Source organism: Phoenix dactylifera, chromosome 11 (assembly GCF_009389715.1).
Source record: "Phoenix dactylifera cultivar Barhee BC4 chromosome 11, palm_55x_up_171113_PBpolish2nd_filt_p, whole genome shotgun sequence".
NCBI lineage: Eukaryota > Viridiplantae > Streptophyta > Magnoliopsida > Arecales > Arecaceae > Phoenix > Phoenix dactylifera.
In genome coordinates, this window is record NC_052402.1 from 11108135 (window position 1) to 11214910 (window position 106776).

A 106776-nucleotide genomic window follows, 5' to 3' on the forward strand; every position below is an offset into this window, starting at 1 on the left:
AGTGTTAATCCAATAGGGAGCAAGGGAAGAAATAGACGTTAGCTGCATATGTTTTTTATTTTCATTATTATTGTTTATATTTCTGTGTTAAAATAGTGCTGCTGTTTTATTGTTGTTTAGATTTCTATGTTAAAATGGTATAGAATATGCTAGTATAGTATATTATAATATATAGTATATACTTATATAGTACAGTATATACTAGTATATTATAGTATAGTATAGTATATTCTAGTATAGTAGTATATACTAGTACAGTATAAACTAGTTTGAATTGGATTCCATCATCAAACTCAACAAGTCACCCCCAGTGGCTGTACCAATTTCTGCAGCCTTCTCTCTTTTCCCGATTACGTTTAAAAGTGCTCAAACTTCTCTATGAATTTCTTTTGTTTGATGTTCTTTGGTGAGGCAGTAACATGCATTAACAGGCAACGATGGCATACCTAATACCACTATTCACACAATTATGTGATATGAAATGGAACTTTGGACAAATGTAATTGCAAGAGTACTGATTCTCCAGGAACATTAGATTCTCCAGGAACACTATTCATTAAAATTTCTTGGCCAAGCTCATTTCTCAAAGAGATTTATATACAATATAGTTGGGTAAATGTAACAATTCTCTCCTTTACGCGAATTGAAGGAGCGTTATTAGTTTATTTGGGGAGAAGAACAGCAAAAAGCATCCAACCTTATAAAGTTTGCTTGACTAATCCACCTGCTCTAATTCAAACAAAACAAGATAAGCCACTCAGGATATAAGTTTTTACTACCAAGGGTTCGATTGCAAGTCCTAGCACAAGATAATGATGAAAGGAAAAGAACAAGTGGTCTATTATCTAATTAAAATTTTGAATATTGCTGAATCCGAATACACTATGATTGATTGAATACTGTTGAATGTTGAATGGCTTATAGGAAGAATTACAGAAAGTGTGATGGTCAGTGAATGTTGCTACTTGAGCATCTGAATGGAATTGTTAGAAGTAACAATGTCTGATGGTGTCATATTCACAACTTACACTAAACAAGGCCAACTAAAATTTTAACAGCACAAACAGATAATCGAAATGTAAAATGTCCAGCTCTACAAGAACATGCTCGCTGCTCGTTATAAATGCATGCACGTTAACACACAGAAGCTTCGTTACGTACAGAAGCTGATCAACCATAATAGGGTAAACACAGGCCAACTTAATCTAGCAAACTAGCAAATAATCTAGTTCTCATCCTCTGCTCACATATCAAATTCTTATCCAAAAAAAAAACTTCAACAGACAATATAATAACAAACACATTCCAATTCAGAGCAAAAAACTAAGATCCATGTGAATACAAATATAAAAAATATTCATTACACCAAACCGACAAATGAAAAACCATGAAAAGCTCAAAATTCACTCAAAATAAAAAATATTTTCAAATGTCAAACACACCAATCCTATCGTCACATTCATCAGCTCCTCCTACAATCCAAAAATAGACCAAAAACTACAAAGAAAATAAATTCAGAGAGAGAAAGAAGTCGTACCCTAAAATTCTGCCACCTATTCTATTTAGTACTTCAGGTGCTTCTCTAGCGTATAATGTAAATCCCGTAGCGGATCAATTCCAACGAGCCTTTCAAACTAGTACTTTTTATAATCGACTCTATTGCTTCTTCAATAAACGCTGGTTCTTCGATCAAGTTTTGAATGACTTTCTAGTCGGATCGTTCCTGCGTTTCGGATATTCAGTCTCATTCGAAGCTTTAGACAAGGGTGCTATTGAGATATTGGGCCCTTATGGTATCTCGTACACATTCCAACGATTGGCCGAACGAATAAGTCAACTTCAAAGTGGATCTATTGTGCGAAGAATGCGTTATGAACCGTGGCCGCCTGCCTGCTTTGGTTGGTGGGGATGACTCCTCCATTGTGGATAAACGGGAAACCCGACTCTACGGATCCGAGGAAAGGCTGCACAGCTTCCGTAAGGGCGTTAAGACCGGAGAGATTTTCTATCCTCTCTGTAGAAATCTCAGAGAGAGAGAGAGAGAGAGAGAGAGAGAGAGGACAGGACGGAGAGCAGAATTCTAAGCTCTCTTGTATATAAATACTTGACTGAAGAATTTAAAGGAATAAATGGGACTTCGTTTAGATTAATTAACAGATAGATTGGGAATGTGAGAGAGAGGAACGGAGTGGATGTGGGAGAACAACCATGGTCTTGTCCTCCTGCCGCTTGATCTCCTTGTAATTGCACAGAAATCAATCGAGCTCCTCAGGAATTTCTGATAGTTTTAGAATTTAAACCCAGCAAGTCCGCCAAAGACATGGGTCCCACTTCATTCAGATTAGGATTGCACTGCATCCGAATTTTTTACCAGGCAAAATCCGCCTAGGAGGCGCGACCCATTCTAAATCAGGATTCACCATCAGAGCACTGATTTTCCTCCGAGAGAGATCTCTCCAATTCAATGCGCAACGGTTTTCCAGTTGCTAATTTTCTTTTTATATAAAAATTAGCTTTTATTGTGTTCCTTCTTTATTTAGCTTGCTTGATTCGAGTTAGACGAGGCATGGGTTTGCTATTTCCTACCCCAATTAGACTTGGATCTTATCTAAAGTCCAAACTCCAGGTTAGTTGGTTTCTTGTACTTCCTCCCTGATTTACTTTTATCCCAGCTAGCATTGCAACCGTCCGATGAGAATTTGGATAAAGTAAGCCGAGTGGAGTCCTACTCCGAGTACGGTTAGGATTATTAGAACGAACTCTTTCTGAGACCGAGACTGGACCGTCCGATCAGCCTCGGTCCAATCAGAACCATTCATTTACCTTCCGGAGAACTTGCGGCTTGCCGTTGAGGATAGAAATCCACGGTACGCTTGAAGAGCCGCGTCCCATTCGGATTAGGATTCGGTAAAATAGAAGCCGCAGCGCCTCTATTTATAATCCAGGGGAAACTCCTCTTCCCTCCCACGGAAAGCTTGGTTACTCGACTGCATCACCGGAAGAGACGAGGAGGAGGAGTAGTGAGAGAGAAAAGCAATAGCGATCGACTCTCCCAAACGACGATCTTGGCCATGGCGTTATATTTCGGCGACACTACTACGTACGTCAGTGCTTTGCTCAAGGGGAGAAATTTGGGAGCATCAGCAAGGCCCCTGGCCCCTGTGGAAGTCCACCTTCACGTCTACGAGTACATGGATGGAGGTCAAAGGTTGGCCTGCCGGCCCGAGTTCACTGATTTTTCCATGTATCTCGGCCACTTGGTGGATCTACGAGATCTTCGTCACATGATTCCTGAAATCCTTTTCCATACTTTCTACAACGATCTGGACACTCGGCGGTTCTGGGAGGAGAAGCTCATCGACTACGCTGCCGACGTAGGCCTAATCGCTTTCAATGCTGGTGTCCAAGAGCTGGAGCTAACCGTTGAGATACATATCCGCAACCTGGCTCGGCGGCTGCTCGAGGTGGAGCAGGAGATGGTTGAGCTGGCGATAAATGCTTCTGATGAAGAAATTGGACGTGGGGACTTTGGTGGCACGCCGGCGTCGGAGGCATCGATCAGGGAGCTGGAGGTGGTGAAGTACGATGGTGTTGGAGGTGAGTTTGAAGACAACGGGTGCTCGATTTGCTTGGAGGAGTTTGAGCTGGAGATGGAAGTGACGCGAATGCCTTGCAAGCATGTCTTCCATGGTGGCTGCCTCACCCAGTGGCTCGAGAAAAGTCATCTTTGCCCTCTCTGCCGTCAGGAGATACCCATCTAGTGCGAGCGTAGTTGGAAGGAGCTGATCTAAATTCTTTGTCGTCTATTGTTTTATTCGAAGGATTGGAGGTTTTGTGTGCTAGATATGGCTGGGCTTGGATTTCGATTACACGGTAGCTTTAATGTCTAGGTTGATAAGGATAAAATATGACTCTGTTATCAAATTTTTGGTTATTTTGATTGAATGGTTTCCATGTTTAATAGATATCAGAAGATTTATCCATTCTTTTTCAATGGTTGTCTCTCATACGCATATCTCCCTGCAGATGGCAAACTGGGACTTAGAACATATATTTTGCGACTACAGGGAGGAATCTCTTGCTTTCTTGCTTTTGAATCAGCGACAGTTTCATTTATAAAATGAAGCTGAAGGTTGTATGCAGCTTTTTTTTGTTTATTTTCTCCAGCAGTTCTTGATGTTGCAGAATCTATACATCTTTGTTGCTTGTGGGTAAGTGGACTTCCAATATGTCATAACTCTTTTTTAGTATATATTGGTGGATTATATGGTTGCGTCAAAGTTCTTTATCTTTAGTGCAGTTTGCTTTTTAATTACGTTTTGTGGAAGAGGAAAGATACTATAAATTCAGTAAAAAAGCCTTTTTTTAATAGAAAAATTAGCATTCGGTAAGGAACAATATTTACAAAAGCAACAACATTCAAGTGCAACTTGATCATGCACTTTTACACGCATAACATGTCTACTGAAGACTGTAGAACAACTTAACCACCAACACATTCCGAAGATTCGGAGGCTTCAAAGTCACCACAATCCTCAATAACTTCCCCTGTCCTTCCTACATTGCTTGAAGCTGAACCCTCAATAAGCCCTGGCAATTGCATCTCTTGCAATGGAGCCTTCCTCTTGCTGCTCTGCTCACGCTATCTCTTCATGATTTTAGGCACATCATCAAAGAGCTCCCCATCCTTTTTGTAGGTATCCATCATATCCTAACCAGCAATACTAATCAGAAGCATAATGTACATGTAAAGTGAAGTCCACACATAGAACGACCACTTCCAATTGTAAACCAATTCTTTTCCCCATGGGAGCTGAGAGGTCATGAAGATCTCTGCTGCATATAGTTGTGGTAGATCAGTTGTCCCAGCCCTCGGTTTTAACCTCACTCTAATTGCCTCAGTTCTCCGACCGGTTTCCTTATATCTCAGTACTTCCATGGTTACTTTCTGGCTCTCGGTGCATATCCCCATTAAAAGAGGGATTCCCATTAGACACGTCCGCATCAATCGAACAGGTAGGCTTCTGAACCTTAGCATGCATGGCTGGCTTGATGTTGTTATAGTGTCTCCATTAGGTGCAATAGCCTCTGCGGTTACCTGTCAAGGGATCCACAGTAATGGTGCGAGTATATATATAGAGGTTAATCAATTTACGAAGATAAAGTAAACTTAGTTTAAATACCTCAAAATAATCAATTTAAGTTGAAATCAATTCGTTATACCAAGTTGAAATGTAATTGGTTATCCGACAACACTAACACTAGGAACTGTTTTTTTATGCTTAATGCAAAGGAAAATTAAATGGAAGTGTTGGAAACAAACAAGCAATTGCTTTTTACGTGGTACCCAGGTAAATTGATAGATTGCTCCATAAGGGAGGAAACAACATCAAGTTGCATAATGTGCAAAGTCTTTGTTTTGCATAGAAAGTCATAGGGGAGAAGAAGGGTGGATGTTTGATCATCCCTCCCATAGGAAGGCAAACAATGGCCTACGCGCCCAGAGGGAAGTGACAAGAAGATTGAATGATTGAAATCTTGAACACCAATTATTAAATGAAAAGAGGCTGGGTAGATGGTTGTGATCTTGGAAATAGAAGAGGATTAGAAATTCAATCCTCTTCTGTTTTGTTTTCTGATTTTCTGCAGCTATGTATTTAGGGGAGGTTTTGGTTATAGGGTTTTAGACTTGCTTGATTGTACCACACCGTCTAAAGGGAGGTGGAGACTTGCTTGGATTAGTCATAATTTGTTTTGGGATGCTGGGTTTATCTCTTTTGGTTTCTTATTTACATTTCTTAAATAGAAACAGAGTGGAATTTTATCCTGTTCCCAACAGGACCGAGACAAACAATTAATAAGAGAAAGGTAGTGGATTAGATGGTTCTTAGAAAATAATGCTGGTGATATCATGATGATAGAGAGTTATCGGTAAGGTTAAGCTTTTGTTTTCAAGTAGTTCACAGTTGTATGCTTAACAAGATGAGTCTTTGAAATGAGCCAATTGCTTGCCCAGGGAGGATAGAACCAATGGTGAATGGAGCACTTAAAATTTAAAAAAAAATTATAGAACTTCAATCATCATGCAGAAAACCATCAAATAAAAATGAAATTGTGGTTTTTCACTTCTTCCTTTCTTATATTGACTTGATCTTTTCTCAGTTTGAGAGCTATTTTAAGCATTTTGGTGAGAATTCTTGTTGCTTTACAATAACCCCGACACAGAGATGAACTTCTTGTCATCATATATACTTTGATGTCTCTGTTTTAATATGTTTTCACCACATTGCCACTAGGGCAAACCCAAGGGTGAGTAAAATAATGTGCACAGTCACTGCACCGACATTAGAGAGGAGAATAAAAAAAGAAAGAAAAGACAAGAAAAGAAGAAGGGAGAAACAAATCAAGCACGCGTGCACCAAAAAAACAGAGCAGTTCACAGTAGGAGACCATGATCACACGTCCATCGTTCTGGAACAGTTCAATCAAAGACAAAATTTCGGACCTTGGAAGAAGGAAGAGGAATTGGATCGGGAAACTTTCGACTTTGAAACATTCATACAGCTAAAAATCAATAGAATCAACCAAAATATAAACTGCAGCGTCATTAACTATAAAAGCATTCAATCTATTCTCAGAACATAGTATTTAATCGAGTAAGAACAAGGAAGAGTCCTGCAAAAACCCATAATTCGAATAATAATTTAACCAATAAATATTTGCGAAAATCCAAAAATCAAGAATTCGTGGAATATTATTACAAGTGAATGGTTCTGTCCTAAATAAAATAAAATAAAAGGAGTAATGATTTAATTCACCTGAAACACACCAATCCGGCGATTATAATCGGACTTGGGCATGATGAGAACGAGCGAGACCCGGGCGGTATGGCCGGCGGGCACCGGCCTCCCCCTCCGCTTGGCGCCGCCAAGCGCGGCAACGGTGCTCGGGTGGGCCTCGGTATAGTTGAAGTGGAGCGGACGCCGCACGGATACGGGCTCCCCGACCCACAGCCGGACCAGGCCGACGCCTAGCAGAACGGCGGCGAATGTGACGGCGACAAAGACCACGACGTTAAGTTGAGTCCAAATAAATTATTGTCAAGCCAATATTGAGCTGCCCATGAGCAGCTCAAATCTTTCATAGGCCCATCTTCGGTGAGCATCGATGATAACACCACTGATCATAAGCATTGACACATCGACTGTAACAAACAAACTCAAGGTCTAGATCATCGGTAAGGGATACGTACTAGTATCTTTTTAACTCCAAATGATGATTATCATGATATAAAGTATAAACACGAGCAAAATCTAAAAATTAGCAAACTTTTTCCTTAGCAACCGCACTTTATATTAAAAGCAATAAAGAAAGAAAGAAGCTCCCGAAGCTCCCAAATTGTAAATCTAGAAGGTTGACACCGTTGCTATGAATTTTTCATATGTCACTTTGGATAATTTAGCAAGCATGGAGAACTGCACACAAATCAAGAAGTCACAAGGACATGTTATGTAACAACTCAGGACCTCACCCAAAATGGCTAGCCGGAAGTTACTAGCTATTTGGGTTCCTTGATTCTGTATAAATATCCAAGATCTACCTAGCGAATAACCGATGTGGGACTAAACACACGCCCGCATGGGTCCTCACATACTCTCCCCGTTCAAGTTCCGACGTCCTCGTCAGGCTAAGGATTCAAATTCATTCAAATCTAATCACAAATACAACGATCGGCTCATGGTTAGCCCCAATGAATCCGTGCTACAGTATCCCCTAGTCTACATAGATTATGGGCCGGGTCCGCTCTAATACCATTTGTAACAACCCAGGACCTCGCCCACAATGGCTAGCTGGAAGTTACTATTTGGATTCCTTGATCCTGTATAAATACCCAAGATCTATCTAGCGAATAACCGATATGGGACTGAACACACGCCCGCACGGGTCCTCACATGTTATGTCCTAGGGCGCAAGTCCATCTAATCCATCAATTTCTACTCGGACAATCAGAACTAAGTAAAGAACATCTACCATGGCTTACCTTAAACCAAATTATTTTGCATTTTTGTGTCACAACCGTGCAAGGCAACAGGTCAATTACTCAGGTCCCCCCTAGTCCAATATTGTGAAGAGAGGACACCGACGGAAACCATGAAGTCATGATCAATCCCGGAGACGGATTTGGAGGGGAGGGAATGAAAAGATGGCGAGCGGCTTGTTAGTCTATTGATTCTTTTGAATAATTTGCAGGACAAGATAAATAGAAGAAAAAAAAAATCGTTACGATAACTTAAAACTAAATTTAGTTTCAAGTCTAACTTGATAAATATCGAATTCAGTACAAGCTATTCTCGATAGCTAGACCTGTTCGAGGAGATCCGGGCGAAACGTCCCACCATAACGAAGACGGAGCTTGCAGAGCGGCCACATAGCCAAGATATAGGTGAGGAAGGGAAGGGCACAACACGGCAAAGAAATAAGGATAGCAAGCCACAAGTTTCCTGGTGCAAGCACTGCGAACATCGCGGATGCAAATGCCACAGACATGGCCGCAATTGCACACCACAACAGCTTCCTTGTGGATGCTCTGTAGTGGAGCAAGAAGTCGATGTCTTCCCATCCTGCAAATATACAAAGAAAAGAAACGGCGAGTGAGGCGACCATAGCAATGGTGTCCGATATCAAGAACGCCTTAAAGGCTGCTTTCTTTGCTAGAATTGGCAAGCCTTCGTCAGGGCCCTCGTCGCTGCTAAACCCTCCAGGCATCGTGAAGGCCGCGGCGAAGGTGACCGTGGCAATGAGGATGGCCGTCAACGAGGTGTTCTGGGTGTATCTTTGAGTTAGCGATTGGATCTGACAGATTGCTTCCCGGGCTATTCTTTTTTCGGCCGTATGCCATATGTCACCTGTAGCCAGGCCGGGGATGGTGGCATGAAGCAACAGCGTATACGCCTCATTCTGCATGGCGTTGCGATATGCTTAATCCAGTCAGTCGTAATTCGGAGGATCATAATTAAGAAAACAGACCCAAGGAGTTACCCATTTCAAAGTTTTTGCAGGTTCCACTCGATCAAAGAAGATGTCGAGAGCACTAAATCTCCCCTTCAAGGCCGCACGGTCCACCCTTTCATTAGCCAACAAAGCTCGAAGTATTTCCGGATTGCAAGTCTCCGCAGCCAAATGCAAGGGAGTGCTCCCGTCGTCATCTGGCTGGTTGAGCAATCCATGAAGCGCAGGTGTCTTTAGGATGTACTTAACAAAATCCACCTGCCCTTCAAGTATCGCCGCATGAAGCGCATTCCGGCCCTGTCTATCAACTAAAAAACCAGAGTCTGGGCAGTGGCGAATGAGCTCTTCGGCTATGCGTACATAGCCTAGCCGAGCAGCATAATGAAAGGCCGAGAACTGTTGATTCATCACGTATGCAAGAGAGGGATCAAACCTTAGATGCAACCGCAACATCTCCAGTTTATTGCCCACTGCTGCGTGAACGAGTGCGATAGTCCCATGGTCGTTCTGAGCTTTGGCGAGCTCTGGCCTCTCTCTCAACAATGTTTCCACTATGCCTACCAGTAAAGATTAAAACAAAACAAAATCAGGAATGCATGCAGTACTCTCGGGGAAAAAAAGAAATAGGAACGCACTGGTGCTAAGACATGAAATGCGTGCAGAAGATTTAGTTTGTCGAAGTGGCTTCTGCAGAGAATTAATAGATGTCAAAAAAATAGTCAACTGATATAGAAGGAATAGAAGTAATAGAGAAATTACTTGAATGCTCGGAAATAGTAGCAGCATGCAGAGCAGTGTGGCCATAGTAGCCTCCATGATTAGATGAAGGAATTTGCACCAATGCTGTGACAGCATCAGCTAAACCTCTATAGGCTGCAATGTACATTGGCGACTCATGGTTGCTGTCAATCAATTCTGACTGCTTGGGCTCCGCCTGCAGCAGCTCCAGCGCTAAGCTGCTGTGGCCATGCCGCAAGGCATGGTGCAGAGCAGTGTTTCCCTTCTTATCCGTTGTCATCATCATCTGTTTTAGAGGGTCGCCTCCCTCTATATCGCCGCCACTACGAAGCACCTGCGTTGCAACCTGAATAAAAAAAGTGGCCATAGAGTGATGACCAGCCATAGCAGCGATGTGCAATGGAGTCTCTCCATTTGAGTTTGTGGCCAAAAGGAGGGGTGGGCTGCTCAGACAGAGCTCTTTTGCAAATTGCTCGTGCTCATATATCACCGCAAAGTGAAGGGCTGTGTTATTTAGTGGAGTTTTGCCAAGAAGGATTTTGGGACTTTCTCTAACCAACTGATTAAGGACGGCAACATTGCCGGACACCGCTGCATCGAGCAATCTGGTATCCATGTGTTGTGTATGCCTAATTGTTGCTCTAAGTATGGCTACCGGGTAGTATTAATAATAATACAGAGAACTTGATTCTAAATAATTGAGTTGACTCCAAGGGTATATTTTTAATATCTTTTTATTTTTCAACTAGGCATTTGTTATTTTACGCAGCTTCAAAATATTCACTTTCCATTTTGACTGCTAAGTTTGGACATCTCCTATCTCATTTCCCAATTTGTTAATACCAATTATTTAACGCTAATCATTAGACAATTTATTTTTTAAACCTAAATGATCTGGGTCCAACAACTACAACGCACAATTATTGCCACATAAATATATCTATTTGCAAATAATTTACATTAAAGCGGGTTGCCATTACTCTAGCAGCTGATCTACTCTACCTTCGCCCGACGGACTGAAGAGATGCATAGATGTCCAGCTGGGGCCCGCAACGAAGGAGAGCGGGAAGTTTCGTGGGGGCCACACCACCAACGTGTACCGCACGTTTTGCGATCTCGCCGTAAGAAACACGGCCTCTCGAGGGGGGTTTCCTGAAAGGTGGGCACGGGGGAGACCTTGACCCCAGCTGTGAGTGGTGCCACTTGTCACCGTAAGAAACACAGTCCCTTTTGTTTGTCGTTTATATAACGTGGGGTGGGTTATTTTACGGAGACCTTGACCTCCTCTCGTGGCCCGAGTCTTCCTACGTTGCGACCACGGGGCCAGCGGTCGAGTGGTGCCGCTTTCATTAGGTAGGGGTGGGTTATTTTACGGAGACCTTGACCTCCTCTTTGTTGCTACCGCGGGGCCAGCGGTCGAGTACGCTGTGGGCATCTTCCGAGCTCTTCCGATGCCGGGCCTTCACGGCCTGTCCTGTCGAGCTAATGTCACTAAAGAGAGGGCATCTTCAGTAAGTATTATAATATTTGAGGGCCAAGTTGTAACATTGAAAACAACAAAAGATTGACCCGTTAGTTTAAAATTGAATGGCCGTGATCTGTGAAACAGGGATGCAGCTCAGTGGTGAAGCGTTTATGGGACCTAACCAACTTTGTCTCCACAAAATTTTGAGGGAAGTTTCTCACTTTTCCCATCTTTACCTTAAAAAAGAAAGGTTTATGGGAACCTCGTCCTCGAGGACATCTCGGACAGGTTTATATGCATGCATAAATTTTTTGTTCATAAACAATTACGATCTTTGAATTTTACTAAAATATTCTAATCATCTAGCTAACTTTTCATTAAAAAAAATAAACATGATGAAAAATAAAATAGAAAGAAAATCACCATTAAGTTATAGTTATAATCGCTAAATCTTTTCAGCTCTATGTTGCTTGTCCTACATTATGTACGGGCACGAGTCTACAATTTATTTGTATGTTTAGAAAAGCATTGCCACATTTCAATATATAAATCGAAATTGAGCTACAATTTCAGTCTTCTATTTTGGAGTTCTTCATTCTGCATTATACGTGGTTCTATGCTAGGTTCAATCTGTAGAGAGCATAGCAACAAAATAATTATAGTAATTTTTAATCAGGAGATAATAAAAAAAATTTATCCGTCCAACTACTCGGATAATATTGCAGTGGTATGGACGGTGATATTTAGATTAGTATTTGTATCTTGATCCCAGCATGATCCAAAAGCTAATGTAGAATGGTCTGAACACCATCAGTGGGGTATGGAGCATGGCATAGGATGCTGAAAGCTTAAAAAAGAAATGTTGAAGAATTGTAGCCAAATCCATCTTAGCTTCCGCGCTTTGAATTTTCGATGCCTTGGAAACTGCTTCAGAAACATCTCGAGATTGAATTAGACGGTATTTTCAACCCAAAAATTCCACATCATGGTGTATAAAAGTACAGATAACATAAGCTGCACTTCGGTGAAAGGTAAGACTTCCTGGTTTTATTTCCTTGTAAACTTTTTGTATAAACATAATCTTCCGGTATATAATCTAAGAATCTCGTAAAGAACCATGGTCACTTGTAAAACAAATTTGAAAAATAACATGAGTTTTGATAAAAAAACAAACTGTGATAACAATTAAAGGAAAACTACCCCGAGGTAACGATAGTTTCACCATGTGAGATACCGCGAGGCTAAGCTAACGACGTTATAAGCTAATGGAGAGATTCATTTATTAGTAGAGTTGGAAATGGGCTTAAGCTGGCCCAAGAACCATCAAGTAGACCCTAAATCCACAGGATAATGTAATCTATTTTTCTATTGCAGTCTATTATTTCAGAAAACCAAGAATGAGGATCTCAAAAAAAAATTTCCATTGCACCGATTTTTCTTCACCTTCTCTTTTGTTGCATTACTCACTCTTTCTACGGGCTTACAAAGATATTGGCAGATGACTTATTGAAATCTAAATAATTGTTGGTTTGGATATTTGATCTACATGTCCATCTTGTACATAAGCTAAAAAACTATAGAGAGATAGAACCACACTTATACCCTACGGAGTGGGCTAGAATACAACACTCATATTCTGTGGAGTGAGGCAGAATACCGCATTTATATCCTGCGGTGGGCCAGAATCAATAATAGGCAGAGTGCCAATGCATAACCCCCAACTGACAGGGTTCAGAACATAGTTTGATTGAGAGTTCAAAACTGATATACATCTAATTTTTTTTAATAAAATAATAGATGTATCATAATCCAATTAAAATATGCATATACGACGTAAGAAAAATAGTAAATAATTTAACAATAGCCCAAAAATATTACTCTAATTTACGCATATTTTTTTTCTTCAAATCACCACCCCGTAAAGAATGGCTACGGGCATCTTGCAAGTCATATCTTTTTCGCAAACAGGAACAGGCATAACACCAGTTTCTTGAGCAAGATTACAACTGTCATGCCATTAGAAGAAAAATGAGATTGTATTATATATTAATTATTTGTGAGCGAAGAAGCAATTCTATGATGAGACGATACATACATTAGTTTTCTCGTGGAATTTCACAGAAACAAGGATGCTGAAACTATTAGAGTGATTGCAGATATGAGCTGGATGGGATTTTCCCAACAGCCTCGATTATAACAAGATTTTTTTTTTAGATGATAGACCATCCTCAGGTAGGCTAAATTTGATTTGGATTATCAGAAATTTGACTGGTCAGATACAGTTGACTGCTAGGGATACCGTCAGAATTCTGTGGTCTTTGTTAGGCCTTTGAGAAAGTATCAAATGGCTGCACAAGCATTCTGGGACCAAGTCTATCTGGGTGGAAAGTAAATAAAATTGTTAATGAAAGAACCAGAGAATCATCAGCTATGAGGGATGGGAGATTTTCCCTTGAAACACAATATCCTCTCTCCTCCCTTCTACAGTTTAGATTATGCCATATGTACCAAAAGGCCTGTCAACCAGCTAACTTTGCTAGTGGCTGTAGCCTTACAGTGCAGCCAGCCTACAAGTGCCCTCTGCAGCTAGATAGGAAATCTAAGAAATGACAGCATAACAGAATGGTAATACGAAGTATGTAAACCAAAAACTCATCTAGACAACTTGATTTGGTCCTACACTTAATATATTACCCATCACCAAAAAATTTACCTAAATCGGAAACATTTTATTAGGGATAAAATGCAAATAATGATGACAGAACATTAGGCTGTCTTATCTGAAAACTTAAGGTGCGGAGGTTGAACAGTATTCCTTCAACAGCATAGACCAGCAACAGGGAGAAGAAACATGATATAAGCATGAATATATAATCAGTCCATTATGACACAGCTAAAAAGCAATGGCCACCTCTGCAAGTTAAGCCATTAACTGATTGCTTGATATTTTCAAATAGCCTCAGTCTTCCATCAATTAAATAAAAGTTACACGTATATCATTTCAACATTACTCTAATTCTGAAATCTAAATCATGTCAACACTGCACCGTCACAATAAAAACAATTGGATGAAATCTCAAAGCAGCTACTGCAGGGGTATTAGTTTCTAGGTTCCAAAAGTAGGGGACAAGGGTATAGAAGTGTAGCAAGCCCCATCTCCTCTTTAATAGCTTGTGCTCAATAGTCCATACTGATGTTACAACTAATGTTTGGAGCAGGAAAAGAAACAATTTCTGAATGCAGGATATTTACAATTTCACCAACTTATATATAACATTTTGCACAATTAAACTGCAGTGTCTCCAAGTACAAATTCTGAAACTAAGTTTCACATGGCACTAGGTATACTACAGTTCCTAAAGCAAGTTCAGTGAATTTTGTAACACTTATATCTACTAAACAATGAACATACACACACACACTACTCATATATCTGATAACAGCAATTTCTAATGTGTCATATAAGATATGATCAATGTAAGAGTCTCCGTTGAAAGATTTAGAATGTGAAATGAATAAAGCTTTCTGATTATCAAAGTGAACTACTTAATAGGTATACTGATAAAGAAGAGGAAAAGAAAAAGACCTTCCTTGTGCCAGTGGAATTTATATATAGGTAAATTGGCTTTTCTGCGTCCTCATATTGAAGATAAAGGAATTCTGCTAGCATCAGCTCTGTCACTGATGGAACAAGAGACATACCCAAGTATACGATTCGGTTTCTGGACAAGTAAGATGCTAGATCTGGAGGTGGTTGCTCCCACGCACTTCCTCTCAAGAAGGGACAACCTGTTGACAGATGAACACAAACCACGAAGAAACTATAATCAATTGATCAACTATAAGCAGTCAATCATTACATGTTACATGAGAACTTGATCCTAGTTAATTTGATGCTGAAACAACAATTATATAACAGTTGCTATATGCATGGACTGTATAGTGCTCGACACCAAGTTGTGATAGTCCAACAATCAAGAGAAGTATCCTACTCTACTGTCATAAATGAACAACTAATTTAATCCTATGTTCATCATGTGCTAAAGCCTATCAAATTAAGAAACCCCATTGAGCCTAGGAAATATGATCTAGTCCCCAATGATTGAGGTGCCAGCGCATAACAAACTATAATGTGAATTTCATAATTTATCAGCTAGGTATGGGCATAATTCAGCAGTTTGTATGCTGTAAACTGCATATTAGTCTATGCCACCCAAAGTGGTCCAGAACAATGTAGTCAAAGGTTGCTGTAAAGGGGCCTAGGCAGTTTGGCTACATGCTTGCGCAGCTCCAATCCATAAGAGCCTACTAGCTTTAGGGGCCCCAGGCAGCAAAGCCAACCAGTCGTGTAGATCAGCACCTAGGCAGTTGCTTGGGCGCCCAAGAGCCACTAGGTGCTTTTGTATCCAGTTTGGCAGTCAGCCACTACTTATGACAATCTATTTCTTTTGACTTTAAAATGATGATATGTTATCCTTTTGCCACAATTGTGCTCCCTACAAGTTAGATTCTAAATGGTATCAAAAACAGGACTAAGGGGAGCAAGTATCAATTAACTTATACGCGTACGCTCTCTTCTTTACAAAACACACCATCTCAATACTCTTTAGATAATGTTAAGAGAAATAGATAAACTAAAAGTATCAGCCTATTTTTCCAAATACTCAATTGATTAAGCAATCAAAAACACCCATTATACACTCCTTCCATCTCATACCAGTCATGTACCGCTTTCCCTGTTTAGATGGTTAATGCATTAATGGGATGCTATAAGCACCTTACCATGAGATCAGTGCATACCTTTTCCAAACATATGCACAATTTTACAAGCTGCCGTTTGGAAACTTTGGGATACGTATGTAAGACGGTGATTACAATATTCTACATGAAATGAATTACTATGTAAACTTCACATTAGGCCTCTGCCTAGGATCACTGCTTAGAACTGACTTGTATATGGTGAATTAAATTGATTAAGAATATGAGACTCAAGTTCTACTTTTCAAAGCTCGTATCAATATAACTTCCAAGGATACAATATCGTGCATCAGCGAGAATAGAGAAGCACCAAAAGGCGTTTCTTTATGCAAACAGTGTCTGCCTAAAAAACATTCCTTTGTGCAAAACGAGCTCAAACACGAAATCTCAAAAGCCAGAACTTCAATAACATAAAAGAAATTAAAAACAATTAGAGTTTAAGTTTGAAAAGCCACCCACAGTACACTCCAAAACCCTAGAAAAAAAAAATAAAAGGAGAACGCAGAAGGCCACTGTGCGTAGATTACCATGGGAACGACGCCCCTCTTGCCTCGGCGGCCGGATGGACACGAGCTTAAATAGGGGATCCACAACTTCTGACCGGAGAACTCGCCGGAGACGCTTCCTCCGACAAAAGGAGCGACAAAGGCGCTGCTAAGAGAGGATGCTCTCGGAGAAGCTCCGGGAGAAGGGGTGAGGGCGGCCTTGAATCGGGCCCTCGTGCCCCGAGTGTGGGTGGGAGGAGAGGAGAGTATCCGCGCATCCAGGGAGAAGCGCGAGGGGCAGAAACCCACCTCCATGGCTCGCCGAGTGGGAGTGACCGCCGGGCGCCGTGCGTGGCGGAGAAGGGCTTTATTAGTTGGAGAGAGGAATTCGGGGAGGATGGGAAGCAGGGAGTCGATCGGCCCCAAAACTTTGCGCCTTGGAGGGGAGCCGGGATCCTCTGCGGGGCACATTTTGCACCGCAGAGATTTATACACCCCTTGGTGGCCGCCATGTCATCCGCTTGGGGAGACCGACGGTCGGGAGAGGGTGAAGGGGGACAGGTGATGGCGTGGTGAAAACAGATAGGATGCCTAAAAGAACACTTTTAGCGCGTTTGGTTCGGAATGAAATAGTAACGGATTTTAAAGGACTAATGTTTGAAATTATGTATAATTTTTATTATATTTTTAATAAAAATTAGATCTTTGATGCTAGAGAATTTTTTTGAAAAAAATAAAATTATTTTAATTTTCGGCTCACGAAAAAAAAAAAGTAATTTTTTTTATATTTTTCATGAAATTTTTTTTTCATGAAACGTAAAAATTATATTCCTAAGAAAATACAAATTTTTTGTCCCTCTTCTTTGACACCAATGTACTTGGATTTGTGGTATCAAATTCATTGTAGAGTGAATAAAGCAACAAGTAAGATGCCTTCTCTCTTCCTTTTCCGTATAAGAAGCTGCTTTTTTTTATTTTATTTAAGAAGAAAAAATGATTTAGAGAAGTCTTTAGTTTACAAGAATACACTTAGGCTTATGTAATGCCGGCTTTGCAACTTACCTTTCAACTTGACTCCCAGCCGCCATATATTGTACCTAGGGATGCAATTAAGCTGAGCCAAGTTGAGTAGCTAGAGTTTCAGACTCGACTCGATTCAAAATACTAGAACTCGAAACTTGTCACCTGCCCCATAAATTTAAATTTATTCATGAATTAACTCCATCTTACGGTCAAACTCACTTTGCCAGATGGATTCAAAAACTGTGAGGCCCAATAGTTCCACATCGGAAAGACTCGTTCTAGAGCCTGGGCATATGAGGCGAGTGTCTCCAAATCCTGCATACGCGTTTTGAAAGGAAAACAAAATCGGAGAGGGATGAAGGACGCTTGCGTGAAGCTCCGGAACTGGACAATATCTGGCAAGGGAGCCCCGTGTTTCCCTCCTCATGTGAACCCACGTGGGCACTGAGTGCCTCATGTGCCCCACAGAGGAGGGGGCGTGATATTTGATATCAGAATCGATGACGGCTATTGTCCGATGGTGGAAAGGGTGTGAGACCCAATAGTCCCATATTGGAAAGACTCGTTCCAAAGTCTGGGCATATGAGGCGGGTGTCTCCAAATCCTGCAGACGTGTTTTGGAAGAAAAACAAAACCAAGGAGGGGATGAAGGACGCTTGTATGAAGCTCTGGACCGGACAATATCTGACAGAGGAGCTACGTGTTTCTCCCCTCATGTGGCCCCCATGTGGGCATTGGGTGCCTCACGTGCCCTGCAGGCGGGGGTGTGACAAAAACTTAGAATGCTTTTGAGGACACATCGAGTCAAAGCAGTTGATATTTCACCGCATAAAAATGTAGGAACCCAATATACAGAATATTTTTGTTGGATTTTTCAAAGAGATATCAGACAGTGTTGGGGGCCTTCAAGTTGAAATAAGATTTCCTTGTCTTTTGCGACTTGTCTTAGTTATCTGGAGTGTTTACTGCTCTCTTTATTAAGGAAAGTTGTTCTGTTCTCTTAATCAGTTCTTAGTAATGCATATGAGCTATGTCGGGGAGCTGTATGAAAACACAACTCAAAACAAAAACTGGTTGAACACTAAGTTGTGGTTGGAATTTGAAGACTAAAAGATTATTGTTATTGCAAGGCAAGCTCTGAGTACCACAAAAATTTCGGAGTTGTGATTGAAAACCGGATTATTCTGAATATTTTATTCTATTCATTAACTCCAGAGAAATTGGTTCAATGGACTAAAACTGTTATGCTGAATACTGCAGAAACAAATAGCCTTCTTCTCTGGCAAAGAAACACATGCGAGTAATTTTTTCAAACAGAACATTATCCGTAACCACAGATGACCATCTTTTTTCTGAGAGTCGCAGAGCTAAAAATGAGTACCACTTTCATTCAAAAGAAAATGAAATTGTAGATCTCAGGTCGCTTGTTGATATATATTTCTAACTTCGCAGTCGATTAGATAGACAACTAAGGGAACCTAAAACATATACTCACAATGTTCAGCGGTTCAAACCATCACAATTGGGTCTATTTTTTTCGAAGACTTATAATACCTGTGCTGCAAAGTAGAAAGAGTTTATATTCTTTTTTTTCTTTTTTTTTGGGTAGAAAACGGCATTAATATTACTCTAACGTGAGTACAACTTGCCAAATCAAAAAAAAGAAGCTGAAACAGAGGACTAGGTATATCCGCTACACCCGCCTATATGAACTCTCCAGCGCACCGAGCAACAAAAGAGGCGACCCAGTCCACCGCACTGTTCATCTCCCGGTAAACATAAGCTGCGTGAAAGGAACCTATCCCCTCAACTAGTCTACCGGTCTTACGAAGCAGCGGGTGGCCGTCGCCAGATCGATCTATCCCCCGAAGCCAATCAATAACCATGGCTGAATCCCCCTTGAGACATATTCTGTTAGCCCTGAGGACCCTCCTAGTATAAGAGATGCCCTTCCAGGTGGCCTGGAGCTCCACCTCAATGACAGTCTAGCTAGTCGTGCTCGCCCACCAGCTGCAAAAAGTTTACATTCTTCAATCACCTCTTCCGTCGATATCCCAGTGTTTTTTGAGTTCCCTTGTTCTTTTGAATTGGCTTCCATCATCAAGCTCAACAAGTCACCATTAGTGGCTCCACCAATTTCTGCAGCCTTCTTTCTTTTCTCGATAATATACTATACTATACTATAGTATTATATACTATATTGTACTTGTTTTCTAATAAAGGCTGGGCGGCTCTGTCTCCTTCATCAAAAAAAAAAAAAAATGGTATTGTAGAATTTAACAATATCCCCTATTTTATTAGCAATTCAGTGATCTCTTTTGATTCCTCAAAATTACTATTCCTCCGTGTCTCGTTTCTTTTTTGCTTTTTGAATGATATAAATAAGCTGGTTAGACTCAAATTCATTTTTTTTGATGAAGTTTAGACATCTAGCTAAAAGATTATGATTTTGGATTGTAGAATCTAATGATCTCCTCTAACTCCGCAAAGTTTTTAGTCCTCTCGCGCCATTTTTGTTTACTTTTTATCCCACAAAGGACAGTTGGTTAGATATCCAAGGAATTGTTAGCAACGCTGGTCTCATGTGAACAAACCGTGATTAATATAGAGCTTTCCTACTTCTCACACGTGCAGCCTCGACAGTGTTAATCCAATAGGGAGCAAGGGAAGAAATAGACGTTAGCTGCATATGTTTTTTATTTTCATTATTATTGTTTATATTTCTGTGTTAAAATAGTGCTGCTGTTTTATTGTTGTTTAGATTTCTATGTTAAAATGGTATAGAATATGCTAGTATAGTATATTATAATATATAGTATATACTTATATAGTACAGTATATACTAGTATATTATAGTATAGTATAGTATATTCTAGTATAGTAGTATATACTAGTACAGTATAAACTAGTTTGAATTGGATTCCATCATCAAACTCAACAAGTCACCCCCAGTGGCTGTACCAATTTCTGCAGCCTTCTCTCTTTTCCCGATTACGTTTAAAAGTGCTCAAACTTCTCTATGAATTTCTTTTGTTTGATGTTCTTTGGTGAGGCAGTAACATGCATTAACAGGCAACGATGGCATACCTAATACCACTATTCACACAATTATGTGATATGAAATGGAACTTTGGACAAATGTAATTGCAAGAGTACTGATTCTCCAGGAACATTAGATTCTCCAGGAACACTATTCATTAAAATTTCTTGGCCAAGCTCATTTCTCAAAGAGATTTATATACAATATAGTTGGGTAAATGTAACAATTCTCTCCTTTACGCGAATTGAAGGAGCGTTATTAGTTTATTTGGGGAGAAGAACAGCAAAAAGCATCCAACCTTATAAAGTTTGCTTGACTAATCCACCTGCTCTAATTCAAACAAAACAAGATAAGCCACTCAGGATATAAGTTTTTACTACCAAGGGTTCGATTGCAAGTCCTAGCACAAGATAATGATGAAAGGAAAAGAACAAGTGGTCTATTATCTAATTAAAATTTTGAATATTGCTGAATCCGAATACACTATGATTGATTGAATACTGTTGAATGTTGAATGGCTTATAGGAAGAATTACAGAAAGTGTGATGGTCAGTGAATGTTGCTACTTGAGCATCTGAATGGAATTGTTAGAAGTAACAATGTCTGATGGTGTCATATTCACAACTTACACTAAACAAGGCCAACTAAAATTTTAACAGCACAAACAGATAATCGAAATGTAAAATGTCCAGCTCTACAAGAACATGCTCGCTGCTCGTTATAAATGCATGCACGTTAACACACAGAAGCTTCGTTACGTACAGAAGCTGATCAACCATAATAGGGTAAACACAGGCCAACTTAATCTAGCAAACTAGCAAATAATCTAGTTCTCATCCTCTGCTCACATATCAAATTCTTATCCAAAAAAAAACTTCAACAGACAATATAATAACAAACACATTCCAATTCAGAGCAAAAAACTAAGATCCATGTGAATACAAATATAAAAAATATTCATTACACCAAACCGACAAATGAAAAACCATGAAAAGCTCAAAATTCACTCAAAATAAAAAATATTTTCAAATGTCAAACACACCAATCCTATCGTCACATTCATCAGCTCCTCCTACAATCCAAAAATAGACCAAAAACTACAAAGAAAATAAATTCAGAGAGAGAAAGAAGTCGTACCCTAAAATTCTGCCACCTATTCTATTTAGTACTTCAGGTGCTTCTCTAGCGTATAATGTAAATCCCGTAGCGGATCAATTCCAACGAGCCTTTCAAACTAGTACTTTTTATAATCGACTCTATTGCTTCTTCAATAAACGCTGGTTCTTCGATCAAGTTTTGAATGACTTTCTAGTCGGATCGTTCCTGCGTTTCGGATATTCAGTCTCATTCGAAGCTTTAGACAAGGGTGCTATTGAGATATTGGGCCCTTATGGTATCTCGTACACATTCCCAACGATTGGCCGAACGAATAAGTCAACTTCAAAGTGGATCTATTGTGCGAAGAATGCGTTATGAACCGTGGCCGCCTGCCTGCTTTGGTTGGTGGGGATGACTCCTCCATTGTGGATAAACGGGAAACCCGACTCTACGGATCCGAGGAAAGGCTGCACAGCTTCCGTAAGGGCGTTAAGACCGGAGAGATTTTCTATCCTCTCTGTAGAAATCTCAGAGAGAGAGAGAGAGAGAGAGAGAGAGAGAGAGGACAGGACGGAGAGCAGAATTCTAAGCTCTCTTGTATATAAATACTTGACTGAAGAATTTAAAGGAATAAATGGGACTTCGTTTAGATTAATTAACAGATAGATTGGGAATGTGAGAGAGAGGAACGGAGTGGATGTGGGAGAACAACCATGGTCTTGTCCTCCTGCCGCTTGATCTCCTTGTAATTGCACAGAAATCAATCGAGCTCCTCAGGAATTTCTGATAGTTTTAGAATTTAAACCCAGCAAGTCCGCCAAAGACATGGGTCCCACTTCATTCAGATTAGGATTGCACTGCATCCGAATTTTTTACCAGGCAAAATCCGCCTAGGAGGCGCGACCCATTCTAAATCAGGATTCACCATCAGAGCACTGATTTTCCTCCGAGAGAGATCTCTCCAATTCAATGCGCAACGGTTTTCCAGTTGCTAATTTTCTTTTATATAAAAATTAGCTTTTATTGTGTTCCTTCTTTATTTAGCTTGCTTGATTCGAGTTAGACGAGGCATGGGTTTGCTATTTCCTACCCCAATTAGACTTGGATCTTATCTAAAGTCCAAACTCCAGGTTAGTTGGTTTCTTGTACTTCCTCCCTGATTTACTTTTATCCCAGCTAGCATTGCAACCGTCCGATGAGAATTTGGATAAAGTAAGCCGAGTGGAGTCCTACTCCGAGTACGGTTAGGATTATTAGAACGAACTCTTTCTGAGACCGAGACTGGACCGTCCGATCAGCCTCGGTCCAATCAGAACCATTCATTTACCTTCCGGAGAACTTGCGGCTTGCCGTTGAGGATAGAAATCCACGGTACGCTTGAAGAGCCGCGTCCCATTCGGATTAGGATTCGGTAAAATAGAAGCCGCAGCGCCTCTATTTATAATCCAGGGGAAACTCCTCTTCCCTCCCACGGAAAGCTTGGTTACTCGACTGCATCACCGGAAGAGACGAGGAGGAGGAGTAGTGAGAGAGAAAAGCAATAGCGATCGACTCTCCCAAACGACGATCTTGGCCATGGCGTTATATTTCGGCGACACTACTACGTACGTCAGTGCTTTGCTCAAGGGGAGAAATTTGGGAGCATCAGCAAGGCCCCTGGCCCCTGTGGAAGTCCACCTTCACGTCTACGAGTACATGGATGGAGGTCAAAGGTTGGCCTGCCGGCCCGAGTTCACTGATTTTTCCATGTATCTCGGCCACTTGGTGGATCTACGAGATCTTCGTCACATGATTCCTGAAATCCTTTTCCATACTTTCTACAACGATCTGGACACTCGGCGGTTCTGGGAGGAGAAGCTCATCGACTACGCTGCCGACGTAGGCCTAATCGCTTTCAATGCTGGTGTCCAAGAGCTGGAGCTAACCGTTGAGATACATATCCGCAACCTGGCTCGGCGGCTGCTCGAGGTGGAGCAGGAGATGGTTGAGCTGGCGATAAATGCTTCTGATGAAGAAATTGGACGTGGGGACTTTGGTGGCACGCCGGCGTCGGAGGCATCGATCAGGGAGCTGGAGGTGGTGAAGTACGATGGTGTTGGAGGTGAGTTTGAAGACAACGGGTGCTCGATTTGCTTGGAGGAGTTTGAGCTGGAGATGGAAGTGACGCGAATGCCTTGCAAGCATGTCTTCCATGGTGGCTGCCTCACCCAGTGGCTCGAGAAAAGTCATCTTTGCCCTCTCTGCCGTCAGGAGATACCCATCTAGTGCGAGCGTAGTTGGAAGGAGCTGATCTAAATTCTTTGTCGTCTATTGTTTTATTCGAAGGATTGGAGGTTTTGTGTGCTAGATATGGCTGGGCTTGGATTTCGATTACACGGTAGCTTTAATGTCTAGGTTGATAAGGATAAAATATGACTCTGTTATCAAATTTTTGGTTATTTTGATTGAATGGTTTCCATGTTTAATAGATATCAGAAGATTTATCCATTCTTTTTCAATGGTTGTCTCTCATACGCATATCTCCCTGCAGATGGCAAACTGGGACTTAGAACATATATTTTGCGACTACAGGGAGGAATCTCTTGCTTTCTTGCTTTTGAATCAGCGACAGTTTCATTTATAAAATGAAGCTGAAGGTTGTATGCAGCTTTTTTTTGTTTATTTTCTCCAGCAGTTCTTGATGTTGCAGAATCTATACATCTTTGTTGCTTGTGGGTAAGTGGACTTCCAATATGTCATAACTCTTTTTTAGTATATATTGGTGGATTATATGGTTGCGTCAAAGTTCTTTATCTTTAGTGCAGTTTGCTTTTTAATTACGTTTTGTGGAAGAGGAAAGATACTATAAATTCAGTAAAAAAGCCTTTTTTTAATAGAAAAATTAGCATTCGGTAAGGAACAATATTTACAAAAGCAACAACATTCAAGTGCAACTTGATCATGCACTTTTACACGCATAACATGTCTACTGAAGACTGTAGAACAACTTAACCACCAACACATTCCGAAGATTCGGAGGCTTCAAAGTCACCACAATCCTCAATAACTTCCCCTGTCCTTCCTACATTGCTTGAAGCTGAACCCTCAATAAGCCCTGGCAATTGCATCTCTTGCAATGGAGCCTTCCTCTTGCTGCTCTGCTCACGCTATCTCTTCATGATTTTAGGCACATCATCAAAGAGCTCCCCATCCTTTTTGTAGGTATCCATCATATCCTAACCAGCAATACTAATCAGAAGCATAATGTACATGTAAAGTGAAGTCCACACATAGAACGACCACTTCCAATTGTAAACCAATTCTTTTCCCCATGGGAGCTGAGAGGTCATGAAGATCTCTGCTGCATATAGTTGTGGTAGATCAGTTGTCCCAGCCCTCGGTTTTAACCTCACTCTAATTGCCTCAGTTCTCCGACCGGTTTCCTTATATCTCAGTACTTCCATGGTTACTTTCTGGCTCTCGGTGCATATCCCCATTAAAAGAGGGATTCCCATTAGACACGTCCGCATCAATCGAACAGGTAGGCTTCTGAACCTTAGCATGCATGGCTGGCTTGATGTTGTTATAGTGTCTCCATTAGGTGCAATAGCCTCTGCGGTTACCTGTCAAGGGATCCACAGTAATGGTGCGAGTATATATATAGAGGTTAATCAATTTACGAAGATAAAGTAAACTTAGTTTAAATACCTCAAAATAATCAATTTAAGTTGAAATCAATTCGTTATACCAAGTTGAAATGTAATTGGTTATCCGACAACACTAACACTAGGAACTGTTTTTTTATGCTTAATGCAAAGGAAAATTAAATGGAAGTGTTGGAAACAAACAAGCAATTGCTTTTTACGTGGTACCCAGGTAAATTGATAGATTGCTCCATAAGGGAGGAAACAACATCAAGTTGCATAATGTGCAAAGTCTTTGTTTTGCATAGAAAGTCATAGGGGAGAAGAAGGGTGGATGTTTGATCATCCCTCCCATAGGAAGGCAAACAATGGCCTACGCGCCCAGAGGGAAGTGACAAGAAGATTGAATGATTGAAATCTTGAACACCAATTATTAAATGAAAAGAGGCTGGGTAGATGGTTGTGATCTTGGAAATAGAAGAGGATTAGAAATTCAATCCTCTTCTGTTTTGTTTTCTGATTTTCTGCAGCTATGTATTTAGGGGAGGTTTTGGTTATAGGGTTTTAGACTTGCTTGATTGTACCACACCGTCTAAAGGGAGGTGGAGACTTGCTTGGATTAGTCATAATTTGTTTTGGGATGCTGGGTTTATCTCTTTTGGTTTCTTATTTACATTTCTTAAATAGAAACAGAGTGGAATTTTATCCTGTTCCCAACAGGACCGAGACAAACAATTAATAAGAGAAAGGTAGTGGATTAGATGGTTCTTAGAAAATAATGCTGGTGATATCATGATGATAGAGAGTTATCGGTAAGGTTAAGCTTTTGTTTTCAAGTAGTTCACAGTTGTATGCTTAACAAGATGAGTCTTTGAAATGAGCCAATTGCTTGCCCAGGGAGGATAGAACCAATGGTGAATGGAGCACTTAAAATTTAAAAAAAAATTATAGAACTTCAATCATCATGCAGAAAACCATCAAATAAAAATGAAATTGTGGTTTTTCACTTCTTCCTTTCTTATATTGACTTGATCTTTTCTCAGTTTGAGAGCTATTTTAAGCATTTTGGTGAGAATTCTTGTTGCTTTACAATAACCCCGACACAGAGATGAACTTCTTGTCATCATATATACTTTGATGTCTCTGTTTTAATATGTTTTCACCACATTGCCACTAGGGCAAACCCAAGGGTGAGTAAAATAATGTGCACAGTCACTGCACCGACATTAGAGAGGAGAATAAAAAAAGAAAGAAAAGACAAGAAAAGAAGAAGGGAGAAACAAATCAAGCACGCGTGCACCAAAAAAACAGAGCAGTTCACAGTAGGAGACCATGATCACACGTCCATCGTTCTGGAACAGTTCAATCAAAGACAAAATTTCGGACCTTGGAAGAAGGAAGAGGAATTGGATCGGGAAACTTTCGACTTTGAAACATTCATACAGCTAAAAATCAATAGAATCAACCAAAATATAAACTGCAGCGTCATTAACTATAAAAGCATTCAATCTATTCTCAGAACATAGTATTTAATCGAGTAAGAACAAGGAAGAGTCCTGCAAAAACCCATAATTCGAATAATAATTTAACCAATAAATATTTGCGAAAATCCAAAAATCAAGAATTCGTGGAATATTATTACAAGTGAATGGTTCTGTCCTAAATAAAATAAAATAAAAGGAGTAATGATTTAATTCACCTGAAACACACCAATCCGGCGATTATAATCGGACTTGGGCATGATGAGAACGAGCGAGACCCGGGCGGTATGGCCGGCGGGCACCGGCCTCCCCCTCCGCTTGGCGCCGCCAAGCGCGGCAACGGTGCTCGGGTGGGCCTCGGTATAGTTGAAGTGGAGCGGACGCCGCACGGATACGGGCTCCCCGACCCACAGCCGGACCAGGCCGACGCCTAGCAGAACGGCGGCGAATGTGACGGCGACAAAGACCACGACGTTAAGTTGAGTCCAAATAAATTATTGTCAAGCCAATATTGAGCTGCCCATGAGCAGCTCAAATCTTTCATAGGCCCATCTTCGGTGAGCATCGATGATAACACCACTGATCATAAGCATTGACACATCGACTGTAACAAACAAACTCAAGGTCTAGATCATCGGTAAGGGATACGTACTAGTATCTTTTTAACTCCAAATGATGATTATCATGATATAAAGTATAAACACGAGCAAAATCTAAAAATTAGCAAACTTTTTCCTTAGCAACCGCACTTTATATTAAAAGCAATAAAGAAAGAAAGAAGCTCCCGAAGCTCCCAAATTGTAAATCTAGAAGGTTGACACCGTTGCTATGAATTTTTCATATGTCACTTTGGATAATTTAGCAAGCATGGAGAACTGCACACAAATCAAGAAGTCACAAGGACATGTTATGTAACAACTCAGGACCTCACCCAAAATGGCTAGCCGGAAGTTACTAGCTATTTGGGTTCCTTGATTCTGTATAAATATCCAAGATCTACCTAGCGAATAACCGATGTGGGACTAAACACACGCCCGCATGGGTCCTCACATACTCTCCCCGTTCAAGTTCCGACGTCCTCGTCAGGCTAAGGATTCAAATTCATTCAAATCTAATCACAAATACAACGATCGGCTCATGGTTAGCCCCAATGAATCCGTGCTACAGTATCCCCTAGTCTACATAGATTATGGGCCGGGTCCGCTCTAATACCATTTGTAACAACCCAGGACCTCGCCCACAATGGCTAGCTGGAAGTTACTATTTGGATTCCTTGATCCTGTATAAATACCCAAGATCTATCTAGCGAATAACCGATATGGGACTGAACACACGCCCGCACGGGTCCTCACATGTTATGTCCTAGGGCGCAAGTCCATCTAATCCATCAATTTCTACTCGGACAATCAGAACTAAGTAAAGAACATCTACCATGGCTTACCTTAAACCAAATTATTTTGCATTTTTGTGTCACAACCGTGCAAGGCAACAGGTCAATTACTCAGGTCCCCCCCTAGTCCAATATTGTGAAGAGAGGACACCGACGGAAACCATGAAGTCATGATCAATCCCGGAGACGGATTTGGAGGGGAGGGAATGAAAAGATGGCGAGCGGCTTGTTAGTCTATTGATTCTTTTGAATAATTTGCAGGACAAGATAAATAGAAGAAAAAAAAAATCGTTACGATAACTTAAAACTAAATTTAGTTTCAAGTCTAACTTGATAAATATCGAATTCAGTACAAGCTATTCTCGATAGCTAGACCTGTTCGAGGAGATCCGGGCGAAACGTCCCACCATAACGAAGACGGAGCTTGCAGAGCGGCCACATAGCCAAGATATAGGTGAGGAAGGGAAGGGCACAACACGGCAAAGAAATAAGGATAGCAAGCCACAAGTTTCCTGGTGCAAGCACTGCGAACATCGCGGATGCAAATGCCACAGACATGGCCGCAATTGCACACCACAACAGCTTCCTTGTGGATGCTCTGTAGTGGAGCAAGAAGTCGATGTCTTCCCATCCTGCAAATATACAAAGAAAAGAAACGGCGAGTGAGGCGACCATAGCAATGGTGTCCGATATCAAGAACGCCTTAAAGGCTGCTTTCTTTGCTAGAATTGGCAAGCCTTCGTCAGGGCCCTCGTCGCTGCTAAACCCTCCAGGCATCGTGAAGGCCGCGGCGAAGGTGACCGTGGCAATGAGGATGGCCGTCAACGAGGTGTTCTGGGTGTATCTTTGAGTTAGAGATTGGATCTGACAGATTGCTTCCCGGGCTATTCTTTTTTCGGCCGTATGCCATATGTCACCTACAGCCAGGCCGGGGACGGTGGCATGAAGCAACAGCGTATACGCCTCATTCCGCATGGCGTTGCGATATGCTTAATCCAGTCAGTCGTAATTCGGAGGATCATAATTAAGAAAACAGACCCAAGGAGTTACCCATTTCAAAGTTTTTGCAGGTTCCACTCGATCAAAGAAGATGTCGAGAGCACTAAATCTCCCCTTCAAGGCCGCACGGTCCACCCTTTCATAAGCCAACAAAGCTCGAAGTATTTCCGGATTGCAAGTCTCCGCAGCCAAATGCAAGGGAGCGCTCCCGTCGTCATCTGGCTGGTTGAGCAATCCATGAAGCGCAGGTGTCTTTAGGATGTACTTAACAAAATCCACCTGCCCTTCAATTATCGCCAGATGAAGTGCATTCCGGCCCTGTCTATCAACTAAAAAACCAGAGTCTGGGCAGTGGCGAATGAGCTCTTCGGCTATGCGTACATAGCCTAGCCGAGCAGCATAATGAAAGGCCGAGAACTGTTGATTCATAATGTATGCAAGAGAGGGATCAAACCTTAGATGCAACCGCAACATCTCCAGTTTATTGCCCACTGCTGCGTGAACGAGTGCGATAGTCCCATGGTCGTTCTGAGCTTTGGCGAGCTCTGGCCTCTCTCTCAACAATGTTTCCACTATGCCTACCAGTAAAGATTAAAACAAAACAAAATCAGGAATGCATGCAGTACTCTCGGGGAAAAAAAGAAATAGGAACGCACTGGTGCTAAGACATGAAATGCGTGCAGAAGATTTAGTTTGTCGAAGTGGCTTCTGCAGAGAATTAATAGTTGTCAAAAAGTAGGCAACTGACATAGAAGGAATAGAAGTAGTAGAGAAATTACCTGAATGCTCGGAAATAGTAGCAGCATGCAGAGCAGTGTGGCCATAGTAGCCTCCATGATTAGATGAAGGAATTTGCACCAATGCTGTGACAGCATCAGCTAAACCTCTATAGGCTGCAATGTACATTGGCGACTCATGGTTGCTGTCAATCAATTCTGACTGCTTGGGCTCCGCCTGCAGCAGCTCCAGCGCTAAGCTGCTGTGGCCATGCCGCAAGGCATGGTGCAGAGCAGTGTTTCCCTTCTTATCCGTTGTCATCATCATCTGTTTTAGAGGGTCGCCTCCCTCTATATCGCCGCCACTACGAAGCACCTGCGTTGCAACCTGAATAAAAAAAGTGGCCATAGAGTGATGACCAGCCATAGCAGCGATGTGCAATGGAGTCTCTCCATTTGAGTTTGTGGCCAAAAGGAGGGGTGGGCTGCTCAGACAGAGCTCTTTTGCAAATTGCTCGTGCTCATATATCACCGCAAAGTGAAGGGCTGTGTTATTTAGTGGAGTTTTGCCAAGAAGGATTTTGGGACTTTCTCTAACCAACTGATTAAGGACGGCAACATTGCCGGACACCGCTGCATCGAGCAATCTGGTATCCATGTGTTGTGTATGCCTAATTGTTGCTCTAAGTATGGCTACCGGGTAGTATTAATAATAATACAGAGAACTTGATTCTAAATAATTGAGTTGACTCCAAGGGTATATTTTTAATATCTTTTTATTTTTCAACTAGGCATTTGTTATTTTACGCAGCTTCAAAATATTCACTTTCCATTTTGACTGCTAAGTTTGGACATCTCCTATCTCATTTCCCAATTTGTTAATACCAATTATTTAACGCTAATCATTAGACAATTTATTTTTTAAACCTAAATGATCTGGGTCCAACAACTACAACGCACAATTATTGCCACATAAATATATCTATTTGCAAATAATTTACATTAAAGCGGGTTGCCATTACTCTAGCAGCTGATCTACTCTACCTTCGCCCGACGGACTGAAGAGATGCATAGATGTCCAGCTGGGGCCCGCAACGAAGGAGAGCGGGAAGTTTCGTGGGGGCCACACCACCAACGTGTACCGCACGTTTTGCGATCTCGCCGTAAGAAACACGGCCTCTCGAGGGGGGTTTCCTGAAAGGTGGGCACGGGGGAGACCTTGACCCCAGCTGTGAGTGGTGCCACTTGTCACCGTAAGAAACACAGTCCCTTTTGTTTGTCGTTTATATAACGTGGGGTGGGTTATTTTACGGAGACCTTGACCTCCTCTCGTGGCCCGAGTCTTCCTACGTTGCGACCACGGGGCCAGCGGTCGAGTGGTGCCGCTTTCATTAGGTAGGGGTGGGTTATTTTACGGAGACCTTGACCTCCTCTTTGTTGCTACCGCGGGGCCAGCGGTCGAGTACGCTGTGGGCATCTTCCGAGCTCTTCCGATGCCGGGCCTTCACGGCCTGTCCTGTCGAGCTAATGTCACTAAAGAGAGGGCATCTTCAGTAAGTATTATAATATTTGAGGGCCAAGTTGTAACATTGAAAACAACAAAAGATTGACCCGTTAGTTTAAAATTGAATGGCCGTGATCTGTGAAACAGGGATGCAGCTCAGTGGTGAAGCGTTTATGGGACCTAACCAACTTTGTCTCCACAAAATTTTGAGGGAAGTTTCTCACTTTTCCCATCTTTACCTTAAAAAAGAAAGGTTTATGGGAACCTCGTCCTCGAGGACATCTCGGACAGGTTTATATGCATGCATAAATTTTTTGTTCATAAACAATTACGATCTTTGAATTTTACTAAAATATTCTAATCATCTAGCTAACTTTTCATTAAAAAAATAAACATGATGAAAAATAAAATAGAAAGAAAATCACCATTAAGTTATAGTTATAATCGCTAAATCTTTTCAGCTCTATGTTGCTTGTCCTACATTATGTACGGGCACGAGTCTACAATTTATTTGTATGTTTAGAAAAGCATTGCCACATTTCAATATATAAATCGAAATTGAGCTACAATTTCAGTCTTCTATTTTGGAGTTCTTCATTCTGCATTATACGTGGTTCTATGCTAGGTTCAATCTGTAGAGAGCATAGCAACAAAATAATTATAGTAATTTTTAATCAGGAGATAATAAAAAAAATTTATCCGTCCAACTACTCGGATAATATTGCAGTGGTATGGACGGTGATATTTAGATTAGTATTTGTATCTTGATCCCAGCATGATCCAAAAGCTAATGTAGAATGGTCTGAACACCATCAGTGGGGTATGGAGCATGGCATAGGATGCTGAAAGCTTAAAAAAGAAATGTTGAAGAATTGTAGCCAAATCCATCTTAGCTTCCGCGCTTTGAATTTTCGATGCCTTGGAAACTGCTTCAGAAACATCTCGAGATTGAATTAGACGGTATTTTCAACCCAAAAATTCCACATCATGGTGTATAAAAGTACAGATAACATAAGCTGCACTTCGGTGAAAGGTAAGACTTCCTGGTTTTATTTCCTTGTAAACTTTTTGTATAAACATAATCTTCCGGTATATAATCTAAGAATCTCGTAAAGAACCATGGTCACTTGTAAAACAAATTTGAAAAATAACATGAGTTTTGATAAAAAAACAAACTGTGATAACAATTAAAGGAAAACTACCCCGAGGTAACGATAGTTTCACCATGTGAGATACCGCGAGGCTAAGCTAACGACGTTATAAGCTAATGGAGAGATTCATTTATTAGTAGAGTTGGAAATGGGCTTAAGCTGGCCCAAGAACCATCAAGTAGACCCTAAATCCACAGGATAATGTAATCTATTTTTCTATTGCAGTCTATTATTTCAGAAAACCAAGAATGAGGATCTCAAAAAAAAATTTCCATTGCACCGATTTTTCTTCACCTTCTCTTTTGTTGCATTACTCACTCTTTCTACGGGCTTACAAAGATATTGGCAGATGACTTATTGAAATCTAAATAATTGTTGGTTTGGATATTTGATCTACATGTCCATCTTGTACATAAGCTAAAAAACTATAGAGAGATAGAACCACACTTATACCCTACGGAGTGGGCTAGAATACAACACTCATATTCTGTGGAGTGAGGCAGAATACCGCATTTATATCCTGCGGTGGGCCAGAATCAATAATAGGCAGAGTGCCAATGCATAACCCCCAACTGACAGGGTTCAGAACATAGTTTGATTGAGAGTTCAAAACTGATATACATCTAATTTTTTTTAATAAAATAATAGATGTATCATAATCCAATTAAAATATGCATATACGACGTAAGAAAAATAGTAAATAATTTAACAATAGCCCAAAAATATTACTCTAATTTACGCATATTTTTTTTCTTCAAATCACCACCCCGTAAAGAATGGCTACGGGCATCTTGCAAGTCATATCTTTTTCGCAAACAGGAACAGGCATAACACCAGTTTCTTGAGCAAGATTACAACTGTCATACCATTAGAAGAAAAATGAGATTGTATTATATATTAATTATTTGTGAGCGAAGAAGCAATTCTATGATGAGACGATACATACATTAGTTTTCTCGTGGAATTTCACAGAAACAAGGATGCTGAAACTATTAGAGTGATTGCAGATATGAGCTGGATGGGATTTTCCCAACAGCCTCAATTATAACAAGATTTTTTTTTTAGATGATAGACCATCCTCAGGTAGGCTAAATTTGATTTGGATTATCAGAAATTTGACTGGTCAGATACAGTTGACTGCTAGGGATACCGTCAGAATTCTGTGGTCTTTGTTAGGCCTTTGAGAAAGTATCAAATGGCTGCACAAGCATTCTGGGACCAAGTCTATCTGGGTGGAAAGTAAATAAAATTGTTAATGAAAGAACCAGAGAATCATCAGCTATGAGGGATGGGAGATTTTCCCTTGAAACACAATATCCTCTCTCCTCCCTTCTACAGTTTAGATTATGCCATATGTACCAAAAGGCCTGTCAACCAGCTAACTTTGCTAGTGGCTGTAGCCTTACAGTGCAGCCAGCCTACAAGTGCCCTCTGCAGCTAGATAGGAAATCTAAGAAATGACAGCATAACAGAATGGTAATACGAAGTATGTAAACCAAAAACTCATCTAGACAACTTGATTTGGTCCTACACTTAATATATTACCCATCACCAAAAAATTTACCTAAATCGGAAACATTTTATTAGGGATAAAATGCAAATAATGATGACAGAACATTAGGCTGTCTTATCTGAAAACTTAAGGTGCGGAGGTTGAACAGTATTCCTTCAACAGCATAGACCAGCAACAGGGAGAAGAAACATGATATAAGCATGAATATATAATCAGTCCATTATGACACAGCTAAAAAGCAATGGCCACCTCTGCAAGTTAAGCCATTAACTGATTGCTTGATATTTTCAAATAGCCTCAGTCTTCCATCAATTAAATAAAAGTTACACGTATATCATTTCAACATTACTCTAATTCTGAAATCTAAATCATGTCAACACTGCACCGTCACAATAAAAACAATTGGATGAAATCTCAAAGCAGCTACTGCAGGGGTATTAGTTTCTAGGTTCCAAAAGTAGGGGACAAGGGTATAGAAGTGTAGCAAGCCCCATCTCCTCTTTAATAGCTTGTGCTCAATAGTCCATACTGATGTTACAACTAATGTTTGGAGCAGGAAAAGAAACAATTTCTGAATGCAGGATATTTACAATTTCACCAACTTATATATAACATTTTGCACAATTAAACTGCAGTGTCTCCAAGTACAAATTCTGAAACTAAGTTTCACATGGCACTAGGTATACTACAGTTCCTAAAGCAAGTTCAGTGAATTTTGTAACACTTATATCTACTAAACAATGAACATACACACACACACTACTCATATATCTGATAACAGCAATTTCTAATGTGTCATATAAGATATGATCAATGTAAGAGTCTCCGTTGAAAGATTTAGAATGTGAAATGAATAAAGCTTTCTGATTATCAAAGTGAACTACTTAATAGGTATACTGATAAAGAAGAGGAAAAGAAAAAGACCTTCCTTGTGCCAGTGGAATTTATATATAGGTAAATTGGCTTTTCTGCGTCCTCATATTGAAGATAAAGGAATTCTGCTAGCATCAGCTCTGTCACTGATGGAACAAGAGACATACCCAAGTATACGATTCGGTTTCTGGACAAGTAAGATGCTAGATCTGGAGGTGGTTGCTCCCACGCACTTCCTCTCAAGAAGGGACAACCTGTTGACAGATGAACACAAACCACGAAGAAACTATAATCAATTGATCAACTATAAGCAGTCAATCATTACATGTTACATGAGAACTTGATCCTAGTTAATTTGATGCTGAAACAACAATTATATAACAGTTGCTATATGCATGGACTGTATAGTGCTCGACACCAAGTTGTGATAGGCCAACAATCAAGAGAAGTATCCTACTCTACTGTCATAAATGAACAACTAATTTAATCCTATGTTCATCATGTGCTAAAGCCTATCAAATTAAGAAACCCCATTGAGCCTAGGAAATATGATCTAGTCCCCAATGATTGAGGTGCCAGCGCATAACAAACTATAATGTGAATTTCATAATTTATCAGCTAGGTATGGGCATAATTCAGCAGTTTGTATGCTGTAAACTGCATATTAGTCTATGCCACCCAAAGTGGTCCAGAACAATGTAGTCAAAGGTTGCTGTAAAGGGGCCTAGGCAGTTTGGCTACATGCTTGCGCAGCTCCAATCCATAAGAGCCTACTAGCTTTAGGGGCCCCAGGCAGCAAAGCCAACCAGTCGTGTAGATCAGCACCTAGGCAGTTGCTTGGGCGCCCAAGAGCCACTAGGTGCTTTTGTATCCAGTTTGGCAGTCAGCCACTACTTATGACAATCTATTTCTTTTGACTTTAAAATGATGATATGTTATCCTTTTGCCACAATTGTGCTCCCTACAAGTTAGATTCTAAATGGTATCAAAAACAGGACTAAGGGGAGCAAGTATCAATTAACTTATACGCGTACGCTCTCTTCTTTACAAAACACACCATCTCAATACTCTTTAGATAATGTTAAGAGAAATAGATAAACTAAAAGTATCAGCCTATTTTTCCAAATACTCAATTGATTAAGCAATCAAAAACACCCATTATACACTCCTTCCATCTCATACCAGTCATGTACCGCTTTCCCTGTTTAGATGGTTAATGCATTAATGGGATGCTATAAGCACCTTACCATGAGATCAGTGCATACCTTTTCCAAACATATGCACAATTTTACAAGCTGCCGTTTGGAAACTTTGGGATACGTATGTAAGACGGTGATTACAATATTCTACATGAAATGAATTACTATGTAAACTTCACATTAGGCCTCTGCCTAGGATCACTGCTTAGAACTGACTTGTATATGGTGAATTAAATTGATTAAGAATATGAGACTCAAGTTCTACTTTTCAAAGCTCGTATCAATATAACTTCCAAGGATACAATATCGTGCATCAGCGAGAATAGAGAAGCACCAAAAGGCGTTTCTTTATGCAAACAGTGTCTGCCTAAAAAACATTCCTTTGTGCAAAACGAGCTCAAACACGAAATCTCAAAAGCCAGAACTTCAATAACATAAAAGAAATTAAAAACAATTAGAGTTTAAGTTTGAAAAGCCACCCACAGTACACTCCAAAACCCTAGAAAAAAAAATAAAAGGAGAACGCAGAAGGCCACTGTGCGTAGATTACCATGGGAACGACGCCCCTCTTGCCTCGGCGGCCGGATGGACACGAGCTTAAATAGGGGATCCACAACTTCTGACCGGAGAACTCGCCGGAGACGCTTCCTCCGACAAAAGGAGCGACAAAGGCGCTGCTAAGAGAGGATGCTCTCGGAGAAGCTCCGGGAGAAGGGGTGAGGGCGGCCTTGAATCGGGCCCTCGTGCCCCGAGTGTGGGTGGGAGGAGAGGAGAGTATCCGCGCATCCAGGGAGAAGCGCGAGGGGCAGAAACCCACCTCCATGGCTCGCCGAGTGGGAGTGACCGCCGGGCGCCGTGCGTGGCGGAGAAGGGCTTTATTAGTTGGAGAGAGGAATTCGGGGAGGATGGGAAGCAGGGAGTCGATCGGCCCCAAAACTTTGCGCCTTGGAGGGGAGCCGGGATCCTCTGCGGGGCACATTTTGCACCGCAGAGATTTATACACCCCTTGGTGGCCGCCATGTCATCCGCTTGGGGAGACCGACGGTCGGGAGAGGGTGAAGGGGGACAGGTGATGGCGTGGTGAAAACAGATAGGATGCCTAAAAGAACACTTTTAGCGCGTTTGGTTCGGAATGAAATAGTAACGGATTTTAAAGGACTAATGTTTGAAAATTATGTATAATTTTTATTATATTTTTAATAAAAATTAGATCTTTGATGCTAGAGAATTTTTTTGAAAAAAATAAAATTATTTTAATTTTCGGCTCACGAAAAAAAAAAAGTAATTTTTTTTATATTTTTCATGAAATTTTTTTTTCATGAAACGTAAAAATTATATTCCTAAGAAAATACAAATTTTTTGTCCCTCTTCTTTGACACCAATGTACTTGGATTTGTGGTATCAAATTCATTGTAGAGTGAATAAAGCAACAAGTAAGATGCCTTCTCTCTTCCTTTTCCGTATAAGAAGCTGCTTTTTTTTATTTTATTTAAGAAGAAAAAATGATTTAGAGAAGTCTTTAGTTTACAAGAATACACTTAGGCTTATGTAATGCCGGCTTTGCAACTTACCTTTCAACTTGACTCCCAGCCGCCATATATTGTACCTAGGGATGCAATTAAGCTGAGCCAAGTTGAGTAGCTAGAGTTTCAGACTCGACTCGATTCAAAATACTAGAACTCGAAACTTGTCACCTGCCCCATAAATTTAAATTTATTCATGAATTAACTCCATCTTACGGTCAAACTCACTTTGCCAGATGGATTCAAAAACTGTGAGGCCCAATAGTTCCACATCGGAAAGACTCGTTCTAGAGCCTGGGCATATGAGGCGAGTGTCTCCAAATCCTGCATACGCGTTTTGAAAGGAAAACAAAATCGGAGAGGGATGAAGGACGCTTGCGTGAAGCTCCGGAACTGGACAATATCTGGCAAGGGAGCCCCGTGTTTCCCTCCTCATGTGAACCCACGTGGGCACTGAGTGCCTCATGTGCCCCACAGAGGAGGGGGCGTGATATTTGATATCAGAATCGATGACGGCTATTGTCCGATGGTGGAAAGGGTGTGAGACCCAATAGTCCCATATTGGAAAGACTCGTTCCAAAGTCTGGGCATATGAGGCGGGTGTCTCCAAATCCTGCAGACGTGTTTTGGAAGAAAAACAAAACCAAGGAGGGGATGAAGGACGCTTGCATGAAGCTCTGGACCGGACAATATCTGACAGAGGAGCTACGTGTTTCTCCCCTCATGTGGCCCCCATGTGGGCATTGGGTGCCTCACGTGCCCTGCAGGCGGGGGTGTGACAAAAACTTAGAATGCTTTTGAGGACACATCGAGTCAAAGCAGTTGATATTTCACCGCATAAAAATGTAGGAACCCAATATACAGAATATTTTTGTTGGATTTTTCAAAGAGATATCAGACAGTGTTGGGGGCCTTCAAGTTGAAATAAGATTTCCTTGTCTTTTGCGACTTGTCTTAGTTATCTGGAGTGTTTACTGCTCTCTTTATTAAGGAAAGTTGTTCTGTTCTCTTAATCAGTTCTTAGTAATGCATATGAGCTATGTCGGGGAGCTGTATGAAAACACAACTCAAAACAAAAACTGGTTGAACACTAAGTTGTGGTTGGAATTTGAAGACTAAAAGATTATTGTTATTGCAAGGCAAGCTCTGAGTACCACAAAAATTTCGGAGTTGTGATTGAAAACCGGATTATTCTGAATATTTTATTCTATTCATTAACTCCAGAGAAATTGGTTCAATGGACTAAAACTGTTATGCTGAATACTGCAGAAACAAATAGCCTTCTTCTCTGGCAAAGAAACACATGCGAGTAATTTTTTCAAACAGAACATTATCCGTAACCACAGATGACCATCTTTTTTCTGAGAGTCGCAGAGCTAAAAATGAGTACCACTTTCATTCAAAAGAAAATGAAATTGTAGATCTCAGGTCGCTTGTTGATATATATTTCTAACTTCGCAGTCGATTAGATAGACAACTAAGGGAACCTAAAACATATACTCACAATGTTCAGCGGTTCAAACCATCACAATTGGGTCTATTTTTTTCGAAGACTTATAATACCTGTGCTGCAAAGTAGAAAGAGTTTACATTCTTTTTTTTTCTTTTTTTTTTTTGGTAGAAAACGGCATTAATATTACTCTAACGTGAGTACAACTTGCCAAATCAAAAAAAAGAAGCTGAAACAGAGGACTAGGTATATCCGCTACACCCGCCTATATGAACTCTCCAGCGCACCGAGCAACAAAAGAGGCGACCCAGTCCACCGCACTGTTCATCTCCCGGTAAACATAAGCTGCGTGAAAGGAACCTATCCCCTCAACTAGTCTACCGGTCTTACGAAGCAGCGGGTGGCCGTCGCCAGATCGATCTATCCCCCGAAGCCAATCAATAACCATGGCTGAATCCCCCTTGAGACATATTCTGTTAGCCCTGAGGACCCTCCTAGTATAAGAGATGCCCTTCCAGGTGGCCTGGAGCTCCACCTCAATGACAGTCTAGCTAGTCGTGCTCGCCCACCAGCTGCAAAAAGTTTACATTCTTCAATCACCTCTTCCGTCGATATCCCAGTGTTTTTTGAGTTTCCTTGTTCTTTTGAATTGGCTTCCATCATCAAGCTCAACAAGTCATCATTAGTGGCTCCACCAATTTCTGCAGCCTTCTTTCTTTTCTCGATAATATACTATACTATACTATACTATAGTATTATATACTATATTGTACTTGTTTTCTAATAAAGGCTGGGTGGCTCTGTCTCCTTCATCAAAAAAAAAAAAAAATGGTATTGTAGAATTTAACAATATCCCCTATTTTATTAGCAATTCAGTGATCTCTTTTGATTCCTCAAAATTACTATTCCTCCGTGTCTCGTTTCTTTTTTGCTTTTTGAATGATATAAATAAGCTGGTTAGACTCAAATTCATTTTTTTGATGAAGTTTAGACATCTAGCTAAAAGATTATGATTTTGGATTGTAGAATCTAATGATCTCCTCTAACTCCGCAAAGTTTTTAGTCCTCTCGCGCCATTTTTGTTTACTTTTTATCCCACAAAGGACAGTTGGTTAGATATCCAAGGAATTGTTAGCAACGCTGGTCTCATGTGAACAAACCGTGATTAATATAGAGCTTTCCTACTTCTCACACGTGCAGCCTCGACAGTGTTAATCCAATAGGGAGCAAGGGAAGAAATAGACGTTAGCTGCATATGTTTTTTATTTTCATTATTATTGTTTATATTTCTGTGTTAAAATAGTGCTGCTGTTTTATTGTTGTTTAGATTTCTATGTTAAAATGGTATAGAATATGCTAGTATAGTATATTATAATATATAGTATATACTTATATAGTACAGTATATACTAGTATATTATAGTATAGTATAGTATATTCTAGTATAGTAGTATATACTAGTACAGTATAAACTAGTTTGAATTGGATTCCATCATCAAACTCAACAAGTCACCCCCAGTGGCTGTACCAATTTCTGCAGCCTTCTCTCTTTTCCCGATTACGTTTAAAAGTGCTCAAACTTCTCTATGAATTTCTTTTGTTTGATGTTCTTTGGTGAGGCAGTAACATGCATTAACAGGCAACGATGGCATACCTAATACCACTATTCACACAATTATGTGATATGAAATGGAACTTTGGACAAATGTAATTGCAAGAGTACTGATTCTCCAGGAACACTATTCATTAAAATTTCTTGGCCAAGCTCATTTCTCAAAGAGATTTATATACAATATAGTTGGGTAAATGTAACAATTCTCTCCTTTACGCGAATTGAAGGAGCGTTATTAGTTTATTTGGGGAGAAGAACAGCAAAAAGCATCCAACCTTATAAAGTTTGCTTGACTAATCCACCTGCTCTAATTCAAACAAAACAAGATAAGCCACTCAGGATATAAGTTTTTACTACCAAGGGTTCGATTGCAAGTCCTAGCACAAGATAATGATGAAAGGAAAAGAACAAGTGGTCTATTATCTAATTAAAATTTTGAATATTGCTGAATCCGAATACACTATGATTGATTGAATACTGTTGAATGTTGAATGGCTTATAGGAAGAATTACAGAAAGTGTGATGGTCAGTGAATGTTGCTACTTGAGCATCTGAATGGAATTGTTAGAAGTAACAATGTCTGATGGTGTCATATTCACAACTTACACTAAACAAGGCCAACTAAAATTTTAACAGCACAAACAGATAATCGAAATGTAAAATGTCCAGCTCTACAAGAACATGCTCGCTGCTCGTTATAAATGCATGCACGTTAACACACAGAAGCTTCGTTACGTACAGAAGCTGATCAACCATAATAGGGTAAACACAGGCCAACTTAATCTAGCAAACTAGCAAATAATCTAGTTCTCATCCTCTGCTCACATATCAAATTCTTATCCAAAAAAAAAACTTCAACAGACAATATAATAACAAACACATTCCAATTCAGAGCAAAAAACTAAGATCCATGTGAATACAAATATAAAAAATATTCATTACACCAAACCGACAAATGGAAAACCATGAAAAGCTCAAAATTCACTCAAAATAAAAAATATTTTCAAATTTCAAACACACCAATCCTATCGTCACGTTCATCAGCTCCTCCTACAATCCAAAAATAGACCAAAAACTACAAAGAAAATAAATTCAGAGAGAGAAAGAAGTCGTACCCTAAAATTCTGCCACCTATTCTATTTAGTACTTCAGGTGCTTCTCTAGCGTATAATGTAAATCCCGTAGCGGATCAATTCCAACGAGCCTTTCAAACTAGTACTTTTTATAATCGACTCTATTGCTTCTTCAATAAACGCTGGTTCTTCGATCAAGTTTTGAATGACTTTCTAGTCGGATCGTTCCTGCGTTTCGGATATTCAGTCTCATTCGAAGCTTTAGACAAGGGTGCTATTGAGATATTGGGCCCTTATGGTATCTCGTACACATTCCAACGATTGGCCGAGCGAATAAGTCAACTTCAAAGTGGATCTATTGTGCGAAGAATGCGTTATGAACCGTGGCCGCCTGCCTGCTTTGGTTGGTGGGGATGACTCCTCCATTGTGGATAAACAGGAAACCCGACTCTACGGATCCGAGGAAAGGCTGCACAGCTTCCGTAAGGGCGTTAAGACCGGAGAGATTTTCTATCCTCTCTGTAGAAATCTCAGAGAGAGAGAGAGAGAGAGAGAGAGAGAGAGAGAGGACAGGACGGAGAGCAGAATACTAAGCTCTCTTGTATATAAATACTTGACTGAAGAATTTAAAGGAATAAATGGGACTTCGTTTAGATTAATTAACAGATAGATTGGGAATGTGAGAGAGAGGAACGGAGTGGATGTGGGAGAACAACCATGGTCTTGTCCTCCTGCCGCTTGATCTCCTTGTAATTGCACAGAAATCAATCGAGCTCCTCAGGAATTTCTGATAGTTTTAGAATTTAAACCCAGCAAGTCCGCCAAAGACATGGGTCCCACTTCATTCAGATTAGGATTGCACTGCATCCGAATTTTTTACCAGGCAAAATCCGCCTAGGAGGCGCGACCCATTCTAAATCAGGATTCACCATCAGAGCACTGATTTTCCTCCGAGAGAGATCTCTCCAATTCAATGCGCAACGGTTTTCCAGTTGCTAATTTTCTTTTTATATAAAAATTAGCTTTTATTGTGTTCCTTCTTTATTTAGCTTGCTTGATTCGAGTTAGACGAGGCATGGGTTTGCTATTTCCTACCCCAATTAGACTTGGATCTTATCTAAAGTCCAAACTCCAGGTTAGTTGGTTTCTTGTACTTCCTCCCTGATTTACTTTTATCCCAGCTAGCATTGCAACCGTCCGATGAGAATTTGGATAAAGTAAGCCGAGTGGAGTCCTACTCCGAGTACGGTTAGGATTATTAGAACGAACTCTTTCTGAGACCGAGACTGGACCGTCCGATCAGCCTCGGTCCAATCAGAACCATTCATTTACCTTCCGGAGAACTTGCGGCTTGCCGTTGAGGATAGAAATCCACGGTACGCTTGAAGAGCCGCGTCCCATTCGGATTAGGATTCGGTAAAATAGAAGCCGCAGCGCCTCTATTTATAATCCAGGGGAAACTCCTCTTCCCTCCCACGGAAAGCTTGGTTACTCGACTGCATCACCGGAAGAGACGAGGAGGAGGAGTAGTGAGAGAGAAAAGCAATAGCGATCGACTCTCCCAAACGACGATCTTGGCCATGGCGTTATATTTCGGCGACACTACTACGTACGTCAGTGCTTTGCTCAAGGGGAGAAATTTGGGAGCATCAGCAAGGCCCCTGGCCCCTGTGGAAGTCCACCTTCACGTCTACGAGTACATGGATGGAGGTCAAAGGTTGGCCTGCCGGCCCGAGTTCACTGATTTTTCCATGTATCTCGGCCACTTGGTGGATCTACGAGATCTTCGTCACATGATTCCTGAAATCCTTTTCCATACTTTCTACAACGATCTGGACACTCGGCGGTTCTGGGAGGAGAAGCTCATCGACTACGCTGCCGACGTAGGCCTAATCGCTTTCAATGCTGGTGTCCAAGAGCTGGAGCTAACCGTTGAGATACATATCCGCAACCTGGCTCGGCGGCTGCTCGAGGTGGAGCAGGAGATGGTTGAGCTGGCGATAAATGCTTCTGATGAAGAAATTGGACGTGGGGACTTTGGTGGCACGCCGGCGTCGGAGGCATCGATCAGGGAGCTGGAGGTGGTGAAGTACGATGGTGTTGGAGGTGAGTTTGAAGACAACGGGTGCTCGATTTGCTTGGAGGAGTTTGAGCTGGAGATGGAAGTGACGCGAATGCCTTGCAAGCATGTCTTCCATGGTGGCTGCCTCACCCAGTGGCTCGAGAAAAGTCATCTTTGCCCTCTCTGCCGTCAGGAGATACCCATCTAGTGCGAGCGTAGTTGGAAGGAGCTGATCTAAATTCTTTGTCGTCTATTGTTTTATTCGAAGGATTGGAGGTTTTGTGTGCTAGATATGGCTGGGCTTGGATTTCGATTACACGGTAGCTTTAATGTCTAGGTTGATAAGGATAAAATATGACTCTGTTATCAAATTTTTGGTTATTTTGATTGAATGGTTTCCACGTTTAATAGATATCAGAAGATTTATCCATTCTTTTTCAATGGTTGTCTCTCATACGCATATCTCCCTGCAGATGGCAAACTGGGACTTAGAACATATATTTTGCTACTACAGGAAGGAATCTCTTGCTTTCTTGCTTTTGAATCAGCGACAGTTTCATTTATAAAATGAAGCTGAAGGTTGTATGCAGCTTTTTTTTGTTTATTTTCTCCAGCAGTTCTTGATGTTGCAGAATCTATACATCTTTGTTGCTTGTGGGTAAGTGGACTTCCAATATGTCATAACTCTTTTTTAGTATATATTGGTGGATTATAAGGTTGCGTCAAAGTTCTTTATCTTTAGTGCACTTTGCTTTATTAATTACATTTTGTGGAAGAGGAAAGATACTATAAATTCAGTAAAGAAGCCTTTTTTTAATAGAAAAATTAGCATTCGGTAAGGAACAATATTTACAAAAGGAACAACATTCAAGTGCAACTTGATCATCTACTTTTACACACATAACATGTCTACTGAAGATTGTAGAACAACTTAACCACCAACACATTCCGAAGATTCGGAGGCTTCAAAGTCACCACAATCCTCAATAACTTCCCCTGTCCCTCCTACATTGCTTGAAGCTGAACCCTCAATAAGCTCTGGCAATTGCATCTCTCGTAATGGAGCCTTCCTCTTGCTCCTCCGCTCACGCCATCTCTTCAAGATTTTAGGCATATCATCAGAGATCTCCCCATCCTTTTTGTAGGTATCCATCATATCCTCCTCACCTTCGGAAGGTCGGTCGGCTGCAAAACTTTCATGCCTTGTAAGAGAGAATGGTTTGAACCAGCAATAGCAGAGAATCAGAAGCATAATGTACATGTAAAGTGAAGTCCACACATAGAACGACCACTTCCAATTGTAAACCAATTCTTTTCCCCATGGGAGCTGAGAGGTCATGAAGATCTCTGCTGCATATAGTTGTGGTAGATCAGTTGTTCCAGCCCTCGGTTTTAACCTCACTCTAATTGCCTCAGTTCTCCGACCGGTTTCCTTATATCTCAGTACTTCCATGGTTACTTTCTGGCTCTCGGTGCATATCCCCATTAAAAGAGGGATTCCCATTAGACACGTCCGCATCAATCGAACAGGTAGGCTTCTGAACCTTAGCATGCATGGCTGGCTTGATGTTGTTATAGTGTCTCCATTAGGTGCAATAGCCTCTGCGGTTACCTGTCAAGGGATCCACAGTAATGGTGCGAGTATATATATAGAGGTCAATCAATTTACGAAGATAAAGTAAACTTAGTTTAAATACCTCAAAATAATCAATTTAAGTTGAAATCAATTCGTTATACCAAGTTGAAATGTAATTGGTTATCCGACAACACTAACACTAGGAACTGTTTTTTTATGCTTAATGCAAAGGAAAATTAAATGGAAGTGTTGGAAACAAACAAGCAATTGCTTTTTACGTGGTACCCAGGTAAATTGATAGATTGCTCCGTAAGGGAGGAAACAACATCAAGTTGCATAATGTGCAAAGTCTTTGTTTTGCATAGAAAGTCATAGGGGAGAAGAAGGGTGGATGTTTGATCACCCCTCCCATAGGAAGGCAAACAATGGCTTAGTGCCCAGAGGGAAGTGACAAGAAGATTGAATGATTGAAATCTTGAACTAGGCATCGACATGTGCAGTGCAGGACCAATTATTAAATGAAAAGAGGTTGGGTGGATGGTTGTGATCTTGGAAATAGAAGGGGATTAGAAATTCAATCCTCTTCTGTTTTGTTTTCTGATTTTTCTGCAGCTATGTATTTAGGGGAGGTTTTGGTTATAGGGTTTTAGACTTGCTTGATTGTACCACACCATCTAAAGGGAGGTGGAGACTTGCTTGGATTAGTCATAATTTGTTTTGGGATGCTGGGTTCATCTCTTTTGGTTTCTTATTTACCTTTTTTCTTAAATAGAAACAGAATGGAATTTTATCCTGTTTCCAACAGGACCGAGACAAACAATTAATAAGAGAAAGGTAGTGGATTAGATGGTTCTTAGAAAATAATGCTGGTGATATCATGATGATAGAGAGTTATCGGAAAGGTTAAGCTTTTGTTTTCAAGTAGTTCACAGTTGTATGCCGTAGAGAGACTTTTGAATTTCGAGGTACCATTACGAGCTCAATATATACACGAGTGTTATTCCGTGAAATAACTTGAATTTCAAATCATTCACTTGCTTCAACTACTCGGATGTGGGAGCATTTAACAAGATGAGTCTTTGAAATGAGCCAATTGCTTGCCCAGGGAGGATAGAACCAAAGGTGAATGGAGCACTTAAAATTTTTAAAAAATTATAGAATTTCAATCATCATGCAGAAAACCATCAAATAAAAATGAAATTGTGCTTTTTCACTTCTTCCTTTCTTATATTGACTTGATCTTTTCTCAGTTTGAGAGCTATTTTAAGCATTTTGGTAAGAATTCTTGTTGCTTTGGAATAACCCCGACACAGAGATGAACTTCTTGTCATCATATATACTTTTTTGATGTCTCTGTTTTAATATGTTTTCACCACATTGCCACTGAGGCAAACCCAAGGGTGAGTAAAATAATGTGCACAGACACTGCAGCGACATTAGAGAGGAGAAAAAAAAAAAGAAAGAAAAGACAAGAAAAGAAGAAGAGAGAAACAAATCAAGCATGCGTTTACCAAAAAAAGAGAGCAGTTCACAGTAGGTGTCCATCATTCTGGAACAGTTTAATCAGAGACAAAATTTCAGACCTTGGAAGAAGGAAGAGGAATTGGATCTGAAAACTTTCGAGTTTGAAACAATCATACAGCTGAAAATCAATAGAATCAACCAAAATATAAACTGCAGGGTCATTAACTATAAAAGTTTTCAATCTATTCTCGGAACAGAGTATTTAATCGAGTAAGAACAAGGAGTATTACTACAAATGAATATTTCTGTCCTAAATAAAATAAAATATAAAAGAGTAATGATTTAATTCACCTGAAACACACCAATCCAGCGATTATAATCGGACTCGGGCATGATGAGCACGAGCGAGGCCCGGGCGGTATGGCCGGCGGGCACCGGCCTCCCCCTCCGCTCGGCGCCGCCAAGCGCGGCGACGGCGCTCGGGTGGGCCTCGGTATAGTCGAAGTGGAGGGGCTGCCGCACCGACACGGGCTCCCCGACCCACAGCCGGACCAGGCCGACACCTAGCAGAATGGCGGCGAATGCGACGGCGACAAGGACCACGGCGGCTCTGGCAGCCCCGAGGAGGCCTGCGGCGAGGCGGCGGAGGAGGGCGGCGCCGCTGCGGGCGGCGCGGATAGGGGCGGCCTTGGAGTCCTCGTGGAGGGCGATGATGGGGGCGGCAAGGGATAGAAGGGCGGAGAAGATGAGCTCCGCTTGGGCAGCCGCCGCCCGGACGAGCCACCCAGCCGGTTCGGAGAGCACGAGGAGGAGGTCGCCGTCGTCAGGTTCGCGCTTCTTTTCGTCTGCTCTGTTTCCGGGAGGAGGAGGGGAGGAGGCGGCGGTGGTGGGGATGGAGGCGGCGGTGGTGGGGATGGAGGCGACGTGGGGGCGGTGGCGCTTCCGGTGGTGGGTTTCTGGATCCATTGCAGCAAAGCTTTGTCTTCGCTCTTGCTTGCTCTTCTAACGCTTTGGTTTGTTTGGTGACGAAGCTGGCGACGAGGGGGGGTGGTGCTGTGGGCTCGTAACTTTGGTTACTTTTTCTGGGCTGTGGACAAGTGGCAGGCAGCGCAGAGCTTTGCTCGCATGTGTCATTAGTTCACCATGTGAGTTTATCACCTTGTGAAAACCTCCAACCCAATTTAAGGCTAAACAAATCAGGCTTGAACCAGTAAAATATATTTGAAATTTTATTGTCAGGTCTCTTTTCCTTTTTTTTTTTTTTTGGTAGAATTCCTCATGAATTATCCTCTGAAAAAGTTTTATATTTTGAATTAGCCTCGGCACGCTTACTTGCGAGACTTGTCAAAATTGAGCATAAAAATACTATAGAATTTTCAGAATAGCCAAATATGCCCTAAGTTGAGTCCAAATAAGTTTCTGTCAAGCCAATATTGAGCTGCCCATGAGCATTGACACATCGACTGTTACAAACAACTCAAGATCTACATCATAGGTAAGGGATAGGTACTAGTAACTTTTAAACTCTAAATGATAATTATCATGATATAAAATATAAACATGAGTAAAATCTCAAAATTAGCGAATTTTTTCCTTAACAACCACACTTTATATTAAAAGAAATAGAGAAAGAAAGGAGCTCCTGAAACTCACAAATTATAAATCTAGAAGGTTGACACCGCTGCTATGAATTTTTCATTTGTCACATAACACGTTTTCTAGATATATGTTTGGAAAGGTCACTCTTTGGATAATTTAGCAAGCATGGAGAACTGCACACACATCAAGAATTCACAAGGACATGTTATGTCCTAGGGCGCAAGTCCGTCCAATCCATCAATTTCTACTCGGACAATCAGAACTAAGTAGAGAACATCTATCATGGCTTACCTTAAACCAAATTATTTCGTATTTTTGTGTCACAACCGTGCAAGGCAACAGATCAATTACTCAAAGTCCCTTCCTAGTCCAATATTGTAAAGAGAGGACACCGACGGAAAACATGAAGTCATGATCAATCACGGAGATGGATTTGGAGGGGAGGGAATGAAAAGATGGCGAGTGGCTTGTTACTCTATTGATTCCTTTGAATAGTTTGCAGGACATGATCCAGATAAAAAAAAAAATCGTTACAATATCTCAAAACTAAATTTAGTTTCAAGTCTAACTTGATAAATATCGAATTCAGTACAAGTTATTCTCGATAGCTAGACCTGTTTGAGGATATCCGGCCTACTAAAACGAAGACGGAGCTTGCGGAGCAGCCACATACGCAAGATATAGGTGAGGAACGGAAGGGCACAACACAGCAAACAAATAAGGATTGCGAGCCACAAGTTTCCTGGTGCTATCGCTACGAACATCACGGTTGCAAATGCCACCGACGTGGCCGCAAATGCCCACCACAACAGCTTCCTTGTCGCTGCTGTGTAGAGGAGCACGAAGCCGATGTCTTCTTCCCATCCTGCAAACGTACAAAGAAAAGAAACCGCGAGGAAGGCGACCATAGCAATTATTAGAACCGTAGGCGCTGCTATCTCACTAAAATCCATAGATAATAGTGAAGGCTTAACCATGGTCCTTAAACCGACCATCCCAAGCGCCCCTCCAGCGTTCGATTGCGACTTGGCCCACACCGGTCTCCGCCGCGGGTGAGCCTTGCTGACTTGGCCCACACCAGCCTCCACCAACAGCAATGGTGTCCGATATCAAGAACGCCTTAAAGGCTGCTTTCTTTGCCAGAATTGGCAAGCCTTCGGCAGGGCCCTCGTTGCTGCTAAACCCTCCTGGCATCGTGAAGGCCGCGGCGAAGGTGACCGTGGCAATGAGGGCGGCCATCAACGTGGTGTTCTGGGTGTTTCTTTCAGCTAGTGATGATCGGACTTGCTGGGGAATTACCTGGCCTATTCTGTTTTTGGCCCAATTCCATACGTCAGTCGTAGCCAGGCCGGGGAAGACGAAAAGAACCGCCAGCGTTTGCACCTCATTCTGCATGGCGTTGCGATATAATTAATCCAGTCAATCGTAAATCGGAGGACTTAGTGCAGCCTTTTAAACAAGTTTTTCCATTCTTTCCATAATATCATAATTAAGAAAACAGACCCAAGGAGTTACCGTTTTCAAAGTTTCCGCAGTCCATCTCCCTTTCAAGGCCGCACGGTCCACCCTTTCATTAGCCCACATAATTCGAACTATTTCAGGATTTGAAACTCTCCGCGGCCAAATGCAAGGGAGTCTTCTCGTCGTTATCTGGTTGGTTGAGCAATCCATGAAGCGCAGGTGTCTTTAGGATGTACTCAACAAAATCCACCTGCTTTTCAAGTACCGCCACATGAAGTGCATTCCGGCCGTGGCTATCAACTAGAAAACCAGAGTCTTCGGCTATGCGTACGTAGCCTAGCTGAGCAGCATAATGAAAGGCCGAGGCGTGTTGATTCATAATGTATGCTAATCATTAGACAATTTATTTGTTAAACCTAAATGATCTAGGTCCAAGAGAATTGGCATGCCTAAACCAAGGATCAAGATGAGAAAGAACCGGTTGTATGTTTAATATGGGCAATGAAAAAGAATGTATAAAATTAAAAAGAAATTAAAATATATTTTGCGTACCTTTTATCTTGAGGTAAAATAGATAATAAGGCTCTTCAACAACCATCGATACGGTATATGATGCTGAGGCTCGATCGCGATACGCAATGGTACGCCAAAGTAAAATTTAGCATAGATATGCCATTGAGGGGTCGGAGAGAGGATGACGAGATCACCGTGCGCTGTGGGCCTCTTCGGAGCTCTTCCGGTGCCGGGCCTTTACGGCCTTTCCCGTCGAGCCCATGTCCCCGAAGAGAGGGCATCTTCAGTAAGTAATATAATATTTGAGGGCCAAGTTGTAACATTGTAAAGAACAAAAGATTTACCCGTTAGTTTAAAATTGAATGGCCGTGATCTGTGAAATAGGGGTGCAGCTCAGTTGTGAAGTGTTTATGGACCTAACTAACTTTGTCTTAATAAAATTTTGGGAGAAGTTTCTCACTTCTCCCATCTTTACCTTAAAGAAAAGTTCTTAATAAAATTTTGGGGAAGTTTATCACTTCTCCCATTTTTACCTTAAAAAAAAAGGTTTATGAGACCTCCTTCTCGAGGACATCTCAGACAGGATTATATGCATGAATAATTTTTTTTGTTCATAAACGATTACAATCTTTGAATTTTACTAAAATATTCTAATCATCTGACTAACTTTTCAAAAAATATTTAAATATGATAAAAACATAAAATGGAAAGAAAATCACTATCTAAGTTCTGGTTATAATCACTAAATCTTTTCAGCTCTATGTTGTTTGTCCTACATTATGTATGGGCATGATTCTACAATTTATTTATGTTTAGAAAAGCATTGTCACATTTCAATATATAAATCGAGATTGAGCTACAATTTTAGTCTTCTATTTTGGAGTTCTTCGTTATGCATTATATGTGGTTCTATGCTAGGTTCATTCCGTAAATACCATAGCAACAAAATAATTATAGTAATTTTTAATTAGGAGATGATAAAATCCATCTACATGGATAATATTGCAGTGGTATGGACAGTGATATTTAGATTAGTATTTGTATCTTGATCCTAGCATGATCCAAAAGCTAATGTAGAATGGTTTGAACACCATCAGTGGGGTATGGCGCATGGCATAGGATGCTGAAAGCTTAAAAAAGAAATGTTGAATAATCCTCTAGTATATAATCTAAGAATCTCGCAAAGAACCATGGTCACTTATAAAACAAATTTGAAAAATATCAAGAGTTTTGATAAAAAAAACAAACTGTGATAACAATTAAAGGAAAACTACCTCGAGGTAACGATCGTTTCACTTATGTGAGATGCCGCGAGGCCAAGCTAGACTAAGCTAACGAAGTTATAAGCTAGTGGAGAGATTCATTTATTAGGACTAGAGTTGGAAATGGGCTTGAGCCGGCCCAAGAACCATCAAGTAGACCGTAAATCCCGAGGATAACGTAATCTATTTTTTATTGCAATGTATTATTTCTAAAAACCAAGAACGAGGGCCTTTTTCCATTGCACCAATTGTTCTTCACCTTCTCTTTTGTTGCATTACTTTCTCTTTCTACTGGCTTATAAAGATATCGACAGATGACTTATTGACATCCAAATAATTGTTGGTTTGGATGTTTGATCTACATGTCCATCTTGTACATAAGCTAAAAAACTATAGAGAAAAAATAGAACCATACTTATACCTTGTGGAGTGGGTTACAATACCGCATTTATATCTTGCGAAGTGGGTCAAAATACCACACTTATACCCTGCGGAGTGGACCCGAATACCACATTTAAATCTTGTGGTGGGGCTAAAATTAAAAATAAGCAGTGCCAATGCATAACCCCTAATTGGCAGAGTTCAGAATATAGTTAGGCCGAGAGGTCAGATCTAATACATATCCAAGTTCTTTTTTATAAAATAATAGATATATCATAATTCAATCAAAATATACATATACGATATAAGAATAGTAAATAATTTAACAATAGCCCAAAAAATATTACTCCAATTTATATATCTATTTTTCATTTAAATCACAATCTTGTAAAATTCATAAATCACATATAAGTCCATTAACAATTTATTCAATATAAAAATAATATTATATAAATGAAGAATCTAAAAAAGACAGGTCATTACTTACTTTGCAAAAGTAATCCAACTAATAGATCTAATTAATCCCGAAATCTTTCTCAGACCCTCATTCCGACGAAGATCCAATGCCTCTTTTCGATGAAAATTGGAGGAAGAAACTCTTGGAATCTGTGGTGATTTTATTAGTTATTTGTTGATGGAACTCAAGGAGGAGGAGGAGGTCTTTAAATAGGCCCGAATCTGGTCTTATCTGGCCGGTCTTTGGGTCACGAAGAGCTTCCCAATCTTTGACGTGATCGGAGAGGAAGAAGACTCCTAGCCAAGTCTTCTTCCCTGCTTTCGTCACGTGCATCGCACGAGAGGCTTGGCCCATAAATTGGCTCGATCGGTCAAGTGGATCAGACCCAGTCCATTGGGTTTCACAAACACACTGGTGCTCAGACATAAAATGTGTGTAGAAGATTTAGGCCCCATTTAACGGGGCTTTTGGTGGGCGAGAAAGTACTTTCTGACCCTCCAAAAATATTTTTGGATAGAATAGAGGAGTTTGGTAAAAAAATTAGAAAGTTGTTTTAGCTTTTCTAGAAAACTGAAAATATCTACTTAGAAAAAGCTCCAAAATGAAGCTTCTTCGGAAAAGTACTTTTACCACGGATCATAAAGTTGTTTTAGATTTATAAAAAAAAATTTAAGACCAAAATACCTATGATAAAATTATATAATTACAGAAAGTGTTCCTCCATATCATAATACACGAAAAAAAAATCTGGAGGAGCCCCAACATACAAAGAACCTTAATCGGCCTTAACTTTCTCTCTTGCTATGTGATCAAGGTATTATTTTTTTTATTTATTTATCCATCGTTTCGAACAAAAAAAGCATGGGAAAGAAAAGAATTGTAAAATCTTACTTTTCTAAGTATGATAGCGTGCCTCTATATTTTTTCATAAAGATTAGTTCTTAAAAATATTATATTAACAAAATATTAATATATAATGATAATAATTATAATATTTTATATCAAAATATTATGTTATACTATATATATTATATTATATTACATTATATTATATTATAATACATTAATATGTTGTGTTATATAATATCGAATTATGTTATATTATTTTGCTATAATATACAATATTATATTAACTATATTAGAATAATTTTATATTATATTACAATAATATTATACTATATCATATATCATGTATTTATGTATTAATATATATTATATTTTATTATGCTCTATTGTATAAAACTATGCAATATTCTTCATATCATACCAAAAGTACTTTCTCAATTTGTTTGTCAAATACATATTAAAGTTTCACAATACTTTAAAAATATAGTTACCAAACAATAAATAGATTTTTATAAAAGCACTATTTCAAAAAACTCTATTTCTAAAGGCTCTACTGCCAACAGTTCCGCCAAACAGAGCCTTAGTTTGTCGAAGTAACTTCTGTAGGGAATTAATACATGTCAAAAAATAGGCAACTGATATAGGAGAAGGAATAGAAGTAGTAGAGAAATTGCTTGAATGCCTGGAAATAGTAGCAGCATGCAGAGCAATGTTGCCATCGTATCTTCCATGATTAGATGAAGGAATTCACAACAATATTGTAACAACATCAGCTAAACCTCTATGAGCTGCAATGTACATTGGCGACTCATGGTTGATATCGATCAATTCTAACTACTTGGGCTCCACCTGCAGCAGCTCCAACGCCTAGGCTGTCATGGCCATGCCGCAAGGCATGGAACAGAGCAGTGTTTCCCTTCTTATCTGTTGTCATCATCATATGTTTTATAGGGTTGCCTCTCTTTATATCGCCGCCACTACAAGGCACCTGCGATGCAACCTGAATGAAAAAAGTGGCCATAGAGTTATGACCACCCATAGCAGCGATATGCAATGGAGTCTCTCCATTTGAGTTTGTGGTCAAAAGGAGGGATGGGTTGCTTGAAGAGAGCTCTTTTGCAAATCGCTCATGCTCCTATATCACCGCAGTGTGGAGGGATGTGTTATTAAGTGGAGTTTTGCCAAGAAGGATATTGGGGCTTTCCCTAACCAACTGATTAAGGATAGCAATATTGCTGGACATCGCTTTCTCAGGCAATTTAGCATCCATGCGCTGTGTATGCCTAGTTGCTGCATCAAGTATGGCTGCTTGGGTAATATTAATAACAGGATCGAGAATTTGATTCTAAACAATTGAGTTCGCTCCATGGATATATTCTCAACTTCTTTTTGTTTTTTTGGTGAGAAGGACGCATTCTTAACTTGTGAGATTGGCAATGCTTTGTAGCAAAAATCTTCTATCTAGGGTAATGAATCTATTGTTGAAACTTTCGGAGATGCCGATTAGATTTTTATTTTTCAACCTTGCATTTGGTTATTGTATGCAAAAACCTTCTATCTCATTGGGCAATGAAAAAGAATGCCTAAAATTAAAAATTTTATTACAATATATTTTGTGTACTTTTTGGCGAGAGGTAAAATAGAAAATAAGGCTCTTTGACCACCATCTCGGCGATGGATCATGCATAGGGAAAGAGGAGATTAAATCGAGCAATAGTGGGGGACAAGGTGGAAAATAAGGTTGACGGTTCCGAGGTTTATATCCGCCATTCGACGGTTGGGGGCGGCTCCAACGGTCGTCGATCATTCGCACCGGCCTCAAGAACCCGCACCGGCTATGCCTTGCACGCCCGATCGGAAGCAGGTGATTGAGATTCCCCCATTTCGATCTCTTTCTTCTTGTTTTTCTTTTTTCTTTTTCAGAATTTTAGACTGAAGTCGGCGGGCTTACCGAGTTCTATCCAATATGGGCCATGTTGGGCCGGTTATCTCAATTCAGTTCTATAAATGCCATATTATGTTCTTTTCTATCTACAGGCTCAAAAATAAAAGTGAAAGGCAAAAATAAGTATTCTTTATTTATTATCTTTCCAATTTGCGAATAATTTTATTTTCCCAATTACCTTGTTTCGTTCATGCATTGGATCAGACCGTGTTCGCCTGATTAAATGTGGATCAGATCGCAAAATACTGATCTGAACCCAGTCAAATTATAATCGGGTTGAAATGATCAGATGAAACCCAAAAAACCCCTCCGCAACCTCAATAAATAAAAAAAAACCGAGTCAAATTCTGGTCAATTTATTTAAAATAAAATAGCCTGCCAAATCCCCAAACCCCCACCGCTTTCACTTCCGAATTCCGATCCATCTTCCTCCGAACCAGAGGTTCATGCCGAATCGGTTCGTGCAGCGACCCGAGCCCATTTCCATTTTTTCTAAACCCGCTACAACTTCCGTCACCCGGGTTAGCTTAAAACTCCAAACCGCCATAAGTACCCAATAAATAGGCCCCCGTCCCCCCAGGATTGCCAGGTGGATCACGGGCGCGAGGCGTCGTCTCTTCTCCGGCCGCTTTGATCGATGAAGGCGTCGTATCCTCTCGGCGGCTCCGATTGACGAAGGAGTCGTCTCCTCTCCGACAGCTTCCGGCGCCATTAGGATGCAGATGTCGCCTCTTCTCCGTGGCATTTATCGGTGATGAGAACGCTAGCCAATCCTCTCGTCTTCATCGATCGGAATTCCGTCTTCCTCAACTCTGGTAAGAAATCTAGGGTTTTATTCTAGCAGAATTTATGGACTTCTTGATTTCAGATTTTCTTTATAGAAGTTTCTTCCCCCTTTGCTCCAAGAATTTCAGCAGGATTAGGTTATTTTTGAGAACGATAACTGTGTCTCTCTCTCCTCGTTGCTTTAGCTTTGTCCCTTCCTCATAGTCGCTGTCTCTTGCACTTGGGTTGGACTTGTTTTATTTTCTTCCTCCGTTCTTGTTTGTTTTGATGGCTTCTTGATCGTCAAATTGGGGATCAAAGTGTTAGAAAATATAAAATATATAAATAAATCCATCTGGCGGAGATGATGTCATGGCTTACTTGGGGAATTTTGCTGATCTCTATGGTTCCGACCTCTCATTGGTCCATAATGACACCGCTAGACATGCATACTGTCTATTTTGCTGGAGAAATTGTTTGTGTTTTAGTCTGTTGTAAAATTACCAATCAATGAGCTTGATAAATGTGTTCTATTATCTTCTCAAATAGGGCGAAGATGTGCAGATTTTAACAATTCCTTGGAGAAGAGGAGCCAGGTAATAATTATCAGTACAGTATTTTGGTCCTTTTCTTCCAATACTAGCTGAATATATCTGTCGTGTTGGTTTGGAGAAATCTCAGCATGAGCCCATGTTGGGTTAGCAAAGATTAGGTTCACTGTTGGAAGTTATAGAGGTTGGGTTGGTTGAGCCCATGTTTAAGGTCTTGAGCCTTGACAGTCATAATCAAGGTTGTGAATAATCAACAATTGACTTGATAATTGCTTGTTTGAGCTTAATTCAAAGGGGAAACCGCAGCTGTTTCAATTCCGGATGCGCTCTCCAATTGAAGTCAGATCAAAATTGTCAAATGCAAGTATTCAATTTTGAGGTCATTGGCCTAGTTTTTGGAACAATCCGACGGAAATTGGTCCCAAGATAAAAGTTTTCCAAGATCGGCAGGTTATATGCTCTTCCAGAACATGAATTGTAATAGATGCTCCCACAATTTGGGCCCAGTTCATCACCTGATTTGCCTCTTTTTTCAAATGGCTGGTCATACATTAGGAAAACTTCTAAAAGCCTTACGTATGAATTTATTATCTATTTTTTGTTAAGCTCCAGATTTCTTGTGCATGCGCCCGCATATGTATGTATACTTGATTACTTTCCAAGGACGGGCATATGTGGCAACTGGTATCAATCTACGGTAGCTGAATTATATCAAAAAAATTCTGAATCCTTTTGAGAAAAAAAAGGGGACCAACTTGCACCGTTATTCAAGCTCAAATATATGAGGATATACCATACAAGATTCAAATCTAGGAACTTACCACTCTTACAAACTATGAATTTTACCCAATAAAGGCAAGATTGCCAATACGCGCTCCTTTATACAATCATCAGATACTTATGAAAGAAAACCACTCTGTTTGTCTTAACATTTTGGAATTTATCCTGTTTGGGAAAAAAAAAAAATCAACGAGTTCATTGAACACACACACACATATATAATATTTACATTAATTAAAAAGAAAAAACTACTATGTCTCACGTGGATTGCACGAGCTACCGTCTCGCAAAATGTAACGCGAGAAATAACGGCCGTTAACGGTCATTATTTTCGCCGTCAGATTACTAAATTTTGTTCACCGACCCAACTGAGTAATCCGACCAGAACCATCAAATGCTATCCCCGACACTAGCGCACGAACCCCGATCTCCCACGTGCCACCCTGTCCCCCCGGCGGTCCCCACCGCAATCTACTGCGGCACGCACTAGATCCGACTGCTGTCCCCTGGTCCGGGATCCACGCGAGATCTCAACTCCCGAGGCCTCCGATCCAACGGCTCAAAATCCTCTTATCCATCTCGGTGGATCCCCCCTTCGGTCCATCCCCCTTATCTTATTAATTCACTTGATTTTTAATTAACCTAATCCAATCGAATTAAAGCGAAAAAAGAAAAAGAGAAAAGGCAAAAAGAGAAAGAAACCCAGGGTTAATTAAAGGGAACAAAAAACCTAACCCTAGGGTTAGCCATTAGCCTCCCGGGGGTTCCTTCATCTTATATCTCTACCGTCCTCTGTCTCTTGCCCCGAACTTTAGTCTGGCCTTTTCCTAAGTTCTTCTCCTTCTCCTCGGGTCTCGGTGGGAGAGCTTTTCGAATTCGTCCGAAAAGCGCGTCGAAGTTCCGATTTTGAGTTCCCCCTCCTCGATTTCGAGCCCCTATTGTAAGTGCTCTAGAACTAGATTGCTAAGCTTTATGTCATCAGGTTTTGATTCTATGACTTCCTATTTGGGTTTTTCCGCTGTTATTTTGATAGAAATTTTGTTCTGATTTTTTTTTGGTAATATCCGTGTTTTAGTTTTTTTTCCCTTTTCTCATGGGTTTTTGGGGAAAGGTTACATTTTTTTTGCTGTAGATCTGGATTTTATGCGAGACTCTCGGTGTTCCGCTTGCTAATTAGAGCTTGATAAGCTCGCAGTTCGAATTTTGTTTTTGTTTTTCAAAATACATATATAAGTTCAATGAAATAGAAATCTTGTAGCTTTTTGCTTGGTTTGAGTAGCGTTTTTGTTTGAAAAATTGATGGGAGAGTCTTTAATTCCATTTTTTTCTCCCTTTGGTTATCTGTTTTGATAAATAATTTCATTCGGTGGTATACGTCTTATTACTGAATTGGAGGAGAATTTAGTTGATTGTAAAATAGGATTGAAGGAAGGAGATAAGATAGATCAGCATGCCGTGGGTGCCATCATTCTCAATTCATTGCAGAAGCAGCAGGAACTGTGTTCGCCTTGGCGTCTTCTTCCGGGTTATTGTGTATGGTCTCTTTTTTACTGCCGCCTTATTTACTTACAGATTTTTGTTTGGTCAAGGCTGCATTTTGATGCTTCAATTCTCAGTTCTTGTTGAATTTGTTGTACGATAGGAAATATTTCCAGGAATTTTATGAAACTTAATATTTTTATTCTCTGGAATTTGCAGGTGAAGTCTGCAAATTGATTCATTAAGAGGAGATCCTCTGTGTTAGGTTTTGGGGCATTCTGCGTTTTGAAGAGGTGAGAATGTACGTTGCAGTTACTCTGAAGAGATATCAAACAGTGAAGGAAGTTGGGGAGATCACAATGAATGTTAGAATCATCGTGTATTACCAATTGATGCAAGTTTGTCAGGTGATTCTTCACTCTTTCGGTGTATTTCTTTTTTCACCTATTTTTCCTGTTGTATCAATTTTTGATTACTTTTAATAGAATATGTTGTCTTAAACTTCTTTTTTCTTTAAATGCATTGTTTGGAGATTTAATATTCCAATGCTCACATGGTTGTTTTAATATTTGATTCCCCATAAAGAAATATGGGATCTTGAATTATTAGTTTTTAGAACAGGGGATCCAAAGGACTAAATAACAAAATATTAAAACATATGCTTTTCAAATTGGCTTTTACAACAGAATGATGACCAAACACATCCATGTTATAAATAACTTAGTGATATATTTTCGTAGTTTCATATTTTTGGCTGAGATGTATTTAACTCTCTTGTGTGGTTTGATATTAGTTGCACTGAATTAAGGGACCTCTCATGTCTAAACTTGAGATGTTGCCTGATGGCTCTTTCCTAACTGACCTCCTGCACAAATTAATATATTCACACGTATGCACACACTGTACGCACATAAATGTTTTTGCTTTGGTACGATAAACTTCAGGATTGATGATCTGTAGTTAGGGTATGATTCTTTTTTATTAGATTAATACATGTACTCTGTTTCTATTCCATATCTGACTGTACAAATCATCAATTATGCCTGGTTTAACCTCTTATTTTCTTTGTTATTTGACTCTCCATCCGATCTATATATTGTAATTGGATTGACATCTTCTTTAAAATTGACAGGCTGAGTACTTCCGTCAGTTGCTTAAGCCTGTCACGTAGTTTGAATGCAAGTTGAGCTAATACACCTGTAGACTTGCCTTGTTACTTTGTCCATTGATCTTTCGGAAGACAACTAAATTGTAGAAGAGATCAGGAAGAAGACTAGCTCGGTATACATACTCTTTTCTAACCACATGAGCTTGGTATAATTCAGTGGCTCATCTATTCCATGTCATTAGGAGCATCCAACAGCTTCTTTTGAGACGTGTAATACGAAAGCTGAAATATTTATACTTACAAACAATCAGGTCGTCACTGGTAGCAGCACCTCAGTATTCCACCATTTGATAGGGACACATGCAGAGAGACTCAAGATTCTTCTCTGGAAGGTCCTCCCTTCCTGATGCATATGAAGTGGGTGATTATAGTCATAACACCCCTTTGGGTGGTCACTATGCCTATGGTGCCCCTGCTGCACCTGCTTTTGGTGCCACCCTAGCAGGGGCAAAGCATGGATTTGCCAGTCCTCTTAATGGATTTGAGGTTCAGCCCTCTGAAACCTGCCCAAAGAACTTCATCATATTTGACCAGACAGATAACAAAAGCCGGATCATGTTTCATCCTGCCTTGGCCCACAAGTTCAATTCCCCGAACTTCAATATCTGTGCTGCCCATGCAGAAGTGGGTGGCAGAAGTACAGGCAAAAATGATAACCATGATAAATACTCATCGTCTCTCAAGGAGGACACCGAAGAAATTGATGCATTACTGAGTTCAGAGGAGGAAGAAGAAGATGATTATGAAGAAGATGATGTCGTCAGCACTGGACGCACTCCTGGCAACTGGGGAGGCAGTTCCCTGGATTCTTCTTGCTCGATGAGGAGTCTGGAGTCAAACATTGCTTCTACTCAGACGTCAGCCTCTGGTGGAGCGAGCAGCGACGAGAGGAAAAGGGAGAGAATGAGGAAGATGGTGAAAGCTCTTAGAGGAATCATACCTGGAGGAGATCAGTTGGATACTCCTGCTGTCCTTGATGAAGCTGTTAAATATCTGAAATCCCTCAAGGTGGAAATGAAGCAGCTTGGGATACAGAATTTCGATGACTATAAGTGGTGAGCAACAAGGTGATCTCGAAACTACCTCTGGAGAAATAAAATAGAAGGTGTTCTATTCTATTAGAAGTTTCTGATAAGTTAATTTGTGATTGTTGCTGTCTGTTGCCATGTCTGTAGAATGATAAGACATACTTCGACTATAATATCATGCTGCATGATTAGAGCATGGGAAGGTGTCGGCATCTTTCTCATTGAGGGTAAAAGAGTAGCAGCAGAGGAGGAAAAGGGTTTTGCTTTTGCTTTGCCGGTGGGCCTCCGGTGTTGCCCGTGGGATTTGGCTGCTTAAGTTTGGGGTCTGGGCTCCATAGCTGTGTCTTCTATTTTCCCCTCTATATGCGGACGGTTGGTGGAGAGTGGCTGTTGTGTGATAGTATGATGTTGTCAAATCCTTTGTGATGTCTTTAGCTGCACCTCTCTTTAGCGGGCATCCTATATTATATTCCAAGCTCATGTAATACTTGTCTGCCTTTTGGAACCTCATATCTCTTTAGTCTGTTTTATATGATATCTATTTATCCAAGTACTTGAAATTCTATTCTGTTTAAGATGACTGATGTGCATTGTAATGTAAAATGTGTAATTTTTAAATTTCTAAGAGAGACAAGGGTACTGCTTATTGAACCTTTCTAATGATGATGGATTGTCCCAGAGCGGCACAGGACTTACTACTGTATGTGATTCTTGATGTCATTTAAAGGATCGGAGGACAGAAAACCAGCATCTGGAGTAGCATGGTCCTCTTTGCAGAAAAACCTTGATTGCTGATGCCACTAGTTTTGCTGCTGTTTTGGCTAAAAGCCAATGTTCGTAGAAAGCAAGCAGTCGCGTGTGAGGTTATTGTTTGGTGCACAATGGCATGCCTGCTGCCACTGGCTGAGTGGAATGCTTATCTTTTTCCAAGTGCTTGGTGTTGTGTTTTTCCGAGTCTTGTCGAAGACAGTTTTGTCTTCAATTATGTGCTGCATGTTATGCTGCCGGATTTGACGAACCCAAAGTTCAGCTTCGAGTGAAAAGAAGGAAAAAAAAAGAATTTTGCCAAGCAAAGAACCTTTATTCACCCTGGGATTTACGTTATACCTAGGGATATATGCATATGCGGGATCCATTTATAATGGTATAGATTTGAGAGACATACAGCTAAATTTCCTAGACCGATTGAGGAATCGTAGTTCCATGAGGGATTTAATTATTTGTAGCAAGTGGCGTTTCGTTCTTCAGTGTGTCAATTGACAAAAGTTGGTGAGATCTCTTTGTTATTTACTAGAAGGTATGGATTAGAATATGAACTTCATCAGGAGGATCAGGTCTTCTGAAAAAGGGCTACCTATACTACTAATTAATTGGCTTTGGTTAGCTCAATACTCTAATTCTAATACATGTTCCACACTAAATGCCAGTATATCTTGTATTTCGACATAGAGGCTCATTCATTCTGTGGTATTCCTATCAAACACTGAAATTTTTATTCCATGGGATTCTTGTCAGATACCAAAATACGGGGGCGAGGAACAGGTCTATATACCTCGACAAGGTATAAACAACTGTCAACGGTGGCGAGAGGTACTGCACCAGCTTTATATATACCTTGTTGCCTTTGTTTTGGTCTTCGTCTCCTCCATTGCCCAAGTAATGCGTATTGCTTGATTCCTGTCTGTGATTGATCTTGGGATACGATGGAGGTGATGGATTGATCATTGATTCGGTTTTTGTTGCTATAAGGATCTGCATTATGATTTTCTTTATAGATGATGGCACCATCCTTTACCACAGCATGGTTGATATAAATTCTGAGAGGGCTATGAATGGAAGAAGATGCTCTGTGATGGATTGTTTTTTCATGTTTTCTTACCTAGATGGATCTGCATCATGATTTAACAAGCTTGTAGATTAATCCTTGGTTAGCTTGTCCTTTCCATGCTCGTGGTGGTGTTCTTGGATTTTCGGTGAAAAACCTGTTCTCAGCTTGTTCGACTATTCTTGGTTAGCAGCAACATATGGCTATGTAGATATGCATGATATGTCATGCATGGTTATCCTTGAATGATGCATCTTCTGGGGCCATATGATATTAAAATTTGATAGCATCAACATTATATTTTCAATGCTAATTGTGCAAATTAATGTACCTTACTGTGGGTTATTAGTGGTACATAAATAAATATCCAGTAGAAGGTGATAATTATTGTTAGTGTATAAGCCTGATCCTCACCCCAAAATTAGGTGTTTGGAGTGAGATGTTTTAACAACTACTTATTAGTACTATACTTCTCAGGGTCGAGTGTTGATATTTTTTGTTGAAATATCTGTACGTTTACATTTTTTTTTCCTTAGATTCATTATTCTAATGGGATGTGATTGGATGGTCAAATTGGCAATCGTTGCATCTACACTTATGAGACGATGATGACATATCAGTCTCTTAGGGCTTTGCCACATTATGGCATGCAGTTAAGATCGTTACAACTCATTGATTGGTGCTTAGTAGCGCATACATGGCACATAATTGGCAATACCGTGATTCACCGATCAACACTTGATAGGGCATGCACCTATATAGACCCATAATGAGAAAGTTTTCATGGTCCGAGCCTTCATTTTAAATTATGCAATGATATTCATCCTCTTAATTTTAAATTTGCCTTCATAGTCGGCCGTCAAAACCATATATAGCTATTCAGCCAACCCCCATGGAATAGGGGTTTAGTTGTATGATGATGCATCCTCTTCATTTGCAATGATTTTTATTACAATTTGCAAAATGTAGGATTCTAGGATGTCTACAACATAATGGGTTGTAATTTTAGAAGCTAAAATGTTGTAACCCTCGGATGACGTGATGATGGCTGACCAGTAAATGATAGACTTTAGCATGCAATACAATCCATTCGGGTATGTATCCTATACAATCAGATAATAATTTTTGCGGTTCTGAGCTTTCTCTTCAATGGGAAGGTCAATTGAGCAATTCACCATCGAATGCAGAGGTCGGTTTCGTCATGCAACTTGGTTGGTTGAGTTGGTGGGAGAGCATGAAATAGAGCTTATCAAGACAATATTGTATTCACTTATTTCTAAGTTGTATATGTTATAGTCGTATATGCAATGACAAACCTCATTCTTTTCAGCAGGGCTTAATGGCTAGTCATATAACCGAAATATCTCATTATTGCAGGTCATTATCTACATGTGAGGGTTAGAAATTGTCTGTATGTATTATGACATGTAGAATGTATAATTTTCTCCGCAAATATTTCATTGTCATGAGTTATCAATTGTGTATTTTGATAATTGTATTCACAATGTTGCATATGGGTTGTCAATAATGTGTATATGATATAATTCTATCATGAAATGAAATTTTGTTCCATGTAACTTTTTAATATAGGGCACCTTTATATACATGTCCAAACTATATTGGGTCTCATTTCCATCACAAAAATCTTTAAATCGATCTATGCTAATTTACTTTAATAAAATTTTAGTCCCATCGAGTAGAATTAGTGTAGGTTAGACAAGCTAGAGGAGAAAGGGTGTCGATATTTCAACAACTCCAAACCATTCCAAAAAAAACAATACCATTCTCTCATCGTATCTTTCCAGATCAAATAACCCCTAAACTTATTCATTCAACCAAACAAGCAAATTTTCTATTTCACGAAATAACTCTTATTCTTCCAAACTTATCTAGATAATTTTTTCTTGTCCCTCCAAATTTTAAACCGTAACCAAACACTAAGTGCATTTTCTCCTTTGCCACTAAATCCTGAACAATATCCACTAAATTACATAATCGCCAAGGAGAATGCCACTATATTCAAATATTTAATCTCAATCAAAACTCACATGTTTTTATATGCTAAGTGCTAGTATTGGTTGACCTTTCCATTATCAGCACACAAAATCATGGCATGTGTTCACACACTGTCCGTGGATGTTATGCTTGTCTTAATCCATAAACTTATATTATTTGATAAAAAAATTCCTTCTTTTTTGGTTGTAGCTGAATAAAAATTAGCAAATGCTTATTTAGACTTTAGAGGGTATATCATCAATTAGATCAGCGCAAATTTAATTGCGTCACTTTCGTTGCACGCACCAAACGCATAGGCTCCAGTTGGACATGTATAGCTTTGACTTGGATGTCAAGAGAGCTTAAAATAATCGCACGCGAGTTGCCTGTGACTTTGTTTAATCAAAAAAAAAAAACATACTGATGGAGAGCAAAGATGGCATACGGCGTGGAACACATTTGTTGGGAAAGTTTGAAATCATTGTTTCTTCTTTTACATATCAATGCAACTGAGTCAAGTCGCATCGCATAACATTACATCATTCTAGGGTAAGGGCCAATTCAATAGGAGCACACTCATAATTACGTGAATACGTGTCATGCTTAAAGTTTCAACAGCTAGATAAGTGGGTTTAGTTAGGCTGACCTAACCCAAATTCTTGACATAAAGCAAAGGAAATCCACGTCTTCACACTACATACCGAAGCCTCCATAACACTGTCCCCGTATTATAGTGGACTCCCATAATGCCATTATTATAAGAAGAAGATAGTTCCAGTCTTTGACTGATTCTTTTTAGAATAAACTTTTATCTTTTGGGGGAATCCTTATACAATATTATAAGGGAACGTTAAAAGTAAAAAAATATAAAACACACACACAAACACACACATTTTTGGAAAAATTACTGTTCACTTAGTTGGTACTATGGTGTTCTTGTCCAACCTTTGCCAACTTTTGTTTGCGAAGGGAGGTGCTCTCAATGGCCCCAGTGATCAGTTGCTTGAACTAATGCCAAGAGCAGGTAAGTCTCGCTTGCAAGCACGCATTCATGGATCATCAAATTTAGGTGCGGCCATTACGGTCTAATTATAGGTAAGTTTAAGTCCTTGGAAGACTTGGAATTCTCAAACATAATTTTCAGATGGGGATGACCAGGGGAAGGAAGGAAGGTTGTTCCTCCACGAACTCCAGCTTCCCTCCATGGTCTTTGATGGTCGGTCCAATTCCATTTAATTGGCATCACCATTAACCGTACAATTAATGCCCCCAGTAGAGGCAACTAGTCTCCCATTGTTGTTTTCATTGCCATCGACGTACTTCATGGCTCTTTCTATCAAACATCACGGTACGTAACATAAGGGTAGCCCACCGGGTGGCCGACCAAGGCTTTGCAACAGGTCAAGCATAGCGTCTTTTCTGTACAAGGTCCTTGGACAAGAAGTTCTGATGTTTTTGACTCGCTTGCATCTCAATTTAAAAACATGTGCATGGCCTTAATTCAACGGGTGTTTCGAAGTGTGAAAGTCAATTGGGTTGGCTTTCATGCGACTTATAGTTTGCATTTTCGCATTAGCCGGCAATGGATGACCGGAAGACCAAAGTTCGTATAATGGACATAAACGTGTTATGAGTTTTCAAACTTTTAATATCAATCTTTCATATAATCAAGGTTATCTAGTTAAAAAATGTTAAAATTAGTTATAATGTCGTTAAATTGTTTTTAGATTTTACGAGCCATTATATGCCCCTTTTTCTGAGAAAAGGTGAGGGTATCTAACACTGCCTATAGGTTGGACCATCAAAATTTTCTAATTTAAAGTGAAAACAGTTAATGAGAGTTAGCAGCATGATACTACTGTCCTATTGTATCCGAACTTATGCTGTTGTTATAAAGTCAATTGTGATTTGCAAATGCTTAAATTTTAGATGAAAATTGCTTATATGTGATTTGCAAATGCTTTAATTTTTCAGCATTAATCTCATAAATATCATGTAGGCCCATGCAATACTACAAAAATCCAGATTTTTACCAAAAAAAAAAAATTGGCCATAAAATTTTTTACTTTCATCATTAAAAGATTGTAGTAACCAAAAATATTTTATCACTAGAGGGTCACTAAATCCCCATGGCTAAAAATTTTAGAGATCAAAATATAATGTCATCAAAAGCACTATTATATATAGTGACAAAACGTGAATAGTTGTTAAAGGCAAACACTAATGCTGATTTTGTTTGTGGCAAAAGATTGAAAAATTATCGTTGAAAAGTCCAAAAATGACGGCTTGATAAAGAATTAATGACCAAAAATGAATTTTAATGGGGAATTAAATCATCGCTAACAACCTTCTTTTATGATGAATTTTTTGTTGGTCGCAGAAAAACTAATATAATTAGTGATGAAATGTAAATCCTTGGTTCGTGTTGCAAGTCCTTGGTTTGTATTGCATGTAGGTTCTTTTTTTTTTTTTTTGGATAAACCGGGAGGTCAAAGACCCGAAGAATATTTATAAGAAATGTAAATAGCTTCCACCCAGGGCATTATAAGTCAACTGGGAGAAATCATGGTGGAAAGAAGATATGCCAATAAAATCCATATTTGAATATATTTCAGCGAGCCAATTTTGCAGGATAGTTTGCCTCCCTATGATGTACCTCAAAGAGCTATAAACAAGTTATAGCTTGGCCAATATCTTGGAGTAAGGGGTGATCTTGCCTGGTAGTTGAATCCTTTTAGATTTAGTTAATAATTTTGGCAGAGTCTTCTTCAAGAATGATTCTGCATGCAACTCTGATAAAGGTACTGAAGTATTCCTAAACACTTTGAAATCTACCAGTAAAACATGACCAAGATGGTTCCTCACCAAAAATCCAGAACCAATCTGTCCTTGTTGAAAGGATCCGTCAAAATTATTCTTCACCATACCAAGGGATGGGGGTATCTAATGAACCTCCATACCAAAATTTTATGTAAGCTACTGGAGCTGTAGGTATCCCAGTGTCCTAGGTCCAATGTAATTATCACTTTTGACATCTTATGAAATTCCGATAGCCAACTAATTGCCCACGAAGCTAACTGACTAGGATTAGAAACTGAGTATTGAAAATGCCTTGCATTTCTTGAGTTCTATAACATGCATCCATCCACAGTAAGATATCGTAGATTTAAACTGAGTAGGGCAAGCATCTACAATAAATCCCAGTATAGAGTCAATGGAATCAAAGTTGACATCAACTGAAAGCTCCTCATGAAGAAATTTCCAAGTTGATGTAGCCACCGTACATAATATAAGAACACGATCTATGTTCTCTTCCAAGCCACAAATATCAAAACATATAGACTACTGATGGAGAATAGCCTTTTGAGCTAATAAAGTATGTAGGTGCTTTTCACTGAAGTGTATTAAAGGTGCCGATGGATCGGGTTAGGTTAGGTCGGTTTGAGGTCGAGTCTATACAAAATAGTAATATATGAAACCCTAATTCGTACCGGATCCAAATCGATATCAGGTGGATCCCATGGAAATGAACATGCCAAAAACTCAATGCCAGCACCTGTGCATACACTGCTCTAATTTCCGAGAAGGGAAGTTAATACTCTGGCCCATGATCCTAATCATATATCATTTTGGGCTGGCCCCATTGAAAGTTTCCAACAGTTCTGCACACGTGTGCATCCAACCATAAGCCCTATCTGTGGACTGTGAGGGAAACAATTCTGCTCTGTCATGGGGCCCCAGCCCAACTCCACCACATGTCTATATAGTATACTATATGGATAAAGTGATCCCAAGGAACAAGGCCTCTGTTGTCTTTGGGCCATATTATTGGGCTATCATGAGATTATTTTTCTCGGCGCGGTCGGTGAGTGTTATGTTGATAATTTCTTCCCCTCCACCTTCCCTTCTTATTCTATCCTATTAGACCTTTAACCAGTATCTTGGCCGAACTTTATTCCCATCAAAATGCTTGAACGCAAGAACAGTCAAGCCCACCTTAAAATCTAAAGCACATCTCCTCGTGTTGCTTTTCATGGTTGCATGCGCTAACAGAGCATCTTTTTCCCACAACCGTCCTCACCTCTCTCTCTCTCTCACACACACACACACATCACGAATTTAATGTCTTATTTAGGAATTCACCAGAACACATGGATCAAATTAAGCACAAGCCATGGGACCATTGAAATCATCAACTAACAAGGCTACTCTTGGTGTGATGTGTTAGAATCTCTTATAACATTGGCTTCCATTGATTATGGATTGATTTTATTTTGATTTATTACGTAATATGGGCTAAGTTATTGTTAAATAAATATTTAAAGAACCCATAATTAATTTATAATTATGTGATTATTTTGAGCTATATTGTCTATGGTGAGTGTTAGTGTAGGTCTATTTTGATCAATGGGTTTTGTAATGGCGGACCTATTGGGCATCAAGGCTCTTTATGTTTCTAAGGGCACCTATTCTTTTGAGGAAACAGGCATCAAAGGGGAAAAGAAAACAATCTATTTTTGTGTTTTCTTTTTCCATAGGATATCACTGTAGTGATCGTCGATGGTTGCTCAGGGCTCTCAAGATATGCCTTGATTATTTTATTTTTTTTATTTTTTTATTCTAACCTCTTACATGATGTTCATGAAAAATCCCATATCTGGATCAGAATCGGATTCTATAGGAGATTAGAATAAAATAACAGGGCATAAGAAAGGGAAGAAAAGGAAGCACGCTGGCGGCTATGGCTATGTGTTCTGTCTTCCAGATTCTCCGCCTTTATTATGGATGGTAAGATTTTAAACATTTTAGTGGATAAAAACGCCTTTGTCGTTGAAGTTGGGTGTGCCACAAGCAAAAGAACCAAGACAGTTGTGGATTTGATTAAAAGGCATGCTTTATGTAAGTTGAGAATTGTAGAGACTCTACAAAACAGAATAACTTTCCAGTGAAAACAATTTACCTGATTCAAGTAATTCGAGAGACCCATTTTCTCCTTAAGCTACAAATTTCAGTGTAATTTACCTGATTCAAGTAATTGAAAGTTGCTGGATACGTTAAACTGATAAACAAGCATTACCTAGTAGTTAGTAAATTTCTCATTGAAAACTCGTTACTGCATGGTTTGTTTGGTTTGAGTCCTTGGTACGTATTTTGCCTCCTTTTCTTCTCAACGAATTAGGTTCACATTCAGGACCACAGAAGGTCATTTTTTTTCCCTCATGTATAGTTTTATAAGTAAGTTTGCTCATATTTGTGTTGGTATCAAGTTAATGGTTCAGTTAACATGGCCTTCATTTTCAAAGAGGCTCCTAAATGTCGAAGGATATCTTTACCTATATCCAATCTCAAGCCATTGGAAAAGCTGATTACCCCCATAGATTTCCATGATTATAATCCAGACTTTTAAAAAAAAAATCCCTCCTAATTTCTGCTCCAAATAATTAATGTTCAAGAAGAAAATACACAAACGAAGTGTACATACACACTATTAATTATTATACATCATCATTCTTGAGGACCAAAAGACATACTGTGCAATGAAGAATACAAAGAAAAACTAACATCAAAATATATTTTATAACTAACAAGATAGCTGCGAAAGAAAGACAATAGGAGATGTCAAGAAGTATAATTTGCTAACCTTTTTTTTGTTGTAAAGAAAAAAAAACGCACTAGAAATCGGACTGCTTTACAATTTTTCGTGTCCCAAGCAAATCAAGCAAATCTTTTACAAAAACTATAGCACGTCTTCCAAGAATGTCATTTGCAGCCCTTACGTGTAGCTGACATGAACCAACACAAGACCTGCAAATTCCCATCAAGAATGAACCCTATAGACAGTATTCACACGGCCACAATAAATTGAGAGACAAAAAATACTAGACATCTGAGTATTGCAATCCACCTGTCTCCCTTCCACAATTCTTGAGACTACAGCCTTGATCCTATCTCATTACAGAGGGAAATAGGTCATACACTTGCAGGAAATATGAACTTACGTCATGAAGTCCAAGATCTTAGAATTAACAACTGCTGCATCTTCGTCCCTAGCTCTTCGGAGACTTCTATATATAAGGTATCCTGCTTGTCCTTCCTAAGACTCAAAAATCCCACGACTACTCTAACGACAACTCATCACTTATCATAACCAGACATAAATATGTACCTTCAACTGTAATGGTTGTATGAATGAGCGAGCAAGCGAGAGAGAGCGAGAGAGAGTACTATACCTCCTTGCATTGGGTATATAGTGACTAAGGTAGGTGTAATTATGTGTGAATGATCAGTTTTCTGTTTGTATGATTGCTTGTGATCAAGAAGAGGGCATAAATCCAAATTTTGGAAGCACTTCTCCGAAAACAACATAAATCTAAATTTCCCTTCCATAAATAACTCATCTGTTCTAGTTTCCACAATAACTTCAGCTACCAAACAAGGACAAGACCAACCATGATTTGCCCAGACCTCACCTTCCATTCCTACCACGAATCATTTAATGCAGTAGCACCAAAAACAACGATTCCTTTTCCTTGTCCTTTAGAACTACCACGTCCCAATCCTCCACCAGTCTGTAGTACCATTAAATGCTCATAACCAAACTCAGCAGTCTCCTTCAATGGAAACACTGCCGTTAGCTTTTAACATAGCAATCTAAGATGGGCTATCAAAAAATCAGGAAGAATTAATATTCTCCACTTGAATCAGTCAAATAGATAAATTCATTGCTCCATCTATACCATACTAGGTAAGTCCATACATACTCTTAGAATTAGGTACATGTACAACAAGCGTAGAGGCCTAGAGATAAGTGTGACAAGCAAGCAGAAGGTGGGATGAAGTGTAATCATGGCTGCTTGTTGTGGATGAAGGCCGGAACAATGTCTTGCAGGAGACCGTAGTCGGGGAACTGTGGATGCTGAAGAGGAGGTAAGGTTGGCAGATACATGCTAGGGTTTGCTTCCCCTTGCTGGCTTCTAGCGCTCAGTTGAGGCATTTGGTGCATCAGAAAGTCTTGGCGGAAGCTCGTCGGCACTGTTGGTGGAGGCGCTAAGATGTGTGTGCTCCCTCGAATGGTTGCAGGGCTCTGATGTGTATGCTGACCTTCGTACGTTGTGATCACGATTGTCGGATCTTCATATGATCTCTCCACCCTCTTCTTCACTGAGCACTTCTGTGTCGTGCACCGATAATAGCTCCTGCCATCAGAATTACAATTCAATATAGAAATTAACTTGTGCAATGTAAAGAAGAAAAAAAAAGACTTCTGCAGTACTTACTGATGCAATTGAACAAGATGAGCATATACTACTTCACAGCTACTATGGTAAGAACAGTGGGAAGATTTGGAAAAACGAGTGCAGTAGACCTACCTTGGATAAGGGCTATTCTTCACTGCCTTCTGGCCATACTTTCTCCACCGATATCCATCTTCAAGATGATCTACTTCACTTTTTGTCATGAAAGCGAAGCGTGGCTGCCTTTGTCTCTTCTCTGCCTTCTTCCTTGGTCTGCTCCTGTTCAAGAAATTTTTCGAAAAATTAAACCAAGTATTACACGAATGATCTCACATCCACTGATTTCAGCTGAAGCCAATTTCATGACTTATTCCAGGGTCTATTCTACACAATCACATCATTCTATGGAACTTCTTATGTTGTTACTTTGTTTCGTTCCAGTTTTGGAGATCCATCTTTGATCTCAAATTGCACCCCCAACAAGAAGCACTTGAAAAGGCCTACCGGAAAAGATAACAGATCTGGAGTCTTATTGTATTAACACCTACCTTGAAAGTAGTCTAGCTAAGCATCTAAATGAAAGGTTGGAAATAAAAAATTTAACAAACAGAAGGGAAGAAAAGCAAAGAGGGAAAAGGAAACCTTTTATTCAACGGAACTTGAGAAAACCTGAAAGTTTTGTTTTGTTAGGCGAGGTGAGAAACCCTAGTAGTTCACCCTGATAGAAGAATGACCAAAGAAAGGGGACCAGAAAAAGCATGTCTAATTCACCATTACACTCTTGATCGACCTCAATTGGACATCTATATAAAGTGTCAGCATCCACCGAATGGCAAAAAACTCAGAATTTTAATCCAACTAAAAACTCAAAAAAAGGAAATAAAGGAATATATGATCAGAACCTACACTTTCTTAGACTTGTCACCCCCTTCCTCGCTCCCTTTAAGCTGCTGCTTCTCCTCCTCCACCACCTTCTGCCGATCCTTCTTACACCGTCCGGAGTCCTCTTCACCTGCTGCCTCAGTGGACGACGAAGAGAACGAAGAGTTGGGAGTGAGCGGCGTCGTGCTCCCATCACCACCCCCAGCAGAAACATTCAAATTAGGACCAATATTAGTATCCGCCACCAATTCTCGCTTCACCAACCCCCCGTCGCGGGGAGCGAACAGCTCAGGCGATGAGTACGACGTATCAAAGGTCTTGGTAAGCAAGCCATAATCCGACGAGCCACTCAGGTAGTCGGTGAAGCTGATGTATGGTGATGCTGCTTGCAGATGGAAGCCTTGTAACTCTTGCAGTGCACCCGGGCCAGGCCTCTGGGAGAAAAACGGCGAGAGATCATCATGGAAGTGGTGTTCATGGTGGTAGAGCTCTCTCTTCTCCCCAGACATAGAGCGTGTTAGAGAGAGAACTGGGAAAGAAAGAGAGGTAGCAGCAAAGAAAGGGCTAGAGGGAAGTTCGAAGAAGAAAGAAAGCTTAGGGAGGTTTGGTCTTCCCTCTTTGTTTTGATGCAAGGATAAATGGATAGGTGGATGGGAGGACCTTGGCATGGCTACTATCTTATATCATTTATTTATTCTTAATTATAATTATGTTGTTTTCTATTATTCGTTAATATAGGGTTTAAGGAAGATGATAATATAATGAGGGTGGTGGAATAGTCCACAGCCACAATGGGGGACGCTGGCGATGCGGCAGCGACCGCTGGCGATCGACAGTCACGTGGGGGAACAGCGGTCAAAGTTTCAAACTTTCCTTCTCCATCGCCATCCGCCGATACGTGTCCAGGGGGAGCACCGGCGTTTTGACCAGAATCAGGGCCACTGTCTCGCTGACGCGTGGAGGATCTCGGTGACGCTCGCGTGGCGTCATGGTAGTCCCCGCTGGAGACCGGCATCGGAGCCGCGGACGCGAAGGCGTTCGTTGGATCGAGATCGGATGGTGCTGGAGCGGTTGATTGGTGTACGTGTATCGCTGGCCAGCTTGGAGGCTCCTGCTGTTACGGTGTGAAACTGTGAGCGCAACTTTGGGCGCGGTTGGGGAGGTCATATTCACGGGCTGTTGGTTTTCGGCCGACCAATCTTGCATTTTCCACACCTAAACGAACCAAAAAAATAAAGGACACATGGTTTTTTTCCTTCAAAAAAAAAAAAGGAATGTGTATTGTGAGGAACATGGAGTGATGCTGTGTGTGCATCCATTATGGAGTAGTGATGCAAATGAGATCATTTAGGGTGCAATACCACATTAATCAGGGTAAGTTGGATTGATGGTGCATATTTGTGGTTATTGTTCTATATATTTGATATTAATGAAACAAAATTTAGCAGACACTTTGCTTTTTTACGATTTCCTGCGTCGCCTTAGCTTTCACTTCGCCAAGCTAGAAAAAGGAGAAAATAAAAGTAAAGATTGGATGTATACTAAATTAGTGTTTTATCTTTTTATCTAATAAGTGGATTTTAAGAGTTAGCCTACTCTCATTCTGAAAGCATTGATGTCTCAATCCTGCTAATCTAAAATTAATAGTGGAGATTTCAAATGAAGAATCCACACTATTGATTATGATCTATATTTTAAAAACTACTTTGAAAGCAAGGATCCTATCTTTCAAGATCATTTGCTTATGCATCAAGTATTCCAAGAATATATTATTTTAATGGCTCGATATGATATTTTGTATGACTCATAATTTGGAAGCATCTATATCCATTAAATTTTGGTGCAAACGTGTTGTATGATCCATGAATCATGATCACCGATATGTATTCTCAATTTAGAGTGTCCACTTTTGATTTTTGAGTTGGAAGGATTGAGATTTTCAATTTCTCCAAGGAGACGGGATGAACTTGGATTTTATTCTATATATTTTTGTATGGAGTTGAATGTCGGAAAGTCAGGTGATATTTCTTTCTCCTCTCGGTGGTCCACAAAAAGGCAAAGGTTGGATTCCGTTAAAGCAGTGTTTGTTTTAAATTTATTCTATGTTATGTATAATTTTATATTACTTGAGGCGGAGATACCCTTGATATCATAAGACTGTAACATTGCTTTTAGGTGATTCATTTCACAACACCATCCTGCAAAACTACAAACAAATAACGAATTTGTTCAACCTATTCTCTGTTGGATTCTTGGCAAAAAAAAAAAAAAGAAAAAGAAGAAGAAAAAACATTAAATCTTTAAGAAATTATCATGCAAAACCATCCAATTTTGAAGCAGTCATTATGGCGATTGCTGATGGATGACCAATTAGATGGCCATTCATCTTCCTATAACTCAATAAATTTGACTTTCTTAGCAATAGTTATTCCTAGGGAAGTTGGACGGGATACATAAATGCATTTGACTAAAACAGTTTTGACTACAAATGGTAGGAACCTTGTCGCAATAGTTGGTAGATTTTTTTTTTTTTTTGTTTTCTTTTGATGAAAAGGAGACTAAGGAGTCACCCCTTAATCACCACAATTTTATTGTAGAGGAAAGAAAATTTACAGAGGGTGGATGGAATGTACAGTATAATAGAGGATAAAGTAGGAAGATAACAAGGTAACAAAACAGAAGAAAACTGAAAAAGATTGCAGAACACTCTCATCCAAAGACCACTCCCTTGAGACTCATGGAAAAGGGTTATAATAGACAGCAGAAAGGCTTAGGTTTTATAGATAAAACACAAGTCTTCAGATATTTCAGAGCCAAAGATGCATAAACAGCAACCCCCGAGAAGTCTGATTTAGCTCAAAAACTGGAAATCAGAAGGATCAATAAGAAGATTGGTTCCATCATTGCAAAATGACGCACCAAAAGGCAGTGAAAACAGAACGATGGGGCAACACAAGATTGGTAGGATCCAAAAGGCCCACCTTTTTGCTTAGAAAAATCATCTAGAAGAATCCATCGCGGTGGAATTTCAAAGGAGCACAAACCATCACGTCAGCATGCATTAAGAATTGAAGGAGAGCAGATCCCATCATGGCTAAGGCGAGAGGCACCTGCAGCAAGAGCAAGCAGTTCTGATTTTGTTCAATATTCTGCCAAATCCAGGAAGGTCTTTAAATGAGCATCAATGAAGGAGAAACACCTTTAAGAGCAATGTTGAGGCAGGCTGCTCTTTGTGAAGAAAAATTCTTGGAGTTCCTTTCAGTCAAGATACTCCTTAGAATTGCAGCCACCAACATTAACACAGCTTTATGCATACATTTCTGAAAATATGAGGGAATCCATTAGGTGCAAGGATCCTGCAAGTTTCCGGGAGGGTTTGAGAACCCCAAAATAGAACAAAAGTAATCCCAGATAGGAGATATGAAAGGGCAGTCCAATAGGATATGACTTGAGGATTTTGAATGAGCAGTACAGAAAAAGCAACCTCTAAGATACCTTCCACATATCTCAAAGATGATTTCTCTGGTGTTTTCTTTGTTGAGGACAGTGTGAGGGCCCGTGCGGACGTGTATTTAGTCCCACATTGGTTATTCGCTGAGTAGATCTTAGGTACTTATACAGGATCAAGGAATCCAAATAATACCTTTCGGCTAGCTATTTTGGATGAGATCCTGAGTTGTTACCGACAGCAAGCAGCATTGGTCGCCCGCTCCCATTTGACTCCTCTAGAATTAATGTATCTGTACATGCAAGCAGTAGAGAAGTTATCATATTTGTTTAGCTTGCAAATGAGTTTGTCAGGATCAAAGATTGGATGAAAACCATTGATCAGACATTGCAATTTCTGTAATTTATTTTGAGCTTCGATAGAAATGTTGGAGCTGCATCTGAAGTTCCAAGAAAGATGACGGCTATCGAAGAATTGTTGGTTAGGACCAATTCCCTTTGAATCCTTACTTCATGATTTCTTCCTTAGAGGGCCATCTTGCAGCCTCAGAGTCAACACAAATGGACCAGGTGCAGGATCTGCTCTCCTCTGTTCATCTAATTGATTCTGCTGATGTGCCAGAATGGAAGCTCTGTCAAGATAGGAAGTATAAAGTTGATTCATACTACAAGTTTATTAACAGTGGCAGGGTTTCGTCGCCTACATCTGGCACGAGAGAAACTCAAAGATCTTCTTGAAAAGAAAAGCATCGCTTGCCTCTGTTTTGCATAAAACATTGTACTTTTTTTTTTTTTTTTTGTAGAGCTATCTTTGTAATGCCAAAATCTCTGTTTTCCACAAATATCTTTTAGGTAAGTTGTCTTCTCTACGTATGTAATTACCACCCTCTTTTTTTTAATAAAGTTTGGGGAAAGTTACTCATTCCATCCATTTTACATTAAAAAAAAATTGAGAAATTGGTCCACAGCTCCTGATCTCAGCTACCAATAAAAGTACAGATATAGGAGGATCGATGGGGGATGGATGAGGATTAGGGTACATCCCTGGGTGGCGCTTTTTCTTTAGAAGGTGGCTTGGAGCTGCCTACTGATCCGGAGTATACTTGCCAGATGAGGGATGCGGATGATCCTGCTTTGTGAGCTATGCCCGAATGCCAAGGAGACCATTTGCCACGTACTCATTTGGTGCCGTACAACCGTGCAGACATAGAGATTTTATCGCCGGTGTCAGTCCATTCGGGATGGGAGTCGGTGGAGGACATGCTCTGATTTCTGAGAGAGTCCATTTGAAGACTGAGCACTATAGAGATGGGGATTGCAGCCGCTTACTTGGCCTATCATATCTGGTTGGACAAGAACGACCATCTGTTTGAGGGCAAGAGGTCGTCCCCATAGGTAGTGATGGAGACCAGGGACATCTGGGGCACCTGTTCCGCTGTTTCAGCGTACAGGTTTATTTACTTTTCTTGAGTACCCCCACTCCCTGGTTATCTCAAAGTAAATTTCGATGGAGGCATGGCGGGTGATGGTGTCTCTGGGAGAGTGGATTTTATGATGAGGGATTATGAGGGCAAATTCATAGCAGCTGGAGGGCGGAGCACACCTGGTATGACCGTAGTGGGAGCGGAACTACGGGCAGCATAGGAGGGCATATTGTATGCGAGACGGGTGCTGGGGATGACAGCTTAGTCATTGAGGGTGATTTGTCCATAGTGATTGATTGGATTCGGAGAGTCGACAAATATGGGGATGGCCACTCTTTGATACAGGATACTTGCATATTGGTGAGGGAGCTGACCTCTTTCTAGATAGCTCATATGTATCGGAAGGCGAATAGTGCAGTAGACTGGGTCTCTTCTTATGTTACCTGGCACTCTGGAAAGATCTTTTGGACAAACTTAGCTAGTATTCCATACTTTCTGTACTATTTACTTTTAATTGATGTGATCGATTGTACTTACATTAGATTTATATGAATGGAAATGCCCCTTTTGACCAGAAAAAAAAGAAAAAAGAAAAAAGAAAGCTTTTAGAGATGCCTCCAAAAACCATGAAGCCTTCCAAAAGAGATCAGAATGGACATTACCCGTAATGTACTTAATTCTGTTCCAAAGGGGCGATGGAGAGTTGACAATGTCCTTCCAGACGGGAGAATATTTCCTACTGGAATTCCAAGAAGTAGAAAAATCTGATTGTTTTTGAAGTACCTTCCGACAATGAGAGTTCTCCATGGAGTGAGTTTCCTTTTGAGAAACCTCCAGTCCCATTTTGACAGAAGAGTCTATTGAATTCATTTAGATCTTTACGTTACTAGAGAGACCAGTGGCATGAATTGGAACCTTTCCAAAAAACAAAGCTCTCCTAAGTCCTAATCCAGTCGATTTTCTTGATATTTATATCCAAATCTAAACAGAAATGAGAATTCTCCATTGGCAGTAGATGTTTCGTTATTTATATCTAAATCTATAAAGAAAACAGGAATTCAAATCAAATCCCGATATCTAAACATTCATAAAAGATAAATTATAGGGAAATGGTGGAAAATGGACAAACCTTCCAGGCGTACAATATTTAGTTAATAATGTGAACAAGCATGGGTTGATAAACCACTTGTACATCACCTTTATTAGGCCCCCAGCATCTGCTGATGCCACTTTTACTCCATCTCTCTCGCCAAGGTTCTCGCTCGACTACCGTACTAACATTTGACTTTGGTGCAAGTCTTGACTTCGGTGCTATCATTTTATAAGTCTTCATGTAATTTCTTATTCCTCAACTTGTATATATATAGTTCGAGTCTTATTAAATTGCTTATCAACCTACTCCGAATTTTCACGACAAACTAGAATGTATTGTTTGATGTTAACAAGGTTCATCGGCAGCATAATCTTTGCATATTTTTTTCTATGTATAACACTCGTATCGACCGAGCAATCTACATATCTATACACACAAAAAAAAAAAATCACTTTAAGCAAGACAGTAAGGCGTTGCACTATTCCAAAGATACTATCGACTCTGTCGACCAATCAATCTATACATCTATACACAATAAAAGAAATCACTCGTGCAGGGGTGTTCCACCATTCCAAAGATCTGATGCAAGAATATTATCGAGTGTCGAAATAGGACCAGTAGAAATATAGAACAGGATGGAATCGGATATCTAGCGGGCGACATTTACAAAAACTTGCACAAATCATTTTCTTTGATTTCTACTAAAAAAAACATTGAAGGAAAAATACATACAATACTAGTAGGGTAACAATTTGTTACTTCTTGTTCATAGGTCTCAACTAGTTGTCTAGATGCCAATCCTCATTGTTGACACATGTTTCGTACATTTCAACCAACAAGGCTTTTGTTTTTGAGAAAAAGAGGGGCACAATCTAAAACTTAAGCTTAGAACCTTTGATTATAGGCATAAAAACGTTAGTATCGGGGCAATTAAACCTCAATGCACTTCGCTACACTAATTGGCACATTTCGCTCTCGACACACGTACGTAGAAACAACCAACTGCTGTACATGGAGTTGAACATGACTCCTTACCTCGGCACCCTATCTAGAGGAAAGCCATCGTCTACCTACCGATGGAGCTATCTTCCATCCAAAGCTTGACAATTTTGTAGCAGAATTATTAGCTCTTTGGTTAACTATGAATTTTTAGTTAGCTGTACTCTTGATAGCATGGTGATGCTCCTCATTTAGAGCATGATGGTGGGTCTCGACTCTCGCGTTAATATATACAGATACACGTAACAATACTGCAATCCATGGATCCGCGGCATTTATGAGTTCGGTTACACTTAGCCTATCCTCACTGGTGGTGTCCCTAATGAACGAAGTAGTCCTCATAAAAAGGTGTTTATGTGACGGCATGAAATGTAGGCGTGACGGCGTCAAATCCAAGGGTAGTTTTCAGATGGGTCGGCGGCTTGAACTCGACGACTCTTTTATTCTCTCTCGTGGCTCTGGGAGTCGATAGAGATTGGAGAGAGAGAGCCTGAGATTGTTGACTGTTTTTATTTTACGAATAAATTTGGTTGCTTTAGGTTTAATTGTTGAAACAGAAGCAACTCTAGTATTTGAAATCGGTCTTGAAGCGTGAATTAACACTGTCCTTAAGCGAATTTTGCCCCTACTATGTTGCTGTTGGTAATTCAGCAAATTCGCTCGAGGATACAACAAAACCGAAATAGAATCCTAGCCAGCAAAACTAGGATTCTCCAGAACAATGGAATGAAAAATTTTTTATGGAAGAAGTTAATTTAATTTATGAAGGAAATTAGCAATTTATAACCATGAACTAAACTCTGAACCAATACAATTTAGAACAGTGTCTGTTCAAAACATAACTGCTAGTGCAGTTACTTTGTGCAAAACGGATAAAAATTGCTAATCAGAATTTTAATATCATATTGGCTTTCCCTCTACAACTTCCCACCAAAAAGTTACTTTATCATGTGTAGGATATGAATGCTTATAAAACTATCTAAAAAACTCTACACAAGCAATGTGGAACTAAAATCCTTCTTAACATTACAAACTACTAAAAGGAAGGAGACTTCCAACATTAATTAGTTGGGACGTCCGCATCAGCCGGACATGCAAACAGGGATCTCTTGGACACCGACATCTAGGTTCGGCCGCTGTTAACTCCTTAAACGTCCATGAGATGGATTAGCAAGCTCATCAACCACACAAGGTTGCTTAAAGTCTTCATACCCTAGTTAGGTGACTTTTATTCCAAAAGGGCTCATAGGCTGATGCACCCAACTCAAATGGATCAAGCTGGTCTAACAGCTATTTCCAAGCTATGTTTTGCTCATAGTCATTCTTCTAGCGAATTGGTTGATGAATTTTCACTATCTTTTGCATTAATAAAGAAAACAACATTGCTAGCTCGCACCCGATAACATCTGCATCTGAGATAGGTATGCAGCTTGGTGAATGATTAATCTAGATGGATATCTAATGCAAATCGGATGCATCTGCATTAGATGATGTGTCGAGTTGATTCCTATTTTATTTTATTTTTTAATATGGAATTGTTCTTCAAGTATTTAAGCTTGTTAATTCTTATAGCTAATGTCCCAATCATTATTTTTTAGGAAACATGTTGGGGGTTGCCCATCACCAGCCTGGTCCTTTCATTTGAGAGTTAAAGGGATGCAAACCAGCTAGGATAAGGTTGGTTGGCAAAATTTGCTAAGTAACCTAATTTAATTATTTTTTGGAGATAGCGCCACTTCAAGACTCAAACCTTGGATCCTCTGTTTGTAAGAGAATGGGTAAAACCAATGGGTCATTATTTTTAATCATCATCATGAAATTGAACTACACATTAAACATCAAAATTTTGTTAAAAGATTTAATGATTCCAAATTCAATGACACGTCATCTAAATCAAAGATCAATACGTGACATGAAAATTTACTTCTAATATTTTCTAGAAATCAAAGATTACATGTTTTTGTGGTTTTTCAATTTATGCATTAATTTAAGTGGATATAAAAATAATTAGTTTTCATGGCATGATATAACATTTAGGTATGATCATCTATACATAAAAAATATAACGAATTGCAATCTATAAATTTTTAAGTATGGATAGAACATGATCAATAATTTGGACTTTTCAAGTTGTAAACGTTCTCATATGTTTTGGTACATTACAACAACTAAAACCATTTACCTTTTGCACCTATTTGATGCAAGTAGGAAACCACTTAAATATACGGCGTTTAGATTTTAAATATCTTTAAAGTGCAGATATACATTGCAAATATCCAAATTTCCAATTGTGAAAATCTATCATTGATATCTAATATATAATTTAAACAATCTAAAAGTAATGATAATAATAATAATAATAATAGCGGCAACAGCAGCAGTACCAACTTTTGAATATAGATATCATCAATATTATAGGATGAAAATAAGGCCAATATCATATCATGCATGCAAAGATAGCCTCCTTAAAATAATTTTGCTGTTTTAACACTATGCCGGTCATAGCCAATAATTAGATAGGACTTAGAAGGTTGATCCTTGGATTCATGTTGAATCGCCAAAGGAATAAAGCCGCAGAAAGACCCAATATAGCTTGAAAGGAAACCTTGACAGGACCTTCAACCTAGAAATTTTGAATGGAAAGATCTACAAAGAGCACCCCCAATAAAGTGGCACCCCCAACATGACTTTGAACAAAATGTTATGAATAATATATATATATATATATATACATACCTTGGTCCATAGTCCAGTATCCATAGTCATGAAATGTTCCAACGAACCTCGCACAAGAACACATGGGTGGACCATCAAAGTTCTACAAGACTAGCTTTAGCTATCCATCAATAAAATTATTCCAACTTCACCATCCTTCAGGACTCAGCCTTTGAACAAGTAATCCCCTCACATGGCGAATATAAGAAGGTGATTCTCGAATTGATAAGTGGCCAAATATTTTGCAATCCATAAGACTAATGACCTGACTTCCTTTCTTTCAATCCCGATGACACACATTTGACATGCGAACCTAAGATAGGGACAGGGTCCCGCCGACTTGGTCCTCGTAGGTATTGCTCTACCATTACATTGGCGTACACCTAGATTCTTTATTATTTTACTGTTATTCCCACCGATAAAACTACGATAATTAGACTAATAAGAATGGTGACAAACATATCCTTAAGGTAATCTTTCTTCTAAAAAAAATTTTCCATCAGGCCACGCACGTATATAGAAAAACAAACGGTACTGTCGATTGGATTGCTTTCTATATGCCTCAGTGTCGGAGTTCTTAATATCTTGTTTTCCGATTTTATTGGCCGTATCCATATCCATCTGGCTGTACCAAAAAAAAAAAAATCAATCTGTTTAAATATTTTCTTCATTTCCTTAAAAAAAAAAAAGAGTTATTGGAATGCGCATGCAGCCCACAAATTTTGGAATTCTGAGGAAAGTGGGTAGATAGATTATTACATTGTTTACCAATGGAACAAGGTGCATGAACTCAAAGTGCCATATAAGTCTAGCTAGACTTCTCAGCTGAAGTCCCCATACTGAATCCAAGAAAGCAATTAAGTTTTGTTGTTCTTTACTTAATAAATCCCTCCATGGTTGGACCCAGTCAAGCTTCAAATATATGTTACACTCCTTGGCTTTTCACTTCCTTTCCTGGCTGTCCCACCACATCCCTTTTGCAGCACGTTGCTGACGTCTGATTTCTTAATCGTTACAACGACAACATATTAAACTGAGGTTATAGCCATCATGGAATCATGAATATGAATATATAATTGCCATAGTTGACTCAATCTAATTTTCCAACCAGACCAAGTCGAGTTCAGCTAAGACCACCTATCATGGATGTATGTCATTGTTTCCAAAGGGTTCGGTTACTCCTTTATCAAAAAATTTCCATTAGAGAGAAGGAAAGTTGTCCATAGCCCTATTGGCAAGCTATAGAGAGAGAGGTGGGGTACTTAGACTTGGTCATCTGACTAAGAGACTTCTTAGTAGAATTTCTATCATCCATCTTTGGTATTGGCATAAAAAGAAGCAAGTGCCTTAGGGCTCGTTTGGTTCGCAGGAAGCATTTTCCTTCCTAGGAATATGATTCCTGGAAAACAAATTCCTAGGAAGAGGATGCCTAGGAAAGTAATTTTGGCATGTTTGATTGACCATGGGAAAGTGACAAATTTCCAAGGTACTTATGTTTGGTTGGCCATCCACTTTCCTAGGAAAGTTATATATAATTCCTATTATGCCCTTAATAAAAATTAGGTTTTTAATGCCTCTTTAATGCTTTTTTAATGCTGAAAGGACTTTTTGGGAAAAAGTAAAAATGGAGTGATTCCCACCTCATGGGAAAGTAACTTTCCCATGTTTCTCATGGGAAAGACTTTCCCATGAAATGTGGGAATCACATTCCCATGGGAATATAACTTTCCCTTCTCTCTCCTTTGAAAACTCCAACCAAACAAGAGGCATCTCATTACTTTTCCGTTGACCACACTTTCCCCCCTTCTTTTCCCGCGAACCAAACGAGCCCTTAGTGGTTTTGGAAATTTTGGACTTTGATGCCACACCTAGAAAAGAGAGCAAGGAAAGGAGGTCTCATCTCTTTTTATCATTCAGACCCAAGAAAAGGAGAAAAAAAAGTTTGTCTTGTGGTCATATAATGGACCGAAGCTTCCAAAGACCCAACTTAGGCCAGGCTAGCCGGGTCAAGACATAACCCTTGCTAAGGGTTAAATTATTTCCGGTACTGCATGCACCACGTAGCTGTGCATGCTGGTAATCACAATCGTTATATCTTAATGTACTGCTACAGAAATGAGCGGTTGAGATAGATGCAAGGAATAGTATTTTCTCGCAACCTGCCAAGGTTATGCGCGATCACTGAGTAGATACCTTTCTCCATCAGTGCCTCTAAGACCAATAGGAATTGGAAGCTTAGAGCCAGGGTTCTACATCGCGTGCTCCATATAAAAACTTTAGTAGTTTCATAAGATTCGGTAGTCCATTGATAATTGCGCATGCTTCCATTATAGGTGTCAAAGATCGTTAAAAGTATCTGTTAGATTTATGGAGCAGGTGTCGTCATTCCCAATATATTTTCTTTTGACTTTCCACTTGTTATCGTTGGAATTTGAAGGAGTATTTTAAGTTGAAGGATCTTCACACAAAAGTCCAACCCAAAGTGATTTCAGACCACCATCCGAGTACCCAGTGATTACAAAGAAACGAGCAGGCTGAAACTAATTGATCCCCACATCGGCACACAAGCTCAAGCTAAGACTGCCCCCCTGCCCACTGTTGTTAATTTCCTGCACCTTAAAAAAAAAAGAAAAGAAAAAGAAAAATGGAACTGGCTCAAGCACTGAATCCTCTTTTCCAATCCGTCTACAGAGATTAGCCGCCTCTTCCCTGTTGAGGTTTCTAACTTATGTTGAATAGACGTTATTAAACCAATCTTTGGCAGAATAACTTGAAAGGCATCCCTTAAGGTTTATCTAGATTTGAAAGGATCCAAAGGAATAGGAAAAGGTTTAATATAGATAGTCACGTTCATTTGTTAAGGCATAATTGAAATACCAAGTGCCCTGCCTTCATATTTGAACACAACAAGATGAAACGAACTCATCTTCAAACTCCATTCAATTAAAACTTGCTCCTTGAATATGAAATCATCTTCAATTACCTCGGCTTTTTCCATGAAAGTCCTTTCTCCTCTTTCCACCTTGTTTCATTTGAGATGAATTGTTAGTCCAATTATATTCCAGATCTTATTCCATTCAAATCTACAATGAATATGTTTCGATGTAATACTTTCTTGATCTAATTATGTCAATATTAGTCAATGAAGAAAGTATCCATTCCATTTAACTAGATAGTGATATATTGTTATGCCAAACTAAAATCCAATAGGGCAAGCACCAGATAAAGAAATGTGAGGTACATTATTTTCTTTAGTTCGCATCCTAAAGAAGAAACATAGATATCAAAAACTTCTCTTACTAACAGAGTTGTCAGTTTCGTGATTACAAAAAAATTGTGCCATCTCCTTTTTTTTCCTTGGTTTCAAAATATATTTTTTACATGTACACACTACATGATCAGGTGATACATACCAAGCAATTTAACCATTTACTAAGTTAATATGTACCTCTATATAAATTGATGCACAGTTTTCAGACATGATGTTCACCGGTATACAATATACGACCAAGTAATACACACTTAGCAAATTAGTCACCTAATAACCTAAAATACATCTCCAAACAAATAGATATATATTTTTTTAAAATATCATATTTATTAGTACATACTACATGGCCAGATGATGTACACTCATTGACTTCTTAAAATATACCGTAATCTTTGTTACACTTACAATAATGATCCAATACACAACTCTAAGTAAATCGATATATAGTTCTCAGAATATACTATTTATCGGTATACACGACATAGCTAAGTGATACACATAAGCAAATTAGTCATATAGTAAGTCAAAACATACTTTTAAGTAAATCGATAGACAGTTTACAGAACATAATGTTCATCGGTACTAACACACAGTACACATTTTCTTAGCTTTGTCTAATTTGCTAAGTGTGCATTATCTGATCGTGTATTGTATATTAGTAAAAACAATATTCTAAAAATTACATATCAATTTATCTGAAAATGTCTATTGATTTGCTAGATAATTAATTTGTCTGATGTGCATCAACTGACTATGTAACGCATACTCATAAAAATATATTTTGAAAATGAGGGAGGAAGAAAATGCTAACAACTTTAGAGATATTTTTGACTTTTTGATATTTTTTTAAGATGAAAACTAGAGGAAATATAATCAAATAGAAAGTTGGCCTTGTATTTCCTTCTCCGACGGCGCCAGCCCCGTATGATTTTGCCTCTCTTGTTGCGCGTGCACAGAGTTGCGTCCGTCTCGGCTTGCTGGGAAAAGAGACAGCCTTATTTTTTTCCGCGTTTGATTGAGAGTCCCCAAAGCGTACAAACTGTCCGTCTTTCCCGTGACGGGTCCCGGGTTAGGAGGTAGTCTCCATCAACTTATATATATATATATAGATGGACGTTGCTTGGGGGGGAAAAAGTGAAGATTTTTTCTTGTTTTCCACAGGAGCCGTGGGCCTGAAGCATACATTGCTGGTCCCTGGAAAGGAGGAAGGTAAATATGATGATGCCCTCTTGGAAACCAAGTGCTGTCTTTTTAACTGGAAAAAAAAAACAATAATAATAATAATAATGTCGAGACAGAAAAGGGGCTACATTTTCAAGAGCAAGCAGGTAAAAGAAAGAAAATATAGATATGGTGATGATCATCCTCTTATCCGAGAGACTCGCAGGATGGCTCAGTTGATGGACGGTTTTCAGGCTAATCACGTGTTTAGAAAGGCGAATAAGGCCGCAGACTGAGAGTAGCCTCTTTTTGTGGACATCTGCATCAGATGCTCTTACTTCTTTGTTGTTATTATTTTTCCGTGATTTAGCTGGTTGTACTCATATTAGACTTATATGAATGAGTAATCCTTATTACCAAAAAAAAAAAGAGGAAATACAGAGGAAGAGGATGATGCGAAAACTAGAGAACACCATTCTCAGCTAAGAAAATTTGGTTGATGCCTAAAATAACTTTACCTAGTTAGGTTGTAGGGTCATATTGAGCATGTCAATAACCTTCTTTTATGCACATGATAAGGCTATTAGTACGAGCTATTCTTACTCCATTCATTTCTTTGGTCACCGTCCTGCTTTGTTATTTGAAGCAACTTTATTTGATTGCTGATAAGTTTATTCGGATGGTCAAAAGGGATAATACTCATATGAGCTAAATTATACTTTCCTTTACGAGGAAAGAATTTTCTCAACCTACTATATTCGAATCTCCCAAAAAGATTTTTTTAAAAAAATTGAAAGTAGGATTCAGTTTTTTTTGCTTTCATTAATGATCCAATAACCGGGTTATATAGCCTCTGTTTACGCTAGTAAGGTCCGTCTTTTCATAATTTAGATCAGATTTTTCTCGTAGTTCAAATAAAACTAGTTTTTCCAAAATGGACATGGCTAGTAGAAATAAGCATAAAAAGCTAAAATCTTACATGATGTAGATCTAGATTTCTACATCGGCTTTACCTTCAACCACTTTGCCTAATTCTATCTATATTAGAGAATACGTTCGATCAAAATATTTTCCCAAAGCAATTAATTTGATCGACTCATTTTAGAACTTCAATGATAAAATTTAGATCTGATAGCTCCGTACATCACAACCTTTAGGGGATGTTGTATGGCCCTTGAGAACCCGTGCGATTTGTGTTAAATCCTACATCGGCTATGCACCAGATGATCCTGGGTACTTATATAGGACCAAGAAGCTCAAATATTTGTTTAGATAGTTTTTTATAGGTGAGATCCCTAGTTATTATAAATGATATCAGATCAAATCTAGCCCACGACCCATATGGATTAAGGCACACTATAACACGAACCCATTTTGATTGACCATGAACTGATTATGATGTTTGTGATTAGATTTAAATAGATTACACCCTCAACCTACTGATGTTGTTAAGGCTTAAATGGATGGAGCATGTGAGAATCCATATAGATGTATATTTAGTCTCACATTAGTTATACACTAGATAGATCTTTAGTACTTATACAGAACCAAGAAACCTAAATAACATCTTCTCGACTAGTCTTTTTGGATGAGATCTTGAGTTGTTATATGGCCAAGTATAGCCATCAAAAATTTGGCATGATATTTGGCTTTACAATATGGCAAATCTTGCTCGAAAACCCATCCAACCTTATTTATAGTGGTCAAAGTGGTCCACACTGAGTTTGATGATCTTTATATATCATACGTAGATTATTTGAATAAATTTTGATACATCATCATTTTCTTTTATATCTGAAAGTTATTTTAGATATATAATACACTATTATTTATTAAGATGAACTTTAGTTATCTATTCCTCGTAATTTAAAATTCAATAATAAAGCATCCAAATCAAAGATTCGTACTATTAATCAAATATCTGTAAACAAAAAAATATATTCTGATAGTTTCTAAACTATACTTCATATAATATATATATATATATATATATATATATATATATATATATATATATATATATATATTATTGAACAGTAAAAATCGCATATTTTGGTTGTCTAACCTATAAATCATCCATACATAAAATTAATTATTTTTTATTATGTCGGTGTACTAACATGCATGACAAGCATTTAAATCTACCTCATTAATCATGATTTATACAGATTAAAACATATATAGATTGAAAGTCAATGGACTTTAATGCTTAGATTATAATAAAAAATTTGTCTTATATCATTTTTTAAATGCCGATTCTTGCGCGTACTTGATACATAGGTTAAAGAGCATTAAAGCATGTGATTTTTGACTTGTAAACATCTACAATGATGTAGATCTTCATTTTGTATTTTTATTTAATCTTTTAAAGAAAAAAATGAGGCAAAATCTTCCATCATAATTAATTAAACAAGTAGCAATAAGTGTGAGGCAAAGAGTATCATGGACTAAATTAAGAGCACTAGCCATTAATTGTATCAAGGTTGTGAGAAGAGCATATAATGCGAGCATGGCCCGCTATCTTAAATTGCATGGAAGAAGGAGATGATGAAGGCTAAAGTTGAAGAAAGAAGACAAATACATGTTGTACCATTTATGGTCCATCCCAAGTGGTACCTAATAGCACAGGCTAGTGGCCGGGGATGTGGGCACTCAAAATTTGAAAAGGGCCACACAAGTACCACACTAGAGAAGCCAAAATCAAATTATACTTTGAGATGATTTGTTCCTCCTAAGATATGACATGTTTTGGACAAACTACTATATAACATAACTTTGTTTTGGAATTTCTATTGTAGACAATTTCAAAGTCACATTTTTTCCCTTTTTTTTTCATTTTAAAACCTTTGCTTGCTAATAATCAAACACCTTCTAAAGGATCTCGAATTTTAATATTTACAAGAAAGAATAAATCGTGATTTTGATACTAAAAGCCTCCAAAATATCATGTTTCATAAATTCATCTCAGGCCAGAGTAGGCTCCATGACGGAGTCAGCCGGAACCCAGACCAAGGTTAAATTATGTGGGCCAATCAAAAGCCCACAAATTAAGTAGGCCTGGACCGGTCCAGTCCGACCGGCCCAAAGTGCACCTTTGGACGAGCACTTCGAGCCCGTTTCATCACTCTACGTCATAGTTGCCTTGTCTTGTGGACCGTTGAAAGACGCACACCGGCTGTTCGATAAATTTCCCCAACCAACAGTCAATCTTGGAACACCGCCATTTTAACGAAACGCTGCCATTTTGCAAGTCTGATTCCTGTTTCTCTCATGATGGAAGGATTAATGCGCTTATATCTTGTGATGATGATTGAGTATGTGGATGCAGTCTCTGATAGCTCAGGGAAAAAGCCAAAAAAAGAGAGCCTCTTACAAACAAGTACCTGGCAAATCTTGAAAGTTGTTTCATATTCTTAAGTTGAAAAAGAACACTACTTTTGCTTGGTTTTCTATCAATATGTTGAAGATGTGTATGAAGTGCTTTGCGGGGAATCTTTTAACGTGCTACCTAAATTAGAAGTAGGATTACATTTATATTATAATACACGATGCTTGTCACCAAGTTCTTAATATTTGTTGCTCTTCCACCTTCTGCTCAAAAGGTTTTTTTTTAAAAAAAAAATATGCTAATTGAGTTAATCGAGAACCAAACATTCTGTGGAATGCTAGTTGCTTTAACTTGTCTTTGCATGTTTATGGGGCGTTCTGGAAAAAGATTTTATGGTTTCATATCTGGTATAAAACATGATAGCGAGTGGAAACTATTATTGTGATCAAAAGGAAAAAAAGAGTGAAACTATTGCTAGAACATGCATTCGTTTGTCTAGTGCATGCATCCTCGATCAAGATGAGTTTTCCAAAGAAGTTGGCAGAGTCTTGGAGCTGCGTAATTTGAACTGTAAGTGGTTCTCTAATGGTTGGACTAGAAACAGAACCTAATGCTAAGGCAGCATCTTAGAACGCACTGCCGAAATGCATTTGGCTTTTACGAAAGTAGAAGCACGAGAGTTGACAGGACACCATTCCAGTCTAGTCTGTACACATCAACATATAGATTGGCCTTGAAGATTTGACAATTGCTGTCCTTCTGGAACGCTATCTTCAGAGATTCAGGTGATATTTTATTCGATTGTAGGCGGCGTGCCTCTCAAAAGCAATGATGTTATGATGACCATCCATATCTTAATGTTATTTGAGTTGTCTACCATTGTTAAATTGGTTGATCATGTATATTTTATTCATTTCTAATCTGTTGTTATTGACTGCCATTTCTAACTTCTTCTTTTTCATCTCACTTCAATAGTTTCTGACAGCTGGTTCTTTTACTCTGGCTTGGAGAAATGCCACACTTGACTCCTCAATTAAATTTTCTAGCACAGTAAATCTGTGAAGAACCCATGATGAAAAATAATCATCATTCATTAATCTTTATAATGTTACCTTTTCAGTCTAGTTTATCTTCTTTGCCTCTCTAGAGGCTCATTTTGGGAGTAGAATCATAGTTTTGCTATCCCCATGCAAAACATTGGTTTCCACAGTGACCCTTTAATGATGCAAACACAATCATGAGACTTCTTCTTGTCTTAGAAATGCTCATGGATGAAAAGCAAAACCAACAAGTTATTTGATTGTCATTTAAATAAGCTTGAAGTGTTTAGAAACTAAAGATAACATCTGTATGGAATTTGGAAAGCAATAGTTTGGACTCACCTGATTTTGGCTGTCATAGGACTGGGACAAAAGATTTGGTCACCAAGTTTTGCATTTGATGCGACACTATAAAGCTCTCACTCATGTTTCTTTTAAATCACTATAAGGAACGCAATCTTCATATTCATTTTATAACTTTAGCTTATAACTAACAATACTGCCAATATCATATGTGTGTGCAAGTGTATACACATACATTAATCCTTGTAATAGAATTCAATAGACTACACCAATTTCAATGACTATATTTTCATCAATTTCACTGGCTCTTAACTGAAACAAGCCTTTATAGATCATCCTTTTTTTAGGCATTTTATATAAACACTCTATTCATTTATTGTCTACTGACCCCTAAAAAATACCTCTAGTGTGTCCTCCATAAATTTAAAGAACTTACATTAGCTTCCAGCCCTTTTATATATTGTATATGTTATATTGATTCATTACAAGAATTCTAAAGGAGTGGATAGCTTGATAGTATAACTCCCTGCACAACTGTGAAAATAAAATAAAATTACAGTGCTTAATGTGGCTTTCATATTCCCTATAACCTTTTTTCCTAGGAAACATATTCTTATATCTTCTGAAACGCAAGCACCTCCTCAACTCTATCAGACCTAAAATGTCCGAGTCCCTATTCCAGTTATTTTCAATTTCATGTTCCCACCAAGAATCTTCATGCATGCAACAGCAACCATTGATCGGCACTCATCCAAGCCATGCTTGTGAGCCATGATAGGTGAACAAATCCACTGTTCATCAATGAAAAAAATACAAGACAATTTCCAATATGATTAATTTTACAAAGTGGAAATTTTCCCTCAGTTTTAGGTGTCTGCAATACCGATTTAAAGGCTGGTTGCCGGAAGACCAAGGTCTTCCAGAATCTAGAGTTAGGGGAAAGATGAGACAAACAGAATCACCTCATCCTTTCTCTTACTGTCCGGAGGGTGGCCACCTCCAATGAATTGTAGTTGCGGAACTTTTTGTCCTTTAAGGAGGCTTTTGTTCATGAAGGAAAGAAATCTTCTGCGTTCACGATTCTTGACACGTTTATTGCCTTCACAGAAGTAGGGTTCATCAAGGATTTAGGTAGCCATTAATGGGGACCGCAAGCAATAGATTAATGGTGATTGTTGGGCCGCCATTCAATTCCCCTGTCCTGATCCTCCTCCGGTGTGTTATGCTAATATCCTGCTTCACGTGGCGATTGGTGCAACACAACGGTGGCTGTCAGATCAGATCCGCGGTCCCACGTCCATTATTCGACTGTTGGTTGCTGTCGGTCGCCATAAGTGCAGCATAACTGGGGGCCCCCCGGAGCTCCCTATCTTCCTGATCTTTTTTTAGGAACTTTTTGACCTAGGGATGATAAAATATGACTGGATTCATCAATCTGATCCATATTCAATCTGGCATAAGTAGATTTAGATTTGAGTTAAATAGATTTGGACCATAGATAGATTAATCTATTTAACTTGTTTATTATTAAAATTAGATTTGAATTTCAGATATCTAACCTATTCAACCTATTTAATATTTAGGCTGGATTGGATGAGATAACCCATTTAATTCATTTCACTCATTTCATATCCATTTAATTTATTTAAAACTTACTTGATATATTTCTGTCATGTTTAATCTGATTCATTTAACCTGTTTAACTATTTAAATTAATTTAACTTATTTAATCTTACTTGACTTACTTAATAAATAGATTAAGCAGATCGGATCGAATTACCTGTTTAATAAACAGGTTAGATTTAGATATGAATTTTTGATCTAAATTCAAATTTGGATTTGAATAGATGAATTTTTGATCCGATTCGGCCTGATTATCGCCACTAATTTAACCATTTGAAATGTTGGCATTTAAACCATTATTGCTAGCTGTGTGTATAGACTCCACGTGAGGAACCAATGCACCGTACCATACATAAAAGGGTTGAAGAGCTATTATAATCCGCTAAAATTGTAGGGCTTTCTGTAAAGGTGGTGATTTTAGGAACTAAAAAAGAGAAACCCTACGATCAAAGAAAATGAGTAGCTCTAAGAGAAGGAACTCATCCGGCTTGGGTTTTGTAAGCAGAGAACTAGCACACTGATATGAGTTGAATCGGTTAAATAGGCAGGCTTCTCATTAGTTCCCTTTTAAAAAATGAGGCAATTAAGAGTTGACTTAATACATAAGACATAACAAATAAATAAATAAATTGGGTTTTGTTTGCATGTATATATGTCTATGTGTATATACGCCTTTATATATTTATGTCTGTATGTGTGTACCAAAATGACTAAGTCATGAACTAGAAGGAATATGGTGATTAAGAGGAAATATTTAAGAGGGCTATATAGTGAGAGATTATCCCTACACTACATGCACCATATGGCATTGCAGCACGCCACCGATCACAATTGCTCGTTTTTGTAGGCCTCATTCATGAAACATGTATTTCGGTGCACCGCTACAGAAAACAAGCGGTTGTGATTGGTGGTGTGGACGGTCACATGGTCCATGCAGTGTAGAGAAAAATATTACCCCATAAAGGAAAATGTGGTAGCCTATGCATTACATTTCTGCAAGCGCTTTAGCTTCAACCAATAATCAGCTCAGCACCAGCTGGTTAGTTTCCAATTTTCTTTCTTAGATCTGTCTTTCCTCCAAAAGGCATCTTGTATTAGCTAACCAAGGTTCGAGCTGACTTTGGGGAAAACTATATGACTTGGGCCCTGTTTGGAAAAGTTGTTGGCAGTAGAGCTTTGGAAATAGAGCTCTTGAAAGTAGAGTTTTCTAAAGTATGCTTTTATAAAAAGTTGTTTGATGTTTGGTAATTACGTTTTTAAAGTGCTATGGTACTTTAATATGTGTTTGGTAAACAAACTAAGAAAATACTTTCGATATGATAAAATGACCATAAAGAACATTGCATAGTATTATACAACAGAGCATAATAAAATATAATATGTATTAATACATAAATATATGATATAGTATAATATTACTATAATTTAATATAATATTATTATAATATAGTAATATAATCTTGTATACTATAGCATAGTAATTTAATATAATATTAAATTATTTAACATAACATATCAATGTATTCTGATATAATGTAATATAATATTATATTTATAGTATAATACAATAACAAAGGTATAAAATACTATAATTATTAGTGTAAATTAATTTTTCATAATATAATATAATATTAAATTATTTAACAAACATATTAATGTATTATGATATAGTGTAATATAATATTATATTTATAGTATAATACAATAATAAAGGTATAAAATATTATAATTATTAGTGTAAATTAATTTTTCATACTTTTGCAGATTTTTAGAATTATAAAGGGATATTTTGTATAATTGTTATATTTTATCATGGGTATTTTGGTCAAAAAAATAGTTTTTCAATGGGGCCTAAAAGTACTTTTTCGGAAAGCTCCAAAATTAAGCTTCTTCTAAAAAGCTGTTTTTAGTTTTCTGGAAAAACTAAAACAGCTTTCCAAAATTTTTACCAAACACTTGTATTTCATCTAAAATATTTTTGGAGGGCTAGAAAATGCTGTTTGGCCCTCCAAAAGCTTCCCAAATGGGCCTTGGTTGTCATTTGCCAAAACCGAGTTTGCTTTTCTTTCTGATGCAGTAAAACGGAGTTTGGATTCCTAAAGCATTCGAGGGCAAAGAAGGTGGACTCCCATGATTATGTTTGCATGTTTTGAGGGGCATAATGGAAGCCAATGTCTTGCACGGGGATAACAAACACAATGAGTATGCCCCCTAAATGGGTCTCAATAAAGGTCAAAAATATTAACGTAAGCTATGGAGTTTATATATTAATCAAACCCCCATGCTTTAGATGACCTTGGTAGGTGTTCAAGGCATCCATAACTGGATTATAGGCAAATGCCAGGGGACCAGGCCATTTGTACGACTTAGAGAGAGTCACCATTGGATCCACAGATGGTCGCCTGCCAAATTTTTTGGCGAGGACGGCAAGGTCCCATGCTTTTAAAAGCAGTCTTGGGTAATTAAAGAGCCTCTTATTCAGTATCCATTGTTAAATACAAATGGTGTTGTTGCGGGGACGGCGCTTTGGCCGGAGCCTCGCGCAACAGCATAGCCCATATTAAGCTAGCAGAGAAAGCGGACCACGTTTCTCCCGAGGTATTGTCCACTTTGGACGCTCCGGCCCGCACGTCCAGCGCTGACGGGGGGAGACTGGTGCCCTCACGGGTTTGCCCTTCAAAAGGCGCCTCGAGAGGAAAGGATTTCCACCCCCCTTAAGGCATGGAACCTTTCCGCTACTAGCCGATGTGGGACTAAATTCAAGGCCCCCTCCCCTCCCCACAACATAGCCCCCCAGCGGGAAGGTTCCTTACCGGTTTTTAACGCCGGGGGCCCCCACAGTCCTGAAGGGTAGTCAATGGAGGGAGGAGGCGCCCCTACCTGGCGCGCCATCTGTTGCGGGGACGGCGCTTTGGCCGGAACCTCGCGCAACAGTATAGCCCACATTAAGTTAGCAGAGAAAGAGGACCACGTTCCTCCCAAGGTATTGTCCGCTTTGGGCGCTCCGGCCCGCGCGTCCAACGTTGACGGTGGGAGACTGGTGCCCTCACGGGTTTGCCCTTCAAAAGACGCTTCGAGAGGAAAGGAATTCCACCCCCCATTTAAGGCATGAAACCTTTCCGCTACTAGCCGATGTGGGACTAAATTCAAGACCCCTCCCCTCCCCACAACAGGTGTCATTAGACATCAGACACGGACACGCAGACATGAGTATATTTTTCAACTTTCGATGGTTCTTCCAAAGAATCCATCCCAAGTTGTCACCAAGCTGTGATAGATCATAAATTTAGCTTTTTTCTTAACGAATCCGAAATCTAGCATGACATCTAAGCCTTTTCCATAAAACTAAATGGCTTCTCATGGCCAACATTATTAGTTCAGACTTGTGAATGCCTCTTGGATCTTCTTCATCGACTAAGGAGTCCATGAGCACCCAAAAACACATATTTCAGGTGGGGCCTACGTCCAAGAAGGCTGCATGTGAGACATTGGTCTGCCATTGATGCTGTCTGGTGTTTGGGGCCACTATGTGATGGACTCCACATATACCAATAAGGCCAATCCAGGGGCGCGTGGCTGTAGGTTCTGGTTAGCTGCAGCAGTTTTGCTGGAACCAACGGCTAGAGACAAACAACTTGCCTTGTGATTCTTGAATTGGTCAGCTAAAACTTGGGAAGAAGCAAATGCTATTCCATTTATGACCCATTACTCTGCAGGCATTGCTGTTGCCTTTCCACTCCACCCCTTTGACAAGCCACCAAGAACAGTTGTCTCATGCCTTTGGATTGGTTCTCTACAGCTCTACCCACCAAGCCTGTATAAATTTTCTCATGATCTGAAAGGGAAAAATGCCTCACAGGACAAAGAGAAATGTGAGCAATGTATTATTCTTTGTGTTAAAGAAATGATAGAGGGAGAGGAGCAAAACCATGGGTAGAAAGCAGATTCCCGTACTCACATATTCATCTTTTCTTTGGATTGCAGGGAATACATGAGCTGGTCCAGTGCGGTGAGACATGATTGTCACACCACAAAAGTGTTTCTAGAATATATTTACTTGATTATGTTTGATTATAGTTCTGCCAAATTGGTTGCTAATTTGTTATCTCAATGTCTAAACTTAAAATCGCAATGCCTTGCTCGACATATTTTCAATAATATATCATGAGTAGGAAAAAGTTGAGCCTTTCACTACACGCAATATGGAAATCAAAGATAACATTCGCAACTAATTTAGCTCATATATAACTTCCAACTTGATCTATTCCAGCCACTAATATCAACAACATCAGCAATAATTTTAGTGATCATAATAAATACCATCATGCAATGACACGATCTTGCTTTGAACCGAAACTCTAGAACCAACATATGATGCAAGGGAATTGGTTCTAATTGTCAAGCTGCTTACCTGCCAAGCGTCTGGTTGAGTCACAACTTACCTGCCAAGAACCAACATAATGGCATTTTGGGTAACCAATCAGTGTCCGCCCAATTGTCTCTTTCACTCGATCGTCTCCCAAATGACCAAAATAATCTACCACTTTCTGACCACTTCTATCCATTTCTGACCCATTTGGGATGACCGAAATATCCCCCCTCTACATCCTTGTGGCAAATAAAGAGGAGATAGGCTAGGGAGACCTAGCTTCGTTGATTGAGCACTTACTGGAGACGGGGCGGGAGAAGCAGAGCACCCGCTCGTAGGTGACACACGACGGATGTTGTGGAAGTACCGTGCTTTCCACATCAGGCATGTCTTTCAGGAAGCAAACAAATTTGCTGATTGGGTCGCCTTATTTGTTGTCCATCATTTTGAAAAATTTCTTTGGACCAGCAGACTTTGTTTCTTCTCCTTTGTGCAACTAAGCTAGCTGTGCTCATACGCGATCATTGTGAGCAACTGATGTAAATAAAATAAAATGAGAGAGAGAGAGAGAGACTCTCTCTCCCCTTTCCCTCGGCCAACCCAGAGAAACCGCGTGTAGGCGGAGTTTCTTTCCTCCTACTTTTTTTGCTAGGCTTTTCCTACTACTTTATATACTCTCCCACGACCTCTCCCTCCCCGTCCCTTTCCCTTCCAAATTTGAACCCAAATCTTTCCTCTTTCCTCTTTCCTCTGTCTCCCTACATCTCTTTCTTGCTTAACCAAAACATTCGCATTCATAGCAAACTAACTTTTGGCCCATAATCCTGACCAGCTCTTCTTTTCTGGCCATGGCGACGAAGCGAGGATGGTTCAAGAGGCTGAACAAGGGCTACAGCTGGCCGTGGAAGCTCCGCTTCTCCACCTCCTGGCGGTGGAGGCGCGTCACCCTCCGCTTCTCCTTCTTCGACGACGTCGTCTTCCACGTCCTCTATTTCCTCGAAGCTATCTTTCTCGTCGCTGCCTTCATCTGCTTCTTCCTCTGCTGCGGCTGCCACATCTAATCCTTCCGTTCTCTTTTTCTCTACCTTTCTCTCTTTGTACACGCATGTCCCATCATTCGTTTCTAGACTAAAAGAAAAGAACGATTTTGCCCTTCTCTTCCTTTAAAAGGCGATGACTTTGGAACTACAGGGTGCGTGGATAATTTGGATGCTAGACTCGTGGATTGGGTTCGTTGTATCATATAGGGTTGTATTGTATTGATTGATGGAGAGCGGGGGTTATCCGACACCGATCCGGCCCGGTCTGACTCGTGTTGGCTGGATCGGAACCGGGGTCATGGGCGCCGCCATGGCCGGTCGGATCCAGTCCGCCGGCTACGTCCTCACCGTCTACGCCCGGACCCCTTTCAAGGCCGCCCGCCTCGACAGGTTCGGCGCCCAGATCGTCTCCTCCCCGGCCGACGCCGCCCGGTCCAGCGCCGTCGTCTTCACCATGGTCAGCCACCCCTCCGACGTCCGATCCGCCGTCCTCGACCCCGACTCCGGCGTCCTTTCCACCCTCCCGGCCGGCGGCGTCCTCGTCGACACCACCAGCAGCGACCCGTCCCTCGGTCGCGAGATCGCGGCGGCCGCCCGGTCCAAGGGCTGCTGGGCCATAGACGCGCCCGTCTCCGGCGGGGACGTCGGAGCCCGGGACGGGAAGCTGGCGATCTTCGCCGGAGGCGCTGAGAAGGTGATCGAGTGGCTTTCGCCGCTGTTCGAGATCATGGGAAAGGCGACGCGGATGGGGGAGGCGGGGAGCGGGCAGAGCAGCAAGATAGCCAACCAGATCACCGTGGCGGGGAGTCTTCTTGGTCTCAGCGAGGCGTTGGTGTTCGCCGAGGAGGCGGGGCTGGGGAAGAGAATTTTCTTGGAGTCATTGAGGGGCGGAGCGGCGGCGTCTAGCGTGATGGAGATCTTTGGGGAGAGGATGCTCGACAGGGACTTCAGGCCTGGGGCGTTTGTGGAGTATATGGTGAAGGATTTGGGGATGGGATTGGGACGAGGTGAAGTGGAGGAAGAAGGGGAGAGGGTGGTGTTGCCGGCGGCGGCGCTGTGCGAGCAGTTGTATCTGGGGATGGTGGCCAGTGGAGATAGGGAGATGGGGATTCAAGGACTTCTTACTGCCATTGAGAGGATCAATGGGAAGAAGGGTTAGTCTGCAGAGCTTCATGGAGTATTTGTGAATTGGGATCATGTTTGTGTTTCTTGATGTCATTTTGGTGAGTAACACGAGATCTAATTGAATGTCCTGATGCTTCTATTTTGGTTACGGAATGGTGTGATGAAGTGTTGGAATTTTGTAAATTATGTTTGTGGGCTGCTAATTGTTGTGGTTATCTTAAACGCTTTTTTCTTTGCTGTAGATATTTTTGAAGATGAGTTTGGTAAATCTTCCTTTGCTAGAATTTTGCTGTTGGAGATTGAGGGTGGCTGCTTTAGCATGTATTTCATGGAGCTGAAGTATGCCTTAAATCTCACTTTGATTGATAAAGAGTATGAATTATATAGCACTTGGCATTCCATTTGATTCCTTGGAGGAGGGAGTGCTAGTTTGAGCATTGTGCTCTTACTCTTCAAGCTTGTTCGGAGTTTTGTAGGTGGAGCTATATGCATTTTAAGTTGTCTCGCCTATTTGAATGCCTAAAACTCAAATTGCACATCAAGTTGGGTTGCTTATCTTACTACAATTCAGAAACATCTTATGATACATAGATTAATAATTAACATAGCCACGAAACAAGTAGTTGCTCGAGTTAGAATTAATTACAGATAAATAAAGATATTTTCTCATCCACCTTTCCTTCCTCTCTCCTCCCTTACCTTGCTTGCTAGTCCAACCTCACCATTGGCCTCGATGCCACCTTTGGGAGACTAGCCACCTCTTCCTTCTCCAACTCATCATAATAATCCTCTCCTCCTCCTCTTTCCCTTCCCCTCGTCTTTCTCACCTCACTATCGAGTCCCTTCTCATCGCAGCCCTCAATGCACTGCCAACCCTCGTCACCTTTAAGAGCCCATGATCCCTCCTCCATCTCAAACTTCATCATGTTGCCCTCCAATTCACCTCTCTCCCTCCGCAATTGGCCATCCCCTCCGCCTCTCTCCTTCACCTTCTCTACCCTTCTCAAAGCTCATACCAGCACTTGCTCCCCTGCCTATAGATGCATAGGTCCATGGCCGGACCCTCTCGATTGATAGCTTCAATACTGACCTCTTCGTCCAAAATGCTCTTATTTCTATGTACACCAAGTGCTCATGTCTGATCTACTTATAAGATATTTGACAAAATGTTTGCAAAAATACCTCTCTCTTCTCCCAACTCTCTAAACACAAAATGTAAACTTCCTTGTAAGTTAACTATTGCAAGTTGTAATACGATTTGAGTTATAGTACAACTTCAACTATAGACCTCCAAATACTCTTAGTTTCTATTTCTCTTTTACTATGAATGGCCTAAATCATTTATTAGTCTCAGCCACCGTATCTCCTCCTCCTATTTTTTACACTTTTTAAGTGTGGAAGTAGGTTTAGAGTAGAAAATAGGTCGAGTTCTTTGAATATCATGTTATTATATCAATAAAAAAGTTCTATATCATGAAATTTTGGGAAAGATAATGGTTTTGGAGAAATTATACTCTACACTGCGTGCACCACATGGTCGTGCATGTAGCCAATCACAACTACTCGTTTTTGTAAGAGTGTACCGAGATAAGTACTATTACATTCAACTTAAACAATCCTTCATTTAGGAATCTTTTTCCAATAAACATTACACCATAAAAAATTACAACTTTATTGGACTCAAAAACAAGACGATAGCCTTGCTAGATAAGCAAGGAACTACTAATGCAGTTTCTCCTAATAACTGGAACATGTTGGACGCTGTGTAGGGACATGACTTTTTCAGAGGTAAGCTTTAAGACCACTCATCCCACTCCTAGCACACGTGCCTCCGAGTTGTTTGCCATAATCACAGCTCCTCCACTTGAGACCTGGTAAGAAGAAAATTAGAAGCGATCCGAACAAATATGAATACCAACTCTGATATCAATCCACCAATCAAGTGCTTGTAAAGTTATGTTAACTTCAGAAGTGAAGGAAACAGACCTGAAAACTGTTTCAGAGGAACCAGCGCCGGAAGTCATCATGTTGACTTAAGCACTGGTTGTGTCTGGACCCTTCTTCTTAGATTGAAGAGGTGCAGTCTTTTTATAGAAGCATTGGGGAGACAAATGGTTGGTCCGACCGCACACATAACTGAAACGGACACTACTATCCTCTTTCTTCTTCTTCTTCTGCTCCTGGGATTGGATAGGTTTCCCACTATGGTGGTTAGGAATTCTAAAGTTGAAAGATTTCTTTTTGTAATGCTTATTTTTGGAGGATCGGTTCTGATTTTTCTTAGGTGGGGCCTTTACATTATAAGCATTATTCTTGTATCCAGTAGAGGTTTTACTCCCGAGCCTATGTTGCTCTTCTATTCTAATAGAGTTCAAAACTTGGGTTAGGGTGAGACCTTCTTGGGTATGGCTCAGAATCTTAGCAAAATCAGACCAGGAATTAGGTAGTTTATCTATCAGACAGACTACTTGGAATGATTCATCCAAATTGGTTCCATTAGCACTAAATTGGTGGATCAGGATTTCAAAATCATGGATTTGGTCATTCATAGGCTTTGAGTCTACCATCCTAAAGTTATTGAAGTCGGAGGCCTTGAACCTCTTTACCCTAGCATCATCAAGACCAAATTTGCTTTTTAGGGTGTCCCAGAGTTCTTTAGCACTCTTGGCCGTGTAATAAATATCACACAGCATCTCAGAAAGGGCACCTAAGATTCTATGAATGTAATGATAGTCTATTTCATCAGGTGTCCTAGAGGGTGTGCTGGTGGAGGCAGAAAGTTCAGTGTGAGAGGAGGATGAATTCCGGTTTGAGTTTTGGCGAGTAGCATATCGTGAAGTAGTTGGGTTGGATCCGTTATCAACTTCAGTGGTGCTCTTACCTATGGCAGAGATCAACCCTAATATGGTGAGCTAGAACCGTATTTGGTTCTGCAACCTCCTAAAGTTATGACCATCAAATTTTTCAGATTTGGCACTAAAGTAGTCACTAGTGTTTGAGGCCATAGGTTCAAGGTTATAGAGAAAGGACAGAAACCTGAATGAAGGTAAAAAGTCTATGTCAAAAGATTGCACTAAAATTTGTATTCAATTTTGAATGTCTAGTTGATATATCCAAAAAATAATAGCCATATCAGCTCCAGATCGGTGGTGGAGCACTAAGCTCACTTAAGTACCAGCCTTTCTTAGGCACGTATGCCTTTTTGACAAGCTTTTCTTTGACACTTTTACTTAGTGGATATAATCACTAGAAATCACACAAATTCACAAATTCAAAAGTCTAAGTGCAAACTTAAATTTGTTATTATGGATTAATCAATTTTCAAATTTTCTGTTTAAATTTTTTAAATTAGTAATAATTAATTATTAATTTAGTGCTAGCTAGACAATTATTGTAATTGAAATCTAATATGTCAATTCAATGAATTATATATTAAAATTGATTTATTATCTTATTAAAATAATTGAATACTAATTTTGTGCCAGCAAATCAATTATTGTAATTGAGATCTAAAATATCAATTCAATGAATTACAAGATTTATTACCTATTAGAATAATTAATTACTAATCTTGTGCCAGTAAATCAATTATTATAATTGAGATCTAAAATATCAATTCAATGAATTATAAAATTTATTATTTCATTAGAATAATTGATTAATAATTTTGTGGTAGCAAATAAATTATTATAATTAAGATTTAAAATATCAATTCAATGAATTATAAGATTTATTATCTTATTAGAATAATTGATTACTAATTTTGTGGTAGTAAATCAATTATTGTAATTAAGATCTAAAATATCAATTCAATGAATTATATGATTTATTACTTTATTAGAATAATTGATTGAGATCTAATAAGTCAATTCAATGAATTGATTATTATGTATTAACCAATTTTCAAATTTTCTGTTTGAATGAGATCTGAAAATTACTCCTTGAGGAGTCTGAATGGAGGTATAATAAACCTCTTGGAGATTAAAAAAATTATTACCTTTTTAAAATAATTTACTGAATTATATATTACTAACAAAATAAATAAATAAATAAACACTTCTTTAGATTGTTAGCAATATATTACCTAACTAAGCAAATAAATCTATAATTACAATTAATAAAAATTCTTAAAAGAAATAATATATATATTTTTTATTCGATATCAAGATAAATCTATTTTATTACAAAAGAAATCTATTCTAGCATAAAATAAATCTATTCGTTTAATAAATTCAAATTATAAAATTACAAATCCTACAGATCTACTAATATTAAATTTAAAACAAAAGTAAGAGGAAATAGCCTGATTGAAGGCAGTTCGAAGAATGTTGATGCTGTCCCAAATAAGTGTTGGCCCCCACATACTAGTCTCTCGACAATCCTCCTCTAAGATACGACGACCCTACAACTTCTTCTTCAGTACGTCTCGGAAAAGTCAAAACGAACCCGATCGGATTTGCAGATCCAGCGAAAAATGAAATAAAAAGAATAAAATGAATTGAATAGAATTGCAAAAATAAAAGTGAGAAGTAGCTAAGAGGAAGAACTTTTTTTTCAGAATTTTTTTAATATTTTTCTCTAATTTTTCGTCTCCAGAATAGGATGAAATAGAAGTATATATAGGGGTATTAGTCAGGAGATTTTTTGGTCATTTTTGCAGATGCGTCCGCGGTAATTATGCAACCAGCGGGCGCTGGCATGCGTCTGCGATCCACGGACGCGGCCAGCCAGCCTGCTGGCGCTCGCCTGCGGAAACCAAAGAGGGCTAGCATGCGTCCGCGGAATGTGGATACGGCCAGCCTTCTTTTAATTCCCAAAAGCCACAGCGATACGCCCCAGCGAGCGTTTCACTGAATTCATATGCGCACACAGCTAAGTCTTGGGCTGCCTGCGCATTTAAATTTTTCCAACGGGGCACACCCCCTTCCCTCGAGAGGCGCCTTTTAAAGGGCAAAGCCATGAGGAGAATATTGCCTTCAAAGGCAGCGCACGTGCATCCTTATCCAAAGCGGACAATACCTCCTGCCGGGATGTAACTCCTTTTTCTACTCTAACAAAACCAATCCATTTAAGAAAATAAATATCTGATTGAAAAATATTGACCAATATGTTTATATTGTATTGCCGAATATCTCACTATCTATCATTTTATATCTGCTGAGATATTAGCGCCAAGATTATGCATCAGATTGGGGGTACCATGACAAGCAACCATGTTAAGAGTGGCAAAAATTTCTTAATTCTTGCGCATCAACCAGCCTTCATCATCTTCTACTTAAGTTACAGGACACTGTAATTCAGACTAGCTATTGCTTCCAACAAGGAATGGACAAGGTGCAACCTGTCACTTTCTCACCAACATAAAAGCATGCATAAAACTCCACAAACTATTCTAACATTACATAAATGATTTACCTTGGGCAACTATTGGTGCTCCTAGTGAACTTCAAGAGAATACAGATGCCACCTACAAAGAGCCACTATTGAAAACCATCATCATGTTCTCAAAGAAATGAAGGGAAAAAAAGATGAATATAATCAAGTTGAGCACGGAAGTCAGAAAAACATATGCAAGGCTGAGAATCACTTGATGTGCAAAACATGACAAATTTAGAGAGTTTCATCAAATTGGCAACCAACCTGTTGCTTCACATGGTGTCCTTTCTTTGTGCCATGACAGCATCACTTGTGTGCATACCAGACCACCTGGGTTGGTGCAAAGGGTGAATTTATTGCAATTCTCCCCTCCTTCCAGCAATCTGAGGTAATATCTCTTATCTGAAAGCAACTAAGGGGTCAACTACATATATTTTACATTTTGTACTTAATATTTTGGTATCCAATGTACTCAAAAAAAGGTGCACAATATTAATTCCATTAGAACTCAAAAGAGGTTTGTGCCTACTTTTATATTGCTTCGATTGGAAGGGTACAGAGAACTCAACATGCTCTTTTTTTTTTTTTTTTTTCGGTGAATAAACTTACTGTTACTTTCTCTAACTTAACATGTTCTTCTCTTTTTGGTAAATGAACTCGCATGTTCTTTGTACAATGATTTATGATAAAAGCTTAAGGTTACCTTTTCTAAAATGTCCTTTTTTACAAAAGAAAAAAAAAGAAGCTAGAAGCTAGGTTTTCAGGCATTTTTTAAGCGCATCTTTTTTTTTTTTTCCTTTAATTGCAGCGGTGGATTTCAAATATTATTATTGAATACTTATTCCTTCCAAAAAGTACTTTTTTTACGTCAAAATTGTAAAAATGCATTTTTTCTAGCAACACCAAACATGCCCTTGACATTGCTAATATGCTTTATTTATAGAACTTTTTGTTAAAATTCCTGCTGCAATATATGTGGTAACAAAAATAGCATAAATGGCTCCACAGAAACATGGAGCGAGATCACATATATAGAAATAGCTATTGTATTTCCACTATAACCACTAAAATTCTTTATATGGGAGCCATTCATAGCGGAAACAGTTTATACTACCATAAAAACTCATGATCTCCAAGTTCTTTTAATTAAAAAAATAAAAGAGAGAAGCATGGGAGAGGGCATACTTCACTTTTTTTAATATAATATTGATAACAAAAGCTTTTTCCTGTTGAGTAGCTTGCTATCTCCAGGAGGGATGTCTGAAAAAGAGCACTATTATAGAGAGGGACATTCTCTGCTTTAAAATATTTGGGTGATGGTGAGTGATAGGATAATTTTTCTGGCTAAGCATATGTTCGGAGAGACCAATGAAGCTACACACTGAAAGACTTATTATGTGGCCTGCCACTCTGAAGGTACTCTATAAAATATGAAGGTGGAGTTGTCTAAAGCATATTAAGTTTTA

General features: G+C 39.5%; 12 protein-coding genes across 18 annotated transcripts; 5 read left to right on the forward strand and 7 right to left on the reverse strand.

The window, feature by feature from the left end:
• The first annotated feature begins 3071 nt into the window (after window positions 1-3071).
• LOC120112528 (E3 ubiquitin-protein ligase ZNRF3-like) lies at window positions 3072-3761 on the forward strand. The gene has a single exon (XM_039132095.1). The coding sequence runs from the start codon at window positions 3072-3074 to the stop codon at window positions 3759-3761; it is 690 nt and encodes a 229-aa protein (XP_038988023.1).
• A 596-nt stretch (window positions 3762-4357) lies between these two features.
• Window positions 4358-7082, reverse strand: LOC120112529 (seipin-1-like; the record flags this gene model as incomplete). Its single annotated transcript, XM_039132096.1, has 2 exons — window positions 4358-5098; window positions 6819-7082. Coding segments are annotated over 2 exons (651 nt in total), but the record flags the coding sequence as incomplete, so codon positions are not given.
• A 1111-nt stretch (window positions 7083-8193) lies between these two features.
• Window positions 8194-17073, reverse strand: LOC103699527 (ankyrin repeat-containing protein At2g01680-like). Of its 3 annotated transcripts, XM_039131590.1 has the most exons (5): window positions 16498-17073; window positions 14799-15001; window positions 9769-13792; window positions 9040-9566; window positions 8194-8958 (listed from the first exon to the last, which is right to left on the reverse strand). In XM_039131590.1, exons 3-5 carry the CDS (start codon window positions 10361-10363, stop codon window positions 8359-8361), a joined length of 1722 nt encoding a protein of 573 aa, XP_038987518.1. In that variant the 5' UTR covers window positions 10364-13792; window positions 14799-15001; window positions 16498-17073; the 3' UTR covers window positions 8194-8358. The 3 variants fall into 3 exon arrangements, with proteins under 3 accessions (XP_038987518.1, XP_038987517.1, XP_038987519.1); XM_039131589.1 differs by having other exon boundaries at window positions 9769-15001; XM_039131591.1 differs by lacking the exons at window positions 14799-15001; window positions 16498-17073 and adding an exon at window positions 9645-9696 and having other exon boundaries at window positions 9769-9867.
• Window positions 17074-23191: 6118 nt separating this feature from the next.
• LOC120112530 (E3 ubiquitin-protein ligase ZNRF3-like) lies at window positions 23192-23881 on the forward strand. The gene has a single exon (XM_039132097.1). It carries the CDS (start codon window positions 23192-23194, stop codon window positions 23879-23881), a length of 690 nt encoding a protein of 229 aa, XP_038988025.1.
• Window positions 23882-24477: 596 nt separating this feature from the next.
• Window positions 24478-27198, reverse strand: LOC120112385 (seipin-1-like). The gene is made up of 2 exons (XM_039131592.1): window positions 26939-27198; window positions 24478-25218 (listed from the first exon to the last, which is right to left on the reverse strand). The coding sequence occupies exons 1-2, from the start codon at window positions 26978-26980 to the stop codon at window positions 24832-24834; spliced, it is 429 nt and encodes a 142-aa protein (XP_038987520.1). The 5' UTR covers window positions 26981-27198; the 3' UTR covers window positions 24478-24831.
• A 1116-nt stretch (window positions 27199-28314) lies between these two features.
• Window positions 28315-31716, reverse strand: LOC120112386 (protein ACCELERATED CELL DEATH 6-like). 2 transcript variants are annotated; one of them, XM_039131594.1, is made up of 3 exons: window positions 29889-31716; window positions 29161-29687; window positions 28315-28742 (listed from the first exon to the last, which is right to left on the reverse strand). In XM_039131594.1, exons 1-3 carry the CDS (start codon window positions 30481-30483, stop codon window positions 28467-28469), a joined length of 1398 nt encoding a protein of 465 aa, XP_038987522.1. In that variant the 5' UTR covers window positions 30484-31716; the 3' UTR covers window positions 28315-28466. The 2 variants fall into 2 exon arrangements, with proteins under 2 accessions (XP_038987522.1, XP_038987521.1); XM_039131593.1 differs by having other exon boundaries at window positions 28315-29079.
• A 3341-nt stretch (window positions 31717-35057) lies between these two features.
• Window positions 35058-37154, reverse strand: LOC120112387. The gene is made up of 2 exons (XM_039131595.1): window positions 36616-37154; window positions 35058-35120 (listed from the first exon to the last, which is right to left on the reverse strand). Exons 1-2 carry the CDS (start codon window positions 37042-37044, stop codon window positions 35106-35108), a joined length of 444 nt encoding a protein of 147 aa, XP_038987523.1. The 5' UTR covers window positions 37045-37154; the 3' UTR covers window positions 35058-35105.
• A 6148-nt stretch (window positions 37155-43302) lies between these two features.
• LOC120112531 (E3 ubiquitin-protein ligase ZNRF3-like) lies at window positions 43303-43992 on the forward strand. Its single transcript, XM_039132098.1, has one exon. The coding sequence runs from the start codon at window positions 43303-43305 to the stop codon at window positions 43990-43992; it is 690 nt and encodes a 229-aa protein (XP_038988026.1).
• A 585-nt stretch (window positions 43993-44577) lies between these two features.
• On the reverse strand, window positions 44578-47839 carry LOC103713257 (seipin-1). Its single transcript, XM_039131596.1, has 2 exons — window positions 47176-47839; window positions 44578-45396 (listed from the first exon to the last, which is right to left on the reverse strand). The coding sequence occupies exons 1-2, from the start codon at window positions 47788-47790 to the stop codon at window positions 44716-44718; spliced, it is 1296 nt and encodes a 431-aa protein (XP_038987524.1). The 5' UTR covers window positions 47791-47839; the 3' UTR covers window positions 44578-44715.
• Window positions 47840-55875: 8036 nt separating this feature from the next.
• LOC103713232 (transcription factor bHLH144-like) lies at window positions 55876-61710 on the forward strand. 4 transcript variants are annotated; one of them, XM_008800089.4, is made up of 5 exons: window positions 55876-56103; window positions 56603-56649; window positions 58790-58917; window positions 59083-59270; window positions 59996-61710. In XM_008800089.4, exon 5 carries the CDS (start codon window positions 60332-60334, stop codon window positions 61088-61090), a length of 759 nt encoding a protein of 252 aa, XP_008798311.2. In that variant the 5' UTR covers window positions 55876-56103; window positions 56603-56649; window positions 58790-58917; window positions 59083-59270; window positions 59996-60331; the 3' UTR covers window positions 61091-61710. The 4 variants fall into 4 exon arrangements, with proteins under 4 accessions (XP_008798311.2, XP_008798314.2, XP_008798312.2 ...); XM_008800092.4 differs by lacking the exons at window positions 55876-56103; window positions 56603-56649 and adding an exon at window positions 58151-58324 and having other exon boundaries at window positions 59996-60144; window positions 60283-61710; XM_008800090.4 differs by lacking the exons at window positions 55876-56103; window positions 56603-56649 and adding an exon at window positions 58153-58324 and having other exon boundaries at window positions 59996-61098; window positions 61207-61710.
• A 9865-nt stretch (window positions 61711-71575) lies between these two features.
• Window positions 71576-73659, reverse strand: LOC103713231 (WRKY transcription factor 28-like). The gene is made up of 3 exons (XM_008800087.4): window positions 73021-73659; window positions 72250-72393; window positions 71576-72075 (listed from the first exon to the last, which is right to left on the reverse strand). Exons 1-3 carry the CDS (start codon window positions 73503-73505, stop codon window positions 71724-71726), a joined length of 981 nt encoding a protein of 326 aa, XP_008798309.2. The 5' UTR covers window positions 73506-73659; the 3' UTR covers window positions 71576-71723.
• A 24804-nt stretch (window positions 73660-98463) lies between these two features.
• On the forward strand, window positions 98464-100218 carry LOC103713230 (probable 3-hydroxyisobutyrate dehydrogenase-like 3, mitochondrial). Its single transcript, XM_008800086.4, has one exon. It carries the CDS (start codon window positions 99036-99038, stop codon window positions 99966-99968), a length of 933 nt encoding a protein of 310 aa, XP_008798308.2. The 5' UTR covers window positions 98464-99035; the 3' UTR covers window positions 99969-100218.
• Window positions 100219-106776: the final 6558 nt, after the last annotated feature.

What these genes read in the sequence shown, in the direction of transcription:
- LOC120112528 (XM_039132095.1), top strand. Translation starts at nt 3,072, where the DNA reads ATGGCGTTATATTTCGGCGACACTACTACGTACGTCAGTGCTTTGCTC.
- LOC103699527 (XM_039131590.1), bottom strand. Translation starts at nt 10,363, where the DNA reads ATGGATACCAGATTGCTCGATGCAGCGGTGTCCGGCAATGTTGCCGTC. An exon ending in TACTATTTCCGAGCATTCAA is followed by an intron (nt 9,567 to 9,768) that starts GTAATTTCTCTA and finishes CTTTACTGGTAG; the next exon opens with GCATAGTGGAAACATTGTTG. An exon ending in CTGCAAAAACTTTGAAATGG is followed by an intron (nt 8,959 to 9,039) that starts GTAACTCCTTGG and finishes AACGCCATGCAG; the next exon opens with AATGAGGCGTATACGCTGTT.
- LOC120112530 (XM_039132097.1), top strand. Translation starts at nt 23,192, where the DNA reads ATGGCGTTATATTTCGGCGACACTACTACGTACGTCAGTGCTTTGCTC.
- LOC120112385 (XM_039131592.1), bottom strand. Translation starts at nt 26,980, where the DNA reads ATGCCCAAGTCCGATTATAATCGCCGGATTGGTGTGTTTCAG. An exon ending in GCCGGATTGGTGTGTTTCAG is followed by an intron (nt 25,219 to 26,938) that starts GTGAATTAAATC and finishes ATCCCTTGACAG; the next exon opens with GTAACCGCAGAGGCTATTGC.
- LOC120112386 (XM_039131593.1), bottom strand. Translation starts at nt 30,483, where the DNA reads ATGGATACCAGATTGCTCGATGCAGCGGTGTCCGGCAATGTTGCCGTC. An exon ending in TACTATTTCCGAGCATTCAG is followed by an intron (nt 29,688 to 29,888) that starts GTAATTTCTCTA and finishes CTTTACTGGTAG; the next exon opens with GCATAGTGGAAACATTGTTG. An exon ending in CTGCAAAAACTTTGAAATGG is followed by an intron (nt 29,080 to 29,160) that starts GTAACTCCTTGG and finishes AACGCCATGCGG; the next exon opens with AATGAGGCGTATACGCTGTT.
- LOC120112387 (XM_039131595.1), bottom strand. Translation starts at nt 37,044, where the DNA reads ATGTGCCCCGCAGAGGATCCCGGCTCCCCTCCAAGGCGCAAAGTTTTG.
- LOC120112531 (XM_039132098.1), top strand. Translation starts at nt 43,303, where the DNA reads ATGGCGTTATATTTCGGCGACACTACTACGTACGTCAGTGCTTTGCTC.
- LOC103713257 (XM_039131596.1), bottom strand. Translation starts at nt 47,790, where the DNA reads ATGGATCCAGAAACCCACCACCGGAAGCGCCACCGCCCCCACGTCGCC. An exon ending in GCTGGATTGGTGTGTTTCAG is followed by an intron (nt 45,397 to 47,175) that starts GTGAATTAAATC and finishes ATCCCTTGACAG; the next exon opens with GTAACCGCAGAGGCTATTGC.
- LOC103713232 (XM_008800089.4), top strand. Translation starts at nt 60,332, where the DNA reads ATGCAGAGAGACTCAAGATTCTTCTCTGGAAGGTCCTCCCTTCCTGAT.
- LOC103713231 (XM_008800087.4), bottom strand. Translation starts at nt 73,505, where the DNA reads ATGTCTGGGGAGAAGAGAGAGCTCTACCACCATGAACACCACTTCCAT. An exon ending in GGTGACAAGTCTAAGAAAGT is followed by an intron (nt 72,394 to 73,020) that starts GTAGGTTCTGAT and finishes TTTCTTGAACAG; the next exon opens with GAGCAGACCAAGGAAGAAGG. An exon ending in AAGAATAGCCCTTATCCAAG is followed by an intron (nt 72,076 to 72,249) that starts GTAGGTCTACTG and finishes TTCTGATGGCAG; the next exon opens with GAGCTATTATCGGTGCACGA.
- LOC103713230 (XM_008800086.4), top strand. Translation starts at nt 99,036, where the DNA reads ATGGAGAGCGGGGGTTATCCGACACCGATCCGGCCCGGTCTGACTCGT.